The following is a 102,369-nucleotide window of genomic DNA, read 5'->3' as shown; positions in this document are numbered from 1 at the left end:
CACAACATTGTTACAACTGTACTCCAGTATTAAAAAAAAAAAAGAAAAAAAAAGCCAGCCATAGAGACTGTGGACCTCCAAGGGAAAGGACTCTTTAAGAACTTGGTAAATTCATTTGGGAGAAGAGGAGTAAGATTTTGAAATTTAAAAAAACGGGAGGGGGGAGTGTAAGCTGGGACGAAGTGAGAGAGTGGCATGGACATATATACACTACCAAACATAAAACAGATATAGCTAGTGGGAAGCAGCCACATAGCACAGGGAGATCAGCTCGGTGCTTTGTGACCACCTAGAGGGGTGGGATAGGGAGAGTGGGAAGGAGACGCAAGAGGGAGGAGATATGGGGATATATGTATATGTATAGCTGATACACTTTGTTACAAAGCAGAAACTAACACACCAGTGTAAAGCAATTATACTCCAATAAAGATGGTTTAAAAAAAACACAAAAAACGGGAGTGGGGAGAGAATAATTGGAGGAAATAAAAGAAACTTTTTTCTGTAAGGAACTAAAGGCACATTGTAGTGAAAGGGAAGATATGGAAACTGTAGAATTGGGACTAGTTATTCGAAAATGAAATGTACCGAATTGTTATTGCCTGTCCATTCTCATGTAAGTAGCGAATAGTCATTGCAGAGGTGGGCAGCTGATCTTTCATTTTCTTTTATCTCACTGACTTAAGCATTTTAATGAACAGTTAGAAAGATATTAGTATTTTGCAGTATTTCTAGAGACGTGCTATAAAAATATTTCTTCAATAATTCATATGAGCCCTTATTAAACTTCAAAGAACATTTTATTTGATGAAGTAACCCAGGAAATGTCCATCGCATTGTGGTGCAATAGTAGCACACTTAAATTCTTCAGTCTCTAAACCCACCAGTTCTGTCAAAACTAATGTTGAGATTGTGATGATGACAAGGGGCACCTTAAAACTAATGTTGGATGAATTACAACATGGGGCTTTGGGCTGGGTGAGGCACCAGGACTAGGGCTCCTGAGAGAGGCTGGAGAGCCAGTCTAGGAAGGGTCCTAACCTGGAAGCTAGAAGCTGAGGCCCAAGTGGTGCTGGGAGTGAAAAGCAAGATCCTTATCATAGATCAAAACAAGCCCAAGGGGCAACCAGGGCAGATGAGGTCAAGGTGAAGGAAAACTAGAAACCGTGTGGGGAGACAAGAACCAGGCACATCACTGTATCTCAAGGCAGGGAAGCAGAGAAAGATGAAGATGGGTCACAGATGATCAAAACCTGTGCCGGCGAGATTGGCCAGAAATGAGACCTCAGGAATGAAGCAGCCCGGGTTCTCCACAGGTATGAATGAAGAAAACCAAAACACCCCCCAGGGCAGGTCAGCTGAGGGAAAGAGGAACTGGGGAGTGTGAGCATCTTCTTAAAATGCTCAAAATGTTTCCAAGCAATGTTCAGCCCAGAGGCAGAACCACAGGCCACAAGTGTGCAGCTCCTGGACATTAAGTCTATCAAAAGTAGGCACGCTGACTTAAGTGCAAGGTCATATCCTAATCTGAAGGATTTAAGAAAATGTGAAGCGTAGTGTCTTTTAAAACCTAATGCACCCTTGAAAGTGTTAACTTGGACTGGAATTGCGTAGAACTCAAAATAAACATCTCTTTAAGTAGTATTTTATTACAGAATTTCAAGAAAGAAAGTATCGAAGTGTAAAGATAGAAGGCATTGATATTCATTCAAATCCTAGAGACAAGATGATTTTCTAATACCTACCTCTACTAAATCAAAACAATCTTTAATAGTTTCAGCCATCCCAGAGATCAATTCTGATAAAATATTTGGCATGCTATTAAGTGACTGGGTGTTGAAATCCTACTTCCTTTTCCTTTTCTTTCACAGAAGGAAAATATGGACTGTGCGTATCAAAAATCAGTGTCTCTAGGAAGTTGAGGGTTTGGGACAGTCTTCTTGGACACTCGATCCCAAATACATGGAAGGCAGCTATGAGAGTGGCCAAGGCTGTAATACAGTCATCCACCTTTGTGAGTCTTTTTCTAAATACAAAGAAAATTCACAGACATCCATGTTGAAAGGGTTCTTAACTTCTAACACGGGTGTGGACACTTGCACCTGAAAAAAAAAAGATTACAGTAGTCACCACCCCATGATGTGTAAACTAGCTAAATAATACAAGATGCCTCAATCTAACCATGATATTACAATATATGAGCTTTTTGCAATTTAGCATTATTTGTAAATATGACAAAACATAACTTCAAAATAGGCCACCATCCTGCTTCAAATAAATAATCATATAAAGATATGAAATCTCAAACCAGTGATCACTGAAATACCGCATACCTTCTCATTCACAATGACAAAAAGGCTGGGATCCTCCCCGAAAACATCTGGTAGGAGTAAACAGGTGGCTGTCATCTTCATATCTGTCAAAGCAAACAGGCTCACAGTCCAAGTAAAAATAAGCTCTTACCAATTGTTGTAAGTAAAGCCAGTATCAAAACATGTGGATTATTTTTTGTTACCTTCTACAGAGAACAAACTAGCCTTCTTAGATCAGTGTTTCCCTACCATTTTTTAAACCAACATCCCCTTCTAATAAACATTCAAGATCTCCTGTTCTACCCTCCAGATCACTGCCAGGAGAAGATAAGAGTTCTGTGTACTCTCTGTCCCTCAGCCAGGGTGATTTCATTGTACTCTACCTTGTGGCTTGTAAATTACCTTGTGTATGAAATTAACAGGTTACTAGTTTCCTAAATATAATTTTACAATATCAAGTGTACTTTTAAAATCTACACCTCAACTCCTCCTAGTTGAGAAATTCTTTTTTCTTTCCCACATGTTGTTTCACTGAATTCTACAAAGCATGGCTTTCCTAATTATCCTGAATTACACAGATAACTGAGACCAGATCACCCTATCCCTTAGGTTTACTAACGTTTCAACATGTCTTCATCTGTATGCTGTTTCATTTTTTCTTGCAATGCAATATTGATTGGATTGTCCACCAAAGAAAAAGAAGCCAGTATATTTTCTGAATAGGATTCCAAAATGTGCCTTGTTTTCTTATAAACATCTGTTCTTGTAAGAAGTTGGAATTCTCTGAACAGCTGAAAAAAGAAAAAGATCACAAGAAAAGCTAATGTATAGAATGTAAGGAAGTAAGTTACTCTTTAGAATTATATTAAGCTCTGAATGTTAGTTTATATACTAGATATTTGATTAGCTTTAGTGGAGAAGTATAAAGACTTAGGACGGAGGAGGAGAAAAGAATGAAAGCCTGAAGTGAACTGTCAGATTTCAGGAAGCAAACCTTGAAAAATTCCTGACCATGGTATCCTAAAGGGAAAAGAGCTTTAGAAACTCTGTAAGATCAGACAGAAATAAAGGGTGAAAACCAAAATGAGTCTAGGAGATCTGACTACAAGGTGAAAGCAAGAACAGTTTACCTGTGTGGAAACCCCTTTGCTCAAAACCACCTTTTCTTGCCACTGCCTAAGTTCTTCCCTGCGGAGAAGTCCACCACCACTGTCCGCCTCCCAACTTTTCTGACAGAGTGGCATTATAAGACTGTTCATCACCCACACTAGTAGGAATTATGTAATTATCACTTTCCTTAAAACACTATAAGGAACAGTTATATACTACCCATCATTTCCTGAGTATCTTGGTGGATCCTAAATTGCCCAAAGATTAGGTCCAAAAGTTAAGTTATTGGAAAACTGGCATTCACATTCTCATAAAGACATAGCGGCTCTGCTATCAGGCAACACTCAGTGGACGACTAATTTAGATTAATACCCTACAAAGAACCTCTCTCAGCAGGGAGATGTGAAGTGAGGCATGAGGAAGGTAAATATTGTCCACTTTCCTGGGCGCACAGCTCAGGAATTTTTTTTAACCTTTTTCAAAAAAAATTAATCTCAGGTCGACCTTAAAGTTGCAGAAAGAGTAAACAGAGCTCGCAACTTCCCCCAAGGCTAACCCCTCTGATCCATTTGAAAGTACGCTGTAGATATGATGCCCTCTTACCCCTTAATTCTTCGTTGCATATTATTATTCCTTGTACTTAGCTAGAAGTACAAGGATGCTCTCCTATATGACTACAGCATAACCATCAAAATCAGGAAAATCGAATCCATTCAAACTTGCCAGTTGTTGCAGTCATGCTCTTTATAAATCCAGAACATAATCCAGGAACACGTGAGATTTAGATATCATGTTTCTTTAGTCTCCTTCAATCTGAAGCAGCATCTTGGTTTTCTTAAATTCCCTGACATTTTTGAAAAGTAGAGGCCAATTACTTAGCAGAGCACCCTTCATTCTAGGTTTGTATGATGTTTCTTCATGAGTTATGAATTATGGCAAGAATGCTGGCACCCCTCCATCAGAAGGTGTTAACTGGTGCCATTATTGAAGATACTAACATCACTCGGTGAAGATGGAATCTGACGGGTTAATTAATATGTTATTAATTAACATATAGTTGTAAGTGTTTTAAGGGGGGTTTCCCTTGAGTTGATGTAAATATATTGTTTTTCCTGTCGTTCAGCCGTAAGATTTCACATCCACCAATGATTCTTGCCTGAATCAAGTATTACTATTGAATATGATAGTTGCCAAATAGTGATTTTCTAATTCCATAATTCTTTCTAAATTTATTGGCTTTCTACTCTACGCTGTAGCTTTCTCTTCTCCTACATTAATTTATTCGTTTATTTGTATCACTACAGAATAATAAACCCCTCTTTACTCAAATGATCATAACTCTAATCCTTTCATTATTTATATTAATGCTCAGATTGTCCAGACTCGGCCAGTAGGAGTTGACCCCTGAATCCTCTTGACATAGCCTCTTGGTCTTTGAGCGCTTCTTTAGTTTCTGGCACTACACAATATTTCAGGCTCATCTCGTATTTTTTCCGCCTCAGCCTTGGAGTCAGCTATTTCTCCAAAAGCCCCGGGTTCCTTTTAATGGAGAATGATATTTAAAAACTAAGATTTCAGCCCTTGATGTGCTCACTGCTTCACTGGTGTTCTAGGATTTCTTACAGAACAAAGCTAGGAAATACATATTTGTATATACATGCACACATACAGACATACATCTATCTGTTTAAATATCTATATATACGTATTAAAAACCATGAGTTCACACTGATACCTTCAATTCCAACCCAGCAACACAGGCCTTATTCCAACCTCCCTGCTTCCCATACATCCTCTCTCAACAGCGAAAACCTGGCTCCCATTATCCCCGATGTACTGATATTTACTTATTCGCCCAAATCTTCCCCAAACATCATGTAGCCAGACCCCCAGCCACGAATGGTCAGTCACAGAATGGCCAACCCAATATTTACTTATTTGCTCAAATCTTCCCCAAACCTCATGTGGCCAAACCCCCAGTCGTGAATGGTCAGTCACAGAATAGCCCCTCTCTCTACAACCCCAGGTTTTGTCCCAAAGGTTATTAACCTTAATCATTTTTCCTTTTCTATTCAGATTGGATCATTTCTATCTTCAAGTTCACAGACCCTCAGTTTGCATTTCCCAATAAGCATTTCCCTATCCAATGATGTTTTCATTTCAGATAAATGTTCTTTTCAGTTCTGAATTTCAATTCCATTCTCTGCTAAGATGCCCCGCAGTGATGCTGCATGGAATTCACTGGTTTTACCGTGTTCCCACCATCCTGAAGCAGCTGGCTTGATAGAACGGTGAAACGGCCTTTTGAAGACTTCGTTACAGCACCAGTTAGGTAGCAGTTCCTTGTAGGGCTGGGGAAAGGTTCTCCAGGAGCTGTATATGCGCTGAGTCAGAGCCCAATATATGGTGCTGTTTCTCTCGTAGCCAGAATTCACAGGTCCAGGTATCCAGGGATGGAAAATGGAGCGGCACCACTCACTATTACCCCTAGTGACCACTAGTAGGGAGTCTGGATTAAACTGTGTTCCTTTCAAGGGTGTTAAATTTTGTTGTGGCAGGCAATTAAATTTCTGGTTCTGTCAGACTTAATCTTATTGTTTGTTTGAATGAGTTTATTTCGGTTTATTTCGGTTTTTGTCCTTAGTTCTAGTCAATGGCCCCAACTCAAATCTAGGACATAAAATATGGACTTCCTGGAGTCTCAGATGGATGCCCAAGACTCTCAGCAAGGTCTTTCCACTCTGACTGTGCCGGAATTCTTATTTTTCAACACCGTGTCGCCTCTGCTTTCAGGTTGCCGTCCTGTGGCAGCCCCTCTTCGCAGCTTTGCGGGGTCTTGTCCTGTGCAGTCCAGCTCTCAGCCAAAGACCTCTGGGGGATCCCTCCATGGACTTCTGCCCTCCGTCTTTCCTCTAGTACCGTCTCTCGCAAATACCAGCTACTTCATCATTCCCAAACTCCCACCCCTAACTGTTCAACTCTGTGAGACCACCCTTCTGCTTGGCTTTCACCTTTTTGTGCCATGATCTAGAAAGTAACCCCAAGGAAGAAAACTGAGGCACATCCTGTATGTTCCCCTTTAATCAAGATCAGAGTCCTACGGATACAGAGAACAAACTAGTGGTTGCCAGAAAGAAGGGGATGGGGAATGGGTGAAATACATGAAGGGGACCAAGAGGTAAAAAATTACTAGTTATAAAATAAATAAGTCACAGGGATGTAAGGTACAACACAGGAAATATAGTCAATATAATTGTAATAACTTTCTATAATGCTTAATCTATAAAAATATCGAATCACTATGTTGTACACCTGAAACTAACATAATGTTGTAAGTCAACTATAATTCAATTAACTTATTAAAAATAATCAATTTCATAAAACAAACAAAAAAAAGAGCAGAGTCCTGCGATGCCTACTCTCCAATGCCTGGAAGCAGTTGCCTCATAGATATTTTTCCCAGTTTTATCCATGTTAATGATGGGAAGGTAGGTCCAGGACCAGTTTCTCCATCATGACCAAAAACAAAACTCAGATTCTCTTGTTTTCCTTTGAAACTTTTTATTAGCTGGTGATTCTCAGGCACTTCACTTAAGTTTTAAACAATGATTGTTGAAATAGTTTCTCAGTAATATGAAAACTATAGCATTTCAAAGGATTTACTGGAAATTTGAGGAATTATTTACATTTGTGTTTGGTATTTTCCCCTCTTCAACTTTTCTTTCTTGTCTTGTGCCACATCCACTAGGTCCCAGTAACAAATTCCTAGTTGATAATATTCTACTCTCATGAAGTACATTTTAAAAGTTTAAATTTTTAAATTTTCTGTTGAGAGAAAGTTTTTTGAGAGGAGGACGTTGATGAGTACAGGTGGTAATTGAGGGTCCTGGGACCAGCTTCTCACACTGGCTGCTGCTCTTCAACCAGCCTGCGTCCACAAGCTCCCTAAGCGCCAAGTGTTTTCACACTGGTAGTAGAAACAAGCAGGTGATGGGGGAGGTCTGAAGCAGAGGCAGCTGTCCTACTATAGGGATTGTTTGTTAACGACCTTGTAAGCAAGGTCAAACTTGCTTTTATTTTCAGAAGCGCCACAAGGATATTATGAATTGTTAATCCCAGCTAGCTACCCAAGGCTGAGTTAGGGACGTACTTCCTGAAGAAGCCTAAAATGTTTAATCCTTTTTTTTAACAACAATAAATAGGGCAACTTTATTCAGTAAGTACAGCCATTACCAAAACTATACCCCAATCCACATTTTGAATATAAAGGGTGAAATACCTGAGGGAATAGGAAGAAAAGACTTACAGATGCCACAATGGGAGACTTAAAGCAGGAGAGACACAGCCTTAGGTCTGAAATGTCTCTACTCTTCATTAGAGCTATAATGAACCCCAGATTTACTATCAATTATAGTTCTTTGAGAGGCCACTGAACCATAGCTCATCTGGTTTAATCACTAAAACTTTGTAGGCTGCAGTCCAGTGAAAACCTCAAAGGTTGCAACATCAGTGACCAGAGCAGCCTTACCAACCACTGTTGTAAGTGGGGAATGGGGAAAATACATGAAGGGGACCAAGAGTCCCCTTGGTTTGTGTCCCCCACCAAATGTTTGTGTCCCCCACCAAATTCATATGTTGAAACCTAGCAGTGTGATGGTATTAGGCGATGAGGTCTTTGGGAGGTGCTTAGGTCATGAGGGCAGAGTCCTCATAAATGGGGTTAGTGCCCTTATACAAAAGCCCCCAGAGAGCTAGCTTGCCCTTCAGCCATATGAAGTTACAGCTAAGAAGCACCATCCATGAACCAGAAAGTGGACTCTCACCAGACACTAAATCTGAAGGTACCTTGATCTTGAACTTCCCCGACTCCAGAACTGGGAGAAATAAATTTCAATTGTTTATAAGCTACTCAGTCAATGGTATTTTTGTTTACAGCAGCTAGATTGGACTAAGACACCAACCATCTACTAACTCATCCAGCATTCAAAAAAATCAATACTTCATTTGTATTTTACACACAGTACTCTGCTAGGCACTTTGGGAACTACTACAATGTTCAGAACATGCTCCTTACATTTAAAGACTTTATAGGCTATCAGTTTAACAGTTTTTCGCTTTAAAAGTATATTTTGTACGTGTGTCAATCTGGCATACTCTTCTAACAGCTAGAGGCTACCGTATATTACTGTTCCTAGCAACCCAAAGATTAAGGAGAAAGCAAGCAATAAATAAGGTAGGGTTGCTGAGAAAAAATTAAATAAAATAATCCATGTAAATAAAGCACTGAGAACATAGCTGCTATGTAGCAAACACTCAGATGTTTGCTATAGACATTATTATTAAAATAAAGCATGTAGGCAAATGCTTATTTCAGTTTCTTTTGGAAGAAGAAAAGCCTGTAAAACTTTTCATTTCCAGTTTGGTTGACTGCACCTACAGAATTCCTCCATGAAATGTATTCTCAGATAAAAACACTGAAGAGTCTTTCATTATATACTACAGCCAAAATTACACTAAAATTTTAACAGGACCCTTTAATGTCCACCTTAAATAAACTAAATGGCAGGGTGTCTGATTTACCCATAAACTTTGTATATTTTAAGACCACTTTATGAAATGATTTGGGATCATAAAGGAAATAGATTTTGAGTGATGTTGCATGCTAACAGTTATCTCATAAACTATCTTGTCTAAATGCATGCAAAGGGAAAATGTTGCTCACTGTCAAAATACCCCGAAGTAGTGGTGCCCCTGCCTCCACAATGTGTCCCGTGATGGAGAACTCTTCAAAGCTGAAGGCAGCCAGTGTGTGTTATCAGAAAATGATTCCAGAAATTTCTTCCAAATGGTCCTAGTCGTACCCCTTGGGCCTCGCGCGCTCTCCTGAGATTCGTAAGCACCATCTTGCCGCATAGTCCTGCTACCACTCCAAGAGGAAAGAGACAAAAATCAGTTTGGACATTATAATCAGACTATTATAAGCAAATAAAAATACCTGATAGGGGCACTTCAGGAAAGGAAACATTTTAAGAATGTCCTTGAGAGGTGTCCTGCTGCCCATCAACTTTCTCCTTATTTCCAAAGTCCGGCTCATCCTCTCATCAATCTCACGCCAGTCCTTTTCTGTTTTCACATATTCTTGCTGGAACCAGTTAATATGTTCATCTACATCATAATCTAAACCAACAGCTTCCTCCTACAAAATATTTTCAAAATATTAATATGTTTCAAGTGGCAGTTTAATGCTTCATGAAAACCTGAATTGTGGGCTGTTATGACACACTCAACGATTCACTCATGTGGTGAGCACTACTATGTAGCATTATGCTTGGCTTTGAATGTGGTTAACAAATGTCTTTGATGCTGTGAACAAATCAAAGAGTTAATTACTGACTCTGGAATTAGAATCTGTTCTCTTTTTTAAAATTTTTATTTAGTCATTTATTTAATTTTTGGCTGCATTGGGTCTTTGCTGCTGCACGCGGGTATTCTCTAGTTGCTGAGAGCAGGGGCTACTCTTTGTTGCGGTGGGTGGGCTTCTCATTGCGGTGGCTTCTCTTGCTGCGGACCACTGGCTTCTACGTGCACGGGCTTCAGTAGTTGTGGCACACGGGCTTCAGCAGTTGTGGCTTGCGAGCTCTAGAGCGCAGGCTCAGTAGTTGTGGTGCACGGGCTTAGTTGCTCCGCGGCATGTGGGATCTTCCCAGACCAGGGCTCGAACCCGTGTCCCCTGCATTGGCAGGTGGATTCTTAACCACTGCACCACCAGGGAAGTCCCATAATCTGTTCTCTTGACAGATCTAAGAGTTATTTCATTTCCTACATACCTTTTTACGTGGAAACCTAGATTACCCAGGATGTTCACACTGAATAGAAATGTCATTTATTCCTATGCATTTAAATTTTAGAAGACAAAATATTAAGCAGAGATAAAAGGTTTTAAATTAAGTTTTTGTTATTGTTATTGCTTGTATTTTTCCTTCTTAAATGCTTTTTTAGGGCTGCAGTACCATGCCATATAATCCAAATTCAAAATAATTATGGTGGGTATTTTGTGATGCTGAATCATGAAGCTGTCAATTATATTCGCTATGCATTTGGGTACACTGGATGGGGTGGGGTGGCTGAAAGTACCTCACATATTCTCATTAAAAATCTAAGGTAGGGACTCCCCTGGTGGCACAGTCGCACCTACTGCCCACGAGCCGCAACTACTGAAGCCCGTGCACCTAGAGCCCGTGCTCCACAACAAGAGAAGCCACCGCAATGAGAAGCCCATGCACGCAATGAAGAGTAGCCCCAGCTCACCGCGGCTAGAGAAAGCCCACGTGCAGCAAGACCCAATGAAGCCAAAAATTAATAAATAAATGTATTTTTTTTTAAAAATCTAAGATAATCAACAGGCTTTGAGAAGACAAGAAAATAATCTTCCTAGAAAAGTTAGTTGAGCGGACATTTGGCTGAACTACACTTGAATCAACAAGTTGACAAACTGTCTAGCTGACCAGAATGTGAGCAGATGTTACCTGTAAAAGATGGAAAAATGGTAAAGAGCCTAAAAGGCTCCTATATCAAGCCTTTTACAAGCATTTTAGGAAAGCGTCAGGTAGATCCACTATCTATGAACATAGGATGATTAGCAAGACATAGACCAAGTGAACAAATTCCTAGAAAAATGTACAAACAGACTAAAAAGAAATTCCTAGAACCTTACATAAATTTAATTAGAAGACAAAAGTCTTTCCACAAAGAAAATACCAAGACCTGAAGTTTTCATGGACAAATTCTACTAAACTTTCAAAACAGAGGGCATACCAAATTTACGCGAATTTTTTCAAGGAGTCGAAAAAAAAAAAGAAAATCTATGAAGAATTCCAACCCATTCTATGAAGCCTCTATGTCTACGACATTGATTCCCAAACCTGAAAGAACTGTATGAGAGAGGATAATTACAGGTCAATCTCATTCATGAACAAAGTTGCAAATATTAGGAACAAGGAACAACTAACTTGGATCTACCCCAGAAATGCAACATGGGTTTGACATTAGTAACTGGTCATGCTCCCTGCTAACTATGGTGTTCCCCAGAGAGTGTCATTTAACCCTCTAATTCCTCTAAGGGGGTATTTATCTGAGTTATCCGGTCTAAAAGCCACTAGCCACATATGGCTATGGAGCATTTGAACTGTGGCTAGACCAAATTAAGATGTGTGCTGGCAACACTGAATTTCAAAGACTTAGGATGCAAAGAAAGAATGTAAAACATCTCATTAACAATTTTTCATAATGATTACATGTTGAAATGATAATACTGGGTTAAGTAAGCTATACTCTTAATGTTATAATTCCGCCTGCTTCTTTTTACGTTTTTTAATGTGGCTAACTAGGAAACCTTAAATTATATCTGTGGTTTGTATTATATTTTTATTGAACAGTGCTGTGTTAGATGCTAGAGTTTTCTTCATACCAAATTCCAGTCATCCCTGTTTCCACTTCTATTGTCATCGGAAACGATGTTTCCCTGTGTAACTTGAACAGTCTCTTTCCTTAACATTCAGTCACGTGTCTTAGTCAATCAGCAGGGAAACTGCTTTGACTTTGCCCCGTGTTTCCAAGTGCACGGCTGACTTGTAAAACTTCACAGTATTAGCAAATGTGCCACCTGCTGATGGCAGTAATTGCATTATATCCAGAATGCAATTAACTGTGAACATTTTTCTTCAACTTTTGCTTCTTGCTCAGTTTTGCACCATGAGAGAAACATCTGTGGAAAAGGCTGCAAAAATGATTAGTATTTATACAATAAATCATTATGTCAGGTGCAGTAAGAAACAAACAGTAAATGCCCTAAAAGAAATTAAAAGAAACCTAGTGTTACGTCCTTAGCACTGACTAAGCAGCTTTTGCATGACTTTCAATTCCATTGTATCTGTAAGCCAAAGAAAGCTAACACACAAAACTGTTTCATGACTTTCAAAGTCACTGGGTACATATATACCCAATAAGTAGGAAAAGAAATGTTTTAAGAGAGAAATGAATTACAGTAGCCCCCTATTTATCTGCGGGGGATACGTTCCAAGAGCCCCAGTGGAAGCCTGAAACCACAGATGGCACCGAACCTTATATATACTATGTTTTTCCCTTAATACGTACCTATGATAAAGTTTAATTTATCAATTAGGCACAGTAAGAGATTAACAACAACAATAATAAAACAGAACAATTATAACAATACACTGTAATACAAGTTATGTGAATGTGGTCTCTCAACTTAAAACTTATAAATTGTTTATTTCTAGAACTTTCCATTTAATATTTTCAGAACACAGTCGACTGAAGGTAACTGAAACCCCAGAAAGTGAAACTGTGGATGTTGGGGGCGGGGGGCTACTGTATAAGTATAGTGTTAGTAATTTAACACCCGGCAGTTTGTTTATTTTTTTTATCTATTTATTTATTTAACAAAAGTCTGGAGGACTTTGGATGCAAGGACACCCCACAATCACTTATTAAATCCCTGTGTTCCTGTCCTAGATATAGCATAAGTTTAAAAAAAAAGCATAAATTAACCCCTCTACAGAAACTGCTGCAACATTCCCAGTATATGTTTGATAAGATATTTCACATCAGAATCGGGCAAAATATTGTGTTTTCTTCATGTTTCAGACTCTGAGAAAAGTCCGTAATACTCCATCACTTGATGAAGCCTGCCCTGGAACAGGAGAATCACTGAGGTGTGGATCCAAAGCCTGACGTGCTGTACTTGGAGCCGCTGGTATTACTCAGGACAGGCAAGATGCTGCTGCTCTATCTAAAAACCCCCGAACGTCAGAGCAACAGACGTTTATCACTCACGTGAACGTCCCTCTCAGGGCCCAGCTTCTCATCCTCTTCACCCAAGAAACTGGCTCCACCATCTAGAATATCAGTCATCATTGCAAAGGAAAGGGGAAAGATGGGGCACTGCATACTGGATCTTCGATGCGCTTGACACTTCTTCTCACATTCCATCGATCAGTCAGTCTCATGGCCACATCTCACTTCAAGGGAGTGGAGATGTACCAACATGCTGATTGTCTGGAGAAGATAAGCTCATGAAATTGGTGAGCAGCAACCATATCCACCTCTGCGTTTCTTACTATAGGAGAGCATAGCTCTCCTTATAGTTTTAGCCAATTTCAGACAGGGTTTTCTGGTAGCTATAGCCAAAACCATAATAATTGAACACTGGAACACCCAATTCTCAAACCAGCAATCAATTCCCTAGATGAATTCTATGTCTAGCAATAAATCCTTCAAATATGAAGGAGAGATTTAAGACATTCGCAGATAAATAAAAAGTGAGAGGATTGATCACTAGCAGATCTGCCCTACCAGAGATGCTAAAGATGGTCTTTCAAGCTAAAATGGAAGAACGTTGACTGTAACTCAAATCCACAAGAAAAAAACAGAGCACTGGTAAAGGTCACTACATAGGTAAGTACAAAAGACAGTATCAATGTATTTTCAGGTTGTAACTCCTTCTTTCTCCCATCTTGTTTTAAAAACAATTGCATGAAGCAAGAGTTATAAACTCTGTGTTGATGGGCATACAGGGTATAAAAGGAAGACAAGTGTAGTTATACAGGGGCAAAGTTTTTATATGCTGTTATAATTAAATGGATATTAATCCAAACTAGATTATTATAAATCAAGATGTTAGTTGTAATCCCCAGGGCCACCACTAAGGAAATAACTATGAATGTTTATTTACTAAAAGAAACAATAGGGAAATTAAATTAATACACTAGAAAATATTTACTTAACACAAAACAAGGCAGTAATTAAGGAATAAAGTAACAAGAAAAAGTTGACATATAGAAAACAAATAGCAGACATAAATCCTAACTTACCAGTAATCACATTAGATAACTGACAAAATGGATTTTAAAAAAATGATCTAAATATATACTGTCTACTAGAGACACACTTTAGATTCAAAGACATTAAGTAGATTGAAAGTAAAAAGATGGGGAAAGATATACCAGTAAGCAGTAACCGAGAGACAGAACAGCTATACTAATATGCAACAAAATAAATTTTAAGACAAAAATTGTTCCTAGAGACAAAGGAAGATATTTTATAATGGGAAGAGGGCCAATCCATTAGGAAGATATAACACTTATAAACTTATATACACCTAGCAACGGCATCCCCAAAGTCATGTGGCAAAAACTGATAGAATGGAAGGGAGAAAGAGACAATTCAGTAATAATAGTAGCTGGAGATTTTAATATGTCACTTTCAATAATGAATAGAGCCACTAAACAGATGGTAAACAAGGAACTGGAAGACTAGAGTGACTGCTATTCCTGGAGAAGACATGGATTGTAAGAACTTGAAGCTGGATGTAATAAATCATGCATGAAATGAAAACCTCCAAGAAGATGATATCAAAAGGAATTTTGAAGAAACTGATTGATAGGATTAAATTACTTACTTAAAACTCTTCACAAAAACCAAAATGTAGACTACATTAACTGATAAAGATAAAATAATCTGTGCACTTAAAGATCACATTAAAAACTGAGAGAACTTCATTGCAATTAGGAGAAAAAAAAAAAAAAGAAAGAGAGAAAAGCAAAAGCCCCTGTGGAAAATTCAAAGTCCTTCCTGTACTGCTTCAAGAAACCAAAATAAATGCTCACCAAAAACCCATGTCAGAGTTAACCTACTCCATAAAGACAGAGGAGAATCTTTTCAAAGTGGATGAAAAGTTCAGGCATAAATGTGAAGGACTGGACACATGAAAGATTCAAGCCAGGTTTTTATCCGAAAAATTTGAAAGAAGCAATGACTATTATTAAAGTCAGCTTATATCCCAAGAGTGAAAAGTTTACGGTAGTAAGTCGAAGCCTCTACTGGATGAAAGAAACCTCAATAACTTAAGAAAAGAAAATGCGTGCATTAGTCAAAAAGCATTAAAGACGAGTTTCAGCATTTCAAAGTATGTTTGCATCCTGATGTTTCAAATGGGGCATGGAGGGGGGGAGGGATAAATTAGGAGTTAGCAGAGGCCCAAAGGGACCACCAAGGAATCCTCTGGATGGAGAGATTTCCGAGAAATGATGTGCATGAGGCTGGGTGAGTGTGAAGATCGGGGTCCAGGGCCCTATGTCAACCGGCTGCCATCCCCACCCCACCCCAGGGTCAGGATGACAGGAGCAGGATGCCTCCCCAGGCCATCTCCATCCTGCCACAGCAGGCTCTCCACAAGGGCAAGACAGAGCTTATCCTGGTGCTCCTTGCCCTGGCAGATGCTCAGAACCTTCCTTTGGTCCTACCCTCCCACCTGAGCTCAGCACCCCTAGGCCAGGCTCTAGTTCTCCTATGAGAAGGCAGGTGCTACAAAGGAGTCCCAGGGTTGGTTCTTGAGACAAGGACCCCCTGTCCTTCCCCTTATTCCAGAAAATGAGGGTGAACCACCCCAGAAATGTCTGTACACTAAGTGCTAACTGATACTAAGTAATCAAATGTAATGTGACAATGGCATAAGAGTAGACTGAGAGACCAGTGGAATAAGGGACAGTGCCCAGAACACACCCAAGTCTTTTGGGGGAACTTAACATACAATAAAAGTACCACGTTAAACAAATCAAAAAAGGATGGATTGATTGTTTAGTAACTGGTGTTGTAAGAGCAACTCACCCTATGGATAGCCTTACTTAATAGCATATACAAAGACAGACTCCAGATGACTTAAAGATCTAAACATGAAAATGCAAACTATAAACTTAATAAGAGAAAGAGTAGGAGAATATCTCTGTGACTCAGGGCATGGGAAGGACTGCTTCCTACAAATTAACAAGAAAAAGATGCCAACCCATTAAAAACTGGGCAATGGATCTAAAGAGGTAATTTTCTAAAAGAAGAAACTCAAAAGTCTAACAAACACATGAAGAGATGCTCAGACTCATTAGTTATCAAGGGAAATGCAATCACAAGAATCAGATTGCACTTTATACCTATTAGACTTGGCAAAACTCACAGGGCTGGCTAGTGCCAAGCAATGGCAGGAAGACAAGGATATGCAGTATTATGGGAGTGAGACTAACAAAATCATTCTAGGAAGTAATTGGTCAGATTAACTACATGCGTGCCCTCTGCCCCATCAGTTCCACTTCTTGGTGGACAAGCCAAAGGAATAACACACAGGTGAGTCCATAACCAGACAGGTATAATGGCGTTCTCTGCAGTACAATCCGTTGAGGGGCTTGAGGCAAGGGCTTGTAATAATCGTTACAATCATGGGCTAGAAATATACATAGTAACATGAATGAGTCTTAAAGAGTGTCGGTGAAAAAGTGAAACACGAATGAGGTACAGAGTACCATTTTCACTGGGTCAAATATGTATAAACCCAAAATCATAGTACACATTTTAGAACACCTTACAAACAAAAAGATACAGATGAAACACAATAGAAGGATTGCTCAAGAGCAGAGGTGGGGAAGAGGGCAGAGAAGAACGAGCACAAAAAGAAGTGAATAGGGCTTCCCTGGTGGCGCAGTGGTTGAGAGTCCGCCTGCCGTTGCAGGGGACACGGGTTCGTGCCCCGGTCCGGGAGGATCCCACATGCCGCGGAGCGGCTGGGCCCATGAGCCATGGCCGCTGAGCCTGCGCGTCCGGAGCCTGTGCTCCGCAACGGGAGAGGCCACAACAGTGAGAGGCCCACGTACCACAAAAAAAAAAAGCGAATAGAACAAGAGAAAGGCCTGGCACAGAACAATGCCAGTAATGTGCCATGAGGTGAGGAGTTTGATTCACTCAACTTTAACACCTGAAGTTTTGCACAAAAATAATACAGTACAAAGTTAATTCCACTACTCTGCATGCAGCTCCATACAATTCCTGTAAGCTTTTAAAACCAGTGTGTCTTCATCATTTAAACAGGACAATGTTTTCAGCAACTTAAGAAATTACTCAGTTAAGATACAAATGAACTTATTAACAAGACAGAAATAGACTCACAGATAGAGAAAACAAACTTATGGTTACCAAAGGGGAAAGGGGGTGGGGGAGGTATAAATTAGGAGTTTAACAAATACACACTACTATATATAAAATAGGTAAACAAGGACCTACTGTATAGCACAGGGAACTATATTCAATAGCTTGTAATAAACTATAATGGAAAAGAAACTGAAAAAGAACATATATATATGTGTGTATATATATATAACAATCATTTTGCTGTACACCTGAAACACTGTAAATCAACTAACTATACTTCAATAAAAAAAGAAATTACTCAGTTAATTCTGTTTTGAGAATCTAATTATGTCTCCATTTATAAATACTAGAATAAGTATAATAAAAGGCAATTAAGCAAAGGAAACAGATTTATCAATTCACAGGGCTACAAGTTGCTTGGACCTAAAGCTAAAAGTCAGATGCATAAGAAGCAATGTCACTTATGTTGCATTTGACAGCATGATTTACAAGCAGCAGTGACATGAGGCCGTGAGGTTGGCAACAGATTTTTAAACATTGCATTTAAAACCAGTATTTTGTAGGACTGATCCAGAAACAGTCTGGTATTCTGACAAGTATAGCCATCTGCATACCATGGTTATAAGTTTTTTTAAGAGCAGAATATGAGGAACCCAGGCATTTTTAAGACTCACGGGTGGATGCTTTGATGCTGATGAAGCTTTGGGTTTTGTAGCACAGTTTAAGCAGTGCCACGCTGACCTTGGAGATTGAGGGAGGAGGAGGGTTGGGGACAAAAGATCTGTGACCTAGGCTCAAACTCACACAAATTCTGCAGCTGCTTGGTTATCTGCAGAAGCCCACGTGACAGGACTAAGAAACACACTGTCCTTCGCTGAGGCATCTACCATCAGTTCTTTGGTAAATTCCTTCCAACCACCAAAGGACAAACAACAGAAACAAAACAAATGAAAAATCTCTTCCTCTCCCTTACTCCTTCCCAAAACCTTCCTCCAGTTTAGCCAAACCCACTTCCCTGCCTTTGAGGGAACGGCCTGCCTCCTGGCTTCTTGCCTGCATCAATATTTTCCACCTCTACAGCACAGGAGATAACTCTTTTTCTATATTATGGAAATGCTGTGCCCAGTCAAGAAATTTTAAAAGATGTGAAAGTTGTCACAGTGTATCTTAATCCAACTACCTTTAATTTTCAGAAATCATAAAGACATTAAAAAGGAGCTATCAGAAATTCAAAATGAAGCCCAAAATAATTTAGGCAATTCATCTGAAGTCTAAAATCCCATGAGATAAGTGGTATATTCAATGGATTTGTCCCTCTACTCTTCTTAGTGTTTTTCCATTTGCTTAATCACCATGGAGGGTACAAAACACAGAAACACACTGTAATGTAATATTCTAGTGTAAAATTTTCTCCATCCTGTAAAGCTTTTGGCTTTACAGAACATGAGGTCATAAACAGGGATGCTACAGTGTTTAAAAGAATCAGCAATTTGTAGCTCCATTTGTAAGAGGGAGGAAAGTAAATCCTTACGAATTAGATTTGCTTGGCAGGAAAAATGTTGCCTCTTCAGATGTGAACAAGGACCTCTTTTTGCCCCAGTTGGCAGGAAGGTCAAAACTAAATTCTGTTGCAACTTAACTCATCTTGGGCCCTGGTACATTCAATCCCTGTTCTTTTTGTAGCAAAGACCCCTGCATGGGCCTTAGTAGGATTTAATTTAGAATTCTGGCACGTCTGCGAGACTCCAAGATAGGAACAACAAAAGGTGTAGTTACATGAAGAATTGAGGTGCTTTTGAGAAAGAACGGAAAGATGATTGTACAAACTGGGTCAGTGATGCTGTGTCAACATAGGAGAGGAGCTGCCATTTAGCCTGTGTCCCTCAGGGTGGCCTGTGACCCCCTGGGCTCACCCTTGCTGGGGATAAGTGCTACTTTTCCGATTTTACCATTCATCCATTCCAATGAATTTTGGTGGGACGTGCATCAATTTTGGTGGGATGTGGTGGGAAAGAAAGAAAACTGAATTTGTAAAATTTTAATTCATTTATAAAGGAACTCCATTTGTAGTATATGGAAAATCACATATTTTGAAAATATGCACAATATAATTATGTTCCTTTACAAAGTGGCTTTTTATCTTAAGAATATAAAACATATTTTAAAATGAACGTAATTCTATCTTATCATGATTTTAGTTTATAATTGGAATATTGCAGCTGAAGTTTCTATAAAATTACACTAAATTTAGGTAACTTTCATCTGTCTTGTCTTTTCATCAAAGAGCAGACATAAAATTATATTATCTTAACTGGCTGTCATTGAAAATCTCTTTGATTTTGTAATTATATATAAAATTATATAAAAAAACTATAATAAGGTATTTCTTTTTATGTATTTATTTGGATCTTTTAGTTGCAGCATGCGAACTCTTATCTGCGGCATGTGGGATCTAGTTCCTTGACCAGGGATTGAACCCGGGCCCCCCGCATTGGAGTGTGGAGTCTTAGCCACTGGACCACCAGGGATGTCCCAATAAGGTATTTCAAAATACTCCTTCATCTAAAATTTTTCTTACTTCTAATGTTGGGATGAACGGTTTACAAAATATGTTAAAAAATATTCCCGTCCCCTGGTGCTTGTAAGTAGTGATAATAAAATTGAGATGATCTGACAGGTTGCTCTATTAATATCAAATAACTATACCAGCTGAAGAAGAAAATAGAATATCTACACCAAGTACATTCACTAACATAAATGTGTCTGTAGTGAAAAATTATATTTACATATTCATGTTCGATTGATGTGAAAATAGATTTTGGGGAGGACATGAGATTTAGCTTCTATAACTTGATAGTTTGGACAGCCTTCCTAAGGAGCTCAATCTACTTTATTAGCAGGGGATATTTTTGTTTCTGAGAACACTTGGGGACTGTGAGGTAGATAAGGAATATTTATAGAATTTCAGATAATTAGGACCCACGTGAACAGTATGTACAGCAAACCCACTGCAGAGGGAGGAATCTCCAGGCCCTGCCTGGGGCCCTTTGCCTGTAGCTCCTCATGGCCGCCTCTGTACACAGCGAGAACAGTATGGGGTTTTGGACCCATGCATGTGGATTAGCTTCCACCCTGAAACCTTGAAACCAGAAGCAACTTGACCCCTACAATATGAGTATCAAAAACACTTTCTGTAGCAATAAGAACAGCAAGAATACAGGATACATTTTAGGATGAGAGGAAAAGAAATTATTCCAAGATCCAGAACTTTAGGGTTTCTCCAGGTTTTTTGAAGATCGTGAAAGAATAAACTTGCGATGTTCAATAACACTCTCTGCTCCGTTTTTGGAAGTCCTCTTTTGGAAATATTCTCATTCACAAAAACAAAACAGATTTTTTTTTTTTGGTTTCTGACCCACACCTCAAATTTTCACAAGGATACTTTATTTTAATTCTTTTAAATGCTAGTATTTATTATCCCTTAATCATCGACCAACCAATACATTGCCAGAACAATTAAAGATTCAATCTTACTTTTATCTGGACAATTTTAATTTCATCAAATCTTATATCAGCGAGAGATTTCCTTGTCTGGCCTCTTCGGTGTCCAAATTTACACTTATTTCTCATCACTTGTTCGTCATCTTCTATGGGTCTTCGAACATATTTAAAACGATCTTTGAGGGCTCGTTTCCATAAAAACTGTGTAAAATTATAAAACAGGGCAGTTAATTTTCAAAGAGATTGGAATAATCCTATATAAACAAAATCTTTGTCTACCACCTTTGGGCTTGAAATTATTTTCCCATTACAGTAATAGAAATAATATATCTATTCTTCTATTTATCCTCACAATAATCTTGTGATAACACTATAAATATATACATATATTGATATTTTGTATAGTACCTAGCTATATATGTGTATGTGTGTATGTGTGTAGTTATATACAATGTCATATAGCTAAATATACTAGCTCTTGGGTCTAGATTTCCTAATTCCTAAAATTGGATACCTTCCACTTTAGTGTCTCCACAATGCACTCCACTTTCCTGTTGGATTCTAGAAAAGAACGGATACTGGCTCATGCATGTGTGGACTGACACGCAGCCTGTGCAACAGAGGAGAGGAGGAGACGGTGCCATTTGGGGAACTGCCAAGAGCTGCGCATGGCGGGAACAGAGAGCTCAAGATGCGGAAGGGTAGAAGATGCAGGAAAGAGAGAAGTCAGCCCCATCCTGAAGGGCATGGTTACCCCAAAAAGAGCTTCAAGGTAATCTGGAACCAGATCCTTTCAAACCCCTCTCTGTGGACAGAGATGTTCTCTTCCAGAGCAATGGTTCTCAAACTTCCGCCTGAATCACAATTCTTGGAGGATCTGTTAAAACACAGGTTGCTGGGTCCTACCCTCAGAGCCTCTAATTCAGTAGGTCAGGGGCAGGGCTGAGGATCTGCATTTCTTCCAAGTTCCCGAGGGGCGATGCTGATGCTGCTTACCCAGACTCTAGAGATTCTGCTTCAGCAGGTCTGAGAGGAGCCCAGATGTCTGTATCCTTTAAAGCTTTGTAGAAAGTGGCTGCAGAGCTGGGTTAGGAAGTCCTCTTAGGCCACATTGAGTGGGAAGTGTGGATGGTCAGACTGTGCTCTGGGAGAATCTGTCTGGCATGTGGACAGCTTGGAAGACCAGAGACATGTTTAACAACTTGGGGACACACCTGGGCTTCTTCCTCAACACACCAACACTGCTAACACTCTTTCCCTCTGCTGGGCCTTTGGTTTTGGCCTGAAAAGCTCTGTCCCTCTCCTCGCCTACCCTGCTGGTATCTAGGTAAAGCTTGCTCTGTTTCCAGATCTCAGCTCAGCCATCACTCCCTTACAGCCTCCCTAACAGTTCACTTCCCTTGGTTTTCAGGCTCACCTTTCCTTGTCAACACTTATCACACTGGTAGTTTACCCTCATCTATGTGACAATTTTGTTTCTTTTCTTTTTTGTTCTTTTCATTCTTCCTCTATTCAAATTCCCCCTTCCTTTCTTCCTTCTTTCCATTCTTTCCTTCTCCTAGGCTGCGAGCACATGAAGAAGGTCTTGAGTCTACTTTGCTCACCAAACCCAGCACCGTGCTTGGTGCATCTTGGAAACTATAAACACTAGATGCCTTGTGTCTGTCCTCTGTGAAGTACATGGATCCAGGTGCTGAGCAACAGACTAGAAGCAAGACTCTGAGTCTTGGACTTGCTTGCTAAGTATTTCACTGTGTGAGGAGTGGCCAAACCCGAGCCTCAAGGCTTCTTTTCAGCCCCTCATCTTCCCTGCAATGCCATGCACTTGAATAGGCCCAAGAGTGGGTGCAGGGAAAGAAATGGCCATTTGTAGCTACACAGGCCCATATTTGCCTCCTAGTCTTGGCCACTAGATGGGTTAAGTCACTGGGTGACTTTGGGCATATCTTAAGAGCTCAGGCGAATGGGAATGCCACTGAGATCATGTTAGTCCAGTGTCTGGCACTTAGATTTTGTCATTCCCGGTTCCTCGGTTTAAGTCTCAATAAGAGCTATTCCCTGCCCCTGAGAAAGCACTGGGACCTAAGTTGGAAAGACCCAGGATCCTGGACTAGCTCCAGTACGTATTAGCTAAGAAATCTTCAACAAGTAATCCCTCAGCCTTAGTTTCTTTAACTATAGTGGAATAAGAAGATTAGTCCTATCAACCGCACTGGCTTAGGGGGAGACTCAAACGAAGAGCTACTTCATGGAAGACATTTGTAAGCTAAAGTGCTGCTCATAAAACCCTTGGCAGCCCTGGTGAGGAGTACTGGGGCTTGGGGGTTGGCAAGGCAGCTTCGGCCCCAATTAAGCGCCTGGGTATGTATGAGTCAGAGATGCTTCCTCACCTCCCACAGGCTTGTGGGTCTGGACAATGCCGCTGCTGTTTTACAACAGCACAGAAATAATGGATGGCTTGTGTTTTACTTAGCCCTGAAATCTGAGCTAGTACAAATACATTGTTTCCCACAGCTCTTAAGGGTTTCTACACCTGCGGATTTGTTGGGAGGTGTCACAGCAATCAACTGCTAGGACAGTTTTAAATCGCCAGTGTCTTCTTTCCAGCCTCTCCCTTCTCTCCTTAGCAAGTATCGGATAGGAACAAAAAAAGGGCCAGTCAATGCAGTGGTCTACATGAGCACTCGATCAAGGGGTGCGCCCTGAGCATCTGCTACCTGCGTGGCACAGGGAATTCCTGACACAGATGCCACAATAGAAAATCTTTTTGTCATTGAACAGCTATCCTTCTTCTCCATGCTTTTCCAGCTAGAGGGGGTGTGGAAAGAGCTACATAGACACAGCTCTCCTCCAGTCACTCTGAAATAAAACACAACCCTGAAGTTATGGCCTCCTGAACGGTATGTGAAAAGTCCACATATCACCAGCAGATCTTCCCCTAACATTGTAAACCCAAATATAATCATTAGGAAATATTTAGACAAACCCAAAATGTGAATCATCGTACAAGGCAACTGGACTAGGCTTGTCCAAAAAAAAAGTTAGGAAACTATCCTAGAGACAATAAGAAATTAAAGAGACATAGTAACTACATGGAATGCATAATCTTTGATTAGATGCTATAGCCAAAAATCCATTTTAAAACTTTGTTTCAATAATTGAAGAAACAGGGATATGGATTGTATATGATATTATGCAATTATTGTTAATTCTTTTGGTATAAAAATGGTATTGTGGTTAGGTAGGAGATTGTCCTTATCCTTATAAGATATATGCTGGGGGATTTAGGAGTGGCAACTGTGACTTGCTGTTTTCAGATGCTCAGTCAAAACAAACAAATAAATATGAGAAAGGAAAAGTAAATGTGGCAAAATGGTAATACCTAGTGAATCTAGGTCAGTGATTTTCAATCATCGGAGATTCTGCCCCCCGCCCAGGATACATTTGGCAATGTTTGGAGACATGGTTGGTTGTTACATCAGTTTGGGTGAAGGGGTACTATTCACACTTAGTGAGTGCCAGGGATGCTGCTAAGTACCCTACAAGGCAGAGGACAGCCCACACCACAAAGAAGTATCCACCCAAAACGCAATACTGCCCAGACTAAGAAACCTTGAGCTACATAAACGGTATATGGCTGTTCACTGCAGCAGCCTTTCAACTCCTGTGTAGATTTGAAAACTTTTGAAATAAAAAGTTGAGAATATCAGTATCTTGTAATAACCTATGGTGGAAAATAATCTGTAAAATATATATATACATATAAATATAACTGAATCACTTTGCTATACATCTGAAACTAACACAATATTATAAATCAACTATACTTCAATTTAAAAAAGTTGAGAATAAAGTTAGTCCTAAAAATGACCAAATGCTTCCTTGCTGTGTGCGTGCTCTCTCTCTCTCTCTCTCTCTCTCTCTCTCTCTCTCTCTCTCTCACACACACATACACACACACACACACACACACACACACAGTGTGTCTTGAAGACACACACTATGTCTTCAAGAAAGTACAGCAAAAAACTTTTCTCAGAGATATCTGCTATAATAAGGTGCAAAAGACATCTATCTTATTTAGATAAGACTACCAATGTATGCGCATACAGCACATAGAGTTATAAGGACTAATAGACAGCAAATCTTATGTACACAAAGCTATAATTCCCCACAATTGTCCCTTAAATCACATAGTTCCAGTGTCACAATACACTCAATGTTTTTAACCATCTTAACTATTTTTAAGTGTACAGTTCAGTAGAGTTAAGCATACTCACATTGTTGGGCAATGGATATCCCAGGCTTTTAAAGCCAAGAGACTTGCAGACCCAGAGAACAAAGCTTGTATTGAAACCTCTAGAGCAGTGTTTCCCAGCCCTGACTGCACATCGGAATCATCTGGGGAACTTTAAGGTGCCAGGGTCTCTTCTCCAGAACAACTAAACCAGAATCTCTGGGGATCCTGATGTGCACCCGAGTTGAGAACTGCTGCCCCAGAACACCTCCAGGATCCGTTTTTGTCAGAACAGCAGAGATGTGAGAGGGCCAGGTGAGGGTGCAAGTCAAGACCTCAAAAGCAGACCACTTCTCCACTGGGTCTAAACAAAGGCAAGAACCACTTTATTGATGAAAGCACGGATGTAGGTGCAGTCACAGCCTTCTCTTTCCACGCATCGCATCTCTTAAAGATCCTTCCTAGAGACTCATCTTTACACATGAGCTTCCAAACAGCTTTCAGAGAGAGACAGAACGATGATGACATAGAGAAAGAAGATGAAGAAGGATGAGGAGGGATGAACAGGTGGCACACAGCGGATTTTTAGAGCAGTGAAAATAGTATAGATATACATGATACAATAATGATGGACACATTTGTCTAATGGCATAGAATGTACTACACCAAGAGTGAAACTTAACGTAACCTATAGACTTTGGGTAATAACGATGTGTCAGTATAGGTTCATCTACTGTAACAAATGTACCCCTCTGGTTGGGGATGTTGATAATGGGAGAGGCTGGCATGTGTGGGTCAGGAGGGAGATGGGAAATCTCTGTACCTTTCACTCAATTTTGCTGTGTACCTAAAACTGCTCTAAAAAATAAAGTGTGGTTTTTTTTTTTTAAAGAAGACAAAGGAACACAGAGAGACACAGAGAAGTCATCAAAAAGAACAGAGCTAGAGGGGATAGAGAGATAGAAAGAAAGACCAAAACTTAGAACAAAACAGAGACTGACAGCAAGAGACAGAAGAGACAGCCAAAGGAACAGAATCAGAGAGAGACCAGACACAGTCAGAGAAACTGACAGAGAAAGAGAAACAGATAGACCCAGATAAACAGACAGAAAGAGACTGAGGAAAGGGGAAAGAGGCATGAGATTACTGGACAATACAAGGTTCTTATTTTAAGAAATGTTGAGAGAAACAGAAGGGCTCCACATTGTCACTTACAAAGCCACAGCCGTCCTCATCCAGGAAAGGGTGGGCCTGCAGCAGGGCGTTGACCACGTCGTTATACTGCTGGGTGGTCGGGTACCTGTTCGGTGCGACAGGGAGGATATTTTTCAGTTTAAGAAGCCCACGTTCCTCCTCATAAGATGAGTCTAAATTACATTCACTTTTCTTCAAATCGTTCTATATGACAATGTAGACATTCAAATATTGGGCAACGTTGGACTTACTACCAATATGTCATGCAAAATCTGAAGAGAATCGGTTCCAAAGGAATTCAAGTCTACTCTGAAAACACACCCTCTACCGAAGCAGCAAGTCTGCCCTGTTATTACTCACAGCGAGCCTTCCAGATACTTCGTCATGTCAGCCTGGAGAAACTCAATAATCCGTATCCTCATGCTGTGAGCAGGACACTTCTGTTCTGCTAACATGCATTTGACATCATAAGGAAACTCTGGTAAAACATAGGACTTAGTCCATTGTAAGGCTTTATTCCCTGTTAGAACCTGTTTCACATTCCTTCTGTTAAATAAAAACACACAAAGAGTGAAATTCTGCTTCAAATATATGCAACTTATTAATTCTCTACACCCTGAGAACTTATGATAGAAACCACTTTCTTAAGACCTAAATATATGGAAGTCATCAATCCATCTTCCATCCAATCATCTACCTGCAAATGTTCGAGGCCTCATCGGGTATCTCTGTTTTCTTTCCCTTTGCACACACACGAATACTTGTCATCCTGGAGAAAAATGTCATAACAGTATAGACTATAGAATAAAGTCTGAAGTTGAAAAGAACATTGATCCATATATCTTGAAGAGTTAATATGTAATGCATAGCTCAAAACTAAACAAGGTATCTAAAAGAGAGTAAACTGCAATTCAGCAAAGCAAATGAGGCATACGATAAAGTCTTAGCACCTGATTCAGAAAATTCTTCTAATTAACTTATTTGGCTTCTGTTTGTAGTGAAATACAAGAGTCACTTAATTTAGTTGTTCTTGGCTATTTTAATAAGGTAAACTTGGTCTTTAAATTTAAAATAAGTATCAGATATTCTGATCCATTCAGAATAAGTTGCTACAAAAGGCTATAGAAAATGATAGCTACAGAAAGCAGATCATTTTGCAATCCATGGTTGCCTGGGGCTGGGAATGGAGTGAAGATTGACTGAAAAAAGGACACCAGGGAATTTTTAGGGTGATGAAAGCATTCCAAAATGGATTGTGACAATGGCTGCACACCCGCATAATCTGCTAAAATTAACTGAGCTGTATACTTTAATGGGTGAATTTTATGTTATGAAAATTATACCTCAATAAGGTTTTTTATAAAATTAAATATCAGAACCACTTTAAAACCTTAAAGTTAGTGATTGATCCAGTGTATAAAAAGTAAAATTTCCAAGCAAGTTACCAGAGACAATAGATAGCTTTTAATCCATTTCACTAATAGGATTGATTGGAATGGAGCTGAAGTAATAGAGGCAAACCAAGCAGAAGACAAAGAAACATTTCCTAAGTTAACTTAAGCAGGTTAATTTTCTGGTACAGGCGTGGAAGCCTTAGTAGTCCAAATAAAATTCAGATGAGCTTTGAAAGGCCAGGTTTCCTTTAGAATTTTAGGTCATATTTTTTAAGAATGCAAGAGGTATAATGAAACATGGGGAATAAAGAAAAGAGGAGAAAGAACTCTCCTCTCTTTTCATGATAAGCTCTTTCTCCTTTTTTTCCCTCTTTGGCAATAACTGCATCAGCGATGAAAATATGTCCTGGCTAAATGAGCACACCGATAATTTCAACGCTGGCTTCAGTACAGCAACAGGCCGTTCCCAGAAGAAATTTTTGCCTCAGCCCAAATTATTTTCCAAATGTTCCTCTCTCATTTCATTCATTTACTCAACCAATATTTATTGGGGGTGTACTAGGTGGCAAAAACTCTTCTACAATCCCTATTTCCTTTCCTATTCTATTCTATTATTTCTTTCTCCCATGATCTCTCCCATATCTACTTAAACCGAGGGTGTAAGGTAATGGCAAGTTTTGTTTGCTGTATTTTGTGCCTTCCCAAGATTTTTGAAAGGTGCTCAACTGTGCAGGTGTTAAACTTGGTTTCAGTACCAGATTTTAACATCTATCTCCTTTTCCTCAGGAGTTTCAAGCTAATTTAGCTGCATGACCCCTTTAGACTTGTGAGGTTGCCATGTCTTATTTAGTACCACATCAATGGATAACTTCCACATTCCAATGCTATAAAATAAGGCTGGAGGCAATTTTTACCTTCTTGTTCTATATATTTTTTCTGTATGTCTTTTCAACATCAGGGTAGGTACTATATAGCATGGTCTTATTTCTGTCAAATACCTAGAATGTAACTAGACACATACAAGCTCTATCAAAGCCAGACAGTCCATCTTGCTCCTAATTAGACAAAATCAGGGGCATCAAATTTTCCTTTTCTTTACATTAAAACAATTTAACAAGATATTTGGGGAGTGAATAGAATACAAGCTATGCTAACTAATACAAGTCAAAACTAGTACACAGGATACTAGAACCAGAAATTAAAAATACACTCTAATTTAGGTGCAGATAACTGCAGGCACAATCACTTTCCATCCATAAAACACTATTTGCACTGGATTTTAAAAACTTTACTGTGAGGTTAAGATTATTCATATCTTTATTTAGGTAGAGTTGGGCAGAACACCCTAGAAGTCAGCTTAAAGTAAGTGCACAGAGCAGAAAAAATTCCCAGACTAAGAGGATGCTGATATTTCTGTTCCTACCTCCGAACCAGTGCCCTTCAACAAGATACCACCACAGAACAAAGATCTTTAATCCAGTGGATCTCAACCCTGGGTACACAGTACAAGCATCTGGAGAGCTTTTAAAACATGTTAATGGCTAGGATTGATCCCAGTCTAACTAATCAGAGTCTATTGCACTAAACACTCAGTATGTATGTAGAGTTCATATTTGTAATAAAATAAAACTTACAATAAGGTTAAGCTGACACATATGATAATTAATAGTATTATTACTGCAGTATGTGCTAATTAAAAAAAATTACGAGGTGGAGGTTCTCATGAAAAAGCTCATTGACTGAGTGGAGTCAAGACGGCGTACTAGGAGGACGTGGAATTCGTGTCTCCTCACAACTAGGGCACCTACCAGGCACCAGTGGGGGACCACAGACACCTAAAGGGATGGGAGGAACCCCCAGTGTCCGGGTAGGATGTGGGGCGTGGGGGGAGTGCAGGAGGAGGAGAAGTGGAGGTGGGATTGGACTAGTGCCCCTGAGGGGCGACTGGGGGAGGGGAAGGGATCCCATGCCTGCAGGGGGAAATTCGGGAACCACTGGGAGGGCAGAGGATCAAAAGGGAGCATGGCCAGGTTTCCCCTGCCCGCTTGGACCCCCAGGAACCTGCTAAGATCCCAAGCCTGATCCTCTGCCCACCTAGACTCCCTCCAGCCACATGGGTCCTAAGGGAATGGGAGGGAGGGAAGGGGGAGCAAAATTAAAGGCCGGACCTCCAGGACTGGCACCCTGAGGGCTGGCTGGGAGAGGGGAGGAGTTCCTACACCCAGTGGGACCCACCCATGGTTAGGGGTCCAGGGTCGACAGGGGAGACCCTGGTGGAGACTGTGGGGGAGGCGTGTGAAGAAATGGAAAGGAATGGGGCCAGCGCTTTCCCTGTCCACTTAGGCTCCGGGGAGCCTGTTGGGTCTAAACCCCACCCACACACCCTCACCCAGGGCCCTACCTCCAAACTCAGAACTCCACACTCCAGAGGCCCTCCTTTCCATGCACTGCCTCTCCCCTCCCATTCTGAACAGGTCCTAAGCAGAGGCCTGGCCCCACACTCAAAGGTCACCCCCAACCTGCCTAGGTCCCGCCCCACCTTAAACCCCACCCCCTGCTTAAATTCCCCACCCATAGCCAAGGTTTTTTTTTTTTTCTTTATTTTTTCTTCTTTTAGACTGGGGTTCTGTTTTCCCTTGTTGATTCATTGTTGTTGATACTTTTTTTATTTTTCCTAATAAATCTCTTGTTTTTCTAATTTTATTTTATTCTTTTTACTTTGTTAGTGATCTCTCCTTTTGGCTTGTTCCCCACCCCCACACACACACCTTTTTTTATTTTTTTTTCCTTTTTTCTGTTGTGGTTTTATTTTACCTTGTTGCAGTTGTTTCAATTACAGTTTTATTTTTCCTGATGTATCTTTTATCTTTCTGATTTTATTTTATTTTTATTCTTTGATATTGCACTGGTCCTTTTTTTCTTTCGTTCTTCCTTTTTTTGTTTTTTTTTTTAACCATGCCAGGAAGCTTGCAGGATCTTGGTTCCCAGGCCAGAGGTTGGGCCCGAGCTCCTGTGGTGGGAGCTCCGAGTCCAAACTGCTGGACTAACAGAGAAACTCAGACCCCAGGGAATATCAGAGTGAGGCCTCATGGAGGTCCTCATCTCAGCACCAAGACCCGGCTCTATCCAACTGCCTGCAAACTCCAGTGCTGGACGTCTCAGGCCAAACAAGCAGTAGAAAGGAATACAGTACCACCCATCAAAAAAAAAAAAAAAAAATGAAATGACAAAAAAATTTGTAACAGATGAAGGAGCAAGGTAAAAACCTACAAGACCAAATAAATGAAGATGAAATAGGCAACCTACCTGCAAAAGAATTCAGAGTAATGATAATAAAGATGATCCAAAATCATGGAAACAGAGTGGAGAAAATACAGGAAACATTTAACAAGGATCTAGAACAACTAAAGAGCAAACAGTGAGGAACAACACAATTACTGAAATTAAAAATACTCTAGAAGGTATCAATAACACAATAACTGAGACAGAAGAATGCATAAGTGAGGTGGAAGATAAAATGGTGGAAATAACTGCCAGGGTGAAGAATAAAGAAAAAAGAAGAAAAAGAATGGAGGACAGTCTCCGAGACTCTGGGACAACATTAAACGCACCAACATTTGAATTATAGGGGTCCCAGAAGAAGAGTAAAAGAAAGGGTCTGAGAAAATATTTGAAGAGATTATAGTCGAAAACCTCCCTAACATGGGAAAGGAAATTGTCAATCAAGTCCAGGAAGCACAGAGAGTACCATACAGGATAAACCCAAAGAGAAACAAGACAAGACACATATTAATCAAACTATCAAAAATTAAATACAAAGAAAAATTTGAAAGCAGCAAGGGAAAAACAACAAATACCATACAAGGGAATCCCCGTAAGGTTAACAGCTGATCTTTCAGCAGAAGCTCTGCAAGCCAGAAGGGAGTGGCAGGACCTATTTAAAGTGATGAAACATAAAAACCTACAACCAAGATTACTCTGCCCAGCAAGGATCTCATTCAGATTTGATGGAGAAATCAAAAGCTTTACAGACAAGTGAAAGTTAAGAGAATTCAGCACCACCAAACCAGCTTTACAACATAATGCTAAAGGAATTTCTCCAGGCCAGAAACACAAGAGAAGGAAAAGACCTACAATAACAAACCCAAAACAAGAAAATGGTAATAGGAACATATATATCGAGAATTAACTTAAACGTAAATGGATTAAATGTTCCAATGAAAAGACACAGACTGGCCGAATGGACACAAAAACAAGACCCGTACATATGCTGTCTACAAGAGACCCACTTCGCACCTAGGGACACATACAGACTGAAAGGGAGGGGATGGAAAAAGATATTCCATGCAAATGGAAATCAAAAGAAAGCTGGAGTAGCAATTCTCATATCAGACAAAATAGACTTTAAAGTAAAGACTATTATAAGAGACAAAGAAGGACACTACATGATGATCAAGGGATCAAGAGGAAGATATAACAATTGTCAATATTTATGCACCCAACATAGGAGCACCTCAGTACATAAGGCAAATGCTAACAGCCATAAAAGGGGAACCTGACAGTTACACAATAATAGTAGAGGACTTTAACACCCCACTTTCACCAATGGACAGATCATCCAAGATGAAAATAAAAAAGGAAACCCAAGCTTTAAATGACACATTAAAGAAGATGGACTTAATTGATAATTATATGACATTCCATCCAAAAACAACAGAATACACTTTCTTCTCAAGTGTTCATGGAACATTTTCCAGGATAGGTCATATCTTGGGTCACAAATCAAGCCTTGGTAAATTTAAGAAAATTGAAATCATATCAATCATCTTTTCCAACCACAACGCTATGAGACTAGATATCAATTAAAGGAAAAAAACTGCAAAAAACTACAAATACATGGAGACTAAACAATACACTACTAAATAACCAAGAGATCACTGAAGAAATCAAAGAGGAAATCAAAAAATACCTAGAAACAAAGGACAATCGTGAAAACACGATGACCATGTTTGGGATGTGACTTATGGGATGCAGCAAAAGCAGTTCTAAGAGGGAAGTTTATAACAATACAATCCTACCTCAAGAAACAATAAACACCTCAAATAAACAACCTAACCTTACACCTAAAGCAATTAGAGAAATAAGAACAAAAAAATCCCAAAGTTAGCAGAAGGAAAGAAATCATAAAGATCAGATCAGAAATAAATGAAAAAGAAATGAAAGAAACAAACTGAAAACTCGTTCTTTGAGACGATAAACAAAATTGATAAACCATTGGCCAGACTTATCAAAAGAAAAAGTTTCCCTCAATCTTCTAGGCTCGTCTTAGCCCTCTCCTCAGGTGGATTCTCTTCCCCACTCTCCTGCCTCTTGGGTGGTCTTTCTTGTCTGAATCTCCCACGTGGCCCGGTCCAACACTGGCCCTGTGAGTAGTCATCTTATGTCTTGGCTCCTTATCTGTTTCAATTTCCCTATGTCATTGTTGAGTGGAACAGTTTGTTAACAAAAATGTTGTAGGAAGTTTTAGGAACATTTGAGAGAGATATAAAACATTAAATGTAACATTCTATGACAGATAAACAAAGGCAGACATTACTTCCATAAACTTGTGTTTTCATACATGAAATTGAAGTGTCACATCACTAAGTCCACAAGTTTGAGATATGAAAACTAGTGGGACCCAAATGCAAGAGAGGCAGATCTGGGGATTGGAGTAGAGTCCTCTGTATATACAAAGCGTACCTAGGAATTAGATTGTGGCTGTTGAGAATTACAAAATGATCAAACACCACCGAAAAAAAACGTCCCAAAGAAGTTTTCTCAGTTTCTCACCAGGCTTCAGGTGCATTGCATGTGGATTCTTTACAGAACAAAGGGCAGAGTTCACATCACACTCAACTGACTTCTGGTTGACTTTTGGAGTCGTTATGAATCATGCCTGCTTTCCTAGAATTTCGGTAACAAATGACACCTTGTTCCAGCGGCCCCAGCTTGGAGATAATCTGCTACCTTGAGGGATTGTGATGCTTTTCTAGTCTTGTAAAATGGTATTGCTTTCTGGTCCTCAAGGAAGAAGGGCAAGAGACAAGTGAGGACTTTGCTGTGAAGAACAGCCTTTCTTGTTACTGGTCTGAGTCTTCACATCTAAAGTACCACTACCATCAGCAGTAGTACTCCCACCACCGGAAGAGAAAGCAGTGACAAATACCATGCTCTCCAGGGACCTAACTGAAAGACTGTGTTCCACAAGCCTACATTCATTTTATTCTTTTCCACACCCAAGCTTGCAGACTTTATACACTGAAAATGGTATATATTGGGAAGCCCAGTTTTTATATTATCAACTCTGGAACTAAATGTCATGTAACCCCAGCAACATCTAAAAGTTTCAGTGTTTTTGGAACATAGAAGAAGAGAAAGCAAGCTAGAGGAGGCTTAGACATTTGTTTAAAGAACCTGCTATCATCTTACCATAGGACAGAAAAGGACCTCATCATACATATCTTCAAAAGAGGGACCAAATTTCACCAAACTACAAAGTTAAACAGAAATATTGCTTCTGTGTTCTGATGCCAGTACTCTGAGAATTACCGGCTTTACTTTACCTAGGCAAGCCTTTCCACTGCTAAGGAAACAAAGTAAAGAAGTTCTGAAAAGTCCAATAAAGAGATACATGCCAATGAGCAAGGTGAGACGCCATCTCTGAAAATAGTGAACAATGTCACTGCAAGACACGCAAGGACCATGAAGGAAATGCTGCTTTCTTGCTGCAACTGATGGTAACGACCACTACTTCAGAACATGTTTGCTCCACATTCTCAGCATTTTGATGATTGCTTTTAATTTATGTTTTACAGCTCTGGGCTATCACAGCTGCTATTTAATCATTGAGACTTCCAGAAGAATTTAGTTTCTGAAAGGCATGTGTGAACACATAATCAGGCACAAAGTAGAGGTAAAGATGTGGATGGCATCAGGCATCCTCTCAAACCTCTCAAACCCTCCCGGTCCTTGCTTGCCAGTGCGAGATTCAAGACCCCAGGAACTTTTGGGGCCCTGACTAATCAAGCAAAGAAGCATAAAATACATAAATCTTTTATTTCTTCCTATTCCCCAATTCTTCTTGGTATTGAGAGATGGACAAAGACCCAGAAACTTCTGGCCTTTACCCTCAAGATTTACACTTATTAGCATGACAGTCACAAAAACAGATCTCATGGAGCTATCATGTCTGAGTCCCTCTTTCTTTTTAATTCCTCATTCATACAAAAGAAAAAGTAATGAGACACTACCTACACAATTGTTGCAAAATGGTTGCGTACTACTATGTTGTAGTTCGGATTTATCAAAACCTGGTAGTTCAGGGTTGAATGGATCTAGGGCAGCTTTTTATAATCCACCTGTATACTACTAGATTTTGAATCCTGACCTCACAGTGAACCGCATACATCCTCAGAGCATCTTCTAAACGGAGATGGAGGTGTAAAATTCACTTCTCAAATCTGGCCCAGAGTGCTGGTTTTATGTGCCTCATGGAAAAAAAAAAAAAAAAAAAGACTGACAGTCTTCTCCTAACTGTGTGTCACCCCTAGGCTGTGGCTTGCCAGTTCCTCCACTATGTAGCATCATAAAAATAAAAGTTTCCTATTTGTAAGGATTCAAGTAACTTGATTTATACCAGATTACCATTAAACTGGGCAGCTTAAACCATAAACATTAATTTCCCACAGTTATGGAGGCTGGATGTTCCAGATGAGGGTGACAGCAAAGCTGGGTTCTTGATAAATGCCCTCTTCCAGGTTTACAGAAGGCTGTCTTCTTGCTGTGTCCTCATGTGCCAGAAAGAGAGCTAGCTAGCTTTCTGGACTCTTCTTATAATGACACTAATCCCATCCATGAGGGGTCCACTTTCATGACCTAATTACCTCCCGGAAGTCCTCTCCCTCCAAATACCATCATATTGGGATTAGGGTTTCAACATATGAATCTTGGAGGGACACAAGCATCCAGTCTATTGTACACCTCCAGAAATGACTTGCTACTACTACACAGGGTAGTCCTAGGACAGCCTGGCATTTCTTAGGGGGTCTGTTAGAAATGCTGAATCTTGAGGCCCACCCCGACCTACTAAATTAGAACCTGCACTTTAATAAGATTCCTGGGTGGCCTTTAATTACCTTTGAGTTTGAGGAACACTGGTCTAGGGCCCTGCTATATTTTGTTTAAGTCCTCCAGGAGAATCTAATGTACAGTCACGGTTAAAAAGCACTGTCTTGTCCATTGACACAGCACAGAGGTTCCTTACCTCCCTAACAGCACCTCTCATCATTCCCAGAAAGTCCATTTCCTCTGCCTCTGTCTCTCACATTCCAAAAATACTTATTCCAAATAGAATGCCCTATTCCGTTTCAGGTGCCTGTACCTTTGCACATGCTGTTTGCTTTGCTGTGAATGTCCTTTGCTTATCTTGCTCCATCTTCCTTCAGATGAAATTCTAATCATGTTTCAAAATCCTCCCTCAGTTTTTGTGCAGACTTCCCCCAGGGGCCTTCTCCATATTCACTTCCCTGAAAGTCTTATTTATCCTTCTTCTGTGCTTTTTCTGTACCCTGTGCATATCTATTTCTGCATCTCTTTCTCAATATTGCAGTTATTAACTTATGTATCTTTCGTGTCAGACTCTGAGTTCCCCTAGGCAAGGATAAAATTGACCCCGCTTCACCCACTGTCTATATAATACCTAGCTCATGGGATATATTTAGTAACTTTTGGACTGAACGAAAGGGAAAAAGAGACTAGAAATCCAGCTTATTTTGATCTCTCCGAAGACGTCCCATTAGATTTAATGGGAATGGGCAGCAGTCAGAGGGTTATTTATCAGTCATGTCAGTCCAGCTGTCCCTGATTTTGTAATTCCTGTTTGGCTGAGTCCACAGGTATCTTCCACTGAAGGAAATTTTGGTTCCAGCTCGTTTCATTTGGGTCTCTGCTCAAGCATTACTTAGTCAAAGTTGAAGGACTCTACTGAAAACCCCGTCTGAAATAGAACCCTCCTGTAGCTAACACACACATATGCACATACACACACTCATCACTCTCTATCCCCCCCTTTTTTCTTGGCATTATCGGCCTTCATAGCACTTGAACATATTTACAATGTAATATCATATGTATTTGTTATTCCCCCCACGATTAGAACGTGAACTCCGTGAGCTGGGAGGCTTGGTCTGCTCCGCTCACCCCTGTACCCTCTGTGTCTACCAGTGCCTGGCACAGAGTAAGCACTCAGTAAGTATCTACTACGGAATGAATGAATGAATGAATCCTGACTTACGTAAGACAGCTTTAAGTCAGTATTTCCTAAGGTGTTTCCTGTAATGCTAATAGTTGTTACACAAAGAAAGAATTCTGGGCCAGACAGAGTGAAAGGGGTTTTCTTACTGTAGGACTCCTCATAGCATTTACTATGTTAATGTACACTGGGAATCTCCAGTCAAGGACTAGAGTTACAATATAACACTTCCAAACACACAAACCTTAGGTATGGGGTGTTCTATACACCTGTGGGGTAGGAGATGTGGGATCCTGCACTTCACTCTGAGGGATCCTTGTTGTTTCACTGACCTGGGATTCAGCATCTAAATGTGACAATTTATCACCTACGTTGTCTTTGGTGCAATTCACTGAACCTCCCTTTGTTACGACGTGCTGGATAAGACGTGCTGCCCCTTATCTGAGCTGTGTGTGTGGCAGTGACTACAAACAATACATTAAGTGCGGACCCACTGACATTCTCCCTTCTGAGCATAGCCGGGTAGGTAAGATCACTCTACAACATCTTATAGCAGTAGCCAGACCCAGAAAAATATCATCGTTAAAATAATTTTTAAATATGAGTGAAACTGTGACTAATTTATAATTACACCCAAAGGCTGAAGCAAAATATCTGCATGCATATATTTAAAGTTCAAGCCAAGTGTTTTTAAAGTGACATTTAGGAAACCTCCACCTGTTTATCTGATTTCATGCCTTACTAGGTACTAAAAGGGAAGCAAACAGTTTCAAATAGTGTAGAGGAAAAACGAAGAATAGCATGGAAAGAAAGTCTTTCTAAAGGATCGCCAACACATGTTGAGGATGGGACCTTATAAGCCTTCCATCAAGAAAGGGCATTTAAGCAATTCGGTAAAGAGCACGGGATCACCTATCACCAAAGAAAACAGCACTGTGTCACAGCACCCTAGTGTTTGCTTGGGACTTGGAATTCATCCACTGGGACACACACATCTTTTCAAGGGCCAAAGTCACGTGAATGTCCTGCCTCTAGAGCCTTCTTTGACTTCTTGTCTGCAAATAATCTGGATGGAAAACACATGTTCATTTTAGGGAACATGGGAAAAAATATCACGAGAATGATGACGGCCACCTTGTATGGTGTGGTAACAGCTGCCAGGTACCTTAATTGTCATCTCACGAGCAGGTGGGTGTCCCCATCACACATTGTTCAGAGACCACCTGGAGAAAAGTGAAGAGTCGGGATTCCCACCCAGGTGTGTGAGACCCCAAAGCTGGCACTTGGTCCACCATCCCTCCCTGCCTCGTGCAAGCAGTAGCCAAGCATCAGCTTTCTAGCCTGTTATGTGTGAGTGGCGCATAAACTCCTGGAGTTTAATTCTGTTTAAAAAAATTAGCATATTCAGCAGGAATTGTATCAAAAAGGTCTAAAAAGAAATTGATGCTATTCAAATATTTATCCTGTCCCATGAAGATACATTCAGTCTTTCATTGGAGCGTGCATCCTCATTTCAATTAAAAACTCCTATTTAGCCCCTGTGTGTCAGGAACTATGCCAAATGCTGTGTTTACAAGGACATAAGGGTATGGTCTTTGCCCAGGAGGTGCTGCTAAGGAAGGAATACAAACTTTAAAGTGATCAGTCCCATTATCTAGTTTTACAAGGGAAGCAAGAGAAACGTAGAGGATAGAAGGGCTCCTTGCCTGACCTGGAATATCAATGGAGGGGCTTCCTTCCAAAAGAGGGATTTTGCGCAGTCTTCAAAAATGAGCAGGTAGGGAAGGGAAGGGAACAACACAGCCTGACCCAGGAGCCATGCAATAGGCTCTTAATCAACACCTGTTGAATGAATAGCACCCTAGGCAGAAGGGCAGGAGGAGGGGATCAAGGGTGGCTCCAGTGATTTTGTGTGTGTGTGTGTGGTACGCGGGCCTCTCACTGTTGTGGCCTCTCCCGTTGCGGAGCACAGGCACCGGACGCGCAGGCTCAGCGGCCACATGGCTCATGGGCCCAGCCGCTCTGCGACATGTGGGATCTTCCCGGACCGGGGCACGAACCCGTGTCCCCTGCATCGGTAGGCGGACTCTCAACCACTGCGCCACCAGGGAAGCTCGACTCCAGTGATTTTTAACTCACACGGCTGGATGATGGAGCCACTGTGTGAGATAGGACTTGGGAAGGGAGAGAATCTTCTGTCCCGCTCCATTCCGCAGCCCTGGACAAAGGGCAGGACCAGAGTGAAAATATTTAAAACAGGTTCCCCTGCCTTGTCCTCATCTGGCCACACATAGCTGATTGCCCAGGAGGGGACATCTGATCCACAACAGACCCCTCAGCTCCTCTTCCCCAGATGCTGAACTAAGCAACACTGAAAGGCTGAGTCTGTCGGCCGGAACGACCTGCACTGTTTTCAGGGAGAACTTCCTCTGGAGGCAGTGCTATGGCCAGCCAGTCTGAATGGGGCAGAGCAGCCATGAGTAGTAGGATAACCCATCCTCACAGGAAGAAGCAAGGGACTGAAACAGATGAGGAAGGCAGAAGAGAGACGGAGACAGCCATCATGTGGATCCATGAGAGGGAGGGACAGCTTCAGCCCCGGCTTTCTAGCCCCAGTGCTTCTGTACCCAGGGCACTGGGTTTGAGTACATTTGTATTTCTTACACCTATATATATATGCTAAGGCAAGGGACATGAGCTCATTTCTGGACATGTTTAACTCTGCGGTGCTTGTGGACAGTGATGGGTAGAGGTGGTCATACAGATTAGGAGAGACTTTATGATTAGAAGAAAGATCCCAGAGTATTGGCTCTGGTTTCCAAACCCTCTTATTTCTCTCCATTTCTAACCCAATTCTGTTTTTTTCCAGGCCAGACACTATAAAGAATGAGAAATACCCTGAAGCACAGGCTGTGTCTTTGATCAGCCTCGTGAAAAAAAGGGGAATAATAACCCTGCCTGGCCAGCATCGCAGGACCACATGAGAATGGAATACCATCAGAGGGCTGAGGAAGAGAAACGACCTAGAGAACTTGTAGAAGGTGGCATCCTCATTTCCCACAGGCAGCAAGTAGGGAGAGGAAGGAAGTCCTCAGGCAAGTGGGATTACTGCCTGGAGGAGTGCAGTGTAGACGGCGGTACACTGAGTGCTTTCCAGGTGCCTCCTCCGTGCTCAGCACCGAGCAGGTCTTATCTGTTTTTAGGTAATGGTCCTCACAGAAGCACCATGAGGCATGCGCTGTGTTCATGATTCCTGTTCTGCTGTTTGGATACTGATTCACAGCGGTCTTAGGGTTGGACCACTGGGACGAATCATCACTCCTCCTGTCTCTGCAGGACAGTCAGAGAAGGCCCGGCTGCATGGCAGCTTCCTGAAGGGGTCGCTGAGGACGCGTGGCTGACTCTGCACACCTGGATCCACATCAAAGACAGCACTCGGGACCAACAAGCACTCATGAGTAGAAAGGAGGTGAATGAAGCCACCATTGAAAGGTATTTACATCTTCTGAACCATAGTTCAGACCAGGAAAACCACGTAGGACATCGCCCTCTACCTCCTTGCTCACCACCCCAAATGGGAACCAACGGCACGGAGGAAGATGGACCCTAACGCTGGGACATCTTGGGCAGCTGGAGACTTTGAGCCCGGGGGTGAGAGTGCGAGGATGAAGGTGGTGGAGAGAGAAAGAGAACAGAGAGGACGCCCAGAGCTGAAGCCCATTTGCAAGAGCTCCTGATCAAAGGTGCAGTGTTTCCTGCACTCACAGGGCCTCTGGGGGCAGGCAGCCAGGGGCTGAGGCTGCTGCTGCCTTTGGCCCCCTGAGCTCCCGCACCGATGGCGGTAGATTCTGTGCTGAGGTGAGAACAGCCCATTTGGGAAACCTAGCTAGAGGCCCCCTGACTTCTCTAAATCTCAGTTTAACTCATTCACATAAGAGAGGATAATGCCCACCTTGCAGGACTTCTGTGTGGGCTAAACGAGATGATAATATAAAGGGCTTGTAAAAACTATAAAGGACCACACCCTGGCTTGACTGTTGCCTGACTATTCTTCTACGCCAGCTGACATCTCTTTCAGTGACAGTACATTTAACAAAAAGCATTTGCTCATCAGCTGCTGCAACCAATAGGTATCACGAGTGATGCGTGAACTGCACAGGCCAGGTGGCTGGAAAATGCTGTATAGGCCGCCATGACTCTCGGACCGTATCTTACCTACAGTCCCCCTCAGAACTTTGTCTGAGCACTACATTTCTGGGTCTGGTTCTCTAGGTCTATAGTTTTCCTCTGTTCCAGCATAGCCCGTATATTGAAATACTACAGCCCAAAATCCCAGTGTAGGAATATGAGGAAATGTTTACCAAAGCAGTGCTTCCATCAGGAGCCGTCGAGTTAAGACACCAACTACAAAACTCAAATCCGAAACAAAGACTCCACAAAAGGCATATTCTATAGGACACTATGTACTGAATCAATTCCATCTTTGTGGCTACTGCCAATCACTCTGGACAGTGTAGGGCAGAGAAATCATCTTTTTCCTTAACAACGTGTAATTGAAAGATGCATGATATCATCTCAAAACTTTACTTTTTCAATGTGAAGATCAAAAAGTTTAACCTTCGGGCTTCCCTGGTGGCGCAGTGGTTGAGAGTCAGCCTGCCGATGCAGGGGACACGGGTTCGAGCCCCGGTCCGGGAGGATCCCACATGCCGCGAAGGGCTGGACCCGTGAGCCGTGGCCACTGAGCCTGCACGTCCGGAGCCTCTGCTCCGCAACGGGAGAGGCCACAACAGTGAGAGGCCCGCATACCGCAAAAAAAAAAAAAAAAAAAAAAAAAAAAAAGTTTAACCTTCATCTCTTACCAAATATCTTCATCACTTGATTTACAAAAATCACTTCCAGAAAAACAAATAGCTTCCACTCAGAAATACATTTAAACACACGAAACCTCGTAAAAATAAAGGCAACTATTATCATTTGGATTTCAAATGTTTAGAAGTTGTCAATCCCACCTCTGTTTCAGTACTCTTTGGTCAATCAGATCATTATTATGGTTTTCAACTGGATAGAAAGATGGCATCTGCTCCCCAAGACTGGCTGGACTGGAGGACTGTTCATCCCTGTCACCAAGAAAGAAAAGGTGGGTCAGGGGCTATTCAACAGGGGTCACAACTACTGCTCTCACAGTGGCTCTCACAGAGAGTAGGAGTCAGCCCATAGAAACACTATGATCTGTGTCCACTTTTGTGTGTGTGTGTCCACTTTTAAGCTCCACTTTAGAGTCCTGACTAAGAGAACTGAAAGAGAAATCCTCTGAGGTCATCTCACTCAGCTCATACATGCCAGGAGAGAGACAATGCCAGTTCACAGTGCTGTTTTTACCAATCCATCACATTTATAAATGGTGTTATGATGATCCTTTCCTTTATGAAATAATAGTGATGACAGAATGTACTTTTATTGGTTAATATTCTTATTTGGCAAAAAAAAAAAAGAAAAAAATGAACTCTATGTCAGATCCTTTCTCTATTCCCTGTCATTTTGGGGGACCTTTTATTATCTGTAAAATTTCATGATCTTTGAACCACACTTCACTAACACCCTCATTTTCTAAGTGATACGACTAAAGCCCTGAAAGGAAAACAACTTGCTCACCACTGCAAGCTACTCAGTAGCGGCACCAGTTGAGCTCAGTTTTCCAACTTCCAACTTTCCAACTTCCTGTCCAGTGATTTTTCTACCAGCTTCAACAAGAACAACACCAAAAAGCAACTGCAGATACTCCTACCTATTACATATTCCTATCATTTGCCTAAGTCTGAATAGGATGCCAAATATCCTGTCCAGATGTGGCCTGTAAAGTTTTTTTCAAAATAACACACCAGGCAGCCATTAGCCATTAAATGAAATTTACATGCAAGTTGAAACCCATCTGCAATCTGTGATCTAGAATGCCATTTTATAAACCATTTAGAAGGAGGAGTCTTAAGCATCATTTATTCTACTCACTTCATTTTACAGTTAAAACTAAGAAAAGTCAAGCAAATCTCCAAGTTTAGATGAGTAGCTAATATCAGAACAGGGAAAATCAAGTGTTTTAATACCTAGCTTCAGGGTTCTTTTTACTACGCCAAGTTTCCTATCTTTATTAAGCACTTCCTAAAAGGGTTTAATTAAGTAGCATATTAAATAAATAGCATATTCTCATACCTTTTTCTATTATCATGATTCCCATAGGACAATATATTTGTCAAGTGACTATATATTTGACAATAAGCAAATATAGCCAATAAACATTTTAACAAACTATAACCTATAAACCCACCTGCAATTGTGGTTTTGCACCAGAATAATTTAATTTGAATGCAAGACAACACAAACCTTAGAGTCAACTATTTACTGGGTGAAAAGTCCCCACTCGGTCCCTGGAAAACCAGTGTTCCAAGTCTTGGTTACATTTGAAAATGGCTTTCTTCACCAGGTTAACAAAGCTTAATATTTAGCAAAAGACTATTTTGGTCTGGGAGAAGGAGAAGAGGTTTTCTCAAAGACTGTGATACTCCTAAAATCAGTGTGAATTAACATGGAGTTAAGTACTGTATTACTTTTCACAACCTACAGATGAAGCAACAGGAGTGTCAACATTTAACATGATCAATCCAAGTCAGTGGTGGAACCAGGAATGATGCCCGGGTTTCCTGGCAGTCCAGTTAGTTCTCATTTACTAGAAAACATTATAAACTGATTTGCAGTGGAAACAAGGGTGTCTGTTTTCTTCCAAGCTCTGCCTAAGGCAATATCAAGATTCCAGTCAACTGAGGAGAACTTCCAGCTCAAAAGTCCAACTCATCCAAGAATACTGGGAAATTACTTTGAGCTCTATTTGAGGTTTACACCCTCCCTTTGCTGGAAAGGAGTAAAAGCATACAATGTGCACTTCAACAAAAGTCACATATCTTTTACATAGATATGTCAAAACAATGTTTAGAAGAAATCCTTCAAATAAATCAAGTGGTAGAGAATCTCCAGACCAACTATGGACCATTCCTTCAAGTCTACCTATCCCCCTCCTTGTCCCAAATATCCAAATATTCTAGAAGTCAAATTACTTAAGCCGGGGTCACTCTAACATTGTATTGCTTATAAAAGAGCAAGACAGAAATATATAGTTTGACAGATAGAACCTGAAAAACTTGAAGTAAAAACTTAGAATGAATTTCACCAAACATCATAATCTTACTTTAAAAATTAATAATTGGTCTGCAGTAATTATTTAAACTTAGAAACCTTGCAAAAAGTCTCAAATACGGAAAAACCAAAACAGAAGGCCGGAGGTGATCCTGGGGCATAGAATGGCAAAGTGCAATTTTTAATTTTATAATTCCTGTTATCATTCCTTTCTATTGCAGAAGTCAGTGATAACAAACAAACAGAAACATCACTAAACCTCAAAGCCACCACAAATTTTTCTACATGACTTTTGTGGGATGCTATCATAGCATTCAGTACTCCAAGAATACTCGAGAAATTAAAAAATCCATTGCAGCAAGAGTCTTTAGCAAATTATATTATGAAGGCCTCTAGAGGAGAATATAAATTAGTTACTATAAGGAATCCTTGGCAAATAAATAAATACACAAATAGCCTTGGGAAAAGCAAAGGAGCAGAAAAAGATGCCTTTCTCAAACACTAATTTTAAGACCTAAGCTGCAGGAGTTCATTTCTGCTGGTGTTATATGTACATTTTAACTGCTTGTTATAGAGCTTTCTATGTAGGAACTCTGGGCTTACAGGTCTTCCTTAGCAAACGGAGTCAGTGTTTAAAAAACTGGTGCATTTAAAAATAAAAGTATCTTGACTCATAAAACTTTGCAAAAAGTTACACTGTACACACAATCTGCAAATGGCCACAATTTTCAAAGAGGTTTAAACCCCAGATGTCACGCTACAGCCATCATCAGGAAAGCACAGCAAAAATAAAGCCATTCCTGAACACTTACTCTGGCGGTGCTTCTGCTTGCGTGACTGGGGCTGTTTCTCCAGGGGACATCAGTTCTTGATTCTTCTGCTTATATTTTTTAATTAAATCCATTAGAACAGCCTGGTGCCCAACTTTCTTTACTAGTTGCTGAACCATCCGATCATTAAGCGCTAGAAGAGCGGCCCCACTTACTTCTTCCTCTGGGAAAAAGAAAAAAAATGTCTCTACCTGTCTGCTGGGTAAAGCACTGTAAAACACAGCACTCTGCGCAGGCAGAATTACCTCCGGTATTAAAAGATGCATCTAAACTTGTGCTTTGCAGTTATAAAATTATCTGTTTTTGACAAAAATAGAACACTAATATTGCATAATTCCAAATACGTGTTTGCTCCTAAGAAAGTACCACAACCTAGAGTCACAATAAAAACTTTTTACTTCCACATTAATGCCTCCCCTCTCCCGATTCTTTCTAGCAGATGCTGTTTTGATAAGGAAAAAATATTTTCGGAAAAGTATTCTTCATGGTACCTACCAGGTAACATTCCATACTTGTAAATCCAACACTACGCAAAACTGCACAAAAAATGCACAAGCTGCATATTTATAGACAAAAGCAGTAGCAAATGCATATATCAAATATGATTTTAAGTTACTCAAGATTTATCTTATTTGAGATCTTTTTGAAATACTAGATTCTCTCGTGGATACCAGGTCAAATGCAAACTCTGCTACAGTCAGTAGAGAAATGAGTTTCCCACTGCAGCAACTCCACATCAATGTTCACATGCATTAGGAAAAAAAAAAAATCAATAACACAGGACACTCAATATCTAGGCTGCTCAATCAACATTTTTGAAAGTGCAAACAACTCACCTTGAAACCTATGAACTAGCTCTCCTAAGTTTTTCTCCACCAACCAACTGCAGACCTGATCAACTGACCAAGTTTCCATTGCTGTAGCCTGTAAATACACCTGTAGAATAAAAACAGGAGTCTTCAGTTTTTCTTTCTGACTGTTCTATTTATTTCTTTATTTTTACCAATCAGCTCTCTAATCTCAGCCCTTTCTTTGCCAGACTCTTTGAGACTCTCAATACTAAGCGTCTTTAAAATTATTCTTTTCCCAATACACATTTAAAAGTTGCTAATAAAACAAACACTCTTTTTAAAGATGAGACCAATTTGAACCTATTTCCTGGTCTCATTTCTCAAATTTCTTCACCTTCTCCTACTTTTTTTCCACCGGCATCCCTCAGCTTTACTCACAGACAGCCACAGAGTCATCCAATGGTACCCAATCCTGTACCGTTAACACCCAAGTTTCTTCACAAAGAAAAGGAAGGTGTGAAATTCACCTCTACCAGGCTCATCAGGAAGTTGTTGACATTTACAAGAGGGGTGGGCAGGGGAGGAAGGGAGGAAGGATCAGATAAAAGCCTGACAGAGATACTTAGTAAACCAAGACTGGTGAAACCCTTGCTCCTCCCCATGGAGGAGAGACAGCTTGACGCTGCTTCTGATTGCTTTGCTTTAACAAGCTTAGGAAGTAGGAGCCAAATCTCAGGAGAATCTGTCTCTCTCCTTCCTTTCAATAATATTCTTACATATTCTATTCAGTTCTAGAACTTTATTGAACACCATTATGATTGGTAAAATAACTAGTACAAACTAACAAGTTGATTAAAAACATTAGTCGGTAGATTCAAAATGTGAAGACAATTCAGTATGTCAATAACTGTAAGTGAAAGAAGTATACAAAGATACTAGAAGTATACAAAGCAACTAGTATATGTAAGGCCAACTGGCCCGAGGCACGGCAACGCAATCAGCCTCACAGGTTGCATCAGACCGAAACTTTCCGGACCACCCAGTTCCAGAAACTGACCTGGAGAATTTCCGGACCACCCAGTTCCAGAAACTGACCTGGAGACTTTCCGGACCACCCAGGTCCAGGAACTGACCTGGGGACTTTCCACCCGGCCCAGCCTTCCCGCCTTTTGAGGGGCGGGACTAACGGTCCCAAGACTGATGCAACCTGCACCGGATATTGCCACGATACCCGAAGAGACCACCAAATAAGGAATACCCTGCGCCCTCCCAGATTCACCACACCCCTTTCCCTTCTTCCCCTATAAATTCTGCCCACACGCTCGCCCAGGCGCGACTTCTCTGGCCCCTTTCTTTCGGGCCAGTGAACCTCGCCCGGGAGCGTTCCCAAATAAAGCTTGTTTAAGCTCTCCTCCGTTTCTTGGTGCCGTTACTTACATTTGGTGCCGAAACCCAGGAGGGGTACCAAGCCCCGCGGGTTACCGCGCGGGCCGCTCCTCCCCTCCCCCAGGAGACAACCAGGGAACCTCTACTCATCCACCCGATCCGGCAGAAAACGGGGTAAGTCCCCTTCCCTCGTTCCCTCCGACCCCCAGAGTCCCTGCCCACCGGACTCCCTGTCCCTAATCGCGGCCGCGTCAGGGACTCCTCCGTCCTCTCTCCGGACCTCGGGCAACTGTGGAGACGTCCCAATCGCCTGACCGCTCTCCGACCTGCCGTGAATTGGAGACTGAGACCAGGGACGCCTCTCTCGCTCTCCATTCACTCAGAGACAGACTGGGGGTCATGGGAACCTCACAATCGAAACCAGATCCTAAGACGCCCCTGGGGTGTCTCCTAGCCAATTTTACAGCCCTCGGTTTCTCCCAAGATCTCCGTCGCCGACGGCTCATATTCTATTCCACTGAGGCCTGGCCACAATATCCTCTAGACAATCAATCCAAATGGCCTCCTGAAGGGACTTTTGATTTTAACATCCTCCGTGATCTAGATAATTACTGCCGCAGGACGGGCAAATGGTTCGAGGTCCCCTATGTCCAGGCCTTCTGGCATTTACGCTCCCGCCCTTCCCTCTGCGTCCATTGTTCCACTTCCCAGATCCTTCTTGCCAAACAGACATTTCCTACATCGAAGCCCCTAGTTTCCTTTGACGATGACCCCTCTCCACTAGCCGACCCACCCGAATCTCTCGCCTCTCCCCTCTCCAGAGCTCCTCTCCAACCTCCACCCTACAATGAAGCGGTCACTACTCCTCCCGAACCCGCTCCGGCCCTTCCCACCGCTCCCCCGCCTCCGTCAACGGTTTCTCCTCCCACACCCCTTGCTTCTCCAATTAGTGCACTTACACGCTCTCACGACTCCCAAGATGCAAATCTCCTCTGCCCTCCGAGGGAGGTAGCAGGAGCGGAAGGATTAGTTAGAGTTCATGTTCTCTTTTCCCTCCAAGATCTCTCTGAAATAGAAAAGCGATTAGGCTCCTTTTCTGCCGACTCTTCCCGCTACATCAAAGAATTTCGCTACCTCTCTCAAACTTACGACCTAACCTGGCACGATATCTTTGTGATCCTATCTTCTACTCTGACCCCTGACGAGAGGGAAAGAATTCAAACTGCTGCCCGAAACCATGCAGATCAGGTTCACCTTACCGACAACTCCATGCCTGTCGGAGCGACTGCCGTACCTGGCACCGATCCAGGCTGGACTTACCAGGATGGCCGTCGTAAACGCGACCTCATGATCCAATGCCTCCTGGCTGGCATGCAGGCTGCCGCTCATAAAGTAGTCAATTTTGAAAAACTAAAAGAGATAACCCAAGAACCTAACGAAAATCCAGCTATCTTTCTCAATCGCCTTACAGAGGCCTTAACTCTCTACACCCGGCTGGATCCCGACACCCCGGCGGGGGCAGCAGTCCTAGCCACCCATTTTATCACCCAATCAGCCCCTGACATCCGAAAGAAATTAAAAGGGGCAGAAGACGGCCCTCAAACCCCTATTCGAGATCTGGTAAAGATGGCCTTTAAAGTCTATAATGGCCGTGAGGATTTGGCAGAATCCAGCCGACAGGCTCGGATGCACCAAAAGGTGGCCCTCCAAACCCAAGCTCTTGTAGCCGCCCTAAGGCCATACATCTCCCATGGATCACAGCATCCACGGGATCCGCAAAAGGCAACCCCGCCAGGGCCCTGCTTCAAATGCGGAAAAGAAGGCCACTGGGGTAGCCAATGTCCCAATCCCCAACCTCCTTCTAAGCCCTGTCCCAGCTGCGGGCTAATGGGCCACTGGAAGAGTGACTGCCCTATGACTGGCCCTCCCTCAGCGTCTCCACGCAGGGGGCAGGCCGACCCAACGGCATTACCACTCGAACTGCTGGGATTGGCTGACGACTGACGGTGCCCGGACTCGAAGACCCCCATCGCCCTCGCCGAGCCCAGGGTAACGCTACGGGTAGCGGGTAAGTCCATCTCATTTCTGGTGGACACGGGGGCTACCTATTCGGTCCTGCCTATCTATTTCGGGCCAGTTTCTCCTTCCCAGATCTCGGTCATGGGTATTGATGGCAAACCATTCTTCCCACTCCAGACCGGTCCACTCCCGTGTCATATCAAAAGACTCCCTTTTACTCATTCCTTCTTAGTCATACCATCCTGCCCAGTTCCCTTGCTAGGCCGAGATGTCCTTTTCCACTTAGGGGCCTCCCTCCAGCTGGACAGACTTGACCCTAAGGTCCCCTCCTCCCAACTCCTGCTTCCTCTTCTCGGCCTGTCTCTAGAACCCTCCCCCTCCTATCCCCCTCTTCCAATCACACCGAACCCAATCCCCAAGTCTGGGATACTTCTAAACCCATAATAGCAACACACCATTCTCCCGTCCTCATTCGCCTAAAGGACCTCTCACCTCTCCTTCCGCCGTTTGACAGGCCTTTCTCACCCTCCGTAACACTGATATCTTCTCCTCCCCTTTCTCTGCCCAACCCAAACCGATCTTTTCACCTTTTTGTGGATGAACGGGCCAGAATAGCCACTGGACTCTTTGCCCAGCCTGTAGGGCCTTCCTACCGCCCCGTGGCTTACCTCTCCAAACAGCTAGACCCAGCCATTCGGGGATGGCAACCATGCCTTCGGGCCCTAGCAGCGGCAGCCGAACTGCCAAACACTCAAACTGACTCTGGCCCACCCACTGACCGTGTTTTCCTCCCACCGGCTGGTCGACCTTCCAGGCCACAAGTCTCTCTCCCTCCTGGGCCCCTCCCGCATCCAGGAGTTCCACCTACTGTTCTTTGAAAACCCTGCTATCTCCCTCGACCTCTTCCCCCGCCTAAACCCGGCCTCCCTCTTGCCTATCTCCGATACCGGGACCTCCCCTTCCCACTCCTGCCCACAAGTCGAGAGAGGGACTCTTTGACACCCCTCTTTGAAACCCGGACCGCACCCTCTTCGTAGCATGCTTGCTCCCTGTTTTCTTAGGTTCCTTCGCAGGCGCATAGAGGAAGTCTCTCGGGTGGCCACAAACCAAATGCTCCTCGGCCCTTACACCTTGCTTCCTGCAGAACCCCCCACTGGTCTCCCTTAAGCCTCGGACCTCTGGTCGCCCGACTCCCCTTTCAACGCCCCCATTCAGCAAGAAGTAGCCAGAGATCAGAACGCCGCCCCATTACACCAAAGATGTCGGGATGTAAGGCCGACTGGCCCGAGGCAGGGGAACGCAATCAGACTCACAGGTTGCATCAGACCGAAACTTTCCGGACCACCCAGTTCCAGAAACTGACCTGGAGACTTTCCGGACCACCCAGGTCCAGGAACTGACCTGGGGACTTTCCACCCGGCCCAGCCTTCCCGCCTTTCTAGGGGCGGGACTAACGGTCCCAAGACTGATGCAACCTGCACCAGATATTGCCACGATACCCGAAGAGACCACCAAATAAGGAATACCCTGCGCCCTCCCAGATTCACCACACCCCTTTCCCTTCTTCCCCTATAAATTCTGCCCACACCCTCGCCCGGGCGAGACTTCTCTGGCCCCTTTCTCTCGGACCAGTGAACCTCGCCCGGGAGCGTTCCCAAATAAAGTTTGTTTAAGCTCTCCTCCGTTTCTTGGTGCCGTTCCTTACAGTATATATTTGCAAGATACATTCTTTAATTCTGCACTTATGTTTGTATGCCCTTATTCGTCTCCACCACTTAGAAAGCTTAATATGCCAATTACAATAATTTTTCTAATTTCCCTTAGGTAGCTCATCCCTGTGTTTTACAATTCAATCCAAATGACTTTCAGTGGACTGGGGAGAAACTGAAAAAACTTAAAACATTTAAATCTTTTTAACATTACTTTCAATTTCATCTTTCAAACTAAATGATATAGATTTACTTGTACAGTAAGATACTAACTCTCCCATAAAGACAGAGGGAAAAGCTACTCTTAAAGAAATGGAACCGAAAGGTAAAAACACTTATTAAATCATATATTTAAATTTTATTGCTAGAAGTTCTCAAAATATTGTATTTTTCACTTTTGTGTTTGAATGTCACAATTTCCAACAGAATGGTGGAAAGGGAGAACCTGTTTACCTTTCATTCTTGACAATCTGAAAAAACAGACTTCAAAACTCATTTCCTAAAAAACAAGGACACTTCAAAGTAATAAGACACATTCTCATAAGTATTCACAAACACCAAGTTGCAAAATTGAGAACAGGGTTAAATGTAGACAAACGTCACCCCAAATTACAGCAGTGGATTTAATTTGCTACGACAGTAGCCTCAACACTCCTCCCCTAGGCTAAGCAGCAAGAGCAGGGTGTGAAAAGTCATTATTTGCGAGACTCTGCTGTAAATTAAAAATCACACCTTCCTGTCACACTTCTGGCTTCCTTGCAAAGAGTGGGACTTAGAAAAAAAAATAGAAGAGGGAGAACAAAAAGACAACAATTTTCTAAACTTCAAGATCAAAAGGTAATGCAGAGCAGAAGATACTGCCCTGCAGCCATGGATGGATAAAAGGAAATTTGAAAATAAAATGAATCCTTGGAAACCTTTTGGATTTTTTAATTCCCAGATTTCTACAAAATCTACTTCTGGGTAGAACAAAACAGTTATCAAATTAAAACCTCATACAAAATAATAAAAATAAGTATAGTATAACCCATTTGTTTTTCTGAATATTTCATAAAATAAAATATCACGGCCTAGGCAATGTAACATCTTTAGGTACCAACATGAAAACTTCCTCTCACATAAATAATGGACATATTTATGATCTTATACATCATAAAGGAATAAAAGATATGGCAAATGTGGAAGATTGTATCCAGCAGCTTTACTGCGTATCAAGCAGTTTCAGAAACATCTGAAGATTTTGAAATGTGAGGGCAAGTATGATCACTAAATATTTTAAGACAATAATAAAAAAAGAAAAAAGATAATAGTATTCTGTTAGGATACTCCAGCCAAACCAGTCTTATTTTTTTTGTTTGTTTTTTTTTTTCTGCGGTATGCGGGCCTCTCACTGTTGTGGCCTCTCCCGTTGCGGAGCACAGGCTCCGGACTCGCAGGCTCAGCGGCTTTGGCTCACAGGCCCAGCCGCTCCGCAGCATGTGGGATCTTCCCGGACCGGGGCACGAACCCGTGTCCCCTGCATCAGCAGGCGGACTCTCAACCACTGTGCCACCAGGGAAGCCCCAGTATTATTATTTGATTAAATTATATTTCAATTAAATAAGTTGGTATTAAATATTAAAGGATCTCATCTAATTAAAGCCAGGAGAGGCAAGACTTTACCTAAAGCAACCTGAATGTGGAGAAGTCTTATTTAATAAGTTTGTTAAAACTCCAAAGGAAGATGATAATGCAGACTGTTGTGGATGTGGTTTATAATCTTCAAGAGCAATATAACATCAGCCACAAATAAACACTTTTTAAGAAAATGTAAAAATATTTTGTCTCTTTCCTTTTTGTTTGCACTTTTATTTTCCCAGAGTTCGAAAGCTGAGACAAAACAAAAAGATCTTTAAAAGCGCTAACTCTCTTGGATCAATTCATCGTCCTGCTCTGGGAAAGGACATCTCCTGCCATGGCTGTACTTGAAGGAACCAGCCATCTAGCAAAAATCAGGTCCCGTTGGTGAAAAAGAAGGAAAATCGAGGGACAAAAATAGGGATGTGGCTGTCACATGGAGCGATGTCCAGACGGTTCTGTTGGGTAGCAGCCTTGCTTTGACATGAAGCAATGATATCATTGGAGCATAACATCTCATCTGCTTTGGGCAGTTGTTCATTCCAGCTATCACCAGACCAGGAGGAATGAAAACTGGAATAGTCAACTAGAATACCTTGCATACCTTAGTCATCAAAAGGTTTACTGCCTAGATAGCTCAGAGCTAGGTGAATGGTGATACACCAAAGAAGTTAGAAGCCTTACCAAGAAGATAAGACATGTACATAAGCAGAATATAAACATAGAGTCAATTATAATGGGTGCTGTAAATAACTCTAGGGGCTGAATTTTCCCACTCTCCTGGAAAGGAATGCATCTTGATTTGGAATCTGAACGAAAGATACAGTTTAGGTAGTGAAAGAGCCAGAAGAAATGGGATCAATAGAATGAACTACAGGTAAAAGGTCAGAAATAAGCAAGTTATGTTTTGGGACCTGAAAATGGACCACACTGCAGAGAATGGTGAGCACATTGCAGAGAATGGTGAGTAGGGAGTGACAGCAGAGAGGGTCAGAAAGATTGCTGGAGAGCTTGGAATACTGAATTCAGAGTTTATAGATATACTTAAGCTTTGAGAAAGAAGTCATTGAGCTGATCATATACACCATGTTTCAGAAAGATTATTTATGCAGCTGAGCCAGATAAATTACAGGAAAGGGTGTTCTTTCTTGAAGTAAATTGCATATGAGAAGGAACGGTTTAACTTTTACTAAACATTCCCATATGGACCAATTTTTCTTCATTTTAGAAAGATATTTATATTAGTCTTTCCAAAAAATTTGGAAGTAAAAGTTTTAATTTTTTTCATACATCGTGGGCAAAAAGAGAGTGAGATGTACAAAGCTAGCTGATACCAAGCAAGTGAAACACACCAAAAGGAACTGTCAGTATACATTAAGCTAAGCCACATGAAATTGACATTTTTGTACATACAAGAGTCTAAGGTCAGTAATTTCTTATAGTTGAACTTATTGATTGAATCTTGATTTTCTGAAAACTACTAATCTTGGTTGGTTCCTTTTGTTCAGCAAATCTTATCAGAGGCCTCTGTAATTCACACCACCTCCAAAATTTGAGGGAGAGGAGAAGTGGGGAGCACAATAATAGTCATTTACATTTTTTGTTTTTACACTTATACAGAAAATAAACAGCAATCTATCTGAGAGGTTTAATTAAATTAATGAACAAAAATAGCAGTGATTCGGAGTTTCAGGTCTTTTGGGACTTTTGAGTCACAAACACCCAGGTCTTTTGGCTTTTGAGTCAGACTTCTCTGGCATGCTTGCTTCTTCCTAGTTGACTGTCAAAGCTTATGGATCAGCAACATGAACTACATCCTCTGGGTTCTTGCCAGAGAGGGTAACTGTGAGCTGTGCTGTCAACTTTTATCAAAAACTGAATCTGTAACTGAGAAAAGTCTTCCAGAATTAATCTATAAATTCCGATTAATATTTAAATGTGTTTATATCCTGTTACTTTCTATAGTAGTGGTACTGGATAAATAGACAGAAAGAGCTAGAAATGCCTGGCAAAAGGACTTGCACTCCCAGATGTTCAAAAGTATAAAATTATAATAAATATAAAAGCATGCTATTGGAGCAAAAGAGGACAGATTATTGAAACAGAATAGAAACCTGAAAACAGAAATATATGGAAGTATTAAGATGTTTTCTCAAGATGGTGGTGAAAGAAGGGATCATTCAACAAATTTTGTTGGGACACTACCTCATATCACCTATAAAATAAATTACTCGGGGCTTCCCTGGTGGCGCAGTGGTTGAGAGTCCGCCTGCTGATGCAGGGGACACGGGTTCGTGCCCCGTTCCGGGAAGATCCCACATGCCGTGGAGCGGCTAGGCCCGTGAGCCATGGCCGCTGAGCCTGCGAGTCCGCAGCCTGTGCTCCGCAACGGGAGAGGCCACAACAGTGAGAGGCCCGCCTACCGCAAAAAAAAAAAATAAAAAAATAAATTACTCGGATGAGTTAAATAATTAAATATGAAAAATTAAATTTAAAAATTAAATGAATCTGAAATAAGTTTATAAAATAAAAATAAAAGATTGATTTGACCACAAAAAAATGAAAAAGTATATATATACATATGTCATATAAAATTGTAGAGACTATAATAATTCCTTAAAACCAACAAAAAGATAAATATACCAATAGAAAAATAGGAACAGGCAATTCATGAACAAAATTTCAAGTAATTAAATATCTAAAAATGTGCCACATTGTTTGAAATAAAATAATTAAATTCAATATCATTCTTATTTACTGGAAAAGGTGGAAAAAAAGATTAGCAAGGGCTTCCCTGGTGGCACAGTGGTTGAGAGTCCGCCTGCCGATGCAGGGGACACGGGTTCGTGCCCCGGTCCGGGAAGATCCCACATGCTGCGGAGCGGCTGGGCCCGTGAGCCATGGCCACTGAGCCTGCGCATCCGGAGCCTGTGCTCCACAACGGGAGAGGCCACAACAGTGAGAGGCCCGAGTACCGCAAAAAAAAGAAAAAAAGAAGAAGAAGAAAAAAAAAGATTAGCAAGAGGTCTAACATTCTCTTACACATTGCTAAGGGAAATATAAACTGGTACAATTTATTCTGACGTATTATTCTCATTTTATAGATGAAAACCTTGAAGTTTACAGAAGTAATTCACCTAAGACCTTATAGATGGTGAGGGGAAGAGTAGATTTGAACCCCAATCTATCCAACTTTAAAGGCTACTAATATACATCAAAAATCTTCAAAATACTCTAACGCTTTGACCCCAAAATAACATTTCTAAGAATTTACCCTGAGGATATTAACAGAATGAGCACAAAGATGTTTGCCAAAGCAATAGTTAGATTTGCAAAGAAATCAGACAAACTAAGTTTCAGCAATAGGAACTGACCAATAAATTGTGGTCATTTATATTTAAGACGGAATATGTAGTGATTAAAGACTGTGTTTTAGAGAAATAGTTGTGAAATATATATAAGTGAAAATGGGTTTAAAATAGTATGATTCAACTTGTACAAAAAATAAAATAAAAATAGAATAACACACAAAGGTACCACAAAGACTGGGAAAACATACCCATAGGTAAAAGTGATTCTTCCATTTCGGTGGAATCAATGTATTTTATTTTTTGATTTGCTACTCTCAAAATCGTTCCCATTAAAGAATGTTACTGTTATTTTCAGGAAAGTTAGGGTTTTAAAGATAAAAGGTAAAAAGTGATATTTATAGATCATTGCTGGAGAGGCCTCAGTCCATCTGTTCTACACCAGAAAATTAAAAGAGAGAGCACTGGATCAGATGCAGCCCATCGAAGTGGTTTTGGTTCCTTTATTCCACTTTAAAAATTGAAGATTTCACCTATAAATCTGGAATCTTAGTTTCTTTTGAAAAATCAGATGTTCTTGCAACACTGAGTTCATATTTCTGAACGGCAAGAATTTGGGTAGAGGCTGCTCCCTTGAAAGAAGAGTGAGACACTCTCTGAGGAGGTGTAGGGTATAGGAAGCATATAGCAAGTTTGAAAAAGGCTGGATCTCGGAAAGCTAATGACAGCTCTTGAAGGACAAAGGTTTTGAGAAGAGTGATAAATACCTATATATACATGTATACATATATGTATGTGTATACATATATGTGGGTACATATATGCGCACAATAGTTATCTTTGAATACACTTAGTTCTTAATTAACTTTTTGTTAAGTCCTAGAAGAAATAATACCTATCAGAAAAACATGTGTCCCAGCAAACTTAAGGCGGAGATGATAATACATATATTAGAATTTAGGCCTTGAATCGAAGACAAGGACTCAAAGCTTTGTGCTTCAGGAAGCCCTGGTATGTTGGGGCTTTTGTTTCCTGGTAACTATACTCTTGAAGTAAAAGGCACTTTATTGATCATAGAGCCTGGCTTACTGTAATTCTTCTTACGTAGCTTAATGTGTATGCAATAGTATGAGGGAGAACTGCTTACCTTATAGCTCTGTATGGTGGCAAGAACTGATCCTATTAAAACATTACAGTTATTAAACTGTTTCTTCGGAGCCACTCATCTGTTAGAGCACGTGACAGTTGATTTCTGCAGCCTCCTAGAAGGTTTAGCTGGTAGAGCCAAGCTGGGCTCTCTTGATCTGTCACACCAAGCGTTGGTCTGACTTTTTAGGTCCGTTCTGGAGGAAGAGGACCCAAGGTGGAGGGTCTTCTTAATGCGTTGTCACTGCAACCACAGGTGGGAGGTGTGGGGATGAAAAAGGCGCAGGACTCTGTAGCTCTCCTACAAGATTTATACAGGTTGAGAGACCAACATTCATGCTTCTGTCACCCCTGGGTTTCTCCAAAGACAGGCTGGAATGTTCAAACATTTTGCCGATACCAAGCTACTCTTCCTAAAAAGTTGGCCGTAAAAGCCAAAGTGGTACCAATTGGTAGTCTATAGTTGACTGGCTAGTCTGAGTGTGTGTGCTTGAATTTGTGTGTGAGGTGTGTGTGTGTGAGAGAGAGACAGAGAGAATGAAACCAAAACTGAACAAGGGAGCAAGCCAGGCTAGGGGAGAGAGTAAGGAGGAGAGGAAGAGATTAGCGTGAATGATAACAAATAAATGATAATGTTACCGAACCAAACTTGAGTCCGCTGGCTCACTCACAGTAAAGCCAATCTACTGACACCGGGTTGTGGGGAAGGCAAGTGCAGTGTTTATTGCAGGGCACTAAGCAAGGAGTTCAGGGCAGCTAGTGCTCAAAAAGCCTGCACTCCCCATGGGTTTCATATATATGGAATCTAAGAAAAAAAAAAAAAGGTCATGAAGAACCTGGGATAAGATGGAAATAAAGACACAGACCTACTAGAGAACGGACTTGAGGATACGGGGAGGGGGAAGGGTAAGCTGGGACAAAGTGAGAGTGGTATGGACATATATACACTACCAAACGTAAAATAGATAGCTAGTGGGAAGCAGCCGCATAGCACAGGGAGACCAGCTCGGTGCTTTGTGACCACCTGGAGGGGTGGGATAGGGAGGGTGGGAGGGAGGGAGACGCAAGAGGGAAGAGATATGGGAACATATGTGTATGTATAACTGATTCACTTTTTATAAAGCAGAAACTAACACACCATTGTAAAGCAATTACACTCCAATAAAGATGTTAAAAAAAAAAGCTGCAAGACAATTAAAAAAAAAAAACATTTTTTAAAGGCCAGGTGAGGGAGCGGCGTCCCAGGTTGTGTGATCAGCTCATGCACGTTCTCTGATTGGTTGATGGTAAGGTAACAGGGCTGTGTCACAGGGATTAGTTATCAATCTTTAGGCTCCAGGGGGCTTGAGGGCTATGTGCTCATGGTCATCAGGTAGTTAGCATCTTCCAGTTGGTGGTGGTGGGGGGTTCACATCTCTAAAACAACTGGTAAATGTGCATCAGATAGGTACTTCAGAGAGGAACCAGAGCAGAGGATATGGGGCAAGGGTCTGTCCCAGAAAGGCCCCATAGGGTCCTGCTCGGTTACAATGAGATAATCACAATAAGATAATCATATTGGAAATAAAGATTGTAGGAATGTAATAAAGTTTTCATGTTAAACATGGTAAACACGTTTTTAAAATTTGTTTCATGGTAAATTTGTAAAACTCTCTACGTTTTAGTCTTAACTCTTATCCTACTCACTTCTACCATTCTTTGATTGCATTTGAGAACAAATGTGGCACACCAGAGTAACGGTGAGAGTAGTTTGGGGGAAGAGGAAGAAAAATAAATTGGATTCAGAAATTAGGTCTCCCCCAAAAGATTAAAATATGAAAAAACAATCCATATTTCTGCAACCAGGCCTAAAACGAATTTGTCATTTCAAATTTCTTGGCATTTAGAATACAGCTTAAAAAATGCTTGCCTGGGCACTTGTTCCTAGTAAAATGCTAGGGAGAGATGCCTAAGTGAATTAAGCTGTCAGTCTGCTATTGGTTTAATCCTAGATTCATTGTCTACTGATCACATTACTCTTTTAATCCAATTGCCCAAATCCTCTGTTGAGTTATTCACACCAGAATGTTCTCTTCCTAATACAGTTTTCCATCCATTGTTGCAGAAATATTTGCAGTTATTCAGTACAGCATCAACTTTCCCGAGAAAGAGTATTAGTGAAGCTGTCACCTGGTGGGGTCTGACAGGCAGACCAGGGGCGGAGAGGGGTAAGAGGTGCTGCTGAGGGGTGTCTGGGTGCTGCTGGTTACCGGCTTCTCTCTCAGTTGAACTCAGAATTTGATCTCAAAAATGTATTTCCCAACTTATCCAATATAGGAGTCAACTGGGGGGACTTCACGAAAATATTGATTCCCAAGATTTTCCCCAGAAGATTCTGATTCAGGTGGCTTAGGGTAAGACCCAGTACTAAATATTTTGAATCATTTCCAGTGGCTCTTCTTATTAGCCAAGTTTGAGAAGCAATTGAAATATGCATCATGACTTATTTCCAATTTTCAGGGCACAACAGGTCAAAGTTTACAAACCATCCTAACGTGTCATTAGGCATAAATTATATCATAGAAAAACTTTTTAGCAGTTTATAAAAATAATCGTGTAAATATCACTGAAATTCATGTAGTGCTATTGTACTTACAAGGATTTTTCGTAAAACTAAGAATGTAAAATAAATGTAGTAACCTCATTTTAAAAAAGACTTTTTGTTGTGGTTAAATATATATAGATATAACATAAAATTTACCATTTTAACTCTTTTTGTGGGGGCAATTCAGTGGCATTACGTACATTCACACTGAGCACAATTACTATGATCAATCTCCAGAAATGCTTTACCATCCCAAACTGAAACTCTCTACTCAGTAAATAATAACTCCCATCCTTCACCCTGATAGCCGCCATTCTACTTTCTCTCTCTATGAATCTGACTATTCTAGGTACTTCATATAAGTGGAATCACAGAATATTTGTCCTTGTGTATCTGGCTTATTTCACTTAGTATAATGCTTTCTATGTTGTATTATCCTTCCTTTTTAAGCCTGAATAATATTTCTTTGTATATTTATATCACATTCTATTTATCGTTTCATCTGTCAATCGACATTTGGGTTGTTTCCCCCTTTTGGCTGCTGTGTGTAATGCTGACATGAATATGGGTGTACAAATACCTGTTCAAGTCCCTGCTTTAGTAAATTGAGTTTCATGGTTTTAAATGTCAGAGGAATCATTCAACATACTCTGATTTCTTTCTACTTCATTAGCAGACATGGAGACCTTACATGGATCATCCAGATCTGGCAAACTCCTCTCATTTCCTAGATGGAGAAAAAAAGGGTTTCAGAAATGTTAAGGGAGTTGCCCAAGGATGCACAGCTAGTTGAATGAGGATGCACTTTTTATCAGGCCCAGTAAGGCAAGTAAAATGAATTATATATATACATAATTTATTTATTATTTTATTATTTTTATTTTTTTGCGATACGCGGGCCTCTCACTGCTGTGGCCTCTCCCGTTGCGGAGCACAGGCTCTGGACGCGCAGGCTCAGCGGCCATGGCTCACGGGCCCAGCCTCTCGGTGGCATGTGGGATCTTCCCAGACCGGGGCACGAACCCATGTCCCCTGCATCGGCAGGCGGACTCTCAACCACAACGCCACCAGGGAAGCCCCCAGGACTTTTCTTGAATTATGGTTTTCTCAGGGTATATGCCCTGTAGTGGGATTGCTGAGTCATATGGTAGTTCTATTTTTAGTTTGTGAAGTGTTCTCCATAGTGGCTGTATCAATTTACATTCCCACCAACAGTGCAAGAGGGTTCCATTTTCTCCACATCCTCTCCAGCATTTATTTATTTATTTTTAATATTTTTTTTGTGGTTACGCGGGCCTCACTGTTGTGGCCTCTCCCGTTGCGGAGCACAGGCTCTGGACGCGCAGGCTCAGCGGCCATGGCTCACGGGCCTAGCCGCTCCGCGGCATGTAGTATCTTCCCGGACCAGGGCACGAACCTGTGTCCCCTGCATCGGCAGGCGGACACTCAACCACTGGGCCACCAGGGAAGCCCTCCAGAATTTATTGTTTGTAGATTTTTTGATGATGGCCATTCTGACTGGTGTGAGGTGATACCTCATTGTAGTTTTGATTTGAATTTCTCTAATGATTAGTGGTGTTGAGCATTCTTTACAATAGACAATTTGAAGCCTCACTAACCTTATGAGATGTGTTACAAAAACATATGAATAATTGAGATACTTCTCAGGTAGCAATTTTCATTAGAAGGCAGCAAGTATAGTAATTCAGAATGGACTCAAAAATCAGAATGTCTAGGTTTGAATCCTGGCTCCTTCATTTACTGCATAATGTATATTTAGCCAAGTGCTCTCAAGTAAGTATTTAATATCTCTGTGCCTCCTTTTTTTATTCACCTGTAGAATAGCACGGTGGTATACCAGCTTTATAGGATTGTGTGATTAACTGAGTGATGCTGTGGAACTGCGTAGGACTAAACTGAAGAACTGCGCCCCCAGTAAATATTCACTGTTTTTATTTCCAAGCCATGTTCTAGGGGAACACAGCTATGAAGAATGTTAGCACCCATGCTTGGAGAGCAGCATTGTGACTGAAATGCTCTGACATTCTCACCGGCTACATGAATTCCTCTACAGGGTGAATCGCTGTAGAAGTTCCCAAATTCATTTGAATTTGGAATATTTTGGGTGCATGCCTACAAATGCCCACAGGAAAATGTTCTACAGAACATTGGAAAAGTACAACCTAAGGCATACCATCTTCTATAAAAAACTAAGATTGTGTGGAAGGTGCTAGCCTAATTTGAAAAGACGTTAAAAGGTGTTTCTGCTGCCAAAGAACAAGGAGAGAATACACAACATGATCAGAAATGTCTAGAAACTTTTAAGACGCTTAGAATGGAAAAGAGCCAAGTGATGCTATTTTGATATGACATCTCTATATTTCACCAGTAGATCACAGATTCACAAAGTTCAAATCTCTCACTTTTGTCAGGGCACCATGTATGCTCAAGCAGAGTTGAGAGGAAGTACTCTCTCTCTCAACTACTTCTCTGTGACTTACACTGGACTCAAACAGAGGAAGTGATATTCCATTTAGATCAGATGTCACTGCATTCTGCAAGGAGGATGGACGACACTGCACTGTGTGTTTTATAATCATAAAGCGAATCGCTCTCCAAGAGCACATTGGTGGTCACAACACAGTTAAGTGGAGACTCTTGAGAATATAAGCCTCTCAACCTCCTTTGGAGCAGAGTCATGAACAAGCCTCAGAGAATACAACAAACCTCTTGAAATGTGTATGAGACTGTACATAACAGGGTAAGGCAGAAATGATACAGAATGCCAAACGAGGTGGATACCTAAAATTTATGCCAGCCTCTCCCATGTCTATTTTGTGGCAAAGCACTTGTGTGGTGTCTCTTAGTTACATGAATATAGGACAAGGTAGGAGGGTGGTAAAGGTGTAATAGACACTTTAATAACTTTCAAATCGACACATTGAGATTTTGTTCATGCAAAACTAGTCTCAGGAAGTGTAGATCAATCTGCAAGTGGACTCAGTTGCCCACACAACAGCTATTCCTGCAGTACCAGTTAAGCTTCTTAGTTGCAAGCAACAGTAGCCAAGCCTAGTAGACTAAGGAAAAAAAAAAAAAAAAAGTTTATTAAAAAGACATTCAGTAGCTCAGCTCATAGAACCACTGAGAGTCCTGGAAAACCAAGATCAAAACTAAACTTCTACAGGGAGATCAGCTCGGTGCTTTGTGACCACTTAGATGGCTGGGATAGGGAGGGTGGGAGGGAGGTGCAAGAGGGAGGAGATATGGGGACATATGTATAGCGGATTCACTTTGTTATAAAGCAGAAACTAACACACTATTGTAAAACAATTATACTCCAATAAAGATGTTTAAAAAAAAACAACTAAGCTTCTAGAAAATATATAAGAAATCATGACACACAAAATTTAATATATATATATGTATATACACATATATGTATACCACATTTTGTACATTTAACTTTGAAACCATGTAAATATGTTACATAACTATAAAACAGAATACAAATTTTAAAAATCATCCCTACAAACTGAAAGCAAACAAAATGAAGCAAAGGAACACAATAGTATGTCAAGTTGGCAAACTGCACAGAAGAGAAATTATTTCAATGACTCTAAAATACCTTAATTTGACTATATGTCACCAGTGGATGGACTGTAAGGTCAAAGAGAGCCCCCCAAAATTATAAACTATTTTCAGTAATCATATCTTTGGTGGTAGTGTTGGTATTGTTGGTATTGAGACTGCTATGTGTTTATTAAATGGGTAATTATGTTGAGTTTAGAAAGTAGAATTTTAGGTGTGGGAAAAAGCAGATGAAAATATGAGATTGGAAAAGCTAAGTAAAATCCCTCTATCTGTAAATTTGAGCTTGAAATTCCAATACGAACTCATGATTTATTTTAAATATACATGATTATATTATATATTATATTTACATATATATCATATTTTATATAATTTTGACCACTGAAAAGGCCTAGAAACATTGACTGCTCTTAGAATGCAGATTTTATCCCTAAAATCTATTTCCAAAGGAACCCGTTCTCCTTGATGAAATGACTATGTTCCAACCTTGGGTGAGAGGTAACTCAGTAAGTCTGAGTCATCCTGTCATATCAGAAATTGAAGGAGAGGTTAAAGATTCTTGTTATCATGCCGAAAGGACTCAGGAATCAACTTGAAAGTGCTCCTAGTGAACAAAGATGGGACAATTTGAATGTCAGTGTGAATAATACCTTTACTGGATCGAAATACATCAAGCATATTTCAAACCATGAGTTCATAATAGAATAAAACAAAATCATGGGGTCAATCACCTTTGGAAGATGCTCGATGAACCACCCATTATTTTGCAAACTGGTAAGTCAGAGAACAATAATGAAGTCAGGAGTCTATCCTGTTTTTCTGGTATGACATGCATCTCAGGATAAACACGTAGTTGATGAGAAGTTCCACTTTTTAAAAGTATTTGGATAAAACATGAAGAAACTACTAGGTTGTTTAGCGTTTCTAGTTCTCTACTCATTTTTGGACCATTGATCCATCATAGTCTGAGTGAGTTGCATTACAATTGTCTATTGCTAGTGTTTCTGGGTATTTCTCTTTGTATCTTGTTTCTTTTATGATTGTTGTTACAGCATTTGGTTTATAAGTATTCATAACATATTTAATATGAAGTATATCCTGTAGCATTATAAACTGCCCCTCATTTTGTTGTTTGATCTTTTGTGCCATATTTCCACCTTGCTGATATTAAGAGTCACAGATACACTTTCCGTGTGTTAACATTCATCTGGTATACTTTTGTTCCCCTCCGTTATTTTGAACTGCTATGAATCCTTTTGTTTAAGGTATCTTTTGTGCTCCAATCTGAAAATTTTGATTTGTGTGCTTCTTTGCCTTTATTAACAAAAATCACTTACAGCATTTCAAAATTTATTCAAATACTGTAGCCAGTGACTCCAGCAAGGGACCACCTAGTGTCTGGATCAAAGCTGCACTGCAGGGAGCTGTGTCCTCTCCCGTCTGCCTCATAAGCATCTTCATCTCTTCTTTTCTTTGATCTAATATGCCTGATAGTTAGAAAATGTGCAGAAACAAAATCACAGTGGAGGAGTTGGGGGTCCACCTCATTAACAAGGGAAAATGTTAGATGTCTGATGGAGCAAACAGGAAAAGCACTGCTTGTCACCCAGGGGATGCCAGTCTACCCACTGAACCCGGCTGCCCCATGCTCAGCCTGTCGATTCCCTTTGTCCCAGTAGGGACTCAGCCCAGAGAGAGAAGCAAGGAAGATACTCCAAGTGTGGCATTATCCGGCACTAAAGAAGTTAATGCTGATCCAATCAATGGACAGAACTCTGTAGTAATAAGCCAGCCTCTCCTTGAGAGGCAACGGGTAGGGAGAGAGGCTTTAGAGAAAGGACCTGGGCTTCATTTATCAGCAGCTCAGCTAAGATGCCTCTTAGAAATCTTAATGATGAATCCTGCCCTTATTCTTGGGGCACTGGGAAATTTTAAATTAATATTAGATGGCTAGCAGGATAAAACTTGATTAAAACCATCCCTCAAGGGTAGAAGCATCATCAATGTCTGTCTCACAGAGCATCTGGTATAGGGCTCAATACCAGGTTTTTAAAACAAGATTGTAGAGGACTTCTGAAAAGACAAATAAAATAAAATGTATCAATGAGCTAATTGTTCTTATATCTGCTTTTCCAGACCTCCTTTCCCTTTCCTGGAAAACTTGGTAATATAACTTGGGTAGGGACCAGATGCATACCCCCCAGCCATGAGTCTGGGCCACCCCAGGAAAGGAAATAAAAAGGTTGGGGTCTAAACAATCAGAATTATTTGGACACATTGCCCTGAATGTAGCTTCTCTTTGTCTTCATGACTCTAACATTACTCACTCTAATTGTCCTAAGAGTACCTCTTCCAAAGCCATTTGTCTTACGCTAGCAGAAAGAACTTTTTAAAATTTTTTCATTTTTTTCTCGAATACGTCCAAACCTCATTTTTGAGAAAGAATGGTGTCTGGGAACTTTTAGGAAAGAGGCAATGATACTCTCACTCTAATTTATCTAACATTTTGCAGCTACGAACATCTTGGGCATTGGCTGGAGTTTTGCCACCCCAGCATCTATAATTTTAGTTGCTTGTATACATGTACATGTCATCAGACATAACTGTACTCCAAGGTATACGTTTTTATCCTATTGTACAGGCTTAAGGAAACAAGGAATGAAAGAGAGAAACCAGCAGAAGAGAGTTGTGCTAACTGGGCAGAGTAATACAAGAAGCTCAAAATATATTTGACATAGTTTATACTAGTTTCTAAAAATTATCAGTCTAGACCCAACTCATAAGCACATGAGCTGTGGGATATGGAGAACCATTGATATAAAGGTACTCAGGATGATCAGTCTCAGGGCAAGTCTTTCATCCAAGAAGCATTCCCCAGAGAAGTTATACTTCTGAGTAGGACTTGACATAATACTGGAGGTTATCCAGGAAAAAAAAAAAAAGATTCTTTTGTTATTTCATGTTCAAAACAGTCTCACTGAGACCCATAAGCTCTAAGAGAAAGTCCAGAAACAAGCTCTATGTCACAGTCTTAAGGATGGTTTACGATTTACATCACCCAACCCTGGTCAAACACGAGGTTTGATGCTAAAAACATGGCTATCCCAGGAATGAAGTGATGAGCATTAGGTGGGGATGGAAATGCACATGAGCCCTCAAACTGCTGTGCAACACATACATACAGTTATGGGTGTAGACTAGAATCATCAACACCACAATGAGACAAGTTTGGCCAAGATTTGTAACCAATAGGAGGCACAAGCGTAGTACATTTAATAAAGGTACAGTCGACCCTTGTTCAAGAGGATTAGGAGCGCTTATCCCCGTGCAGTCGAAAAGCCATGTATAACTTTTGACTCCCCCGAAACTTAACTGGTAGTAATAGTCTACTGAAAACCTTGCTGATAACATTAACGGTTAATACATATTTTGTATGTTATATGTATTATATACTGTATTGTTACAATAAAGTAAACTAGAGAAAAGAAAATGTTATTAAGAAAATCATAATGGGGCTTCCCTGGTGGCGCAGTGGTTGAGAGCCCACCTGCCGATGCAGGGGACACAGGTTCGTGCCCTGGTCCGGGAAGATCCCACATGCCGCGGAGCGGCTGGCCCGTGAGCCATGGCCGCTGAGCCTGCGCGTCCGGAGCCTGTGCTCCGCAACGGGAGAGGCCACAACAGTGAGAGGCCCGCGTACTGAAAAAAAGAAAAAGAAAATCATAATGAAGGGAAAATACATTTACAGTATGTACATGTATTTAGTGAAAAAAACAAATCAATGTATAAGTGGACCTTCGCAGTTCAAAACTGTGCTGTTCGAGGGTCAAGTATATTTCCAAAGACAGTCACAGAAATAACACCATTTTTTAGACACAGCAACATAACACATTTGACACCTTCCAAAGCTTTCCGCCTCTTGCCCTAAGCTGTCAAAAGAAGGCCTACCAAGCGCCCTTAGCCTTGGTCTAGCCCAAAAAGGCTGGGAAGAGAGGGGGTAAGGAAAGGCTGTAGAAGCAGTTATACCTGCTAAATAAAAGCCTCCCTCCTATTACATCTTTACTGAGATAAATTTCACATAACATGAAATGTATCCATTTAAGTGTATAGTATAGGTGTTTGGGGTATGTTCACAGAGTTGCACAATCATCACAATTTAACTTAGAACATTTACATCACTACAAAAGAAACTGCACACATATTAGCTGTCATTCCCCAATTCCTCCCTCCCAACTGCTCCAGCTGGAGACAAGCACTAATCTACCTTTATCTCTTTGGATTTGCCTATTCTGGACATTTCACATAAATGGAATCGCATAGTGTATGGCCTTTTGTGTCTGGCTTCTTTCACTTTGCACAATGTTTTTAAGGTTCATCCACAGTGGCGCATGAATCAGTAATTCATTCCTTTCTAGACTGCATAATATTACAATGTATTGAACATAGGGCATATTTTGCTTATACTTGTTCATCAGCACTGGCGTAAGTTATGGTGCCTTTGTTTCTTCTCAGACAATGGAGAAAGTCACATTAATCAACATAAAGCCTCCTCTTCCTTCACTGCCTCAAAGTCAGATTGCTGCCTGAAAACATGGCTGCCTGTGTGAATTTGCCATTTTCCTCCACCTCCTTAAAAACCAAAAAGAGCTCAGGAATGCTCCTGTCAACAGCTATTGCACTTCACTGGGTGTCTTTTACCTTTAAGAAATGTAACTTTCTAGGCCTGCTGATATCTGAAGCTAATGAGTTTTCTTGCCTGCAAATTATCTTTGGGTGTATCTTCTCTCCACTTCTTTCCTTATAATTCTTGATTCCCCTGTTCAACCTCAGCTATTTTCAGTAGCCCTGGTCTCTACTGGAAAATTCAGCTTCTTGCAGTTTCATTTTTTTTTAAAAAAAAGTGGTTTGAAGATCTAAGGGGATTTCCAAGAGTAAGAGGGAAGAACTTTTAATTAATGCCACCATGTATACACCAGAAGTCAGCTAATAACATTTTACATAGGAAACTCACTTTACCTCACTAGGCTTTATACATTCACTTGTGATTATTAAATGCCTACTATGTATGAGGTCCTTTCTTAGTAAAATGAGGCTGTGAATCTCTATCACTAATGTCTGGACACATTTTGATTTTAATACTTATTAACTGATCTTACTTTATAAACATTTTTCTATATCACTAAACAATTTCATTTTAAAATTCCTGTCAGTCTGTAAAAAACATTAGCCCTGGAAATGAGGGAATAAAAGAATGTGAAGATGAACCTATAAAGAATAAGAAAACATTTAAATGTATAGTTGAACAGAAACCCTATCCTGTTAGTAATATTCATGTGCTAACAGAGTTGCTTTAATATAATAATGGGTATCATTTATTCAGTGTGCTATATGGATCAGATAACACACAAGGCTTCCATATCCTTTATGTCTGGTTTTTATATGAATTTTACAACATATACATGATTAATCTTTTTTATGTATGAGCAAACTAAGGATCAGAATGGCTAGCCTAGGCTTACAGAACTAGTTGACAGTGCAGAGTGAGGACTCTAATAAATTCTGTAAGATATCATAGCTATGCCTATCAATTCAACTATATTCTTTCACTTACCCTACTCTTCAAATTTTTACAGTGAGAGTGTAGCAGTCGTATTCCCAAGAGTTATTTTCCCTCCTCAACTCTGTTCCTTGATAACAGAATTTTCTTCCTATTAGGAAGGCTGATAATATCAGATACTTCCCTTCCTGCCCATCCTCCTCTTGTAAAGAACTTGGGGATGTGGCTTAATTCTAATCAAGGGGACTGAGGAGGAGCCTGTTGTTTCTTCTTCAACAACCAAAAAATGATGCCTCGTAGGGAAGTACTCTTATTTTGTTCAGCCAAATTTGTGTCTATAAGTCTGAGACTGTAGCAGCCACATTGTAACCATGACAGCCAATGTAAGTACCAAGTAGGTAAGCTGAAGAGGGCATACTGGAAAGATGGAAAGGGTTTGAATCCTTGACTTCATTGATGAGCTGCTTAATGGAACTACTGCATAACCATGGAATTCCAGGCTTCATATACTTTAGCACAATTAGGAATGAGATCCTTATACCAGAACCTCTTCTGTAGCTAGTAGTTGTAACATTAAAATATAGAAGAATTTACTGTTTAACTATTTATATGCCCTTTATATTGAAATCTAAGACAATCATTTATAATTGTACTCCAGAGATTTTTCTGTTTTTTTAAAATTAATTAATTAATTTATTTATTTATTTTTTGGCTGCATTGGGTCTTCACTGCTGCATGCAGCCTTTCTCTAGTTGAGGCTAGTGGGGGCTACTCTTCCTTGCCGTGCACAGACTTCTCATGGAGGTGACTTCTCTTGTTGTGGAGCATGGGCTCTAGGCACACAAGCTTCAGTAGTTGTGGCACACAGGCTTAGTTGCTCCGCGGCATGTGGGATCTTCCCAGACCAGGGCTTGAACCCGTGTCCCCAGCATTGGCAGGCGGATTCATAACCACTGCACCACCAGGGAAGTCCCCAGTGATCTTTCAAGACTTTTGATGACTCTGTACTAAATCTTGACTATTTGCTGCCATGTAAAAATGAAGGATTGTTTTTTCTTATGCATACCCATTATTTTTTTAAGCCACTTTATTGAGGTATGATTAACATGCAAAAAGCTATACATATTTAATGTATACAACCTGATGATGAGTTTGGAGATAAGCATACACCTAGGAGACCATCACCTTAAGGCCTTAACCTTATCCATCATCTCCAAAAGTTTCCTTTTGCCAGTTTTATTTATTTACAATGTTTTAATTTTCTTTTTTGATGTAAGAGCATTTAACATAACATATACCTTTTTGTAAAATTTAAGTTTACAATACATTATTGCTTGTTGCATAATCCGACTTTTATGAAGAATTTAAAATAGTCAACTCGTAAAAACAGGGAGTAGAATAGTGGTTCCCAGGACTGGGAGGATGAGGAAATTGGGAGCCATCAGTCAAAGGAGACAAAATTAAGATGAATCAGTTCTGGAGATCTGCTGTATGCCATTATCATTCTTTGTAGAGGATTTCCTTGCCTGCTATGATTCTTCTTGAAAGCAAATCTTCTTGCTCGGAGATCCCTCTAGTTTTTACTGCTTCATATCATTCCCTTTTCATACCAGAAGAGTCTTTGTCTCCTGACTCGTCTGTTTATGATTATATGTTTTGTCTATATGCACTCCTCTCCAATTTTTAAGGAAACAGATGTTGCCTAAGCTCTTTCCCCAATGTAGTAAATGAAACAGGATTGGAATAAAAAACAAAACATTTTCTGATTTCAAATTTATTTTAAACATCCAACCCAGATGTTCCAGCTGATCCAGATGTCATTAAATGGATGAGTTCACTTTTCTATCACTCTGTAAGATGCTTAATTCAGCTTTATGAAATTGCATGAAACAAAGGTATTTTACAAGCACTCAAAAATCATAAGTTAGCTAGCTCACATTCTTTGGGGAATAGCTACTCTGTTAATAATTCTGTAAAACTCTATTTTTTCCCCCTGGTGTACAAGTGTTTTGGCCTCAACACTGCATTGGCCTGATCTAAAGTATTTTTAAAATAATAGAGAAATTGAGTTAATAAAGTAGTTGTCATTCATTTAATCTATTTTTAAAATAAATTAAAAGAATAACTTAACTGCTGATAGATTAAGAAAACCATCAATTTTCTATCCCTCAACCACTATTCCCACCACCTCTTTTTTTTTTTTTTTTTTTTTTTTTTGCGGTACGCGGGCCTCTCACTGTGTGGCCTCTCCTGTTGCGGAGCACAGGCTCCGGACGCGTAAACTCAGCGGCCATGGCTCACGGGCCCAGCCTCTCCGCGGCATGTGGGATCCTCCCGGACCGGGGCACGAACCCGTGTCCCCTGCATCGGCAGGCGGACTCTCAACCACTGCGCCACCAGGGAAGCCCCCACCACCTCTTAACACCAACTCTCCCCCCAAGTAGAATCAAACTTTCTAGCAATGACTCATATCTAATTTACTCAAAATGTTATAGCATTAACTGAGTTTTTAATTTAAAATTTTACTCACTTTAAAAATATTTTTAGTTATAACATACACACAGCAAAATGCATGCATTTTAAGTGTCTACCTTGATGATTTTTAATTAAGTATATACACCCAGCAACCTGGCTTTCGGATCAAGATATAGAATATTTCCAGCTACCTAGGAGACTCCCTTATGCCTCTTCCTGCTGATACCTGCGAGGTAATCATTTTTCCGACTTGTATTATCACAGTTTTGCCTCTTCTTGAACTTCATATAAATGGAATCATACAATCTATGTTATTGTCTATAGCAATGCATGTTATTGCTTGTTCATGTTCATACAATACGTGTTGTTGCATTGTAGTAGCTTGTTCTTTTTTTTATTATTGTTAGTATTCTATTGAATGAACATACGGCAGTTAATTTTTTCATTCTGCTGTTAATGGTCATGTGGGTTTTCTAGTTTTTTTCCTATTATGAATAAAGATGTTTTGAACATTCTTGTGTATTTCATTTGGTCTACTTTGCCTGATATTAATATAGTCATGCCAACTGTCTTATTTTTATTGTTTTCATGGTATATTTTTTCCCATCCCCTTACCTTTCATCTATCTCTCCTTAAATATTTAAAGTTTCCCTCTATTCCTTACTCACTAAGAGCTTTTATTGTCAATGGGTGTTTTATATTATCAAATATTTTTTCTGTATCAATGGATATGATCATGTGATTTTTCTTCTCTAGCCTGCTGATGTAGTGGATCACATTGATCAATTTTCAAATGTTGAACCAGCCTTGCATACCCGGAATAACTCCCACTTGGTCATGCCATATCATTATTTTTATATATTATTGGATTCAATATGCTAACATTTTATTGAGAATATTTACATTTAAGTTTATGAAAGATATTGGTCTGTAGTTTTCTTTTATTATACTGTCTTTGTATAGTTTTGGTATTGGGAGTAATATTTGCCTCATAAAATGAGTTTGGAAGTTTTCTTCCTCTTCCATTTCCTGGAAGAGATTATATAAAATTGGTGCTAACTCTTCAAATGTTTGGTAGAATTCTCCATCTGGCTCTGGAGAGCTTTTAAAAAATATGACGTTGATTTCTTTCATTGTTATAGAACTTTTCAGATTATCTATTTCATCTTGGTTGAGTCTGAGTAGTTTGTGATCTTTGAGCACTTGGTCCATTTTCCCTAAATTGTTTAATTTATAAACATAAAGTTGTTTGTAGTATTGCCTTACTATCTTTTTAATGGCTGAGGATTGGTAGTTATATCCCTGGTTCCAGTCCTGACATTGATGATTTGTGTCTTCTCTCTTTTTATTTTGTCATCTTGCTAGAGTTTTACTGATTCATTGATATTTTTCAACAAACCAGCATTTTCATTGATTTTCTCTTTTGTCCTGTTTTCAATTTAAATAACTTCTGCTCTTAACTTTATCATAGCCTTCCTTTTGTTTGTTTTGGGTTTATTTTGCTCTTTTTCTTCTTTATTGAGGTAGGAACTCTCATTGTTTGAGACATTTCCTCCATTCTAATATAAGCAATTAATGCTGTAAGCTTCCCTCTTGGTTTTGTTTTACCTGCACCCCACAAATTTTAAAATTTCCATTGTGAGTTCTTCTTTGACCAGTGGACTATTAACAAGTGTGTTGCTTAACTATCAAACATTTTCTAGGTATTATTCTGTTATCAAGTTTTATTTTAATTTAATTGTAGTACAAAAATAAACTCAAATGATATTAACCCTTTGAAATCATAACTATGGAATTTTTAAGGCTATGAAAATACTTTAAAATAATTTTGTGCAACTCCTCATTTTAAAAATGAGGTAACGCATTTTTATAACTGAAATAAGAGATAATAATGGAGCTAATAATGAGATTGAAGTAATTTTCTGAAAGTCTCACTAACTGAATAAAGTTGTGATCAGAACCAGAACGCAGGTTTTCTGAATCTTTAGCCATTTTCTACAATCCCGTGCTTCCTTTTCTTCCTGGTTAAATTCATTCATTGACTTCTTCCTATTCTCTCCATTAAAGTGTATGTGACTAATTCAGCCTTTCTTAATATACCTTTTCCCTGAAATCTTATTGTAGACTTTTAATTACCATGTGGGTTAGCTCTTATTATTATTTTTAAATTTAATCTTAGCTGTCATATATATATATGTATATTTATATATTTATATATTTATTTATTTATTTTTTGCAGTACGCTGGCCTCTCACTGTTGTGGCCTCTCCCGTTGTGGAGCACAGGCTCTGGACGCGCAGGCTCAGCGGCCATGGCTCACGGGCCCAGCCGCTCCGCGGCATGTGGGATCTTCCCAGACCGGAGCACGAACCCGCGTCCCCTGCATCGGCAGGCGGACTCTCAACCACTGCACCACCAGGGAAGCCCTGTCCTATATTTTTTAGAAGGACTGGCCTCAGGTGTTTTAATTCTTCTGTTTCTCCTACCGTACTGAGTTTAATTCTGGGCAGATAACACTTGGTATATATTTATTAACTAATTAAATCCCCATGCTAGCTTTTCATTTTTCAAACAAACAACTTACTTTTAAGTTTTTTCATAGCCAAGAAGTTACAGTTAAAATTTTTGTAAAAATTTTGGATTAGAAAGTAACTCTCTTAAAAGTCCTTAACTTGAATATAGATAAGCAGAATTTGCTTATTTTCCCCAGGATAGAAAAGGATGCAGTAAGAAACTAAATATTAAAAAATATAACACATTGATACATTTTAAACTGTATGAAAAGAAACTTATATTGAACATAAGATACTAAATAACAATCATCTTAATTAAATCATACTGATATAATAAAAAGTACCATATACTACTACTATTAGTACTAATAGCTAACATTTACTGACTGCTTTCCGTATAATTGTTTTAAAATTCCAACAACCCTATTAAGAAGGTTGTAAGATATCACAAGTCTTATAATTTGGGTATCACTATATTTATTTTGTGTTTGATGGGGATTTCACTTTGAGCATAGGCTGTCTACAATCATGTCAGAATATAAGGCAAACTGGTTATATGGGCCAACACAGTTCTATTTTCATGGAGGCTGAAGTGTGTTCTGCGAAGAGCAATTTTCTAAGAGAAGGAAGAGCCAAACATATTGAGCAGAAGTTATAAATAGAAGAAGAAGAGGAATTCTGAATACAATATGAGATTTATCACTTTTCATTAACTTCTAGAACAGCCTCTATGGAAGGCTTAGTCTTACAGAAAGTGGGTGGTCTGTAAATTAAGGAAAGGAAAGGAAGAAGGAAAAGAGAGAATGAGAGGCAGACAGGGAGGAAAGGATGGAGAAAGAGAAGGAGAGAGAAGAAAAAGGGAAAAGAAGGAAGGAGAGAATGAAAGAGCTCTGTCACTGGCACACAAAATCACCAAGTTTTTGGAAAGTCTAACAGAAAGTACTGCCCAGGGGAGGGGAACCTCTTCTCTTCAAATCCCCAAGCAACTTTGAGCCCCCGAGTGCAGTTGTTTGGGATGGCACCTAGAGGAGAAGCAGAGGTTGCTGCCAGGGCTAGAGGTCTAGTGGCGGCAGGTAGAGTTAGCACCAGGGACTTACTGTCTCATGTGGAGTATTAGTATTACTCAGGAATCCACTGTAGACAGAAGCAAGGCTGGAACCCAGGGGAGTAGTAGGGCACAGTGGAGAGCTGCAGTGCCCATGGACCAAGGTAGTACCCAGAAGGAGCAAACTTGAAACACCTGGGGAGAAGTGTACAGGATACTGAGGTTTTGAAACTAGCATGTGGGGAAAATGAGCCAGTAAAACTTGCATGATTCTTATTAATGAGAATTCACGTGTGCCCAAAATGGCACTGAAAAATGTTGGCAAAGCCTGGGGGGAGTATAGTTTCTCCATAGATGAGAATATTGATTTGCTCTAAGTCACACAGCTAGTGAGTAGAAGAGCCAGGATTGGAATCCAGTCTGTCTCATTCCTAAGACCATGCTCTTGGACCAGTCTCCTCAAATAATTAATTAATTCTAATATTTATTGAACAACTATTAAGTGCAAGACTATGTATTAAACTCTGTGAGGGAAGTCCCAGTCTTCAAGAAATAAATGATCTGCCTTGTGGTTTTGAAGGTTTATTTGTGGTCCTGAATGGAAGCAGATGGTTAGACTAGAATGAATTACTTCTATAAGTGCCTTGAAAGCATAGGTTTCTATATTTCCAGATAACCTGGTGATCTTGAGATTCTACTTTATCACTGTTATTCATAAAAGAAATCTCTTTAACAGCCATAGCAACTTGGACAGTGTACAAAAAACTGTTGCCATTTTGTTCAGAATAACCTGTAATTATGAACAACAAGTCTCTGATCATTTAAACAGCTCTTCTTCAAGATATTAATATCATTTCATGGCAAAATGCAAAGCATTCATGAATTATACATATGATACTGGCTTTAAAGTCAAATTAAAATTGCTTTGAAGTATATGGCTTTGAAAATTTGTTAAGACGCTATATACTATGCAAATGAGCATCAATTATGACTGGTTCCATAAATATTCTTGGACCTCCAATTCCGTATCTGTAAAGCCTGGAGCTATAGCTGGGTATCTTAATAGTTCCCATGAAACCATGACTCAGAGGTTAGCTCTAGATCTCATGATGTTTGCTGGGACTTTTTTGGCCTGAAGCAATCTCTTCCTCCTGTTTCAACTTCAACATCTTTCCCAGGGATTTTAGGTAATAGGATTAAACAAATGAGAATTTGCCTATGTAGTTAAACCTAAACCAAGATGTGATGACTTACAAATGTGAACCATGGACAGTCTAAAAATCACTTTTTCAGAAATTTCCTCTCCAAAGTATTTTCATATGGTCTTCATCTGATCTTGTAATACATTAATACATAGACTTATTCATTTTAATAATTATACAATGTTTCTTTGTATGAATAAATACTAATTTATTTAGTCAGCATTTTACTAATGGGTTTTAAGATATTCTCAGGGGTACAGCACAGGGAATACCTCCAATATTTTACAATGACTTTAAATGGAGAATAATCTATAAAAACACTGAATCACTATGTTGTACAACTGAAATTAATGTAACGTTGTAAATCAACTATACTTCAATAAAAAGTTTTTAACAAATTAAAAAAAGATTCTCAGGGGGTTTTGTTATTATAAATAATACTACAGGAGATATTCATGTACATATTCCTTGGAATATTGTATGAATAAATCTGTCAAAAATTCCTAGAAGTAGAATTGCTGGGTCAAAGTACATGAGTATTTTAAGTACTGTTAGATACTGCCAAATTACCTTCCAGTCAGATTGTCACATGGATTTCGTTCCTGCATCTCAAATTTAGTGTGTCCCAAACTGGATTCAGTGCCCTTTTGGCAAGTAGTCATGCTCCTATTCTGACATGTATCCCACAGTGTCATATTGTGGTTATCTGGAACATTGTATTGCAGGTTACGAATTCCTTAGGACATTAATTGTTCAGTCAATATTTTTGCTTCTTTTTTGATTCCCCTCTCCACTTTTGTATAAAGAGCCTGTAATCATTCATCTCTATGACCGTCAAGCGTCTATTTGATAATTATAATATGTGCAATAATGTACTTGGATATAACTCTTCACACTAAAAATGTGGTCTAACATAACTGAGCACAGGAGGAATCATCAGAGTACAAAATGATAGAAAAAGAGAACGTCTCTTGCTTATTGATTTTATGGTATAAAATTATTATTTCCCCTTTATTTAAATTTCAGGGCTATCAGGCATGCACCACCGCAGATACTATTTAATTGGGGTTAGAGGTGCACTGCTGCCAAGATGGAGAAGACGCAGCTTGCATTTCCCAAAAGAACATAAAAGCTAGATAACAGCAGCCGCATCCCTGGAGCGTCACCAGTTAGAGCTCATCATCTGGGATAAAGTGGGTTTTGTTTTAAATTTAGAATATCACAATCGTCATGCTGTTTCTCTCCCACTGGAGTAGGAATAGAGTGATAAACACCTGCCAGGCTCAAGAGCTTTGCCAGATTCGTCTTTACAGACAAAATGGGAAATCAAGACAGCCCAGATTGTTTCTTCTGGCAGGAACGCTGCACCTTGCCCCATATGAGATTTCTATCTCTGTACCCATTGAGATACAGCTACAATTACATTAAAGAATTACTTCTTTCTAGTCAAAGCAGTGTAAAGCATTAATTACATATCATTATGTTTGTTTATCCTTTTTCTTGTTGACTTTATTTAAGGATGAATTTTCAGTGATGCTGATGTATCAAAGAGACCCAATCAGAAAGGTAGTAACAGGAAGCAGGGGGACGCATGCATCTGTCATGCGAATGAGTGAAAATGGACATATCTAAAAGCTTTACCATTATTGACCACAACATACCATAACTGATAGCACCAAACTTTTATCCCTGTTTCAGCATTTCTTTAGCTTGGCCTGCGTTTTTCTGGTCTAAATTTCTTGGCACTTTGACCAAACTTGGATACTGGCCTATGATCCAGTTTTGGCAACCTCACAATTCCTCTTCTGGCTCTCCTGGACTTCAGACCCTCTGCCCAGCTTCCCACCTGATCCTTCCTTTGGCTTTTGAGTCCTTGATATCAAGTATCTGTCCCTGGTGCTCTCTCTCTTCATCCCTTCCCTTCCTTGACATCATCTGCCCCCAGATGGCTCTTTATGGCATGGGGAAAAGACACATGGATTAGTGCCAGGGTCTCTTGTCGCCCTGCAACTGTTCTTCATATTGGCTCTCTATAGAGGAAATCTAATCATGTCACTCTTCTGCTTGAAATCCTTCAAGGTCATTCAATTGTCTTTAGGATAAAATCTAAGCTTCTTGGCATGGAATTAAAATGGATTTATATCATGCATCCCTAGAGTTCGACCATTTCCCCATGTTCAGTTTATGCTTTTATTGAATGGACCTACTTACAGATCACCAAATAATCCATGTTCCCTTAAGTCTTTGTGCGCTTACAAATGCTGTGTCCTCTGCCTGGAGCAGTACTCCTGTACCTCTTTAGCAAATTTTTCTTCTCCCCACTCCTCAGAAAAGTCTTCCCTGATGGAGGCTTATTTTCACACACTTATCGCATTCATACAGCCATACTTGTGTCTACTTGTACACACGCACACGCACTCACACAGGCTTGACCTTCCTCTTTGCCCTAATGTTGGCTTCTATACCTGGGGAAATGGCCTTGTTTTCCAGCCTTACAGAGGTTGCAGCAGCTTTAAAGAGATTTGACAGATGGAGAACAAAGAGAAGCAGGAATTCTCCTACTACCAGCACCTAATAAATGCTGGATACATGTTATAAAGAAAAAGTTTTGAATGCATAGTTGAGCATACAAAGGAAGAACAGACTACTCTGGTGGCAGAGTGAAGTGTGTGAGACCACGAGCTACTGTGGCTGCCCTGAGGTATTCTTGGTCTCCGTAATCCAGAGTCTCAGAGTTTAACATCCTCAGAGGGACAGAAATTGAACCTTTGTATTCAAAAGAGGAAGGGGATTGAAACTGAGACCCTTGAATAAATATTGGACCCTCAAAGTACTAAATCTCAGGAAAACTCTCAGAGAAAGAGTATTCTTAAAAAAAAAAAAATCCACCCATTGGTGTAGAAAGAAGATAAAGAAGCTGAAACGAAAGAGAATTTTCTGCGACGCCAAACCCTAAACTTGCATTTCATGCAGGGTTAGGGTTCAAAATAATATTTCTCACAAAGCTTGGAACTCTCAAAGGAAAGAAGTTTGCATAAAAGTTGGAGCCAGCAGGGTGGTACCCTTGGGGGCACCTGGAAGAAAGAAGCAAATGCAAAACTGTTCTAGAGACAATCCTCAACGTAGGCTATAGAGATACAATTCATCTTGAGTAAAAGACAGCAGATGCCACAATGAGGAGCACTGAAACCCCAAGAATTTCAGCTCCTGGAACACTCAGGTAGAACCTATAAAATAAGTTTGTTTGAAAAGAATATAGCAAAACCAGTGGAATATAAATCCTAAGAAAACAAGAGGACACCATGAAAAATTGTACATTTGTAAAAGAAGAAATAGAATTTCTAGGAAAAAAAGTCAATAGGTACACTAGATAGAAAATAAAATACAATTAAAAAGAGGATTAGTGAACAGAGAGATTGGAGAACATTACGCGGACTATAGTACTGAGAGATAAAGAATTGGAAAACAGAAAGGAGAAATTAGGAGACGGATGAGAACACGAGATGGTAGGAGTTGTAGGAGATGATTGAGAGAAAGAGAGGGGAAACGTATTGAAGTAATGACTGAGAGTTTTCCAGAACTGGTGAGAGATATGAATCCTTTGATTAAAGAAACACTATGAGTCATGAGCAGGTTAAATAAATGTAAATCATACCTGAAACTTTATTGTAAAACTGTAGAAAACCATAGACAAAGAGAGGATCTTGAAGTGATCACAGAGACAGGATATATTACTTAAAAAGAAACAAAAATTATTCTGGCACAAACTTTCAAGAGCAAGAATAAAAGCTAAAAGACAATGGTATTTTAGAATACTATTTTTAAAAAGAATATATATATTCTTTTTTCTGATTTTTTTCCATTATAGGTTATTACAAGATATTGAATATAGTATCCTGTGCTATAGAATTATTAATTTTAGTCCCTGTTTAATCAGGTACATATGTTAACAATTTCAACATAAATAATAAAAAATTGATTGTATAATATCTAAATACTTAGAGGATAAAAAGGAATAAAGATACCTTGGTCAATATTATAGAAGGCAGGGAAAGATAAAAGAATTTTAAAGGAAAGAAAAAGAATGAGAAGATAGAGATAAACCTCCCAAATTTCATTAATCACAAGAAATATCAAAATTCTTCAGGTAAAGGACAGAGGCTATAAATTGGGTTTTAAACATCCAATAAAATTCTCTTTATAAGGGAACATAAATATATTGATGCTGAATAATTCAATGTAAAAGGATGAAAAAAAGACCAGGTAAATAATCATAAATAGGTTAGTGTTGCTATATTAATATAAAAAATGCACTTTGAAGGGAAAAGCATTATGAGGGATAAAGATGTTTACTACACATTGGTATATTTCAGGTCACAAGTAAGTAATAACATTTCAAAATGTATATGCCTCCACAACATATACAGAGAACATTTTACACAATTAGAAGGAGAAATGGGCAAACCCACAATTATACTGGGGAGTAAATGCTCCTTATTCCACAGTAGCAGACATGTGAAAATTCTTTATTTGCAGCTCTGTAATAGAAATGTAGGAACAACTGCCCCAAGTCAAGGAAATATACAGCTAAGCTGTGGTTTATTTCTCCATTAGATTAGCATTCAGCGGTTGAAAACGGACTAGATCTCATGGATAAAAGAGATAGTTCTCTAAAACATGATACAAGATGACAAAAGATAGTTGAAAAATATCACATACAGTATGATGCCAAGTAGAGATATGAGTTGGTTATGTGGACAATGGAACTTGGAGATGAGATTTGGGTTGGAATAGTATAAAGTTGACAGTTGTCTGCATTTATCTCTTTAAAGCATGAGAAAGCATAAACTTGTCAAGGCGAGTTAAGTAGAGAAGGTCCCTAGAGCCAGGCTTCCCAGCTTTTACAGAGCAAATTGAGAGGAGGAGACTCAAGCAAATGAAATCCAGAAAAGCAGCCTCACTGATAAGGTAAAGAGAGAGACAAATAAGGAAAGCTCTCTTATTGCTTGTCCTCACGGCTTCCTGCTTTGAAAGTGGTCCTATGAGGTCACAGGATGCCCAAGGCTACAGTAGCCATTTGGCATCGTGAAGGAGAAAAGCTTGAAGGTGAAAAGTCAGCACACTGGGGATGGTGGATTAGGAGAGAAAGAACTTGACATCACAGAGTCACTTGACTCATCTGGAAACTCACTACCTCTAGAATTCTGTTACATGGGATAAGCATCTATTTTGTAAAGTCACTGCTAGCTATATTTTCTGCAACATGAGGCCAAAAGCATCTTATTCTATCCTAGCGGCAATGTAACAATTTCTACCTATTTCCTAAATAAAGAAAGTTTGTGTTGAATAAATGTATTAAGCTATTCACTGGGGTTACAAAGATGACTACGACAGTCCCTAGTCCAGGGGTGACATAGTCTAGGAGAGAGAAATCTATGTTTAAAGTAGTAAGAAATAGTAGGGCCTTGAAGGCTTTTGGTCACAGATGTAGAATAATAAAGGCTGTGTTCTGGGAACATTAGCTTGGTATCATAATAAAAATGATTGAGCACCTTGTGTGCATACAGGTGTCTATATAACCCATTTTATTTCATTCGAACATTACAACAAACCAATAAGGAAGTCTTGTCTATGTTTTAGGGATGAAGAAACTGAGGGCCATGGAATTTAAATAATTGGCTCAAGACCAGACAACAATAAGATTGAAGCCAGCCTTCTTCACCTCCAGACACCAGGCTCTTATCCACTTTCTTTCGTGTTACCCTGTCCCTCCTGTGGCACCCACTGCCTTTAAACTCCTCATTTCATCATCCACACAGAATGGCCTGGAGGGAGGAGGAATGGCAGTCGAGGTGACAGATTAAAGCAGGACAGAGGCAGGTATAGAAAGGGAAAGGAAGGGTCAAGACAGATGGCATCTGTAAGAGGAATAATGAGCCTTAGTGACGGACAGATGTGGGATGGAGGGAGTGAAGCATCCCAGGGACATCAGAGGTCCTTCTCAGTACCCTTCTTCCTTGAAAGAAGACTTAGTATTCCTTGCTTCCATTACTTCACACATGTCTTAACACATGAGAATCTAGCTTCTGCCTCAACTATTTTTTTGGAAACTGTTCTCTGTATATTCAGCCTTTGCTTAAAAAATTGAAGATGTATACATACATATTTTTTTTCTATTCTTCTTGACACATCTTTACTTTCTTTAGATGCTCTTCATAAGTCTCTCCACAAAACTGGGTTTATCCCTAGAGAAACTCATTGTCTCCTTTAAAATCTGTCTATCCTCCACCTTTTGCTTTACAGAATTATTGGTGGTTGCCTCATATCTTATCTATTTACTTGGCTCCAATTTTTTTCTTTTTTCCTCTAAATGAGCTCTTGGTATATGTCCTTTACTACAACGATCTTTATCTACATTTTGTCTCCTCTTGGAAGACTTCTAAAGAATCCCAACCTTTGGATGTCCTATCTCCATACCTCCTTGCCTATAACTATCACATGGCTTTATATATGTTTATATGTACATGTTTATGTGTACCAATTTATGTTTTGTTTAAGGAGTAATTTTTATATTTTTCAGTAGCCTTCACAGTGCCTTGCATTTTTGCATCTAGAAGACTCTCCATTCATTCATTTCTTCACTCATTTGAACAAGTATAAGAATAAGAGGCACAGAAAGGAGAAAAACAGAATAAATAATTACAAAAAGTGTGAAACAGAGAAGAGAAATAAGGTGGTAGTCTGAAGATGCTGCAGAATTCATATTCTATTTTTTTTAACCTGATGGCTTACGCTTATTTAAAAGCCAAGGAGAAGTAGAACATACAAGGGAGAGAAGTAAGCAAAGAGGTAGGTGGGCAGGGCCTCCCTCGAGGAGTGTACAGCTAAAAATTACAGATGTGCAGCTTTTTAGTACAGCTAAAAAGTCACGGTGCCTTCAGCTCCAGGTAGGAGGAGCTTCCAGCCATGAGCAGCCAGCGTGTTATAGAAATATTATTGTTTTTATACAAGCCATTTTGTGGACGGTAGATGGGGACTTTTATTAGTCAGAGTTCTCCAGAGGAACAGAACTAATAGGAAGGATGAGGGGGCGGATTTTAAGGCATCAGCGCATGGGATTGTGGGAGCTGGCAAGTTTGAAATTTGCAGGGCAGGCTGGCAGGCTGGAACTTCTGGCAAAAGCTGAGGGTCTAGTCCTGATTCTGAAGGCAGAATTTCTTCCTCATCTGGGGACCTCAGGCTTTTCTAGTAAGGCCTTCAACGTCAGTTGGATGAGGCTCACCAGAATATGGAAGGTAATCTGTTTTGACTCAAAGTCTACTGATTTAAACGCTAATCACTTCTAAAAACTACTTTCACAGCAACATGAAAACTGGTATTTGACCAAAAACTGGGTACCATAGCCTAGCCAAGAGATATAAAATTCACCATCACAGGATGGAAGCCGAGGAACCAGGGGAAGGTTCAGCTCTGGATAGGAGAAGGGTCAGCTCCTCCAATGTAAATGGGAAATGAGGGTGTACTGATGTGGGGTTAGGGAGTTCGCATCAGATGGCTCCCATTTGGCTATGAAGTAGTTGAGATCTGGGATTGGAGGAAGGGACTGAAGGTTTGAAGGTAGTAGATCAGGTTTGCAAAATTCAATGAAGTAAGCAGGAGAGTGAGTTTCCAAGTGAAATAGATCGCTGCGCAGAACTGAGGGCTGGCAATCACAATCTTACGTGTAGTACAGTCTTCTTAATAAATGCTCATGGCGTAACCATTTCACAGAAGATGACATATTTATGAGTGTTTACACAGTATTGCTCTTTCCGCCGGCAAACACCACTCTTCAGTTAAGTACTCTGCACTATAGTCTCTTACTCCATCTATTAGACCTAAGTAGTGTCACCTGTGGTCTGCTTGTCTGGAGACCTTATTATCGTTTGCCTTGTAACACTATGCATATAATAAATATTAAAATTTAATATTTTAAACAGGTGACATGGTGTATCAGCTAAAGGAGAAGGATACAACTATAGGCACTGTTTAAATGCTAGAAGTATTTTATAGGCTTTTAGCATAGACACACTGCCCTGTAACTCAATACTAACACACTCCTCTTGCCATCTTTCAAAGGACAAGCTTACATACTGTGTAACAGGCACTCCATACGTATTTAAATAAACAAATGAAGATATTAGTTTTCTGGATTCTATTTCCTACATCTTTGCCAATTTGCATATCACGCCCCAGAAACTGGCTAGAAGGCAAAGTATATCTAAAGCTTTTGATTCAGTGTTCTCTTCTGCCTCTGTCTGAATGATCTGGTAAGTGGTACTTGTTTGTTTGAGAGGTAGTGTGAGGTAGAGGAAATATTTTTAAACCATGGAGTAGGAAGACCTAGGTAGGTGGTGGAAAACTCAAATCCCTACAGAAATATAACACATCTGCTGCAGACAGACATAACACATCTGCAGGCAGATCTTGTAATCTTTGACTCACGTTTTAGTTCAGGCTTTATTACTTACTAGTGCTATGATTTAGAGAAGTAATTCACCTTCTGCTGGCTTTATTTTCTTTATCTCTAACATGTTAATATTACTTGTTTTACCTAGGGCATACGGTTATAGTGAGGGTTAAATACAGTTATATAACACAACTTTCAGGTTATAACAATACACATCTATTAGTTCAAGACAGAGAGAGAGATTGATTTTAAGGGATTGGCTCATGCATTTATGAAGGCTGGCAAGTCTGAAATCTGTAGAGCAGCCTGGCAGCGTGGAAACTCGAAGAGTTGATCTTGCAGTCCTGAGTCTCATACCTGCAGTTTGGAAACTCACACACAGTTTCTACATTGCAGTCTTGAGGCAGAATTCCTTTTTCTTCAGGAAACCTCTGTCTTTGCCCTTTGGGCCTTCGACTGATTAGATAAGGCCCACCCACATTATGGGTGATAGTCTGCTTTACTTCAAGTGTACTGATTTAAATGTTACTTACATCTAAAAATTACCTTCACAGCAACGTTTAGACTGGTGTCTGACCAAACAACTGTGTACAATAGCCCAGCCAGGTTGACACATCAAGTTAATCAACATAATACAGCATTAATACTTGGCTCTTGAGTTAAGCTGCTTAGATTTAATTCTAGTGTCACCTTTTGGGGGCTGAGTCCCCTTGAGCAAATACTGTATTCTCTCTGTAAGTCACTCTCCTATCCTGTTAAAGCACCTTACAGAGTTGTTATGAGATTAGATGATACACAGGATGTGTTCAGAATAGGGTAACGCAGACTAAATGTGAGGGAAATTATGGTTATTATTATTAAACATACATCACTATTATCACTGTTTTTTAAAAATATTTATTTATTTTTGGCTGCATTGGGTCTTCATTGCTGCATGCGGGCTTTCTCTAGTTGCGGCAAGCAGGGTCTACTCTTCTTTGCGGTGCGTGGGCTTCTCATTGTGGTGGCTTCTCTTGTTGCGGAACATGGGCTCTAGGCATGCGGGCTTCAGTAGTTGTGGCACTGGGGCTCAGTAGTTGTGGCTCACAGACTTAGTTGCTCCGCGGCATGTGGAATCTTCCCTGACCAGGGTTTGAACCCGTGTCCCCTGCATTGGAAGGCAGATTCTTAACCACTGCGCCACCCAGGAAGCCCATCACTGTTTTAAAATATGGAAATATACCAATACAAAACTCTGAAATGGAAAATAAAATTTCACGTTTATTAATCCTATTGCTTTCCTTCCCCAGTAACCTATCATCCTGGATTTATTGGAACAATCACAATTTCAATATTCTGCTCTAATATCTCCTTTAGCACACTCTGTTTTTCAGAACTTTCATTGTGATGTTTGGCTTACAAAATATTTGTGCTATAAAAAGCAATTGACCTTTATAAGATGGTAGTTAAGCCTGGCTACTCAGACTCATGGTTTATTCTATAGTTTAATAGAGAACCAGCAAATTAGTTAGCCATCTGCCAGATAAGAAGCCCCATTGCTTTGTAGGCAGTATCTTAGTAATTGATTCTTAATTTCATGCAAAGTTATTCATTAATTTTTTGCCATAATCTCAGAGGGTTATAGTTTATTTATTTCTCTGCATCTGAACATACCAGCATCATCTAAAACAATTTATTGATATGTGATTTTATTTGCTAATACTCATGTGGACTTACCATTTCCAACTCTTATTGGCTTTTCAGTTACTTAATTAACTTTGAGATTTCCTTCTGTCACATAAGTGTATATTCAATAAGTTCCCCATTCCATTAGAGTAACTGTATGTAGGCAGATCTATGGGTTCTTAATGTGTCTCTAAAGCAGTTCTCTTTAGATGAAAAATAATTTAGCTTAGAAAAAGAAACTAGAAATTAAGAAAGGAATTCAAAAATTTAAAAGGTCAGTTAAATGACCTTTATTATTAGAACTAATCTAATACCTGTTTTTGAGACAAAACTTTAACATGGATTTACTAAGTTATGAATGAATAAGAAGTCATTTTCTGTTGCATTTACAGAACTAGATCAAGAACTGGCCACCAAGGAAGGCTATCACAGGCTGGCAGTGAGTTGGCAATGCCACTCTGACCCAGGGCCTGGATCCTGGATCTTATGTTTAGAACCTCAATTTCATCAGGTCCTCAGTCGACTTGATTCTCAGGAACAACCCTTAAAAGTCAAGCTCATAAATGATTGCTATGTAATTTAGAACGTTGGTTTATCTATTTACACTGGAGGCTGTTTCTATCGAAAGATTAATCTAAGGTACTGCCCTCTTCTGGTATCAAAATCCCTGAAAACCTGAATTAGCATTTAAAATTATATTTAGAGAATTCACGGTTAGGGTAAAAGGACGTGAATAGTCACATCTATGTTAGAGGAGCAATTTAGTTTTATGTTATGACCCATCTCTATTTCCTTGGTGTGATGGGTTGAAAAGTGTTTTGAGACAACATTTGATGCCAGTGAAAAAAGAATGCTATGCTTGAACGACAATGCCTTACGTCTGTCCAAGATTTCTGGTGTGAGCCGGGTGTGCCATGTATCTGTCACCTTTGATCTAAGCTATTTTTTAACATATTTATTGGAGTATAATTGCTTCACAATGGTGTGCCAGCTTCACAATGGTGTGCTTCACAATTGCTTCACAATGGTGTGCCACCTTACAACAAAGTGAATCAGCGATACATATACATATATCCCCATATCTCTTCCCTCTTGTGTCTCCCTCCCACCCTCCCTATCCCACCCCTTTAGGGTGGTCACAAAGCACAGAGCTGATCCCTGTGCTATGTGGCTGCTTCCCACTAGCCATCTATTTTACATTTTCTAGTGTATATATGTCAGTGCCACTCTCTCACTTCGTCCCAGCTTACCCTTCCCCCTCCCCATGTCCTCAAGTCCATTCTCTACATCTGCATCTTTATTCCTGTCCTGCCCCTAGGTTTTTCAGAACATTTTTTTTTTTTTTAGATTCCACATGTATGTGTTAGCATATGGTATTTGTTTTTCTCTTTCTGACTTACTTCACTCTGTATGACAGGCTCCAGGCCCATCCACCTCACTACAAATAACTCAATTTCATTTCTTTTTATGGCCGAGTAATATTCCATATGTGCCACATCTTCTTTATCCATTCATCTGTCGATGGACACTTAGATTGCTTCCATGTCCTGGCTACTGTAAATAGAGCTGCAATGAACATTGTGGTACATGACTCTTTTTTTTTTTTTTTTTGCCATACGCGGGCCTCTCACTGTTGTGGCCTCTCCCATTGCGGAGCACAGGCTCCGGACACACAGGCTCAGCGGCCATGGCTCACAGGCCCAGCCGCTCCGCGGCATGCGGGATCTTCCCGGACCGGGTCACGAACCCGTGTCCCCTGCATTGGCAGGCGGACTCCCAACCACTGCGCCACCAGGGAAGCCCTACATGACTCTTTTTGAATTACGGTTTTCTCAGGGTATATGCCCAGTAATGAGATTGCTGGGTCATATGGTAGTTATATTTTTAGTTTTTTAAGTAACCTCCATACTGTTCTTCATAGTGGCTGTATCAACTTACGTTCTCACCAACAGTGCAAGAGGGTTCCCTTTTCTCCACACCCTCTCCAGCATTTATTGTTTGTAGATTTTTTGATTATGGTCATTCTGACTGATGTGAGGTGATACCTCATTGTAGTTTTGATTTGCATTTCTCTAATGATTAGTGATGTTGAGCATTCTTTCACGTGTTTGTTGGCAATCTGTATATCTTCTTTGGAGAAACGTCTATTTAGGTCTTCTGCCCATTTTTGGATTGGGTTGTTTGTTTTTTTGATATTGAGCTGCATGAGCTGCTTGTAAATTTTGGAGATTAATCCTTTGTCAGTTGCTTCATTTGCAAATATTTTCTCCCATTCTGAGGGTTGTCTTTTAGTCTTGTTTGTGGTTTCCTTTGCTGTGCAAAAGCTTTTAAGTTTCATTGATCTAAGCTATTGAAAAAAGGCTCCCAAATATCCTTGACCCATAATAAAATGCCCCACTCTACTCATTTCACTCTAGTCATTAGAATGCAGATATCTTCCAGATGCATTGCCCATTTCCCATAGGCAAATACTGAAAAAAATCTTATTATCCAACTAAATACTCTCTTTCACAGAAAACAATATGACCATATTTTTCTGGCAGGTGACAATATCCTTAATTAGGATACAGTTTTCTTTAGTTATATCAGAGTCCTAAGAATAGCCCAGAATTGTGATGTTTCCATGGCCTCCATAAACAACATTTAAAAAATCACATTGTTTAAAGATTAATATATGATATAGACATATTATTAATTCAATGTGGACTGACTCTATTAGAAGTGAGTTTGCTCTATCCAAGTTTAAGGATACTCCATGCCTCCTTATGCGGACAACTTGTTTTTAGTGCTTCATACTACAGAAGACTTCATAGTTTGTCTCTTAAGTCTTCCAACTTTCCTGGATAAGGACTGGATTTATTTTCCCTAAGTTTTCTGCTAGGTAGACAAGGAGAGAAGCTCACAGCCTCGGCTTTGAGTTTGGCTGAGCATGGTTTGGCTTCAAGACTGACCAGAAGAGGGCAGGCAACCTCTTGGGTTGCCTTAATTTAAATGATCTTTCATATTCTGTAAGGAACACAGATTTCACTCCCAAGACATTTTTTTTTTGAGGAGGGGGGCAGGAGTAGACATTGAGGGATATGGATTTGAAGACCTGGTGTGTAAGAGTAAACTATTTATTTTAAAATTGTAGTTCATATATATATATATATATATATATATATTAAAGAAACTGACTGCTTAAGAGAATACTTTTTTGGGTTTTTTTTTGGTATTTCAGTTGGAATTAGCCTAAAGATGACATATAATATATATACACTAGACTTCAAAATGGTTTACACATTCTTCATGACTCTAAAAATTACTTCAGAAAGCTGTGAATAAATTTCTTTTCAGGGTATTTCAGACTAATCTAAGAAAATCTTTGCCTGAACAGTCCTTTGCGTGTATTTTTTTAGAAAGAATTCTATTCTGTCTCCAGTTATTAATGTTTATTTCTTTTGTGAAGTTCTTTAGATGCTTCAAAAAGAAAGATTAATGATTAAGTACCAAGGTAAAATGTTATTATTCCTTTTTCATTCATGCATTGCATTTTCTAATACCATATTAATCATTATTATTACATATTTATTAATGTTTCTACTTCCAAGAATTTAGTTTAACTTTTCCGATGACTTTTATTTTTCAATATGACTGTGAGGATGGTCTCAAAATTATATAACTCCCTGATTTTTGGTTCTTCAGAAGACTGTACACTTTTGAGTATCCTGACTGTCCCAAACATCTCCAAGTCCTTCATCTCTAAGGTCAATTTTCTCTTCAATATCTAACAAACACAGTCCAATCATTCATCTAGATTTTTTGCAGGTAGTTCATCTCTTGTTACTGGAGTTTCTTCCTTTCACATTTTTGAGCTCCTAGAATTTTAATTTTCCCATAAATACTTCTGATTATTGTGTACCTACATTAGTTTCAGTTTAAATGTTTTCAGCTTCAACCAGCATGAAATCCAACCTAAACTGGGCTCAAAAAAGTAAGGGATGTGTTGACTCATATCAGACGATCTCCAGAGTAAGGCATGTCTCAGAGCCAGTTGTTTGATGAGAAAGACTGAGTTCTTGCTGTGTTTCCCCACTACATCCTCTGGATCAATTTCATCCCAAATTTTTCTTGTGATCATAGGATGGGGGTTGATAACAATTGAAACTACAGCGTTCCATTTTCAACCCTAGGAAGGAGGTTGAACTTTTATAGCTTTTTCTTAAGAGGCAAGACACTTTTTTCCCAGGAGCCTATAGCAAAACTCTCCTCACTTCTCATTGGTATAAACTGGCTTAAGCATTTCCACCAACAACCTCCAGCAGGGAAGATAAAATAAACGTAATGGGTGCATATTAATCAGTGAGTCTTGCTGCCTCCCCCAGCCCCTGCCTCAGACAGAAAATGGATACTGAGTAGTCAATCATTCCACAGCATGCTGCTATGGACTAATGTTCTAGGCTTTTCTACTGGTTTCCACTTACTACATTATACCTACTTTCCCAGACTGCTGCTACTTCTCTCCCTGCTTGGCCCTAGCCATGGACACAACAACAAGCTTAATTATCCCCTACATAGGTATTCAGTGAAGACATTAGAAGACTACTGCTTGGGTAATAAAACTTAATACTATCATATATTACTGTTCTTGGAGCTGATCAACTCAGTGCCATCTCTGCCCATTGAACATTACTGTCTTTAATACTTTTCTTGTCTTCATCATCTGGGGAAGCATGTCTCCTCCAAGGAGGGGTGCTTTTCACTTTTTCTTTCTTCCCCAAAATCAAAACCCACAAAATTCTGTCTTTCAGGTCACATTGGGGTTGTGGGGGAGGAAAAGGTACACTTATACCATACATGGCCATTGACCTCCAAATTAATATTTTAAGTTTGATCTCTCTGTTGTGTTCTGAGCTAAAGCAGCCAATGTCTATTTTAATGGAGCCACTGTCTCCATTTAGATATCTAATGAGCAACTCAAACTTGACATGGCCAAAAGTGAACTCTTGATTCCTTCTCAACCCTACACTTTTCCTCCCTCAGGCATCTTCATAAATAGAAAGACAATTTCTTATTTATAGAACCCCATTTATCCAGTTTAAGAAGCCCAAACTCAAAGTAGAATCATATCAGTTTTTTTTCTTTTTCTTCCAAACACACATACAGTTTGTCAGCAAGTTCTATTGGCCATATAGGCAAAAACATATCTTGAATCTGTCTACTTCTCTTTTCTTCACTGCTACTACCCCAGTCAAAAATTCCATCATTATTCACCTAACTTGCCTCTTAACCTTTCTCCCAGTTTTCACTTTTGCACCTATACAATTTATTGAACAAGCAATGGCCTAGTGAGCTTTGAAAACCATGTGTAAAATCATGTCACTTCTCTCCTGAATATACTCTAGATTTTAATTCTTACTATTTATGTGTTGCAACTATACACTCCCAGTTTCTGTCCAGCTTTTCATCTTCTAAAAATGTTTTGATAACATAAAACATTAATTTTAAAGTGGTTAAATATATCAATATTTTCTATTAAAGTTTGTCATCTCTGTTTTTCCTTAATAAATGCTAACTTGAGTTTCTTGGCATAGTTCTCCATATTTTCTCCTGAAAATTCTTAATGTTTCCCCTTTCAAATTTAAGTTTTTAAACCTCCTGGGATGGATTTTTGTGTATCATGTGAGTTACATATCAATTTTCAACTCCCTCTTGAAAGAGCACCGGAATCACAACTAACTGCTGAATAAACATCAAGAGGAAGACACTGGAACTCACCAGAAAAGTTACCCCACATCCAAAGACAAAGGAGAAGCCAAAATGAGACAGTAGGAGGGGCGCAATCACAACAAAATCAAATCCCATAACTGCTGGGTGGGTGACTCACAAACTGGAGAACACTTATACCACAGAAGTCTACCCACTGGAGTGAAGGCTCAGAGCCCCAAGTCAGACTTCCCAACCTGGGGGTCCAGCAACAGGAGGAGGAATTCCTAGAGATTCAGACTTCGAAGCTAGTGGGATTTGATTGCAGGACTTCAACAGGACTGGGGGAAACAGAGACTCCACTCTTGGAGGGCACACACAAAATAGTGTATGCATCAGGACTCAGGGGAAGGAGCAGAGACCCCATAGGAGACTGAACCAGAACTACCTGCTAGTGTTGGAGGGTCTCCTGCAGTGGTGGCTGTGTCTCACCGTGAGGACAAGGACACTGGCAGCAGAAGTTCTGGGAAGTACTCCTCGGCATGAGCCCTCCCAGAGTCCACCATTAGCGCCACCTAGGTAGGCTCCAGTGTTGGGTCACCTCAGGCCAAACAACCAACAGGGAAGGAACCCAACCACACCCATCAGCAGACAAGCAGATTAAAGTTTTACTGAGCTCTTCCCACAAGAGCAATAGCCAGCTCTACCCACCACCAGTCCCTCCCATCAGGAGATTTGCAGATCCTCTTAGATAGCCTCATCTACCAAAGGGCAGACAGCAGAAGCAAGAAGAACTACAATTCTGCAGCCTGTGGAAGGAAAACCACATTCACAGAAAGATAGACAGAATGGAAAGGCAGAGGACTTTGCACCAGATGAAGGAACAAGATAAAGCCCCAGAAAAACAACTAAATGAAGTGGAGATATACAACCTTCCAGAAAAAGAATTCAGAATAATGACAGTAAAGATGATCCAGGACCTTGGAAAAAGAATGGAGGCAAAGATTGAGAAGATGCAAGAAATGTTTAACAAAGACCAAGAAGAATTAAACAACAAGCAAACAGAGGTGAACAATACAATAACAGAAATGAAAAATGTGCCAGAAGGGATCAATAGCAGAATAACTGAGGCAGAAGAACGGATAGGTGACCTGGAAGACAGAATGGTGGAATTCACTGCTGTGGAACAGAATAAAGAAAAAAGAATGGAAAGAAATGATGACAGCCTAAGATACCTCTGAGATAATATTAAATGCAACAACATTCACATTATAGCGGTCCCAGAAGGAGAAGAGAGAGAGAAATTACATGAGAAAATATTTGAAGTGAGTATAGTCAAAAACTTACCTAACATGAGAAAGGAAAGAGCCACCCAAGTCCAGGAAGTGCAGAGAGTCCCAGGCAGGATAAACCAAAGGAGAAACATGCCAAGAAAAACAGTAATCAAACTGACAAAAATTAAAGCCAAAGAAAAATTATTGAGAGCAGCAAGGGAAAAATGACAAATAACATACAAAGGAACTCCCATAAGAATAACAGCTGATTTCTCAGCAGGAACTCTACAAGCCAGAAGGGAGTGGCATGACATATTTAAGGTGACGAAAGGGAAGAACCTACAACCAAGATTACTCTATCTGGCAAGGATCTCTTTCAGATTTGATGGAGAAAGCAAAAGCTTTACAGACAAGCAAAAGCTAAGACAATTCAGCACCACCAAACCAGCTCTACAACAAATGCTAAAGTAACTTCTCTAAATGGGAAACACAAGAGAAGAAAAGAACCTACAAAAACAAACCCAAAACAATTAAGAAAATGGTAATAGGTACATACATATCAATAATTACCTTAAGCGTGAAAGGATTAAATGCACCAACCAAAAGACACAGGCCCACTGAATGGATACAAAAACAAGACCCATATATATGCTGTCTACAAGAGACCCACTTCAGACTTAGGGACACATACAGACTGAAAGCGAGGGGATGGAAAAAGATATTCCATGCAAATGGAAATCAAAAGAAAGCTGTAGTAGCAATACTCATATCAGATAAAGTAGACTTTAAAATAAAGAATGTTACAAGAGACAAGGAAGGATACCACATAATGATCAAGGGATCAACCCAAGAAGAAGATATGACAATTATTAATATATATGCACCCAACATAGGAGAACCTCAATACATAAAGCAACTGCTAACAGCTATAAAAGAGGAAATCGACAGTAACACAATAATAGTGGGAGACTTTAACACCTCACTTACACCAATGGACAGGTCATCCAAACAGAAAATTAAGAAGGAAACACAAGCTTTAAATGACACAATAGACCAGATAGCCTTAATTGATATTTATAGGACATTCCATCCAAAAACAGCAGATTACACTTTCTTCTCAAGTGCGCCCAGAACATTCTCCAGGATAGATCATATCTTGGGTCACAAATCAAGGCTCAATAAATTTAAGAAAATTGAAATCATATCAAGCATCTTTTCTGACACAATGCTATGAGATTAGAAATCAATTACAGGGAAAAAATGTAAAAAACACAAGCATATGGAGGCTAAACAATACGTTACTAGATAAACAAGAACTCACTGAAGAAATCAAAGAGGAAATCAAAAAGTACCTAGAGACAAATGAAAATACGATGATCCAAAACTTATGGGATGCAGCAAAAGCAGTTCTAAGAGGGAAGTTTTTAGCAATACAAGCCTACCTCAAGAAACAACAAACAGCTCAAATAAAAAATCTAACCTTACACCTAAAGGAACTAGAGAAAGAAGAAGAAACAAAACCCTAAGTTAGTAGAAGGAAAGAAATCATAAAGATCAGAGCAGAAATAAATGAAATAGAAACAAAGAAAACAATAGCAAAGATCAAGAAAACTAAAAGCTGGTTCTTTGAGAAGATAAAGAAAATTGATAAACCATTAGCCAGACACATCAAGAAAAAGAGGGAGAGGACTCAAATCAATAAAATTAGAAATGAAAAAGGAGAAGTTACAACAGGCATTGCAGAAATACAAAGCATCTGAAGAGACTACTACAAGCATCTCTATGCCAATAAAATGGACAACCTGGAAAAAATGGACAAAGGCTTAGAAAGGTATAACCTTCCAAGACTGAAGCAGGAAGAAATAGAAAATATGAACAGACCAATCACAAGCAATGAAATTGAAACTGTGATTAAAAATCTTCCAACAAACAAAAGTCCAGGACCAGATGGCTTCACAGGTGAATTCTATCAAACATTTAGAGAAGAGCTAACACCCATCCTTCTTAAACTCTTCCAAAAAATTGCAGAGGAAGGAACACTCCCAAACTCATTCTATGAGGCCGCCGTCACCCTGATACCAAAACCAGAGAGAGATACTACATGCTGCGGACCAGCCGGGGAAAGAGGATCTCACCACCCAAGGTCAGAAGGGAAGGGGTAAGGAACTGAAATAGCACTGACAGATGGGGTCAGAAGGACCAAGACAACTGATGGTTGCAAGGCAAATTTTATTATGTTACAGTTGCAGATTATATAGACTAGTAAAAGGAAGGTTGCCAGATGGTGGTATACATTATCTAAAGACTGTCTCAGCTCAAGGTTAACTTCCCTGGGAGAAAACCCAGAAACCCAGAATCATCAAAAATAACCTGCACGTGCAGGGGGGAGACATCTTTGCTTGTCTCATTTTACATTCTTTCTGATCTCTGGGCCCTGGTGATTTATCTCCCATGGAATGGAACAAGGAGGGGAACAAGTAGGGACAGTCCCTTCGAGCAGCGGCGGCATGCCTGGCATGTCCACAGCCTGCTCTCAAGGCTGACTGCTTCCCACAGCTACAAAAAAAGAAAATTACAGTCCAATATCACTGATGAATATAGATGCAAAAATCCTCAACATAATACTAGCAAACAGAATCCAGCAACACATTAAAAGGATGATACACATTGATCAAGTGGGAATTATCCCAGGGATGCAAGGATTCTTCAATGTATGCTAATCAATCAATATGATACACCATATTAAAAACTTAAAGAAGAAAAACCATATGATCATCTCAATAGATGCAGGAAAAGCTTTTGACAAAATTCAATACCCATTTATGATAAAATCTCTCCAGAAAGTGGGCATAGAGGGAGTATACCTCAACATAATAAAGGTCATATATGACAAACCCACGGCAAACATTATTCTCAATGGTGAAAAACTGAAAGCATTTCCTTTAAGATCAGGAGCAAGACAAGGATGTCCACTCTCACCACTATTATTCAACATAGTTTTGGAAGTCCTAGCCACGGCAACCAGAGAAGAAAAAGAAATAAAAGGAATACAAATTGGAAAGGAGAAGTAAAACTGTCACTGTTTGCAGATGACATGATACTATACATAGAGAAATGGAAATCAAAACTACAATGAGGTATCACCTCATACCAGTTAGAAAGGGCATCATCAGAAAATCTACAAACAACAAATGCTGGAGAGGGTGTGGAGAAAAGGGAACCCTCTTGCACCGTTGGTGTAATGTAAATTCATACAGCCACTATGGAGAACAGTATGGAGGTTCTTCAAAAACCTAAAAATAAAAGCACCATACAACCCAACAATCCCAGTACTCTGGGCATATACCCAGAGAAAACCATAATTCAAAAAGATACATGCACCCCAATGTTCATTGCAGCAGTATTTACAATAGCCAGGACATGGAAGGAGCCTAAATGCCCATCGACAGATGAATGGATAAAGAAGATGTGGTACATATATACAATGGAATATTACTCAGCCATAAAAAGGAACAAAATTGGGTCATTTGTAGAGACGGGGATGGATCTAAAGACTGTCATACAGAGTGAAGTAAGTCAGTAAGAGAAAAACAAATATCATATATGAACGCATATATGTGGAACCTAGAAATATGGTACAGATGAACCAGTTTGCAGGGCAGAAATTGAGACACAGATGTAGAGAACAAATGTATGGACACCAAAGGGGGAAAGTAGCGGGGTGGTGGTGGTGTGGTATGAATTGGGAGATTGGGATTGACATATATACACTAATATGTATAAAATGGATAACTAATAAGAACCTGCTGTATAAAAAAAATTAAAAAATAAAATTCAAAGATAAAATAATGAAAAAAAATTTTTTTCTTTTTTCCCACATGGTTACACAATTGTTCTGTCAATATTATTGAATATTCCCCTTTCCCCTCTGATCTAAAATGCTAAATTTGTTCATAAATCAAGTTTCCATAAATGTGTGGATTAGTGGTAGTGACTCTCTTTTTAGTTCCTCAGCCAAATTCCCTATCTCTGTGCTAATATAATATTTATATCTTAATTAATAGACCTTTATACATTTTTACTGCTGTTAAAGCAAATATCCCTGACTTATTCTTTTGCCTCAGAAGAATTTTGGCTCTTCTCAGGACTCTTTGATCTTCAGTGCATAGAATCCCCTTGCTAAGTTCCACACACAAAAAAATCATGCTGAAGTTTTAATTCTAATTCCATCCAAACTTTAAGTTAATGAGAGTAAAATTGATATATCTTTTTGATTATGTTGAGTCTTTCTTTCCAAGAACATGGTATGTTGATCTATTTATTCAGGTATTTTAAAATATCTTTCAATAAAATGTTATTATTTTTCTACAATGCTTACACATTTTTATAGGTTTTTTTTTGTTTGCCATTATAAATAGTAAAATTGCATTGTCTATTTGTTGCTGGTATAAAAAAAATAAATAAATCTTGTTTTCAGCAACTCTGGTAAACTCTTAATCCTAATAATTTTTCTATAGCTGCTTGGGTTTTCTGAGTAGACAATTAACTATATCATACATGTCATCTAAGTAATGACAGTATTCATTCCTTATTTTAAATACTCTATCCTTTTACTTATATTTTTCTTGCCATATTTTCCTGACTGTGATCTCTAGAAAAATGTTAAATAGAAATTGTGATAGTGGGAATCATTGTGACTACTTTAGAATCCTGATTCTAAAGAGAAGGTTTACAGCATTTCAATATTAAGAAAAATGATAGCTATGTAGGCCTTTGTAGATTCCCTTTATCAGGTTACGGACATCCCTTCTATTCCTAGTTAGATAACAATTTTAACCATGAATGGATACTAAATTCCATTAAACGTTTTTCCTGAGTCTATAAAGAAGATCATATGGTTTTTTTACTTTCAAATATTACTGGTGTGAAATGTGTTGATTGGTCATCCCATATTCAACCAACCTTGAAATCTTGGAATAAACACAACTTGGCAATCACATATTATCTTTTTAAATACATTGCTAAATTGATTTGCTAATATATTTTTTTAGGACCTTTACACTCATACAAAAATGTTTAATTCTTTCTCAAACTATTCTTGGATGATTTAAGCACTAAGTCAGTATTCAAGCAGGATACTTGACTATACAGGACTATTCTAGATATTTCAAGAAGTGGAAACATAATATAGGGCATTAAGTTCGTTACAAAGTTATTGGGTGGGTTAGAGGAACACGAAGGGGAAAATTAGTTACTCAATGATACCTAGTACCTAGGATTGCTATGATTCTGAGGCTGCTGCAGTTGAACGGGAGTTGACAAATCACGTAACCCACTCTTAAAGGTGGCTGCCACTGCCCAGCTGAAGCTGCCATTGCTGGAGGAACTGCCAGAAATGAGAAATCACTTCATTTTTCTCATCTTTCAATCTCTTGTCAGTGCCTCAAATCAGCAGAAATTAACAGAAAGCCAGATGACAAGGAGACTGTGAGATATAGTTTGCAAGCTTCTAACCCCAGAGAAAAGTATAAAGGGCAAGTACAGAGTAGAGGGAGAACATTATCCAAAATAGGTATCAAGATTCATACTAACCTCATAAAATGAGCCAGGAAATGTTCTTTCTTCTATTCTCTGGAAGAGTTCATTGAATATTTGGTAGAACTAGCTGATAAACCATCTGAGCCTGTTTCTTTTTTGTAAAGATTTGAAACTACTGGTTTAAGTATTAACTATGGATTCACTACTGGGGTTCTATTTCTATAATGTGACAAAGAATATGCATGATCTAACTATTGTTCTGACTTTCTCACTTTCTCTGTCTGCTAACTTCTTTGAATTATTTTAATCTATTTTCCCTGTATTTTCTGTGCTTTTGAACGCACTTTCATGTATCTAAAATATTTTGTAATATTTATAAAATCACAAAGCCCAAATTTTATACACATATCTAAACTTACACATGCAGTGAAAAAGGAAGCGTTGACTAACTATGAGAAACCGTATATGGGGTGAATACAGCTGTGAGCAGGGCTGGCTTCACGCACATGTGAACTGTGCATTGCACAGAGCCCCATGTTTGAAGGGCCCACTCTTGGTTTATTGCTCTGCTGTTGCTGTCTTGAAATTCTTAATTTCTGAAGGTGGTGAGTATTGGAGGATAGGTTTGGAGTTAAGCTTTCTTTTTTGTTTTTGTATTTTTCTGTTTTTGGTAATTGCTAAAAAGTATTCAATAACCATGAAAATAAGTATTCTTCTAAGGCCTTATTAAAAATATAACTCAAATATTCTTTAAGGGAGGAATTAGAGTATTAATTTAGGAAACCCAGGTTTACAATTTAATAAGGGAAAAATGGCTTAATATTCAGTTGGATTGTTCCACAAACAGTGGGAAGAACAGAGAATTTACTTTTGAAAACTGAATAACTGTGATCCTCAATGTATTTTTGTAGGATTTTATTACAGAGTTAATTTAGGTCAATTGGCTGTTAATGATTAGTCCACAAGTTAGAATAAGTTTTAAATAGCTTTGGTTATAAAATTAAGTAGGCCAATTCTTTATTTAATTTGATCATTCTAATCAATTTTTAAAATATGAGCTAGTTATTTAGAAATGAAGATCTGTCAAAAGTACATTTCCACATTGCCAATTGAGACCTGTACTTTCATAATGTCTTTTGACATTGACATAAGTGGCTGACCATGAGGGAGATGAGTTTCATCTCATAGGGAGCCCAGGGCTTCCCATCCAATATTTTAAATTTAAGTTTTTAGGGAACATAAAGAATTTGTTGAGTTATATGTGATAAATTCCTAGGAGAAGAATGTGAGAAGTCTCATATTCTCCTCCACATTAGGCCTCCCCAGTCAAACAAGGTTTTGTTTGGTTTTTACTTTATTCCATTGGATTTGCTTGGTTTAGCTCTATGCTAGTTTTGATCAAACCAGGAACTGGAGTGCATGAACAACATTCCTGGGGGAGTCACCCTCAGAAAGTGAAGATAAAGTCCCAGAGGATTTTGAGATGTCTTTAAATTCTAGAAAGGGCCAAGAGGCCTTCTTTCCATCTCAGCCTCCTTGATTTGGCAAGTTCAAAGATTCATGCTACTTTATATATACATATATATATATATAGTAGAAAAGGTCCTAGGAGAGAAATTTCATCTGTAAACTGACCTGGAAAGATTCCAAGATCCCAGTTTTGATGGTGACACAGCATACCTTGTAAAAGACACAAGTAGAAAGATACCTTGTAAAAAGATACAAGTAGAATAAATTTGGGGGCTGGTGGGTAGGTCCTAGATAACTAGATTAAGACTCTGGAAAAAGAGAATGATAATGTCTGCTTCAAATCAAGGCAAAAATTCCTTTTCAAAGAAGCAGAGTTACTCTGATGTAGAAGAAAATCAAGGTGCTGAAAATCAAGGTGCTGAAAATTCTTAGATACTGATTCACAATGGCCATTTGACCTAGATCCAAGTAAAGATGTCCCAACGTACTTGGGAGAGAAATTTGTGAGGCTTTCAGGAGAAAAATACCAATATTGATGTTAGAATAGCCAACATTTGTTGAGAAATTAAAATGAGTATATGTTGTTCTTTACATGTTATAATTCTTAATTCTCTTAATAACTCGAAACAGATATAACTATTATCTTTATTTTAATGATGAAGAATCATAGGCTTAGAAAGTTTAAATAACTTTACAAAATTAGTGAGTGGCAAAATCAAGACTCATATTCTAATCTCTGGTGGTAAGACTTGGCTACTACTACAGCAGTCTTTTTACGTAATTTTGACCTCAGTGGCAAGAGATCCTTCTCCAAATGCACTGAAGGAGGCTCAGAGTATTTTAAGCACTGTGATCACAAATGGGAAGATGCAGGTGGAGTACTTGATATCCTACCTGGCATTTTGTAAACTGTCAGAAAATATCATTTCTTACGATACAGGAAATTAGAATGAAAGGCATAAGAGGTTAGGTGTGAGATTCTAAATTCTGGGTTTGTAACACAGCTTGTTGTGTGACTTTCAGAAAGTTTCACATTTCTTTTTATTTATTTATTAATTTTTTTGCGGTACGCAGGCCTCTCACCGCTGCGGCCCCTCCCGCCGCAGAGCACAGGCTCCGGACGCGCAGGCTCAGCGGCCATGGCTCACGGGCCCAGCCGCTCCGCGGCACGTGGGATCCTCCTGGACCAGGGCACGAACCTGTGTCCCCTGCATTGGCAGGCAGACTCTCAACCACTGCGCCACCAGGGAAGCCCAGTTTCACATTTCTTACTTGTAAAATAGGGACAATAGTATTCTCCATTTTGTAGGGTTGTTGTGGTCATCAGAGAAGTTGGTGCTAGGGTTAGCACTCTGTCTGGCACACACACACGCACAAATGCTCGAGAAATGGTAGTAGCTATTGTTATTGAATGTTGTTGCTGTTTCTTTTAATATTGGAGCTACAAAGTTAGTGTTAGTGCTTTTAAGTTCGTTGACATCAGAAGCCACAGAGTCAATAAATCAGACCGAGAGGCACAGGTGAAATCCTCAGAAGCAGCTAGGCTACAGCTCACATAGCCACCAAGCAGTGGAATTGAAACAGAGTAGCAAGAAGTCTAAAAGTCACCAAGAAGTATGAGCTTCCTTGCACCCTCCCAGAGGAAGGAGGAGACTCATGGGATTAGGGGCGCCAATTATTGTGTGGAGTGGGGAGTCAGAATCCAGACCATTTTCACAGCTATCGTGTGTGTTACGACGTCCTTGCTCGTTCTCTTCTAAGCTCCTGTACCATTGGAAAGTAAAAGCTCCATACCTGACTCCTTTTTAATTGTATACATCACCCTTCCCAGTTTTCTCCTTCCGGCTCAGAAAGCAATCACCTAATAATATCATATGAAGGAGAAAAACCTTTCTGCAATTTACAAAATTGCAGGTAATTCTGTTGTTCAATTAAGATAATACCATTTCTGAGCATAACCTCCTGTCCTAAATTGAAACCCTAAATAAGCTGCAGACATATAGAAAAATTAGAGAGTAGTGTACCCATAGTTTCTCTCTTCTTCTTTTTTTTGTTTTTTTTAACATCTTTATTGGAATATAATTGCTTTACAATGGTGTGTTAGTTTCTGCTTTATAACAAAGTGAATCAGCTATACATATACATATATCCCCATATCTCCTCCCTCTAGCATCTACCTCCCACCCTCCCTATCCCACCCTTCTAGGTGGTCACAAGGCACCGAGCTGATCTCCCAGCGCTATGTGGCTGCTTCCCACTAGCTAGCTATTTTACATTTGGTAGTGTATATATGTC

The 102,369-nt window shown here is 39.8% G+C and overlaps 1 protein-coding gene across 1 annotated transcript; it reads right to left on the bottom strand.

Annotated features, from left to right (window-relative positions):
- Positions 1-1,818: 1,818 nt before the first annotated feature.
- On the bottom strand, positions 1,819-45,977 carry SAMD3 (sterile alpha motif domain containing 3). Its single transcript, XM_032651603.1, is given in 11 exon segments — positions 1,819-2,021; positions 2,024-2,099; positions 2,331-2,413; positions 2,929-3,100; positions 9,415-9,615; positions 20,946-21,113; positions 26,365-26,449; positions 26,704-26,889; positions 42,042-42,153; positions 45,028-45,210; positions 45,884-45,977. Coding segments are annotated over 11 exon segments (1,548 nt in total). The 5' UTR covers positions 45,963-45,977.
- Positions 45,978-102,369: the final 56,392 nt, after the last annotated feature.

Source organism: Phocoena sinus, chromosome 12 (genome assembly GCF_008692025.1).
Source record: "Phocoena sinus isolate mPhoSin1 chromosome 12, mPhoSin1.pri, whole genome shotgun sequence".
Lineage (NCBI taxonomy): Eukaryota > Metazoa > Chordata > Mammalia > Artiodactyla > Phocoenidae > Phocoena > Phocoena sinus.
The sequence above is the reverse complement of the archived record's forward strand: the minus strand, read 5'-3'. Positions and strand labels throughout refer to the sequence as shown.